Source organism: Haliotis rubra, unplaced genomic scaffold (assembly GCF_003918875.1).
Source record: "Haliotis rubra isolate DU_JTF1 unplaced genomic scaffold, ASM391887v1 Scf212, whole genome shotgun sequence".
Classification (NCBI taxonomy): Eukaryota; Metazoa; Mollusca; class Gastropoda; order Lepetellida; family Haliotidae; genus Haliotis; species Haliotis rubra.
This window is the reverse complement of record NW_025766137.1, coordinates 1,343,198-1,487,376: the sequence shown is the minus strand read 5'-3', so window position 1 is coordinate 1,487,376 and position 144,179 is coordinate 1,343,198. Positions and strand designations below refer to the sequence as shown.

General features: G+C 43.3%; 2 protein-coding genes across 7 annotated transcripts; both read left to right on the top strand.

The window, feature by feature from the left end:
• Positions 1–36,701: 36,701 nt before the first annotated feature.
• Positions 36,702–123,807, top strand: LOC124276743 (FMRFamide receptor-like). Of its 6 annotated transcripts, none has more exons than XM_046712392.1 (4): positions 36,703–37,167; positions 90,321–90,412; positions 121,626–122,819; positions 123,307–123,807. In XM_046712392.1, the coding sequence occupies exons 3-4, from the start codon at positions 121,700–121,702 to the stop codon at positions 123,336–123,338; spliced, it is 1,152 nt and encodes a 383-aa protein (XP_046568348.1). In that variant the 5' UTR covers positions 36,703–37,167; positions 90,321–90,412; positions 121,626–121,699; the 3' UTR covers positions 123,339–123,807. The 6 variants fall into 6 exon arrangements, with proteins under 6 accessions (XP_046568351.1, XP_046568348.1, XP_046568353.1 ...); XM_046712394.1 differs by lacking the exon at positions 36,703–37,167 and adding an exon at positions 38,805–38,911; XM_046712393.1 differs by lacking the exon at positions 36,703–37,167 and adding an exon at positions 38,962–39,097.
• Positions 123,808–131,136: 7,329 nt separating this feature from the next.
• On the top strand, positions 131,137–140,568 carry LOC124276742 (L-threonine 3-dehydrogenase-like). Its single transcript, XM_046712391.1, has 5 exons — positions 131,137–131,756; positions 133,707–133,857; positions 138,200–138,296; positions 138,470–138,638; positions 140,236–140,568. Exons 1-5 carry the CDS (start codon positions 131,309–131,311, stop codon positions 140,436–140,438), a joined length of 1,068 nt encoding a protein of 355 aa, XP_046568347.1. The 5' UTR covers positions 131,137–131,308; the 3' UTR covers positions 140,439–140,568.
• The last annotated feature ends 3,611 nt before the right edge of the window (positions 140,569–144,179 follow it).

The following is a 144,179-nucleotide window of genomic DNA, read 5'->3' as shown; positions in this document are numbered from 1 at the left end:
ATTACCATCATCATCCATGACAAGATGTCAACGACGTCACGCGCCTACACAGCGTGGATTTCGCCAGCAGATTTTCCAGGAAGTTTACCACGCTGTCGAATTCCGACACCATTTGCAATCCCACGTTTTGCATCCCAGGTTTGCTCGACAGCATGTGGGCTACTCTTTGCCTCAACGTACTAACGATCACGCTGCGTCTTGGCGTCGGGATGTAAGCCACGAGCAGCGTTCCGTTGTTCACGACTTTCATCAGGTAGTGATCTTTGTTGGCCGTGGGGAGAGTCGAGCGTTATGTTGAGATTCCAGTCGATTTGGGATGGCACTAATACCCATTTGTTGTTGTCGTTGAAGATGAGAGTGTAGTGCGTGTTTCTGGAGACGGTCGTGGTCTCGACGTCGTCCAGGTGAAACAGACTGCCATGGAAGGCTAGGGTTATCGTCCATTTGTCCTCGTCGTTATGGATCAGGTCGTACCACGTGATGTTGACCGCTCCTTCGGTATCATCAAAATCGCCTAGGTCATTGTTCTTGCCACCACCACCAGCGGCAATAGAGGGCGGCAGTTTTACGCGTTTGTAAATTCTGATTTTCAGTTGCAAGGCGTACAGTTTGCCATCGACTCCGGGTTCGTCGAATCCGCGCGTGTCCCCGAGGTCGGAGATCGCTATGTTGGTGCATTTTAGAATATGTGTTCCTCGACCTTGAGACTCCATCATTGTTGTATGTGCAGCGTCACGCTGAGTTATCCTATACTTATGGGATTGTGTTTAATGTCTAAAACCGATATTTTCAATTCCGTGATGGTGCCTCGGATAAATTTCTTGTACTGCCGCGACGAAAACGATTCGGTTCTGCCGTCGTTGGACTTTTCTGTTTTCACCGGCAAGGCTCTCAGCAGTGTCGAAGGTCGTTCGCCTTGAATGTTGTCGGTCGTGCTTACCTGATTGAGATGAACGAACACCTCCTGATAGACGACAAAGCTTTGATATCTGGAAACCCACGGCGGTGATTTGCAGTCGTATGTCGTTCGACGGCAGCCCGAGAGTTCTCGCCAAGATTTTACCGAGCCTGATGGGTTTTTCCCCGGTCTTCGTGGCGAATTCCATCGATGAATATCCTGTTGTTACCTATGGATTTACTGATATTCGACCATCGTGGGTAAACCGTGAGATCGCTGAGCGCTACTTCGAGCCGATGTGTTATCGATTGCGTGCAGCAGTGGAACGGGCTCGCGGCTCGTGATTTCCGGTAGCGTGACGTACATGTTACACATATGCAAGAGACTACAATATACATTCAATATGCTGTACATGCTGGAGTGTTTTATCCTAATCGATAATATAAATGCTGATGATTTCACGCAACCGTAGAGAGTGGTGGATGCAAAGGATGCTTCCCACTTTCGAACTCGATTTATCGATGTATTTGAATAGTATAGGTTTTCGGTCAAAAATGTGAAAACGGTGCACACTTGGTTCCACAGCCCGATGCAGTTCTGGTAGAATCAATTCAATTTCGCCGTGTGGTGCCCGACGACAGGGTGTGGCATGGCCTTGAACGACACTCGCCGCGATCCGCTGCATTGGTCCGTGTTTTAGTGTACTACCAGATCAGACGTATTTTGACAAAAATCAGCGCCCCGATTCCGCAGGACGTGGCGTGGAATACGGCAAACAATCCTTTCAATCGGCGTGTGTATGAACGGGTTTGCAAAGAATTCAAAACCGATCCAAAGACGCATTGGCGTAGACCGGGTACAAACCACGGGTTGGGCATTCCATACAGTGGAGCTCGATCCGTGAAAGAAGTCAGTGATGGTTTACTGAAAATAGGTTGGCTCCGACAGGACTTTGCTCTGTCGAGTAATGAATGGCGAGATGATCGTATGAATTTTAAAGGCAGTGTTGCTTTCACCGTTTAAAAGGTGGAGCAGCCTCCATACGCCGAAGACGATTGGAAAGTATATATGTTGGATAGTCGAAAGTGTTTTCTCGCCCTGGTGTCGTCAGACTGAATGATTCGATTCGAAGGTACGTGTGGGCCATGCTGGGCGCACAGTCGCAAACGCGTTCCAGCATCCTTGGTCGTGAAGGGACGGCTTACGACGAGGATGCCATTGCTTGACCGGTCGATCTGACGAGTGCCATCGAACGCTATCAAAACGTGTTGCAAAACGCCAGGTCGAAAGTCGACTACGTGTTCAGCGTGGAGTTGTACATGGCTCTGAGCGACATGCGACTGGGGGTGAACAGAATGGTGGGCTACAACAACAAATTCGTCATCGCGACCAGCGATCAAAAGTTGTGTGTCAACCCCGATATCAACGTGAGTCACGTCGAGTACCGGTGAAACGGGGATCGTGACGTCACCGCCATCGCCGGAGCCCAGTATTCAACCCGCACCACACCCATCCGTACACGCCTTGGTCGAAAATCCCGCCACGGGGACAACGAAAGCCCACAGGTTTTGACCGAGCCACGTCACCATTTTCGACAAGAAGCCTAACAACCAGGAAACGATGCTGCCAAAGATGCCAGGCAGCGCTTCGACAGCTTTGCCGGATAGTTTAGCCAGGGCTTCGCTGAGAGATTTCAAATGTTTTTTATCCAGTCTCTGACGTCGTCGCCTGATGATGATGATGGGCTTGGTGGTGTTGGGCTTGGTATGCCGCCGCTTCCACCCGTCAGCTATACGACCAGGATCGATATGATGAAGCCCAAAGCCATCAGAATGCTGGCAATGGTGATCCCTTGTTCCCGGAACAGAATTCGGATCCTGTCGGCCAATGTGGTGTCCTCGTTCAAGACTCGGTCGATGGCTTCATGCTACGTCGTCAACATCTCGCTGGAGTTCAACATGGTCATGAGCTCGGAACTGGCCCGGCAGATTCGCCAACAGTACTCGGGAAAGCTGTCCATCCTGTACGACCACGTGTTGCGACACCGGACGATCGTCAAGGACAAGAGCGACACGCTGTGGAACATCAACCTGAACGTGCCGGCTCGATCGATGAAAGGCATCTTGATCGTTCCCGTGGCGGAATACGAGCCGTTTCGAAGAGACTCACTTTGAATCCCGAGATCAGGAAAGTGGAAGTGACCATCGAGGGCGTGCCCAACCAACTGTTCTGTCAAGGCATGTGAGCTTACCAGCAGTGGGACGAGATAGAAAACTACCGGCCATCAAGCGACACTAGCCAGAAGTCAATGACGTCGTCAAAGACCTGGGTTTCAACTACGTGACACTCCGTAAGTACCTGGATAGGTATTACACGCTGTGGTTGGACATGTGATCCACGGACGATGGCAGGCTGCACGGCAGCGGACGTTGCATCCACAACGGCAGTGAGGAGATCACCATCCAAATCACCAAAAAAGCTCAAAATCCGGCCGGCAAGTTAAATTTATATGTGTACGTGATTATGGACGCGCAACTCAATATAGACAATGGAAGATTCATGCAAGCCATTTATTGATTTACCTCGTGATCCCCACTACCCCATCGTGTGTGGTCAGAAAGGGTGCGGCAAGACGGCATTCGTACTGGACATGCTGGAAGGCTACTATTGCAACGAGTTCGACCACATCGTCATTCTCTGCCCGACTTTATGGGTGACGTACACGGAGACACAGTGCGTGATGACGGACCCGGACGTGCACAAAATCGATCCGGGAATTCGTCTGCAGGACTGGTTGCGTGCTTACCATGACAAACTGAAAGGAGAATCGCCGCTGTTCATCCTGGACGATTGCAGCGCCAACAAGGAGATGGTTAAAAAACGAGAGGTGCTGTGGTACCTTGCCTTCTCGGGCCGACACACTAAACACAACGTTTGGGTTTTGACGCAGAAATTCAACTAGGTGCTGAAAGATTTACGGGAACAGACGCGATGGGTCGCCCTGTTTCACTACAGGGATTCATTCAAGGACTGCTTGCGAGAAAACGACGTGATCCTGAGCATGAAACAGCTCACCAAAACGAAACACGCCAAACTCCTGTTGAAAACCGACCAACCCGTGGCGTATAAAGTCTGCTAGCAAAATTCAAGCAAATTCTAGCAAAACTCAAGCAAAAACAATATTCGAAACTATCATCTCGATGTGTTTTGCATGCATCGGATTTGATTTTATTGGACTTAAAAATCGCTTGTTACATTATAAGATGGATTGCAACGAACTGCTCAAACAAATGTTGGATGATGACGATAATAAAAAGCTCACGGTTGGCGGCAAAGCCAAACAATATTTGGGTGGGGGCGATAATAAAATTCACAAAATGTCAGCCGAAGAAATCGACAAGCTGTACGTGAGATACGAAGCCAGACTCAGCGCCGAAATGACGAAAACAATAGGGTCTGCCATAACACAGGTCTACGCTGGTGTAGTATCGTACTTCTTCCAATTCTGCCAGAATGTTGACTTTACCTGTGGGAAGATCTCGAGAAAGATCCGTTCATTGACCATGCTTTGAGCGCTGTCAGCTGCGTGCTGTACCACAGATACGGCATGTTTTGGGCTCCGGTGACCGCGGCGATCATCACGGCAAAGCATTGTCAATTTAAAGAAGATAATAATAATGATGATAATAATATACAACAACATGGAGACGGAGGAGGAAGCAACGACGCCGCCGGTAGAAAAGGTGGTTTAGCTAAGATCCTGCTATATAATAATAACAAGCAACCACCACCACCGCAACAGCAAACGACGCAATTAGAGATAAATCTGCATGTTATGGTATAAAAAAATATATATATATGTTATATACTCACGATGTCGTCCGAAGGAAAAACATTCGTCAACGATGCATATCACACCTTCGTGGTCGCCGGACTAACCGTAGGTTACGCTCGCTTAACGAAAATGGTTCTCAAACAGCCGACGATCAAACTCGATTTTAACCTGCAGGACATGGGCATGCTCGTCATGGACTTAGGGATGGGGATGGCCACCAAGGACATTCTCGTGAAACAAGGAATTATACCGGAAAATATTTTGAAGTTATATTTTAAAAAACACACAATATAAAAAGAATGGCTACGATCACCATGATGGTCGGTGGTGCATTAGTCAACGCTGTCGCATTTTCAGGCAGCAATTATCTCTTCTCCAAATTACGAACGTCGAACGCGGCCGAAGTGGAAGCGGTACATAAACGTCACGATTTGGCTGTGGAGAAACTGCAAGCCGCTCAAGACGAGTACGCCAAAAAACGCGTGCAGAGAATACAGTTCATCAACGACGATGTCACATGTTGACTTCACATGTGAAAAACCCTTTTAGAGATTTGACTTCGCTTCTGAACATAGCGAAACTCAAAACCTTATTAGAGATTTGACTTCGCATCTGGATATAGCAATAATGCCAACTGTTCGAGAATTGAAAAAGATTGCCAAAGAACGTGGAGTGATCGGTTACTCTCGTTTGAGGAAACCTCTGCTGTTGAAATTGCTCGGCATGAAAGACGAACAACGACAACCCACGGTGAAACAACTCAAGCTCCGAGCGAAGGAACGTGGGATCAGAGCATATTCGCGCATGAGTAAAGCCGAGCCCGTTGAACTGCTGGAGGAACACACACTAATCGAACTATGGTTCGCGCGGACGAAGCACACCGTAAGTAAGTATCTGAGAGGCTGGGGGATGGACGTCGACAAAAACATGGACGTTGACAACATCAAAAACAGAAACACAGAATAAACATATAGCCATCAACGTCTTCGGACACAAAGGGAACACAACGATCATGCACAGGATCAGCTCCCTCACAAACGAACGCTGCAAGACGATCAATTTATTCATGATTCAAAAAGAGGGCAAGTATCACTACGTGTGGATAAAAAATTTCAGCAGACTGTGTGTACGATCAATCGAAGCATAAAGAAAAAAAACACTTCTGCAAACGGTGTCTGCACGGCTACACACAAGCCGACCTGCTGGAATCGCACCAGGAGGATTGCGAGGCGTCGGACAGACGCCAGTATGAATCGACATGCCCGACAAAAAAGAAAAACACGCTAAAATTCTTCATCCACAAACATCAAATGCCTGTGCCTTACGTCATCTACACCGACTTCGAAGCCCTTGTCAAAACCGTCGACACCGTCGCGCCGTCGTCCCCGGAAAAATGTTTCACGCACAAAACACAGGAACCCGAAGCCTGCGGGTTTGGGTACGTGGTCGTTCAATGCGACGGGAAAACGAACGCTCCCGTGGTCTACCGAGGTCCCGACGCAGCTGAAAGATTTCTCACGTGTTTGCAAAACGAAGAGAAAATCATCAGGGAAGCTTTGTCGGACCCTACTCCCATGCGCATGACACAGTGGGACAGGTTCCTTCATGTACGAGCTCTATATTGCCACGTGTGCCGGGGACGTCTTAAAGACGATACCGTTCAAGATCACTGCCACATCACCGGTAAGTACAGAGGTGCCACTCACAACTCGTGCAACCTGAAGCTCAAAATCAATCCCAAGACAATCAAAATCCCCGTCGTGTTTCACAATCTTCCCGGTTACGATTCTTACCTGATCATGCAGGCCATCTCGAAAATCGACGGCAACCTGACGTGCATTCCCAACCACATGGAAAAATACATCTCGTTCATCGACAGCGTTCAGTTCCTGCTTTCGTCTCTAAACAGTCTGGCGAACGCCAACAACCCGAACGACTTCACCAATTAAATTGAGCCCTTGGGAGGGACCTGGTCCCGTAGCCCCATTGTGTATGCTACTCGCGTTGATGTTTCCATACACCGCGTTGAAGTTGCCGTACACTGTGTTGATGTTGTCGTTTTCATAACGCCTCAGGCGTATTGGTTTTGTGGTGGACCGCGTCGCTGTTGCCTTATACTGTGTTGAGGAGAAAATCTACACATACGAATTGTTAATTTGTTATCATGATATACTTGTGAACATTTGGAAGTACTCTCCATACAGAGGCCCGTCTGTCCGTACACATTGTCCGTACACATCACACAGAGGCCAGTAGGTCCGTACACATTGTCCGCACACATCACACAGAGGCCCGTCTGTCCGTACACATTGTCCGCACACATCACATAGAGGCCCGTCTGTCCGTACACATTGTCCGCACACATCACACAGAGGCCCGTCTGTCCGTACACATTGTCCGCACACATCACACAGAGGCCCGTCTGTCCGTACACATTGTACAAGTTAAACGTGCCCATCTTCAACAACATAACATGTTAGTGCCAATATCAGCCCGTTTATGCCGACCATCTTCTGTTTTCGACGGAACCATCCATGCATTTCATACACAACCACTTTCCGTGCAAAAGAGCCGTATTGAGGAGGTTAGCCTGTGCTTTTGATCTGAGGGGCGGTGGGGTAGCGTAGTGGTTAAAGCGTTCGTTCGTCACGCCGAAGACCCGGGTTCGATTCCCCACATGGGTACAATATGTGAAGCCCATTTCTGGTGTCCCCCGCCGTGATATAGCTGGAAAATTGCTAAAAGCGGCGTAAAACTAAACTTACTCACTCACTTTTCATCTGAAACTGTCGACTCCACTGGGTATCCTGTTTTTTAGGGGTCACGGTTTACCCAGCCTCTTAATGTGCTCTCAGCAATTTCCAGCATCTAGTGTAATTAATCTGTAGTGTGGTGTTAAGGTTACAGTTCAGTATGATAACATGGCAAAAATAGGCTAGTAAATCCTGTGTTTACAGATCCATTGAATGTCTTGGCGTTTCAATGATATTCACAGACACTTTCTAAGAAAAGCTCTGTCAAATGTCTTTAAACGTGACGATAAAACTATACTGTTTAGAATCGTGTGATACAGAGGAGAGAGAAAAGTAAAATCTATTCTCGCACATACAACATTTCCCTTGGGTCTGAGAGCTTGGAGTGGAGTATCTAAATTTGACAGAAACAGGGTCTGAGTGCTTGGAGTGGGTTATCTAAATTTGACAGAAACAGGGTCTGCTACTGTTCCGGCTCGGTGCCATGCTCCATATAGCCCTATTTCTGCACTCGCTGTAAATGTATTGATGGATGACTTTTTGCAAAACAAAAAACCTGATATCTTGCTGCTCCAGCTGTCTTGCGTTGATTGGCCGGCCGATACAAGTTGCTGAAGACCGCCCCTCGGCCACCATCTATTACCTCACTAGCGTTTACACACAACTGCTTTCTGTACTCTTATGAAATATACATGCACTATGTTTCAAATAAAAGTGAATGTTTTCACAGATATGCCTTTACAACATACAACATTTATTTGCTCTGACATGTGTTACTTGTTTGGCATTTATGTACTGTGTTGATTAATGCTGATGATGGTTTTGGCTGAAACTCGACGTGGCTGTACTTGGCTTCATCGACTATTTCAAGCACCATCGCCGATAATATTATCAGGAAGGTTAAGTGCAACTTTCAACATCTCTTCAACATATTTCAAAACGTCAGCTTCCATCTCGGCAATGTGTACCTTTAACACAACTGATCATTCTGTAGTTCCAGAGCTGGTTTTTATCTTTGATTAATGGGTATGTTTCTGGACAGTATACAGACAGTGGACAAAGTGGGCCCTATACGGAGACAGGGGCAAAGATGACAGGTCACGTGTTGACAAACCAACAAACAGTTTTTCCGTCGTCTATCATGTCAGAGGTCATCATCAGGGATCTGGACAAACGTTTGGACACAATATCAACACTCCCAGATACCGACAACCAATGTGAACACGAGACGTACATGCTTGTAGACCTCTCCACAACCCCTATAGAGTTAAAAAGGTGTCAAACTAGATCTGGAAAGTTGGATACAGCGTAATTTCCTGAAATTAAAAACTGTTCTGTGCTCCCTTTGGATTATTTTCATTTTGTAGAAATATTTTAGATCATGATATCACATCTAAGACTAAATGTCTACGGTTTGGGATGGCTCTGCAGAGCCTCCCATTGTCAAAGGGCAATTACTCCAGCGGGAGGACCGATGGATTGTCGCGAATGGCCATCACTCACCGATGGAAATATGATGTGCTAACAACAATTGGATTCCCTACACGTACTTTCGCTACTGTCGAAAACACGGGTTTCGTTTTACACAATATGGGCAGTTGTCACCGTTCAGTTATCTTGTGATAACCTTGTGATAACCTTGTGAAAAAATGTATTAATTTGCACAAGACCTTCGCTGAACCTACCTGCTGTACTTGATGACAAGACATTCGCTGAACCGACCTCCTGTACTTGATCACAGGACACTCGCTGAACCAACCTGCTGTACTTGATGACAAGACACTCGCTGAACCTACCTGCTGTACTTGATGACAAGACACTCGCTGAACCAACCTGCTGTACTTGATGACAAGACCATCGCTGAACCAACCTCCTGTACTTGATGACAAGACCGTCGCGAAACCTACCTGCTGTACTTGATGACAAGACCCTCGCTGAGCCCACCTGCTCTACTTGATGACAACACACTCGCTCAACCAACCTGCTGTACTTGATGACAAGACCCTCGCTGAACCTACCTGCTGTACTTGATGGCAAGACCCTCGTTGAGCCCACCTGCTGTACTTGATGACAAGAAACTCGCCGAACCTACCTGCTGTACTTGATGACAAGACCATCGCTGAATGAACCTGCTGTACTTGATGACAAGACCCTCGCTGAACCAACCTGCTGTACTTGATGACAAGACACTCGCTGAACCTACCTGCTGTACTTGATGACAAGACACTCACTAAACCTACATGGTGTATTTGATGACAAGACGCTCCCTGAACCTACATGGTGTACTTGATGACAAGACCGTCGATGAACCTACCTCCTGTACTTGATAACAACACCCTCGCTGAACCAACCTGCTGTATTGATGACAAGACCCTCGCTCAACCAACCTGCTGTACTTGATAACAAGACACTCGCTGAACCCACCTGCTGTACTTGATGACAAGACACTCACTGAACCTACCTGGTGTACTTGATGACAAGACACTCGCTGAACTAACATGCTGTACCTGATGACAAGACACTCGATGAACCTACCTGCTGTACTTGATGACAAGACCCTCGCTGAGCCCACCTGCTCTACTTGATGACAACACACTCGCTGAACCAACCTGCTGTACTTGATGACAAGACCCTCGCTGAACCAACCTGCTGTATTGATGACAAGACCCTCGCTAAACCAACCTGCTGTACTTGATAACAAGACGCTCGCTGAACCAACCTGCTGTACTTGATGACAAGACCATCGCTGAACCTACCTCGTGTACTTGATGACAAGTCCCTTGTTGAACCCACCTGCTGTACTTGATGACAACACACTCACTAAACCTACATGGTGTACTTGATGACAAGACACTCGCTGAACTAACATGTTGTACTTGATGACAAGACACTCGCAGAACCTACCTGTCGTACTAGATGACAAGACACTAGCTGAGCCTACCTGTTGTACTTGATGACAAGACACTCGTTGAACCTACCTGCTGTACTTGATGACAAGACCCTCGATGAACCAACCTCCTCTACTTGATGACAAGACACTCGTTGAACCTACCTGCTGTACTTGATGACAAGACCCTCGCTGAACCTACCTGCTGTACTTGATGACAAGACACTCGCTGAACCTACATGGTGTACTTGATGACAAGACCGTCGCTGAACCTACCTCCTGTACTTGATGACAAGACGCTCGCTGAACCTACATGGTGTACTTGATGACAAGACCCTCGCTGAACCTACCTGCTGTACTTGATGACAAGACCCTCGCTGAACCAACCTGCTGTATTGATCACAAGACCCTCCCTGAACCAACCTACTGTACTTGATAACAAGACACTCACTGAACCTACCTGCTGTACTTGATGACAAGACACTCGCTGAACTAATATGCTGTACTTGATGACAAGACACTCGATGAACCTACCTGCTGTACTTGATGACAAGACCCTCGCTGAGCCCACCTGCTCTACTTGATGACAGAACACACTCGCTGAACCTACATGATGTACTTGATGACAAGACACTCGCTGAACCTACCTGCTGTACTTGTTGGCAAGACCCTCGTTGAGCCCACCTGCTGTACTTGATGACAAGACGCTCGCTGAACCAACCTGCTGTACCTGATGACAAGACACTCGCTGAGCCTACCTGTTGTACTTGATGACAAGACCCTCACTGAACCTACCTGCTGTACTTGATGACAAGACCCTCGCTGAACCAACCTGCTGTACTTGATGACAAGACGCTCGCTGAACCTACCTGCTGTACTTGATGACTAGACACTCGCTGAGCCCACTTGCTGTACTTGATGACAAGACACTCGCTGAACCAACCTGCTGTACTTGATGACAAGACCCTCGCTGAACCTACCTGCTGTACTTGATGACAAGACCGTCGCTGAACCAACCTGCTGTACTTGATGACAAGACACTCACTAAACCTACATGGTGTACTTGATGACAAGACGCTCCCTGAACCTACATGGTGTACTTGATGACAAGACACTCGCTGAACCAACCTGCTGTATTGATGACAAGGCCGTCCCTGAACCAACAAGCTGTACTTGATAACAAGACGCTCGCTGAACCAACCTGCTGTACTTGATGACAAGACACTCGCTGAACTAACATGCTGTACTTGATGACAAGACACTCGATTAACCTACCTGCTGTACTTGATGACAAGACCCTCGCTGAGCCCACCTGCTCTACTTGATGACAACACACTCGCTGAACCAACATGCTGTACTTGATGACAAGACCCTCGTTGAATCAACCTGCTGTATTGATGACAAGACCCTCGCTGAACCAACCTGCTGTACTTGATAACAAGACGTTCGCTGAACCAACCTGCTGTACTTGATGACAAGTCCCTTGCTGAACCCACCTGCTGTACTTGATGACAAGACACTTACTAAACCTACATGGTGTACTTGATGACAAGACACTCGCTGAAGTAACATGCTGTACTTGATGACAAGACGCTCACTGAACCCTACATGGTGTACTTGATGACAAGACCGTAGGGTAACCTACCTGCTGTACTTGATGACAAGACCCTCGCTGAACCCACCTGCTGTATTGATGACAAGACCCTCGCTGAACCAACCTACTCTACTTGATGACAAGACCCTCGCTGAACCTACCTGCTGTACTTGATGACAAGACCGTCGGGCAACCTACCTGCTGTACTTGATGACAAGACCCTCGCTGAACCAACCTGCTCTATTGATGACAAGACCCTCACTGAACCAACCTGCTGTACTTGATGACAAGACCATCGCTCAACCTATCTGATGTACTTGATGACAACCCCCTCGTTGAATCTACTTGGTGTACTTGATGACAAGACCCTCGCTGAACCAACCTGCTGTACTTGATAACAAGACGCTCGCTGAACCAACCTGCTGTGCTTGATGACAAGACACTCGCTGAGTCAACCTGGTGTACTTGATGACAAGTCCCTTGCTGAACCCACCTGCTGTACTTGATCACAAAACCCTCGCTGAACCTACCTGTTGTATTTGATGACAAGACACTCGCTGAACCTACATGTTGTACTTGATGACAAGACCCTCGCTGAACCTACATGTTGTACTTGATGACAAGACACTCGTTGAAGCTACTTGCTGTACTTGATGACAAGACCCTCGCTGAACCTACCTGCTGTACTTGGTGACAAGACCGTCGCTGAAGCTACTTGGTGTACTTGATGACAAGACACTCGCTGAACTAACATGCTGTACTTGATGACAAGACCCTCGCTGAACCTACCTGCTGTACTTGATGACAAGACCGTCGCTGAGCCCACCTGCTCTACATGATGACAACACACTCGCTGAACCAACCTGCTGTACTTGATGACAAGATGCTCGCTGAACCTACATGGAGTACTTGATGACAAGACCGTCGGGTAACCTAACTGCTGTCCTTGATGACAAGACCCTCGCTGAACCTACCTGCTGTACTTGATGACAAGACCCTTGCCGAACCCACCTGCTGTACTTGATGACAAGACGCTCGCTGAACCTACCTGCTGTACTTGATGACAAGACGCTCACTGAACCCTACCTGGTGTACTTGATGACAAGACCGTCGGGTAACCTACCTGCTGTACTTGACGACAAGACACTCGCTGAACCTACCTGCTGTATTGATGACAAGACACTCGCTTAACCAACCTACTCTACTTGATGACAAGACGCTCGCTGAACCTACCTGCTGTACTTGATGACTAGACACTCGCTGAGCCCACCTGCTGTACTTGATGACAAGACCCTCGCTGAACTTACCTGTTGTATTTGATGACAAGACACTCGCTGTACCTACCTGCTGTACCTGATGACAAGACAATCGCTGAACCTACCTGCTGTACTTGATGACAAGACACTCGCTGAAGCTACTTGCTGTTCTTGATGACAAGACCCTCGCTGAACCAACCTGCTGTATTGATGACAAGACCCTCGCTGAACTTACCTGCTGTACTTGATAACAAGACGCTCGCTGAACCAACCTGCTGTACTTGATGACAAGACACTCGCTGAACCAACCTGCTGTACTTGATGACACGTCCCTTGCTGAACTTACCTGCTGTACTTGATGACAAGACACTCACTGAACCTACATGGTGTACTTGATGACAAGACCCTCGATGAACTAACATGCTGTACTTGATGACAAGACACTCGCTGAACCCAACTGCTGTACTTGATGACAAGACACTAGCTGAACCTACCTGCTGTACTTGATGACAAGACCTTCGCTGAACCTACCTGCTGTACTTGATGACCTCGCTGAACCAACCTGATCTACTTGATGACAAGACATTCGCTGAACCCAACTGCTGTACTTGATGACAAGACCCTCGCTGAACCTACCTGCTGTACTTGATGACAAGACCCTCGCTGAACCTACCTGCTGTACTTGATGACCTCGCTGAACCTACCTCCTGTACTTGATGACAAGACGCTCGCTGAACCTACATGGTGTACTTGATGACAAGACCGTCGGGTAACCTAACTGCTGTAGGCACCCATAAAGGGCCACCTCCTCGTGGTGGGTGATGGGTCACGCTATGCGCCCTTCAACCCCCCGTTGTGGACCCGGGGGGATATTTGGTCCACCAACCCGTTTGCCGTGGGTTGCGCCCCTGTGTCGGTGGAGGACGGGAGGCTGGTGGTTGAGGGCACTGGTTCCAGGAACAGTGTTCCTTTGCCCAACACACCACTTCGCCCCTTACTTCACCTAGACGGGTGGTAGAACTGGCCCGGTTCTATCAATCGGCTGGTCACGCCATGCCCTGTGCATAGTGTACATTTTTGCACATTTAACTCTTTTGGGGTTTTGGCCATTTTTGATTGTGTATTTATAAATTATTGTTCTATTTAATTGCCTAGAGTCCTATGCCAGAAGGCGGTGGCTCATGGGCCAAACTGGCACTATTGACCTCCGGGTTCTGTTTGTCTTCAGGTAAATGTTTAGGGCGGAGCCAGCCTTACTTTTATTCTGTTTGATTATTATAGCTACCCGTGTCTCTTTTGCTGGAGTATAGCATCCCTGTAACCCTGGTGTTCGTAGTCGGCTTCCACTTCGACACCGTCCTTGTTGATACTCCATGGTGGGTGGGGAGCGGGAATGTTGAATGATTTTCCTTATCATGGCAACCTTACTTCACACTGGTTCTAGATCCAAAAATAAAAGAAGACATTTAGATACAGATACCATTTCTTCTTCTGAGGATGAAAGTGTTTCTCAAAGTAACATCGACTCATGGCCACGGTTTCTGGTGGTTAATGGCGTTGATGGAGCACCTCTCCAGATTAACCCTTTTGTTGTGTCCAAGGCTGTTACCGGGATTTGTGGAGATGTCAAGAATGCAACGCGTCTCAGAAATGGATCCCTGCTTGTCGAATGTTCACGGCGTCAACAGTCAGTTAATCTTCTCAAAGCAGATCAATTTGGAACTACTGAAATCGTTGTCTCTGTGCACAAATATTTAAATTCGAGTAGGGGTGTCATCCGAGATCATGCAAGGTGTCTTTCTGACATGTCCGAGGATGAGATAGCATCAGAACTCAAATCTCAAGGAGTCACGTCTGTGAAAAGGTTCACCAGAAAAGATCAGGATAGAGTTGTACCAACGACCACTTATCTTCTTACGTTTGCGTTTCCCAAAGTACCGTCATCAATCAAGGCTGGTTATTTCAACATCGGAGTGGATGTATATATACCAAATCCACTCCGATGTTATAATTGTCAGAAGTTTGGGCATGGGGCAAGGTCTTGTACTAAGTCCCCAACTTGCTCCCGTTGCAGTAAAGATCATGATGGTACTACCTGCACAGATGACATTCGGTGTGCTAACTGCAATGGTGAACACTTCTCTTCATCAAAATCCTGTCCATTCTACCAGAAACAATCACAAATACTCAAACTCAAACATACCAATAATATTTCCTTTTCTGAAGCAATTAAATTACTGACTCCGCAAACTCTTACTACTACATCCACAATCTCGTACTCTGCTGCCATTTCATCTTCAAAGTGTACTGTTGACAGAGCATGTCAGACTGACACCTGCTGGGTCACGGACAAACAATCACTGTCTACATTTGCTAAACATGGCAACAAATCTTCAACGTCTGCGTCACAGACTGAGATTCAGAGTGAACGTTCAACTGCACCTGAGCTAGTGCTAGAATCTGAAACTGAGACTGCAAAGTTATCACCAAAACCTGTAAAACTGACAAGCAAAGAAAGGAAACAATTAAAGAAGAAAGAGTCCAGGACCCTCAAACATGTAGAGGTGCCGTCCCCATTAAGATCTCCTGTAGTGGTTCATAACAATTTTGAACCTTTAGACATGGAAGTCAATTCTTCTCCACCAACTCAACGGAGAGGATCTTCCTCAGGATCACGATCTCCAGTTCAGCCTCCATGAGCTGTACTTTCAATATTCTTCAGTGGAACTGTAGAGGCCTTAGAAACAATTTCAATGATTTGCAACTTTTAATTCAAGACTTCAAGCCATCAGCATTATGTTTGCAAGAAACCTATCTAAAACCCACGGATAAATTTGATATCAGACAATATGATTCCTACAACTGTTTCTCACCTCCAGGTACTTAAGCTACTGGAGGATCTTCTATTTTAGTGAATCATGGAACTATCCACAGTCTTGTTCCTCTCAATACCCCTCTTCAGGCAGTTGCGGTCCGTGTTACTTTGCATATTGTTGTTACCTTATGTTCATTGTATATCCCACCATCATCGTCTCTGCAGCAATCTGATCTTCAGATGCTTTATGACCAACTCTCAAAACCATGTCTTATCATGGGAGATTTAAATGGTCATAACCCACTTTGGGGTAGTAATACCACCAACGCAAAAGGAAAGATTCTTGAGGACTTCGTCACAAATAATGATTTATGTATTTTCAATGATAATTCTAACACATATCTTCATCCTGCAACTGGCTCATACTCCTCTCTAGATTTATCCGTTGCAGACTCCAGCTTATACAATGAATTTGAATGGTCAGTCCACGATGATCTTTGTGGAAGTGACCATTTTCCCACTGTTCTTTCAGCCATAAACCCCAGTGATGCTGCACCATCGTCTAGGTGGAACTTTAACAAGGCAGATTGGTCTTTATTCGATGCCTTTTGTACAAACAGATTAAAACCTGATTTTTTTCTAAATGTGTCTGATCCTATTCAGATGTTTTCTGATGAATTGAATATGATTGCTGATGATTGTATTCCCAAGTCCTCTATGGTCCCACACATCCGTAAGCCATGGTTTACTATTGACTGCAAACAAATAGAAAGGCTAGGAAAAAGGCAGAAAAATATTTCTGTCGGCACCCAACAGTCCATAACTTAAACCAATTTAAAATTTCAAACGCCAAGGCTCGTCGTACATTTAAACAAAATAAACGACAGTCATGGCGAAATTATGTTTCTAAAATTAACTCACGAACACCTATTTCTAAGGTATGGAATATGGTGAAGAAGATAAAAGGTAAAGGTTCCAAATGTAGTGTGCACCATCTTAAGGAGGGTGACTCTTTTTTAACAGAAAAATCTGATATTGCTAACAAATTAGGTGAAACTTTAGCCAAACATTCCTCCTCATCCAATTATTCACCAACCTTTCAGAAATTTAAAACCAGCAAAGAAAAAAAGAAAATTAATTTTAATTCCGATAATGGGGAGGATTATAATGAAATCTTTTTCCATTCATGAGCTCCATACTGCCCTTGGGCAAGCTCATGACACTGCTTCAGGTCCCGATAATATTCATTATCAGCTTCTTAAACATCTCCCTGAATCATGTTTAGAAACATTATTAAATATCTTTGACAGTATATGGACTTCTGGTAATTTCCCACCATCATAGCGCAATGCCATAATCATTCCTATTCCTAAACCTGGACGGGATCATACTGATCCGTCTAATTACAGACCAATTTCTTTAACTAGCTGTGTTTGCAAGACAATGGAACGTATGGTTAATAATCGTCTAGTTTGGTACCTGGAAACCAACAACCTCATCACTGACATTCAATGTGGTTTCCGGAAAAATCGTAGTACCATCGATCATTTGGTACGATTGGAGTCTTTCATCAAAAATTCCATGCTAAATAAACAACATGCTGTGTCGATTTTTTTCGATCTTGAAAAGGCATATGATACGACATGGAAGTATGGCATTTTGAAAGATCTCCATGATTTTAGTTTGAGGGGTCGTTTACCCCTTTTTATATCACAGTTTTTAGAAGACAGACAATTTCAAGTCCGAGTTGGGACTACCCTGTCTGATCATTACAATCAGGATCAGGGTGTCCCTCAAGGCAGCATTTTGTCTGTCACTTTGTTTAGTGTTAAGATCAACAGTTTGTCAAAGGTTTTAAATGATTCAATTGATGGATCTCTTTTTGTGGATGATTTTAATATTTCTTGTCGTGGGAAAAATATGCATACTATTGAACGGCAACTGCAGTTGTATTTAAATAAAATAGATAAATGGTGTCTTGAAAACGGCTTTAAATTTTCTAAATCCAAAACTAATTGTATACATTTTTGTAGAAAATATAAACCGCATAAAGACCCAGAACTATCTTTACATGGCACTCCAATCAGAGTTGTAAAGGAGGCCAAGTTCTTGGGTCTAATTTTCGACTCCCATTTAACTTTTCTTCCGCATATTAAATCACTTAAAGCCAAATGCCTGAAGGCACTTGATTTGTTGAAAGTTGTTTCCAACTCAAAATCGGGAGGGGATCAAACTACCCTCCTCCACCTATATCGATCATTGGTCCGCTCGAAACTTGATTATGGCTCCATCGTATATGGTGGGGCCTGCAAAAGCAACCTCAAACTACTTGATTCTGTCCACCACCAAGGCCTAAGACTTTGTCTTGGGTCCTTTAGAACCTCTCCTATTGATAGTTTCTATGTTGAGGCTGATGAGCCATCCCTTACCCAACGTCGTATCAAACTATCTTTACAGTATATCACAAAACTCTATTCTAACGAGTCTAATCCTGCATTTAACTGTGTTTTCAATCCTCTTTATGTGGAGTTGTACAACAAAAAGCCTTCTCTTGTTCCGCCTCTTGGTTTAAGAATTAAACCATTTCTTTCTGCTGCCGGCATTGAGCTGGAAAATATATCTCCTTCCCGTCTTCTTTCTTCTCCTCCTTGGCAACTGGTGAGGCCTGAAGTTGACCTCACTCTGACAAAGTTTAAGAAATCTGAAACCAATGAATTACAATATAAACAAGAATATAATCAATTAAAAAATAAATATAATACATACAAAACCTTATTTACAGATGGGTCCAAGGACGGTGGCGCAGTGGCGTGTGCCACTGTCATTGGATCCAGAACAATATCTTCTAGACTACCTGATAACAGCTCTATTTTTACAGCAGAAGCAAACGCCATATTAACAGCTCTTAAATATATCCAAAGACATTCCAAACATAAACAATACATAATATTTTCAGACTCTCTTTCTTGTCTTCAGGCTATTAAAAACTTATCCTGTAAACATCCACTTTTAATAGAAATTATTGAGTTATATAATGAACTTGCTACTGGCCAATGCGACATCGTCTTCTGTTGGTTACCCAGCCACGTTGGCATTTCGGGGAATACAATGGCCGATCTTGCTGCCAAGGCAGCACTCAACAAATCTGTGACACCACTTCTTATTCCTTACTCTGATTGCAAAGCTTGCATTAGAACTTATATCCGTGATCTGATGCAGAAGAAGTGGGACACCCAAGTAGGTATCAATAAATTACATGCAATAAAACAAACTATCGGTTACACCTACTTGGATTGTCAGTCCAGATTTGAAGAGGTCATCATGCGACGATGTCGTATTGGCCACACTAGATACACGCATGCGTACCTTTTGAAAGGTGAGGATCCTCCGTTTTGTATCCCTTGTGATGAGAGAACCACGGTCAAGCATCTCCTGCTTGACTGTGTTGAATTCTCCATCATAAGGGATAAATATTTCAATGTAAAAACAATGAAGGATCTTTTTACAAATGTTAATTATCATTTAATTATTGTTTTTTTAAAAGAAATTGATTTGTTTGATGAATTCTGATTAATGTGGTTTATAAATAGATATATTTTAAAGATTGGTAATTTCGATTAGTACCTTAGATTGTTAGTGGCTGTACCCTCAAAGGAGGTTAAAGTACTGTAAAATTATTGTCCTCCTGAGAGGATACGTAAGTCCCAAAACTTTCAAAGCAGACTTTTCAAATACCAAGTTTTTAAACGTAGTATTTTTGTTCATTTAGATTTCGGCTAAATTATCCTACAATCACCAGCGGCTGAAGGGATAGTGTAAATCCAACTAGGGTCCATGCAGGTAGCAAAGGTACTGTAAGTCCCCATGGACCCTAGAATGGTGACCTACTTTCAGTTGTTGGTGATCTATAGCCTATTTTTATATTGTGTTGTCCCCTATGGTTAAAATGTTATTACTAGTTTTACATGTATATCTGTGATACTCTAGTTATTTTAAAGTTCTTCGCTGACTGAGTCTTTAACAACTTTAATTTATTATTTCTCTAAAACATTTCTCGTCACTACATGGCTGAAATATTGCCGATGTGACGTTAAATATTAACTCACTCACTCACTAACTGCTATACTTGATGACAAGACCCTCGCTGAACCTACCTGCTGTACTTGATGACAAGACCCTTGCCGAACCCACCTGCTGTACTTGATGACAAGACGCTCGCTGAACCTACCTGCTGTACTTGATGACAAGACGCTCACTGAACCCTACATGGTGTACTTGATGACAAGACCGTCGGGTAACCTACCTGCTGTACTTGATGACAAGACCCTCGCTGAACCCACCTGCTGTATTGATGACAAGACCCTCGCTGAACCAACCTACTCTACTTGATGACAAGACGCTCGCTGAACCTACCTGCTGTACTTGATGACTAGACACTCGCTGAGCCCACTTGCTGTACTTGATGACAAGACCCTCGCTGAACCAACCTGCTGTACTTGATGACAAGACCCTCGCTGAATCTACCTGCAGTACTTGATGACAAGACCGTCGCTAAACCTACCTGCGGTACTTGATGACAAGACCCTCGCTGAATTTACATGCTGTACGTGATGACAAGACACTCGCTGAGCCCACTTGCTGTACTTGATGACAAGACACTCGCTGAACCAACCTGCTGTAGTTGATGAGAAGACCCTCGCGAAACCAACCTGCTGTACTTGATGACAAGACACTCGCTAAACCAACCTGCTGTATTTGATGACAAGACACTCGCTGAACCTACCTGTTGTACTTGATGACAAGACACTCGCTGAACCTACCTGTGCTACTTGATGACAAGACCCTCGCTGAACCTACATGGTGTACTTGATGACAAGACCGTCGGGCAACCTACCTGCTGTACTTGATGACAAGACGCTCGCTGAACCAACATGCTGTATTGATGATAAGACCCTGCCTGAACCTACCTGCTGTACTTGATGACAAGACATTCGCTGAACCTACCTGCTGTACTTGATGACCTCGCTGAACCTACCTGCTGTACTTGATGACAAGACACTCGCTGAACCCAACTGCTGTACTTGATGACAAGACCCTCGCTGAATCTACCTGCAGTACTTGATGACAAGACCCTCGCTGAACCTACCTGCGGTACTTGATGACAAGACCCTCGCTGAACCAACCTGCTGTACTTGATGACAAGACCCTCGCTGAATCTACCTGCAGTACTTGATGACAAGACCGTCGCTGAACCTACCTGCGGTACTTGATGACAAGACCCTCGCTGAATTTACATGCTGTACGTGATGACAAGACACTCGCTGAACCTACCGGCTGTACTTGATGACAAGACCCTCGCTGAACCAACCTGCTGTATTGATGACAAGACCCTCGTTGATCCTACCTGCTGTACTTGATAACAACACGCTCGCAGAACCAACCTGCTGTACTTGATGACAAGACACTCGCTGAACCTACCTGGTGTATTTGATGACACGTCCCTTGCTGAACCTACCTGCTGTACTTGATAAAAAGACACTCACTGAACCTACATGGTGTACTTGATGACAAGACCCTCGATGAACTAACATGCTGTACTTGATGACAAGACACTCGCTGAACCTACCTCCTGTACTGGATGACAAGACACTCGCTGAACCAAATTGCTGTACTTGATGACAAGACCCTTGCTGAGCCTACCTGCTGTACTTGTTGACAAGACCCTCGCTGAACCTACCTGATGACAAGACCCTCGCTGAACCTACATGGTGTACTTGATGACAAGACCGTCGGGCAACCTACCTGCTGTACTTGATGACAAGACCCTCGCTGAACCAACCTGCTGTATTGATGACAAGACCCTCGCTCAACCAACCTGCTGTACTTGATAACAATACACTCGCTGAACCTACATGGTGTATTTCATGACACGTCCCTTGTTGAACCCACCTGCTGTACTTGATGACAAGACCCTCACTGAACCTACATGGTGTACTTGATGACAAGACCATCGCTGAACCTACATGCTGTACTTGATGACAAGAGACTCGCTGAACCCAACTGCTGTACTTGATGACAAGACACTAGCTGAACCTACCTGTTGTACTTGATGACAAGACCTTCGCTGAACCTACCTGCTGTACTTGATGACAAGACGCTCGCTGAACCTACCTGCTGTACTTGATGATAAGACACTCGCTGAACCCAACTACTGTACTTGATGACAAGACACTAGCTGAACCTACCTGTTGTACTTGATGACAAGACCTTCGCTGAACCTACCTGCTGTACTTGATGACCTCGCTCAACCAACCTGCTGTACTTGATGACAAGACATTCGCTGAACCCAACTGCTGTACTTGATGACAAGACCCTCGCTGAACCTACCTGCTGTACTTGATGACAAGACAATCGCTGAACCTACCTGCTGTGCTTGATGACCTCGCTGAACCAACCTGCTGTACTTGATGACAAGACCCTCGCTGAACCAACTTGCTGTACTTGATAACAAGACCCTCGCAGAACCTACCTGCTGTACTTGATGACAAGACACTCGCTGAACTAACATGCTGTACTTGATGACAAAACACTCGTTGAACCTACCTGCCGTACTGGATGACAAGACACTCACTGAACCAAACTGCTGTACTTGATGACAAAATCCTTACTGAACCTACGTGCTGTATTTGATGAAAAGACGCACGCTTAACCTACATGGTGTACTTGATGACAAGACCGTCGGGCAACCTACCTGCTGTACTTGATGACAAGACCCTCGCTGAACCAACCTGCTGTATTGATGACAAGACCCTCCCTGAACCAACCTGCTTTACTTGATAACAAGACGCTCACTGAACCAACATGCTGTACTTGATGACAAGACACTTGCTGAACCTACCTGCTCTACTTGATGACAAGACACTCGCAGAACTTACCTGCTGTACTTGATGACAAGACACTCGCTGAACCTACCTGCTGTACTTGATGACCTCGCTGAACCAACCTGTTGTACTTGATGACAAGACCGTCGCTGAACCAACCTGTTGTATTCATGACAAGACCCTCGCTGAACCAACCTGCTGTGCTTGATAACAAGACGATCGCTGAACCAGCCTGCTGTACTTGATGTCAAGACCATCGCTGAACCAACCTGCTGTACTTGATGACAAGACCCTCACTGAACCTACATGGTGTACTTGATGACAAAACCCTAGCTGAACCTACCTGCTGCACTTGATGACAAGACCCTCGCATAACCAAACCGCTGCACTTGATGACAAGACACTCGCTTAACCTACCTGCTGTACTTGATGACAAGACACTCGCAGAACCTAACTGCTGTACTTGATGACAAGGAGCTCCCTGAACCTACATGGTGTACTTGATGAAAAGACAGTCGCTGAACCTACCTGCTGTACTTGATGACCTCATTGAACCAACATGCTGTTTTTGATGACAAGACACTCGCTGAACCCAACTGCTGTACTTGATGACAAGACACTAGCTGAACCTACCTGCTGTACTTGATGACAAGACACTCGCTGAACCTACCTGCTGTACTTGATGACCTCGATAAACCTACCTGCTGTACTTGATGACAAGACACTCGCTGAACTAACATGCTGTGCTTGATGACAAGACACTCGCAGAAGCTATCTGCCGTACTTCATGACAAGACACTCGCTGAATCTACCAGGTGTACTTGATGACAAGACCCTTGCTGAATCCACCTGCTGTACTTGATGACAACACACTCACTGAACCTACCTGCGGTACTTGATGACAAGACACTCGCTGAACCTACATAGTGTACTTGATGACAAGACACTCGCTGTACCTACCTGCTGTACTTGATGACAAGACACTCGCTGAACCCAACTGCTGTACTTGATAACAGGACGCTCGCTGAACCTACCTGCTGTACTTGATGACAAGACGCTCGCTGAACCCAACTACTGTATTGGATGACAAGACCCTCGCTAAACCTACCTGCTGTTCTTGATGACAAGACCGTCGCTGAACCCACCTGCTCTACTTGATGACAAGACCCTCGCTGAACTTACCTGCTGTACTTGATGACAAGACGCTCGCTGAACCTACATGGTGTACTTAATGACAAGACCCTCGCTGAATCTACCTGGTGTACTTGATGACAAGACCCTCGCTGAACCAACCTGCTGTATTGATGACAAGACCCTCGTTGAACCAACCTGCTGTTCTTGATAACAAGACGCTCGCTGAACCAACCTGCTGTACTTGATGACAAGACACTCGCTGAATCTACATGGTGTACTTGATGACAAGACCCTCGCTGAACCTGCATGGTGTACTTGATGACAAGACCCTCGCTGAACCTACCTGCTGTATTTAATGACAAGACCCTCGATAAATCAACATGCTGCACTTGATGACAAGACACTCGCTGAACCTACCTGCTGTACTTGATGACAAGACACTCGCTGAACCTACCTGCTGTACTTGATGACAAGAAACTCGCTGAACCTACATGGTGTACTTGATGACAAAACCCTCGCTGAACCTACCTGCTGTACTTGATGACAAGAGCCTCGCTTAACCAAAATGCTGCACTTGATGACAAGACCCTCGCTGAACCTACCTGCTGTACTTGATGACTAGACACTCGCTGAGCCCACTTGCTGTACTTGATGACAAGACCCTCGCTGAACCTACCTGCTGTACTTGATGACAAGACCCTCGCTGAACCTACCTGCTGTACTTGATGACAAGACGCTCCATGAACCTACATGGTGTACTTGATGAGAAGACCCTCGCTGAACCTACCCGCTGTTCTTGATGACAAAACCCTCCCTGAGCCAACCTGCTGCATTGATGACAAGACCCTCGCTGAACCAACCTGCTGTACATGATGACAAGACGCTCGCAAGACGCTCGCTGAACCAACCTGTTGTACTTGATGACAAGACACTCGCTGAACCTACATGGTGTACTTGATGACAAGACCCTCGCTGAACCTACCTGCTGTACTTGATGACAAGACCCTCGCTGAACCAACCTGCTGTACTTGATGACAAGACACTCGCTGAACCTAACTGCTTGCTGTACTTGATGACAAGACCCTCGCTGAACCTACCTGCTGTACTTGATGACAAGACCCTCGCTGAACCTACCTGCTGTACTTGATGACAAGACGGTCCTGAACCAACATGCTGTACTTGATGACAAGACCCTCGCTGAACCTACCTGCTGTACTTGATGACAAGACACTCGCTGAACCCACCTGCTGTACTTGATGACAAGACACTCTCGCTGAACCTACATGGTGTACTTGATGACAAGACCCTCGCTGAACCCACCTGCTGTACTTGATGACAAGACACTCGCTGAACCAACCTGCTGTACTTGATGACAAGAAACTCGCTGAACCTACATGACAAGACCCTCGCTGTACTTGATGACAAGACCCTCGCTGAACCCACCTGCTGTACTTGATGACAAGACCCTCGCTGAACCCACCTGCTGTACTTGATGTAAGACCACTGATGACAAGAACCTCTGCTGAACCTGATGACAAGACCTGCTGTACCTGCTGTACTTGATGACAAGACCCTCGCTGAACCAACCTGCTGTACTTGATGACAAGACACTCGCTGAACCTACCTGCTGTACTTGATGACAAGACACTCGCTGAACCTACCTGCTGTACTTGATGACAAGACACTCGCTGAACCCACCTGCTGTACTTGATGACAAGACCCTCGCTGAACCTACCTGCTGTACTTGATGACAAGACGCTCGCTGAACCCAACAACTGCTGTACTTGATGACAAGACCCTCGCTGAACCAACCTGCTGTACTTGATGACAAGACCCTCGCTGAACTTACCTGCTGTACTTGATGACAAGACGCTCGCTGAACCTACATGGTGTACTTTGATGACAAGACCCTCGCTGAATCTACCTGGCTGTACTTGATGACAAGACCCTCGCTGAACCAACCTGCTGTATTGATGACAAGACCCTCGCTGAACCAACCTGCTGTTCTTGATAACAAGACGCTCGCTGAACCAACCTGCTGTACTTGATGACAAGACACTCGCTGAACCTACATGCTGTACTTGATGACAAGACCCTCGCTGAACCTACCTGGTGTACTTGATGACAAGACCCTCGCTGAACCTACCTGCTGTATTTGATGACAAGACCCTCGCTGAAATCAACATGCTGTACTTGATGACAAGACACTCGCTGAACCTACCTGCTGTACTTGATGACAAGACACTCGCTGAACCTACCTGCTGTACTTGATGACAAGAAACTCGCTGAACCTACATGGTGTACTTGATGACAAAACCCTCGCTGAACCTACCTGCTGTACTTGATGACAAGAGCCTCGCTTAACCAAAATGCTGCACTTGATGACAAGACCCTCGCTGAACCTACCTGCTGTACTTGATGACTAGACACTCGCTGAGCCCACTTGCTGTACTCGATGACAAGACCCTCGCTGAACCTACCTGCTGTACTTGATGACAAGACCCTCGCTGAACCTACCTGCTGTACTTGATGACAAGACGCTCCATGAACCTACATGGTGTACTTGATGACAAGACCCTCGCTGAACCTACCTGCTGTTCTTGATGACAAAACCCTCGCTGAGCCAACCTGCTGCATTGATGACAAGACCCTCGCTGAACCAACCTGCTGTACATGATAACAAGACGCTCGCTGAACCAACCTGTTGTACTTGATGACAAGACACTCGCTGAACCTACATGGTGTACTTGATGACAAGACCTTCGCTGAACCTACCTGCTGCACTTGATGACAAGACCCTCGCTGAACCAACCTGCTGTACTTGATGACAAGACACTCACTGAGCCCACTTGCTGTACTTGATGACAAGACCCTCGCTAAACCTACCTGCTGTACTTGATGACAAGACCCTCGCTGAACCTACCTGCTGTACTTGATGACAAGACGGTCCATGAACCTACATGGTGTACTTGATGAAAAGACCGTCGCTGAACCTACCTGCTGTACTTGATGACAAGACACTCGCTGAACCCACCTGCTGTACTTGATGACAAGAAACTCGCTGAACCTACATGGTGTACTTGATGACAAGACCCTCGCTGAACCCACCTGCGGTACTTGATGACAAGACACTCGCTGAACCAACCTGCTGTACTTGATGACAAGAAACTCGCTGAACCTACATGGTGTACTTGATGACAAAACCCTCGCTGAACCCACCTGCTGTACTTGATGACAAGACCCTCGCTAAACCCAACTGCGGTACTTGATGACAAGACCCTCGCTGAACCTACCTGCTGTACTTGTTGACCCCGCTGAACCAACCTGCTGTACTTGATGACAAGACACTCGCTGAACCAACCTGCTGTACTTGATGACAAGAAACTCGCTGAACCTACATGGTGCACTTGATGACAAAACCCTCGCTGAACCTACCTGCTGTACTTGATGACAAGACACTCGCTTAACCAAAATGCTGCACTTGATGACAAGACCCTCGCTGAACCTACCTGCTGTACTTGATGACTAGACACTCGGTAAGCCCACTTGCTGTACTTGATGACAAGACCCTCGCTGAACCTACCTGCTGTACTTGATGACAAGACCCTCGCTGAACCTACCTGCTGTACTTGATGACAAGACGCTCCATGAACCTACATGGTGTACTTGATGACAAGACCCTCGCTGAACCTACCTGCTGTTCTTGATGACAACACCCTCGTTGAACCAACCTGCTGCATTGATGACAAGACCCTCGCTGAACCAACCTGCTGTACTTGATAACAAGACGCTCGCTGAACCAACCTGTTGTACTTGATGATAAGACCCTCGCTGAACCTACCTGCTGTACTTGATGACAAGACACTCGCTGAACCCAACTGCTGTACTTGATGACAAGACCCTCGCTGAACCTACCTGCTGTACTTGATGACAAGACCCTCGCTGAACCAACCTGCTGTACTTGATGACAAGACCCTCGCTAAGCCTACATGGTGTACTTGATGACAAGACCCTCGCTGAACCTACCTGCTGTTCTTGATGACAAGACCCTCGCTTAACCAAAATGCTGCACTTGATGACAAAACACTCGCTGAACCTACCTGCTGTACTTGATGACAAGACGCTCGCTGAACCAACCTGCTGTACTTGATGACAAGACCGTCGCTGAACCCACCTGCTCTACTTGATGACAAGACCCTCGCTGAACTTACCTGCTGTACTTGATGACAAGACGCTCCCTGAACCTACATGGTGTACTTGATGAAAAGACCGTCGCTGAACCAGCCTGCTGTACTTGATGACAAGACCCTCGCTGAACCAACCTGCTGTATTGATGACAAGACCCTCGCTCAACCAACCTGCTGTACTTGATGACAAGTCCCTCGCCGAACCTACCTGATGTAGTTGATGACAAGACACTCACAAAACCTACCTGATGTACTTGATGATAAGACACTCAGAAAACCTACCTGATGTACTTGATGACAAGACGCTCACGAAACCTACCTTCTGTACTTGATGACAAGACACTCGCCGAACCTACCTGATGTACTTGATGACAAGACACTCACAAAACCTACCTGATGTACTTGATGATAAGACACTCACAAAACCTACCTGCTGTACTTGATGACAAGAACCTCACTGAACCTACATCGTGTACATGATGACAACATACTCGCTGAACCTACATGGTGTACTTGAGGACACGAGACTGACTCTTGTGATTGCATTGCCTGAGGATTTCTCAACAGATGTGATACAATGGATACCGCCAACATACCTATAATTATTATGTCATTATAGCATAGAAGTCCTTGGTGTCCACTTATTTGTTACAAAGTTATATGTCTTGTATTGAGTGTGTATTTGCCCTGTCAGCAAAATCGAAATTTCAGTTTGTATATCCCACTAGTGCCTGAATGTACAGTTCTGTTGTCTTCTGCAGGTATATGATGTCATTTTATGCACAACGTGACATATAAAAAGGTTTCGATTTGCACTACGCTTTTGACAGATGGAAAAACGGTTATAGGGCGTAGATTAGCGCCTGAGAACTGCTACACCAGTGAATGTACTATGTTCAAAGGGAGGACTCCAGTGAGGCACGAATCTACATGATAAACAGAGCTACAGGGAATGGATGTGTATTTCACGGCTAACTGCCCGCACTCGATGGGTATTTATGTGACGTATGTAATTGTGGTAGGAGAAATTGAATCTCCTGTGAAATCAGCATGTCTAATTACGCCCCTAGAGTGACATTTCAGTCCGGTTCTACTCATGAGGGAACGCACAGGCTGTGTTACATCGTCGATTACATGCTGGTATTACCACCACTCTAGTGGTGGGTACGGCGCTGGCGGACATTCTTTCTCCAAAATGAAAGGAGTACGAACGGCAAGAAACAACTATCCTCTGGAATGCGACTCCTTGCTTAACACAAATGTTTAAAGAAAATGACATTTCTATTTATTGCAGATTCCAGGAAGTGTTATCTTTTTCCAACCAGAAATCTTCAATTCACTAGTACCTTGGTCATGATGTGGTGGTTACCCTCCACGTTGGACACAGGACCCCACGTCGCTTGTACGTCAAGTTGGTGATTGACAGTCCGCTTGTATCAGTAGCGGAGACATAGAATCCAGACATGGGGTGTGTGGTATGTCTGTTGTTCATGTGTGAAAGAGGTGATCCACTGTTCTACATAATAGCATTAACGATTCTACGCACGTATGCATAGGCCTGAATATACTGCATTACTGTACTACACTATGCTAGAAGCGTTGCACCACACTTCATGGTGCATCACAAGGATATGTCGTCCATCACATCCTTTGTAAACTGTATTATCGACAGGTATATGGTGTCTATGTATTCTGTGCCGCACTCCGGGATCTGACAGGAGGCTTGTTTGTATTTGCCAGACAAATTATATCGTGTTCTTTGGTCTGCCGGGAGAAGTGCATCGCACCTTTGTGTCTGCCAGCAGAATTTAATCAAATTTGTACTTGTAAATCTGCACAACTTTCATTATACAGGAATGCCTAGAAATCTGTACTTCATCTCCAGTGATAAAGGCATCGCCAGAAACCTGTAATGCACCGTCTCGGGTGACAAAGACATCGGTAGAAACCCGTTCCTCACCGCCTTGGGTGATAAAGACATAATTAGAAACCCGTACTTCACCTCGTTGGGTGATAAAGACATGGGTAGAAACTCGTACCTCACCGCCTTGGGCGATAAAGACATAGGTAGAAACCCGTACCTCACCTCGTTGGGTGATAAAGACATGGGTAGAAACCTGTACTTCACCTCGTTGGGTGATAAAGACATCGGTAGAAACCCGTACTTCACCTCGTTGGGTGATAAAGACATAGGTAGAAACCTGTACTTCACCTCGTTGGGTGATAAAGACATGGGTAGAAACCCGCACTTCACCTCGTTGGGTGATAAAGACATGGATAGAAACCCGTACTTCACCTCGTTGGGTGATAAGACATAGGTAGAAACCCGCACTTCACCTCGTTGGGTGATAAAGACATAGGTAGAAACCCGCACTTCACCTCGTTTGGTGATAAAGACATGGATAGAAACCCGCACTTCACCTCGTTTGGTGATAAAGACATAGGTAGAAACCCGCACTTCACCTCGTTGGGTGATAAAGACATAGGTAGAAACCCGCACTTCACCTCGTTGGGTGATAAAAACATAGGTAGAAACCCGCACCTCACCTCGTTGGGTGATAAAGACATAGGTAGAAACCCGCACTTCACCTCGTTGGGTGATAAAAACATAGGTAGAAACCCGCACCTCACCTCGTTGGGTGATAAAGACATGGGTAGAAACCTGTACCTCACCAGCTTCGGTGATAAAAACATCGGTAGATTTAGTGGACATAGCGAGCAATATTGGAGAACAATGGCAATAGGTTAATTGTATTAAACTGATATGCAAAGGATTTAGTTCAGATAGATTAGTTTTAAATCGTAGAAACTGCAATGGTGACATTGCCCCAGCACATATATACTCATGTCAAAAATGGTTGACAACATTTGGGCAAGAAGGAATTCAAAATTCGATGCTTCATTGAGAAAAACCGATCCTTATGATGAGACACATACATGTATTTCTCTTCACAAAACAAAGAAACACATAGGAGGTAAATTAAACTGTTGATTTGTTTCTTATTGAAACTGCAATATGTTTAATTGAATTGCTGTGTTTCACAATCACGTGCATCTTGTGACAACCACGTGCCGATAGTGACAATGACGATGCAAGGACAAACGTCCTACGTTTGTCAACTTATTGGAAGTAGTACAATGCCGAGACTGAACACCGACATAGGACGTCTTGAAATTGGTGAGCCGTCCCAGACTGTAGCTGAAGGTCATTTCACAGCACCAAATCTCGTTTATATATAGGCTCGGAACACCTGAATCAGTTGAACCCAGGGTCTTCCGAGAAGTGGTAGACCAAGAGTCACCACCTCCACACAACCTGGCTTCATCCTGGTACTTTATATGCGTCACTGTCCACCGAGACTGTAGGATATGTCTGGCTTTAGGTGGGTGTCGGGAATAGCAAGAGCTGGAAATTGAGCTCAAATAGACCAGTAATTGTCTCGGTATTGAGACGTTTGCATCGAGAAAATGTAACATCCCATAGTCATGGACTGAGAAACTGGTAGCAAGTATGGTTCAGTGAAGAATTCCGATTTCTTCGCCAACTCCGAGATGGAAGACAGCGTATCTAACGACATCGAAATAAACGTTTGGCACCGAATTGCTATCGTTAGGTCGACAGATTTGACGGCGGGAGTGTGACAGGTCCAACACACGGAGGTTTGACTTGGTAGAGGTTCAAGGGAACCTGACAGCAAATCGGTACATCGACCAAATTTTTCAACGTCACCTTCTTCCAAGTATCAAACGACAGAGGGAGTTGTTTCAACATGACAACGCTAAGTCACACACATAATTTACACGTCAATGTCCTGCCATGACCTTCCAGATCGCCGAATCTGAACCCGATAGAGCAACCGAGGGATGCACTCGACAATGTCAACATACGCCACAAGCATCTGCATTGCTAGCCAGTGCGTTGCAAGAATCGGGGACTCCTTTCTAGAATACGTTATTAAGACCAAGAGACTAGCTGTTTGTCTTGTAGAACAGTACAATGAAATTGTAAAGAGACAACAAGAGATGCTATAGGATAGTCGATGGCAGCTGCACTATCTGCACCATCCAAACAAAGGGACTCTGTTTACCTTCTTTGTACGTATGCATCTTTATTGTGTGTTCAGAATTATACCACGTTAAACTTATATTTAAATATCATGCTAAATCTGTCTTTTGTTTTGAACCTATGGTTATGTGCGTGCGTGCGTGCGTGCGTGCGTGCGTGCGTGCGTGTGTGTGTGTTGTGCCACCGCCACAGCTCGCTGACTGTCATACATTTACTCCTCTCAAACAACAATCTGATTTTCTGCTATATCGTTCTGGAATATATCCAGCACTCTCCTAAAGCTTCAGTTATACGTCGCTGGAGACAAGTTGTTCCCTCACTTAGAGCCGACAGGGAGATTGTCGGTCTGCGAGTTACCGTGATAATATTCGTCAAACGTTCCCTTAAAAAAACAACAGTATATGATATTTGAATAGCTGTCTATTTTGATTAGCACTATTAATTCTGTTGGTCGTCCAGAAGCTACATGAAGGGAAGACAGTTGCATCGTCGCAGTCCACTCCGGGGCTTTGTCAACCTCTCTGGCTCATGGATCATATGCCAAAGGTAAGTTTCATATCTGGCGATAATCTACGCATTAATGTAGGAAATGTATTTTTATAGCCTCGGTATTTGAATTTCCTTTCTGTTACAAAATGACATTATTCAATACAAAATATGTTTGATACAAATCATCACAGCTTAAATCGTCCTCTCCAAAGTGTATGTACAGCAACGATTTAAATTCCACATGAGATATTCGAGAATTAATAAGGGAAAAAAAAGATTTCACTTACACGCTATAACCTTGGAGGGGTGTTTGGCAGGGGGTCATTGGCTGTGTGGGAATGCCCTCACATGGCTATAAACGTGATCTTGTGACGATCTGACAAAATTTTATTGGACAACAGTACATCCTTGACGGGGTTTTGTTGAACCACATTTCGATGAACATCCTCTGAACACATGACCGGTCTTCATGGACAACAATGCCAGGCCATATCGTGCACGTGCGGTTGATGATTTCATACGTCAGGAGCCTGTAGCAACTCCTGACCCGCCAGGAGTCCGGTTTTCAAACCCATACAGCGTGTTTAGGACGTTATGGGTGGCAGAATATGCCAGATAGATCCTCCAGTACAAATCTTCATATATTGGAGCAAGAACTCCATCAAGAATGAAACGCAATACCTGAACGTCAAATTCAACGTCTGATAACAGCCGAGGAATAGGAGGGTGCAGGATGTTATTGCAGTTGGTGGAGGTTACACCCTACATTGGTATTGTAGGCCGCAATCTTGAAAAAGACTTCACTTGTTAATGCCATACGACCATAGGTGCTAGCACTACAAAATGAGTCATTTTTAGTCATGTTTGCTGCTCGGAATAAACTAGTTTTTCGTTCTTTTTGCATTTAGATTGGCCATTTAATTGACCCTTGGGGGTCATTTTAACCTGATAGTAAGTGAACTTGATGTTTGGATAGGCTTTTTTCCTATATTTCATGATATTATATTGATACTTTGAAAATATGGGGTGTTGCAATACTTTTGTACACGTGTATACTTTGGCAGGGCATACCTGGTGATATGTGAGAGAGACAACAAAGGTTGCCTTCTAAATGCATATACAATGTAAAATATTGAAGTTACTCACGCCGATTAAAAAAACAGTGGATTTCATCTTCTATGAATTAGTAATGTGTGTGTATTATTATCAGAAAACGTCGAAGCATATATGAATTTGCATTTTAGAAAATAGTGAATGCTGAAATCAATTAAATTATAACTTTCGTCTTTGAAGTGACAGAAAGATGTGTGTCCTAGCTCCTGCTACTCGTACTCTGTACTGATTGGTAATGTATTTCCCCTGTACATATGACTGTGTCACTCTTGTCGTCCACATTGGTTACCTCTGTACTGTCATTCTGCAGTCTGTGTCACTCTTGTCGTCCACATTGCTTACCTCTGTACTGTTGTCGTCCACATTGGTTACCTCTTCTGCAGTCTGTGTCACTCTTGTCGTCCACATTGGTTACCTCTGTATTGTCATTCTGCAGTCTGTGTCACTCTTGTCGTCCACATTGCTTACCTCTGTACTGTCATTCTGCAGTCTGTGTCACTCTTGTCGTCCACATTGGTTACCTCTGTACTGTCATTCTGCAGTCTGTGTCACTCTTGTCGTCCACATTGCTTACCTCTGTACTGTCATTCTGCAGTCTGTGTCACTCTTGTCGTCAACATTGCTTACCTCTGTACTGTCATTCTGCAGTCTGTGTCACTCTTGTCGTCAACATTGGTTACCTCTGTACTGTCATTCTGCAGTCTGTGTCACTAATGACATCTAAATTCGTAAACTATTGTCATGCAGCATCACGCTTGTCCTCTCCGTTGGTAAACTGTGTAATATTAATAACATGTTGTGTCACGCTTGTCCTCTACGTTGGTCAACTATGTAATAGCATGCTGTGTCACGCTAGTCTTCCTCTCCGTTGGTTAACTATGTGATGTCATGTTTTGTCACGCTTGTCCTCTCCTTTGGAAAACTATGCTGTGTCACGCTTGTCCTCTATGTCGATTAATTATGTACTTTCATGTTGTGTCACGTTTGTCCTCTCCGTTGGTTTACTATGTAATATCATGTTGTGTCACGCTTGTTCTCTACGCTGGTAAACTATTTAACACCATGCTGTGTCACGCTTGTCCTCTATGTCGGTTAATTATGTAATATCATGTTGTGTCACGCTTGACCTCTATGTCGGTTAACTATGTAATATCGTGTTGTGTCACGCTTGACCTCTATGTCGGTTAACTATGTAATATCATGTTGTGTCACGCTTGACCTCTATGTTTGTTAACTATGTAATATCATGTTGTGTCACGCTTGACCTCTATGTTTGTTAACTATGTAATATCATGTTGTGTCACGCTTGACCTCTATGTTGATTAACGATGTAATATCATGTTGTGTCACGCTTGACCTCTATGTTTGTTAACTATGTAATATCATGTTGTGTCACGCTTGACCTCTATGTTTGTTAACTATGTAATATCATGTTGTGTCACGCTTGACCTCTATGTTTGTTAACTATGTAATATCATGCTGTGTCACGCTTGACCTCTATGTTTGTTAACTATGTAATATCATGTTGTGTCACGCTTGACCTCTATGTTTGTTAACTATGTAATATCGTGTTGTGTCCCGCTTGACCTCTATGTTTGTTAACTATGTAATATCATGTTGTGTCACGCTTGACCTCTATGTTTGTTAACTATGTAATATCATGCTATGTCACGCTTGACCTCTATGTTGGTTAACTATGTTATATCATGCTGTGTCACGCTTGACCTCTATGTTTGTTAACTATGTAATATCATGTTGTGTCACGCTTGTACTCTATGTTTGTTAACTATGTAATGTCATGTTGTGTCACGCTTGTCCTCTCCGTTGGCTAACTATGTAATATCATGTTGTGTCACGCTTGTCCTCTCCGTTGGATAACTATGTAATATCATGATGTGTCACGCTTGTCCTCTATGTTTGTTAACTATGTAATATCATGCTGTGTCACGCTTGTCCTCTATGTTTGTTAACTATTTAATATCATGCTGTGTCACGCTTGTCCTCTACGTTGGTTAACAGTTTTGGTGTTATCAGTGTTTTTTCTTGTTTTTCGGTCTCAGTTACTGTTTAAAATAATTCCTGATCCCAAATGACGTATGACTTATAGTCGGGACTGTTCATCAGTTACCTGCACAGGCGGCAGTTATGTTGCTTCATCCTGGCCTGGTAGAGACGCTGTAATATAGAATATAGAACAAGAGAGTAGTGGCACGGGAAGGGGTGCTGGAGGAGGTTCCAGCTCTGATTGTTTGAAGTGATTGCAAGGCTGTGCACGTATACTAAGTACTGAATTAGAAAGTGTAGTCATTAACTCCAGGCAGGGGACACCCCAAACCATCTGTGGTCAGCTGTCAGGCTTCTGCTGCAGCCTTAATTGACGACAGCAATTACCAACTTAACGCAACAAGGGTAAAATATCGCATGCCTTTACATGTTGTAATTAGGCTTCCAGTTGCCCGACAGTGGAATGGGAAGCGACCATGCCGTTGTTTGTTGAAGTTATTTGTGTATTTATTTCGTTGATCGTAGTATACTTCTCATTGGAGTATAGGAGTTGAAACGTTGTGTTGTATCTGTCAGTGATTTAGCACTGGTATTCCAGTGGATGGGGAAACTGTAGCCCAGGCGCCATCCAGCTACATGTTGTACATCCCCCACACCGCATCATTTACAAACTGGGATAAGTTAAACAACTGGAACGTTGCATCTCTCCCAAAATCTTACTAACTATTGGCATCCCATGGTGACTGCACTCTGTTTCCCTCGCTGTGCCATTGGTTTGGCCAACGGTACACAGGCCAGTCAGTGTTGCAGTGTTGCTGTATGGAGTCAGGGCGCTCGGGATCGATACACACAGGTATAAGTGTGCTTGGAGAGGAGACCATTTGTCATACAGAGTTTAGTCAGGGAACAGTAACGTGGTGTAGGAAATCACACTTGTTGCTGATAACTGGACACAGATATTGCGCTGGCTATTTGCGAGAGTAAAGTTTGTTCACACCGCCTCGGGAACTAACTTTGTGTAACACTGAACGAAGACGCCAGTCGCGGAGGATAGTTGAACTGCTCCCTGAAGCGTAGCGCAATAAGGATGTGTTGATGTACAAGCTTGGATGGTAGAGGGACTGGTTCCTGCTCGTCACTAACAGTTCGTGACACGTATATGTGACCCGTGTCGATCAGCCGTGACAGTGACACGTGGAGGCGTGAATATAACACTTAAAACTACTACTACACTACGCAACGACAGGAGTTAAAGGTAAGAAATCAGCTGTCACACCCCACTCTCCCTGAGCTGCCGGACTCACGGCCAGTAATGGTTTACAGTGTTTCACAAGAATATAGCTTATGATAACGTATAATGTATCTACAAAAACATGCGTGGATAAGATGACCTAACCCAGCTCACACACGGGACTCGGTAGCACCAAACTAGTTCATTCCGTTCAGTTTCAAACATGGGTTGAAATCATTTTATACAGGCCTGAGTCTAATTACATCCTTGCGATCGAACGTTTTTGTTAATTATTTATTGTAATATGATAGTCCAGACTGTTGCCTGTCGATTCCTTGACTTTACGGACATTGTGATGTGCAAGCTATGACACGTTGTTATAGAACGCTGGCTAATACTCAACATTAGGGCTCTGCTTTATGTTGCATTACTGTTATCCGCGACCGACTGAAATGCTCCTCATACACAGTTCCTTGCAGATGCATGGCACCTATCAAATTAGTAACTGTTTTATGTATCAGTGTACCAAGATTGGACATCTTGGACAACTAGTTATTACATGTATATTTGTACAGCCTCAGATCACTGTCAGATTAATAGAGCCAATACAGAAAACGACCCCTCCTTGAACATTGTATTGTAGGCAAATAGGCCATTTCTCCAGTCACTTAGTAACATCGCCTTGTGTCGTGTTCGTGTTCGCTACTAGCAACTCAAGATTAGTCACGTTTATGGCGATGTAGGAAAACTAACTGAAGCTAGTGAAGCAGAGACATGCACGATGTTTCTCTGCCCTGGAGCGACACACTACAGATATCTTGAAGAACATTCATGTAAGGCTTCATATATGTACTAAACACAACAATTATAATATAGCAGTTCTCTGAAAAAGAAATAAGAATGTTAAAACTATTGAACCCAAAATATAACACTGAATAATGAGGTAGTGGCTTGGATGGAAACCCCGACCTTTGTAGGGTAGAACTGGGGTAGATCTAGTCCTAGAAATGATTAGTGGAAAGGTAAAATTCTAAACTTGTGTATAAAAATCTCAGTCGATTAAATAGTTCGTTTCAGTACACAGTGGTGTACCTCACTCTGGAAAATTCTATATATTTTCATAATATTTGTCTCCGAACTGTCATGAGAATGTGATTTATCAGGCAAAGTCCCAAAGTCCCGAAAGGTGTCCCAGTGTTGACAGCCTAGCTCAGTCGTTACTGCAAAGTGTCTGTTGTAAATGACACATGTTCTCCCGCTTGCATCTGAAATGTGAAAACATGAATTGTCCTATAGGCATTAGGAGAAACAAACACTACGGCCCGACTGGAGCTCGGGTTACTTGTCCCGATATCTGCTGACAGGCGCGACCCATTTGTCGGAAAGGAGGTCACCTAGCGGGGTAATGTGAAGGAGCTGCAACCCCCTGCCCCCCCTGTCTCACCCCTCTTCCCGCCATACAGCTGCAGCCAGCAATATTGCATCATCTCACAGCATCACCAGTGTCAATCCCATATCTATGCACATCCCCCACACAGCAACAGTGATAAACTGTTTCTAGCATCTGTAAACATGTTTATTGATTACACGAGGCGATTTCCACTTCTAATCAACTTAATGTATTGTGTATCTATTAACTTGTTTATTGAATACTTTAGCAAACCGCGAGTATCACAGAATATATATGACGCGCCCTATCCACTCAGCAGGACGCGAGGTCGGCAACATAGACAGACATGTACAAGTTACCAAGGTTTTCGATAAGCAGGTATGTGTTGACTGTACAATCTACACGGCCTGCTTTATGATAAAGGGCGGTCGTATAAACGATAAGGTTTGACAGAACTAGCTGCCGTGCTGGGTTGGGGCAGTATAATTTATGGCAATACAACTCCTTTGGAAAAATGTACACAGGCAAGGTTCGTGTTTGAAAACCCCGCATGGGCAAAACAAGGTAGGACATATTAACATTGACAATATATAATGACACTTAATGAAGCTTGAAATGGAGTCATTTGCGTTGAGGGATTTTCATTAACACATCTCGACTCTACCGAACGCGTATTAACACTATATTGTAAGATATAAATGTTTTGATACATGTGCCTTTCGAGACACTGACCGACCTTGTACAAGTTATGTATTGTAAAATGTAAATTTCTCAACACCTTTGTCAACCCGAATATATTTTGGATTAGGCTAACTATCCTCTTTCAACCAAGGTATAGTGGCTTAATCCATTTGGACGGTACCCCTAACCGGTTCCACGACACAAACACGTCCCTCCAAATGCCGTGTCTGCCCCCTTCCCCTACGTTACGATTACGTCCCTCGACAGCCCTGCTCTATAGAACCCCGATCTTCCCTCTACGTAAAGAATACGTCCCAGGCCAGTGTCATGACCCCCTGGCCACCTTGTACGTGCTGACACCCCTCCCCATTTGTCATCCACCCACAGCCGCTGGTGATTGAATATTGACTACTTTGTACACGGCGGAGTTCAGGGCGACAGGTTCACTCGGTGAAATCTATTCCGATATCTCTCCTATAATTGCTTCAATTCGCGGTTTTTGCATTTAGCTCAACTCAATGTCCAAAAATCAAGTTTTGAAGGTTAATGTCAGACATTCTACACAGAGAGTTCAAACATTACTAATTCAGCGATTTGAACATATCAAATAACGTTCGCAAAGATTTTCTTCGAATCGTGGTAAATAATTAACGATGAGATAATGTTACTTAGACCATCCCACACGACCTATATCTTGCTGGCAAAACGATGTGACTGTGTCGGTGAAAGCATTCCCCCAAACACCTATCTGGGCATGGTCAGTTGAAGCAGAGACATTATATGGTCGCTGGTTGAAGATAATGTTTCAACTAAAAATATTTCGTTTGCAATAGTTGTTATTTCGTTCTGTGTATGAAGTTGCATCTACTAGATCAGCTAATGATGAGAGAGAACTAATCACTGAGTTGATGAGGAGACAGAGGACATCACGCACTTCCCACAACCTATCCTGCAGCCCCGTCGGGAGTGAGACTGTCTTACTATCAGGTGTTACGCAATCAAGTAGCGAGTTCAGGACAGTGCGTTATACGCAAGTTGATAAACACCCAATAGTTCCCCGATATAACGCCGGCAGGTGGGCAATGTCAACCACCACCTCATTATAAAGTTGCTAGAATCAATCATTATACCACCTAATCATGGGCAACAGTGCTTTTACTGCTTTCACAAATATATGAGATGAGTATGTTTGTTTATGACCATGCTGTGCGTTCTCAACCTCTTGACTGCAAACCAGCAGTGGAGCGCCTGGCTCAACCATTTCCCCCCAACCTGGGCCACACATAGCGGAAGTGCAGCATAATAACTTCTACCAACACGCTTTGTCCTGTTATTCCTATTACATTTAATGTATATACATTTGTTTACACATTTGTTTACATGTGGGACAGTAGCATCATCTTTTGCTTCCCCACTTCACATGTCAGTCTTGTGGTCAAAGCAGATGGATACTGGCCTAGACTGTCCCTCAGTTTACCATTGTTGTTGTTAGATCAATTCATATGTCAGGGTACATGCCTCAATATTACACACACGTATGGTATTCAACAACAATCGCATGTCCTTAGTTTAGTCTGTGGGCTTATGTTGGATTGGGACGTGCATGCTATCTATGTACCAGATCAGTGTTTTGTGTATTGTTATAGCTTATTAGAAACAAATCTGTTAAGTAAGAATTTCTGTGATTCCATATATACTGATATCTTTACCGATTTTGAATGCCATGTCAGAATGTATTCAGGAACGTGATCCAAGCATATTTGGCATCACGTTGTTTAAAATAACATAATTATGTCGGGCTGGTCAGGAACACTTACATCAGTGTGTAGTGGTGGTCAGGAACACTTACCTCAGTGTGACGTGGTGGTCAGGAACACTTACATCAGTGTGTCGTGGTGGTCAGTAACACTTACATCAGCGTGTCGTGGTGATCAGGACCACTTACATCAGTGTGTCGTGGTGGTCAGGAACACTTACATCAGTGTGTCGTGGTGATCAGGAACACTTACATCAGTGTGTCGTGGTGATCAGGAACACTTACATCAGTGTGTCGTGGTGATCAGGAACTGAACACTTACATCAGTGTGTCGTGATGATCAGGAACACTTTACATCAGTGTGTCGTGGTGATCAGGACCATTTACATCAGTGTGTTGTGGTGGTCAGGAACACTTACATCAGTGTGTCGTGGTGGTCAGGAACACTTACATCAGTGTGTCGTGGTGATCAGAAACACTTACATCAGTGTGTCGTGGTCAGGAACACTTACATCAGTGTGTCGTGGTGGTCAGGAACACTTACATCAGTGTGTCGTGGTGATCAGGACCACTTACATCAGTGTGTCGTGGTGGTCAAGAACACTTACATCCGTGGGTCGTGGTGGTCAGGAACACTTACATCAGTGTGTCGTGGTGATCAGGAACACTTACATCAGTGTGTCGTGGTGATCAGGAACACTTACATCAGTGTGTCGCGGTGTTCAGGAACACTTACATCAGTGTGTCGTGGTGGTCAGGAACACTCACATCAGTGTGTCGTGGTGATCAGGAACACTTACATCAGTGTGTCGTGGTGATCAGGAACACTTACATCAGTGTGTCGTGGTGATTAGGAACTGAACACTTACATCAGTGTGTCGTGATGGTCAGGAACACTTACATCCGTGGGTCGTGGTGATCAGGACCACTTACATACATCAGGAACACTTACAGTGTGTCGTGGTGATCAGGACCACTTACATCAGTGTGTCGTGGTGGTCAGGACCACTTACATCAGTGTGTCGTGGTGGTCAGGAACACTTACATCAGTGTGTCGTGGTGATCAGGAACACTTACATCAGTGTGTCGTGGTGATCAGGAACACTTACATCAGTGTGTCGTGGTGGTCAGGAACACTTACATCAGTGTGTCGTGGTGGTCAGGAACACTTACATCAGTGTGTCGTGGTGGTCAGGGAGTGTGTCGTGGTGGTCAGGAACACTTACATCAGTGTGTCGTGGTGGTCAGGAACACTTACATCAGTGTGTCGTGGTGATCAGGTCATCAGTGTGTCGTGGTGGTCAGGACTTACATCAGTGTGTCTGGTCACTTACATCAGTGTGTCGTGGTGATCAGGAACACTTACATCAGTGTGTCGTGGTGGTCAGGAACACTTACATCAGTGTGTCGTGGTGGTCAGGAACACTTACATCAGTGTGTCGTGGTGATCAGGAACACTTACATCAGTGTGTCGTGGTGGTCAGGAACACTTACATCAGTGTGTCGTGGTGGTCAGGACCACTTACATCAGTGTGTCGTGGTGGTCAGGAACACTTACATCAGTGTGTCGTGTGATCAGGAACACTTACATCAGTGTGTCGTGGTGGAACACTTACATCAGTGTGTCGTGGTGGTCAGGAACACATCAGTGTGTCGTGGTGATCAGGAACACTTACATCAGTGTGTCGTGGTGATCAGGAACACTTACATCAGTGTGCGTGAACACTTACATCAGTGTGTGGTCAGGAACACTTACATCAGTGTGTCGTGGTGGTCAGGAACACTTACATCAGTGTGTCGTGGTGAACACTTACATCAGTGTGTCGTGGTGGTCAGGAACACTTACATCAGTGTGTCGTGGTGGTCAGGAAGACACAGTGTGTCTTACATCAGTGTGTCGTGGTGATCAGGAACACTTACATCAGTGTGTCGTGGTGGTGATCAGGACCACTTACATCAGTGTGTCGTGGTGATCAGGAACATCAGTGTGTCGTGGTGGTCAGGAACACTTACATCCGTGGGTCGTGGTGGTCAGGAACACTTCTTACATCAGTGTCGTGGTGGTCAGGAACACTTACATCAGTGTGTCGTGGTGGTCAGGAACACTTACATCAGTGTGTCGTGGTGATCAGGAACACTTACATCAGTGTGTCGTGGTGGTCAGGAACACTTACATCAGTGTGTCGTGGTGGTCAGGAACACTTACATCAGTGTGTCGTGGTGGAACATCAGTGTGTCGTGATGGTCAGTGTGTCGTGTGTCAGGAACTTACATCAGTGTGTCGTGTGATCAGTGAACACTTACATCAGTGTGTCGTGGTGATCAGGAACACTTACATCAGTGTGTCGTGGTGGTCAGGAACACTTACATCAGTGTGTCGTGGTGGTCAGGAACACTTACATCAGTGTGTCGTGGTGGTCAGGAACACTTACATCAGTGTCGTGGTGTCGTGACTTGGTCAGGAACACTTACATCAGTGTGTCGTGGTGGTCAGGAACACTTACATCAGTGTGTCGTGGTGATCAGGAACACTTACATCAGTGGGTCGTGGTGGTCAGGAACACTTACATCAGTGTGTCGTGGTGATCAGGAACACTTACATCAGTGTGTCGTGGTTACATCAGTCAGGACCACAGGAACACATCAGTGTGTAGTGGTGGTGGGTGGGAACACTTACATCAGTGTGTCGTGGTGGTCAGAAACACTAACATCAGTGTGTCGTGGTGATCAGGACCACTTACATCAGTGTGTCGTGGTGGTCAGGACACTTACAGTGTGTCCTGGTGATCAGGACCACTTACATCAGTGTGTCGTGGTGGTCAGGAAGTGTGTCGTGGTGATCAGGAACACTTACATCAGTGTGTCGTGGTGATCAGGAACACTTACATCAGTGTGTCGTGGTGGTCAGGAACACTTACATCAGTGTGTCGTGGTGGTCAGGAACACTTACATCAGTGTGTCGTGGTGATCAGGAACACTTACATCAGTGTGTCGTGGTGATCAGGAACACTTACATCACATCAGGAACACTTACATGTGTCGTGGTGATCAGGAACTGAACACTTACATCAGTGTGTCGTGATGGTCAGGAACACTTACATCAGTGTGTCGTGGTGGTCAGGAACACTTACATCAGTGTGTCGTGGTGATCAGGACCACTTACATCAGTGTGTCGTGGTGGTCAGGAACACTTACATCAGTGTGTCGTGGTGGTCAGGAACACTTACATCAGTGTGTCGTGGTGGTCAGGAACACTTACATCAGTGTGTCGTGGTGATCAGGAACACTTACATCAGTGTGTCGTGGTGGTCAGGAACACTTACATCAGTGTGTCGTGGTGGTCAGGAAACACACTGTCGTGGTGGTCAGAACATCAGTGTGTCGTGGTGGTCAGGACTTACACACTTACATCAGTGTGTCGTGGTGGTCAGGAACATCACACTGTCGTGGTGGTCATCAGTGTCAGTCGTGGTGATCAGGAACACTTACATCCGTGTGTCGTGGTGGTCAGGAACACTTACATCAGTGTGTCGTGGTGGTCAGGACCACTTACATCAGTATGTCGTGGTGGTCAGGAACACTTACATCAGTGTGTCGTGGTGGTCAGGAACACACTCAGGAACATCAGTGTGTCGTGGTGGTCAGGAACACTTACATCAGTGTGTCGTGGTGGTCAGGAACACTTACATCAGTGTGTCGTGGTGATCAGGAACACTTACATCAGTGTGTCGTGGTGATCAGGGAACACTTACATCAGAACACTTACATCAGTGTCGTGAGTGATCAGGAACACTTACATCAGTGTGTCGTGGTGATCAGGAACACTTACATCAGTGTGTCGTGGTGATCAGGAACACTTACATCAGTGTGTCGAACACTTACATGGTCGTGGTGATCAGAACACTTACATCAGTGTCGTGGTGTCGTGGTGGTCAGGAACACTTACATCAGTGTGTCGTGGTGGTCAGCTACACATCAGTGTGTCTTGGTGGTCATCATCAGTGTGTCGTGGTGGTCAGGAACACTTACATCAGTGCGTCGTGGTGGTCAGGAACACTTACATCAGTGTGTCGTGGTGGTCAGGAACACTTACATCAGTGTGTCGTGGTGGTCAGGAACACTTACATCAGTGTGTCGTGGTGGTCAGGAACACTTACATCAGTGTGTCGTGGTGGTCAGGAACACTTACATCAGTGTGTCGTGGTGTCGTGGTGGTCAGGTGGTGTCACAGGAACATCAGTGTGTCGTGGTGATCAGGACCACTTACATCAGTGTGTCGTGGTGATCAGAAACACTAATATCAGTGTGTCGTGGTGATCAGGAACACTTACATCCGTGGGTCGTGGTGGTCAGGAACACTTACATCAGTGTGTCGTGGTGATCAGGAACACTTACATCAGTGTGTCGTGGTGGTCAGGACCACTTACATCAGTGTGTCGTGGTGGTCAGGACCACTTACATCAGTGTGTCGTGGTGGTCAGAAACACTAACATCAGTGTGTCGTGGTGATCAGGACCACTTACATCAGTGTGTCGTGGTGGTCAGGAACACTTACATCAATATGTCGTGGTGATCAGGAACACTTACATCAGTGTGTCTCAGTGTGTCGTGGTGATCAGGAACACTTACATCAGTGTGTCGTGGTGATCAGGAACACTTACATCAGTGTGTCGTGGTGGTCAGGAACACTTACATCAGTGTGTCGTGGTGGTCAAGAACACTTACATCAGTGTGTCGTGGTGATCAGGAACACTTACATCAGTGTGTCGTGGTGATCAGGAACACTTACATCAGTGTGTCGTGGTGATCAGGAACTGAACACTTACATCAGTGTGTCGTGATGGTCAGGAACACTTACATCAGTGTGTCGTGGTGATCAGGAACACTTACATCAGTGTGTCGTGGTGATCAGGACCACTTACATCAGTGTGTCGTGGTGGTCAGGAACACTTACATCAGTGTGTCGTGGTGGTCAGGAACACTTACATCAGTGTGTCGTGGTGGTCAGGAACACTTACATCAGTGTGTCGTGGTGATCGGGAACACTTACATCAGTGTTTCGTGGTGGTCAGGAACACTTACATCAGTGTGTCGTGATGGTCAGGAACACTTACATCAGTGTGTCCTGGTGATCAGGAACACTTACATCAGTGTGTCGTGGTGATCAGGAACACTTACATCAGTGTGTCGTGGTGATCAGGAACACTTACATCAGTGTGTCGTGGTGGTCAAGAACACTTACATCAGTGTGTCGTGGTGATCAGGAACACTTACATCAGTGTGTCGTGGTGGTCAGGACCACTTACATCAGTGTGTCGTGGTGATCAGGAACTGAACACTTACATCAGTGTGTCGTGATGGTCAGGAACACTTACATCAGTGTGTCGTGGTGGTCAGGAACACTTACATCAGTGTGTACGTAGGATCGTGGTGATCAGGACCACTTACATCAGTGTGTCGTGGTGGTCAGGAACACTTACATCAGTGTGTCGTGGTGGTCAGGAACACTTACATCAGTGTGTCGTGGTGATCAGGAACACTTACATCAGTGTGTCGTGGTGATCAGGAACACTTACATCAGTGTGTCGCGGTGTTCAGGAACACTTACATCAGTGTGTCGTGGTGGTCAGGAACACTCACATCAGTGTGTCGTGGTGATCAGGAACACTTACATCAGTGTGTCGTGGTGGTCAGGACCACTTACATCAATGTGTCGTGGTGGTCAGGAACACTTACATCAGTGTGTCGTGGTGGTCAGAAACACTAATATCAGTGTGTCCTGGTGATCAGGAACACTTACATCCGTGTGTCGTGGTGATCAGGAACACTTACATCAGTGTGTCGTGGTGGTCAGGAGCACTTACATCAGTGTGTCGTGGTGATCAGGAACACTTACATCAGTGTGTCGTGGTGATCAGGAACACTTACATCAGAGTGTTGTGGTGGTCAGGAACACTTACATCAGTGTGTCGTGGTGGTCAGGACCACTTACATCAGTGTGTCGTGGTGGTCAGGAACACTTACATCAGTGTGTCGTGATGGTCAGGAACACTTACTTCAGTGTGTCGTGGTGGTCAGGAACACTTACATCAGTGTGTAGTGGTGGTCAGCTACTGAACACTTGCATCAGTGTGTCGTGGTGGTCAGGTACACTTACATCAGTGTGTCGTGGTGGTCAGGAACACTTACATCAGTGTGTCGTGGTGGTCAGGAACACTCACATCAGTGTGTCGTGGTGATCAGGAACACTTACATCAGTGTGTCGTGGTGGTCAGGACCACTTACATCAATGTGTCGTGGTGGTCAGGAACACTTACATCAGTGTGTCGTGGTGGTCAGAAACACTAATATCAGTGTGTCCTGGTGATCAGGAACACTTACATCCGTGTGTCGTGGTGATCAGGAACACTTACATCAGTGTGTCGTGGTGGTCAGGAGCACTTACATCAGTGTGTCGTGGTGATCAGGAACACTTACATCAGTGTGTCGTGGTGATCAGGAACACTTACATCAGAGTGTTGTGGTGGTCAGGAACACTTACATCAGTGTGTCGTGGTGGTCAGGACCACTTACATCAGTGTGTCGTGGTGGTCAGGAACACTTACATCAGTGTGTCGTGATGGTCAGGAACACTTACTTCAGTGTGTCGTGGTGGTCAGGGACACTTACATCAGTGTGTAGTGGTGGTCAGCTACTGAACACTTGTATCAGTGTGTCGTGGTGGTCAGGTACACTTACATCAGTGTGTCGTGGTGGTCAGGAACACTTACATCAGTGTGTCGTGGTGGTCAGGACCACTTACATCAGTGTGTCGTGGTGATCAGGAACATCTACATCAGTGTGTCGTGGTTATCAGGAACAGTTACATCAGTGTGTCGTGGTGGTCAGGAACACTTACATCAGTGTGTCGTGGTGATCAGGAACACTTACATCAGTGTGTCGTGGTGGTCAGGAACACTTACATCAATGTGTCGTGGTGGTCAGGAACACTTACATCAGTGTGTCGTGGTGGTCAGGAACACTTTCATCAGTGTGTCGTGGTGGTCAGCTACCGAACACTTACATCATCAGTATGTCATGGTGGTCAACTACTGAACACTTACTTCAGTGTGTCGTGAAAAATAGTCATTGGGTGGATGGCGTCACTGGGCAGTTGCTTTTAATCAATAACATGGTGGATTTGATATTAAACACTTCATTATTCCTAGCATGCTCATGTCGTTAATATTATGTTTGAGGCACGTGGATATTTCTGCGCTTTATATCAAGACGAAATGTTGCAGCTTATCTCTAACGTACACAATCTTTGCTCTTTAGATACAGTACACCGAATGTTTGTTAAATCAGCACAGGTAGTCAGTTTAACCACGATTACTTGAATTACTTAGGACATACTCTCACATTTCAACATATCAGCTTTATGTCAGTGTTCATCAGTAGCCTTTCTGCTAACATGCTTGTGTTCGTACTACAATGAAACTGTATCCAGATAAAGAATCAAAGTACACCCAGTCAGTGAAGTGATTATTGTTCAGTCCCGACAACAACACTGAGATAAGCATGAGACGTTCTCGGGTGAAAGTCCTGGATCATACGACTGGGGAGCGATACAATGGTTGTAGGTCATGTTCAGGGTGGACCTGAGGGAGAAAAGGGTCACGTGACTGGGAAGATGACAGTGTTTGCAGTCACTATCGGATATCAGAGGTTATGTCCACAGTAGATGTCATCTATAATTGACAGTAGTAATCGGGCAATTTAAGCTTTATTGTACATACATGAAAACAGATTTTGCCGATAGGCTTCACAGTCGACATCCGTTTATCCCCGTGGTTCAGTTACATGTTTTAAAGTGGTACCGTTCAGACCACTAAGTCACTATCACGGTCACATGTCAGTATCATGGTCACGTCACGTCACATGTCAGTATCACGGTCACGTCACGTCACATGTCAGTATCATGGTCACGTCACGTCACATGTCAGTATCACGGTCACGTCACGTCACATGTCAGTATCACGGTCACGTCGCGTCACATGTCAGTATCACGGTCACGTCACGTCACATGTCAGTATCACGGTCACGTCACGTCACATGTCAGTATCACGGTCACGTCCCTGCATTCCTTTGAAAGTGAAATCCCCAATAAAGCATATGTTACAGTGTCCAGGACACTGCTTCACACCCTGAACAACAGCAGAAGAAGGAGTATCATCCCCTTAAGTTGATACCATTTCCGCATGGATGCCTGTTGATGTCAGTGCGGGTGCCAATATCCTGTCCATATTCATCAAAATTTAATGCCTAGTCACTTTAAATTGCCTGCTATGCTTCCTGATTGTGTATCAAATTCAAACTCTCTCTGTAAGCATGGTAAGCAGTGCACTTAATACATACATACGTACATACTATTAATACATCCCTCGTATTTACGGTGCAGTAGAGGAAAATTGGTCGCTCTGGTTTACAAGGTAGTGTGTGAACGTCCACAGCAGTTCAGGGAGTATTTAGATCATCACTAGATCTACAGCTGTAAGTGGTCACCAGCTACCCAACGGACATCAAAAAGCAGCATCATAAAAGCCTAAGTATTGAGGATCAATATCTGATTTGATTATTACAGCTGTGTGCAGTCAGGAGGGGATTCATGTTTTTATATCTGCTTAAGGTAGATTGGACAAGCACAGCACTCGAAGTTTCAACCGTCATCATTATGTGACTCTTGAGTCATATCACTATGCATTAATCAAATATGTTCTACCGTGCTCCACTCTCGACATGGCTCCCCAGATGCGGCCGCCGTCACAGACGCCTCCGATACCCGCGACATCTAGGACTTACATCTTCCTTCCCCGAACACCCGAAACAGGATGTTAGTGTTATCACATACACTCTACGTATTAAATCAGTATGTCCACGCGGTGATTCCACTAAGCCTTACTACCAGGGCAACGTGTTCATGTCTCAGGTTTTATCCGGGATTATGACCACATATGGCATGTGTTGATGCTAATGCCACTCGCCATCTCGCTATGTTACAGTCAAAAATAGTTTGGACCAGTATCCATATTAAGTATATTATTGTTACAGTATATATCGTTGACTAAGTTTTGCGCATATACATTATTTTCCCATCAAACTGCCGTGTAAACTCCACCCCCCTGCTTCTGATGTTGGCAGGAGGTCTGTGAGACAGAATGGCGTGATAGCGAGACATTGTCACTCTGCAGAAAATGCCCGTGTTCCTGTTCAGTGGCTGGTGAGTCTACTCAGGCCATGATAGCACTTGTATGATCCAGCTTCTAACCAGATTGTCCCTTCTATCAATAGCTGCATTCAAACAATCCACGATAACTCGATTAAGCACATTCTCAAAACACCTTCTTCTGATCTGCCGAGGAAGATGACGACAGACGTACTGTAACTGTTCTACAGCGTCACAAATACATACTGTGATACAGTAGCACCGACTATCAATGATCATCCGATCTCTCAAACTGTCGACCTTTGTAAACTGCCATGTAATCGAGTCTTGACAGCGGTGTTATGCAAGGGTCATCCCACATTAGACATATTCTCTGTACTAAATATAAATGGGTGGTGCATGATTTCTGTAGTATGTTTTGCTGAAACAGTGTTTCAACACGACCACATGCAAAGCAGGACATACTTTAGAACGCTATAGATGTGGTCATGGCGTCACACCCTCTGAAGCCGCGGTTCACTCATACTAGGAGGAATATGACAGCATGTCTCATCTACGACGGTCATGATCACCTAAGCAGGGAGAGGGTGCGGGGGTGAAACCTAGGCGTCTTGGCTAAACGTTAGTAAGCGGTGTTTTGATAAACTTGTAAGCGGTGTTTGATAAACTAGTAAGCTGTGTTTTATAAATTAGTAAGCGGTGTTTGATAAATACACGCGAGTTTACAGAGAAATACTGAATGGCAAAAGTCCTGTTTCATTAATCTCCTAGACGAAAGTTTATAAAGGTTATCTCGTATCGCTGACAGTGTTTTTGTTTCTCACGTGTGCCGTGACAACATATGTCCTATCTGTGATTGTTGAGGCAACATGTGCTTGACCCAGTTGGGGGTCGCCGTGTTGAGGTGACAATATGGCAATATGACCGCACAGTGTGTGTAACATGTACACCACGTCTGTCTGTGTATTTACCTTGGTGATGTTTTTGATAAACTTGTAAGCGGTGTTTGATAAACTAGTAAGCTGTGTTTTATAAATTAGTAAGCGGTGTTTGATAAATACACGCGAGTTTACAGAGAAATACTGAATGGCAAAAGTCCTGTTTCATTAATCTCCTAGACGAAAGTTTATAAAGGTTATCTCGTATCGCTGACAGTGTTTTTGTTTCTCACGTGTGCCGTGACAACATATGTCCTATCTGTGATTGTTGAGGCAACATGTGCTTGACCCAGTTGGGGGTCGCCGTGTTGAGGTGACAATATGGCAATATGACCGCACAGTGTGTGTAACATGTACACCACGTCTGTCTGTGTATTTACCTTGGTGATGTTTACCAATTCTGTACGAATTAAAGAGTACCAACGTTCATGAGTTGGGTAGCCCCATGTCCCACTGTCACAGGTTTTCTGACGATGTGGGTAGACGAGTGTGGTGGACATGGACATGGACTAAATATATCCACGACAATATATATTGGCAACAAACAGCAATCATTTTCTTCAGTTTATTTGTCCTTCTGGGACTGTTAAATGTATAATGTTATCCCAGAAATATGTTGATAAGATCAATGTCGTCGTGTTAATTCCACGTTAAGTTTATTCAAGCAGAGACCGGTCTCTGATTCAAGCAATGTTGTAAGGGTTCAGGCCCACGGTACACACAGCAAAGAATATAGTACAGTAAAGAATGTCCGTGTTAACACTTCATGTAACTGATTAAATGGCAGAGGCCGACCCGACCAGCAGCATCATGTGTATCTAAAACAGGAAACTGAATACGTTACAAGGAACGAGGAAGGCCATCTATAACGGATTATTTTGTATCTTTGTCAGTTCCATGCGTATAGCTTTGATAAATTAGTTTTTTCTTGAAGATATTCCCACGAATCTGGGCAATTTTACGTTACATAAGTCTTGATGGTGGCATCAGTGTCCAAGGCCCTAGAGATAAAGACGCTCAAGGCGGCTTGGCATTACGGTAATGAGGTGTGGAAGGCCATCATCATGTCAAGCATGTTCCCTGTACAACATACAACTCCTCGACTCCAGGAACAGTACTCGGGTGTCTCTATACAAGGATGCTCCAGAATCTGTGCCGTGTTGATGAAGGCCAACGGCGTAAATCTGATATTGGTTAGACACTGTTACCCAAAACATTTAGCTCGTCAGAGTGTGTACCGCGAAGATAAAGAATGACTGAGTTTTTTTAATCTAAAACCGTCATTGTAGTTAGACATTTTTGGGAAATGCATTCAAATTTTGTTATTATGTGTTAATAATCATAATCGTGTGGGGGCGTGGTTTGATTAAGGTGTTAGCACATATTCTCGTTATAGGTGAGGCTCGACTTAGTATATATCCCTTCCTGCTGGGATAAGTTCGCCCATTTGCTGTCTGGGCTGCGTGTAAAGGGCCCTGGGCTGACACTGAGTCTAACCGACATGAATGTCCTTGGATCACTCCGTTTGCTGCATTAACTTATTGTAATCTGATAATAATTACAAAAACAATGGTAATAAATATGTTTAGTTGGTGTCATCTATTACATGGGTAGACAGGATAGTGTCTAGATGGTGGACAGTCTTGGCATGGGTAGACGGGATAGTGTCTAGATGGTGGACAGTCTTGACATGGGTAGACGGGATAGTGTCTAGATGGTGGACAGTCTTGACGTGGGTAGACGGGATAGTGTCTAGATGGTGGACAGTCTTGACGTGGGTAGACGGGATAGTGTCTAGACGGTGGACAGTCTTGGCATGGATAGACGGGATAGTGTCTAGATGGTGGACAGTCTTGACATGGGTAGACGGGATAGTGTCTAGATGTTGGACAGTCTTGACATGGGTAGACAGGATAGTGTCTAGATGGTGGACAGTCTTGACGTGGGTAGACGGGATAGTGTCTAGATGGTGGACAGTCTTGACATGGGTAGACGTGATAGTGTCTAGATGGTGGACAGTCTTGACGTGGGTAGACGGGATAGTGTCTAGATGTTGGACAGTCTTGACATGGGTAGACGGGATAGTGTCTAGATGGTGGACAGTCTTGACACGGGTAGATTGTATAGTGTCTAGATGTTGGACAGTCTTGACATGGGTAGACGTGATAGTGTCTAGATGTAGGCAGTCTTGGCATGGATAGACGGGAAAGTGTCTAGATGATGAGCAGTCTTGGCATGGGTAGACGGGATAGTGTCTAGATAGTGGACAGTCTTGACATGGGTAGACGTGATAGTGTCTAGATGGTGGACAGTCTTGACAAGGGTTCATTGTACGTGTTTAGAAGGTAGAGGTTTTGACACGAGCGGATTATGCGTGTCCAGCAAGTGGACGATTTTGGCACGGGTAGGTGATATTTTATGTTTCAAAAATACGTTAAGTTACATATCGACGACGTATCACGTTTTGCATCAGCCGCCAGGAGTTTATAATCCTTAAGATAACCGTTGTCATCTTTGTGAATATTAATTCAAGTGATTCCACGCTCTGCTTTGTACAACAGTGGCCTGCAATACACACACGTCTCTGTTGCACGGAGAATGCGTCGCTGAGACTGTCAACGTTGTTTCTAGTACACGTGTTAGATCCAGAATAACAGGCGACATAAGACACGCCATCTATGACGTTGAACTGTTTACACCAGGGCCTGGGCAGCGTGACAACCTCATGGAAAATGTCACTGGTTGTATTATGAATTCAGGAGACTGCATGATATACTTGCTTTTATAGACGCTTGTGGTTGTTTAAAATTTACAGTTCGGGGGATTTGGTCTTCTGATAAGGTTGAATTATGATAAATTACGCTTTGATGTATGACATTATGCAAACATACGTACGGTATCTTCAGAACTTGGCGGTGTTTCGTATATCTGGCGCATGGTTTAATCAGTAAACCTGCATAGTGAACATTGTCTGGTCTCATGTTTTCCTATTTCTAATCTGTTCAGGACGTTGCAGTGGCCACTGGACAGAGAGTGATTATCCATTTATATACATTTTTATAGACTGTCCATAAGAAAACGCGTAACCTTGCTGTGATGTGTGGGTCTGTCAACGCATTAACATCTGACATCGAGCTCGATTGCCCTTATGATAGGAAATCCGTTGACAAATCACCCAGCTTTGATCTTGATAAGCTCTGTACAGCGCTTGACTGGTTGGATAGTAATGAGGCGTCCTTTATGATTGGGCTATAGACTGTGTCACAACAGAAGGTCTGTAACATCTTCTGAGGCACTAGATTTCTTCGGGCAACATTTCGCTTGGCAGCATAACGAAGACCCTGTAGACTTTATGAACGGCCTGTAGAACAAACTTTATATTATTTTTGAGATTCCACTTTCTTCAGTCAAATATGTATTCTAGTACTTTACGTTTAACTTTGGATTAAACGTTTCATTAATTAGAATGTTTCAAATGATTTTTCAGCCTTTGACCTTTGAATTTGACATGCCATTGTAAGTATAGTTTTTTGTCATTATTTCCTGATATTTACCCATCTCAACATGAGTCTTTACCAATTTGATGATATTGCTTTCAAGTTTGATCTTTGTGTGTGACCCCTTGGCTGCAAGACTGCAGCTACACGTGAAGTCAGTTATCTATGCATCAATGTATAATAGACACGCAGATTCCTGATACTTTTTGGTTTCCTCCTTGCCCCTTGTATTACGACCTCCGCCGTCTAACGTACCAATATTTGTGAAAAGTTCAGGTGGCGTCCGCCATTATATTATTGGAATGTTGCTAACCGGGTGTATATTCAATTCCTGAATGAATCAGGTGAGATTAGCTACGTATACCTAAAGGCAAAACTTCCTGTGACACACAAACAACTAAACGAATCAGTGTTAAACTGTAGTGCCGCGAATGAAACGTCATCACGTGGAAAGAAACGGTTCAAGGTTAACGATCAACAGAACCTGGCGTATGCAAATGATCCCCAGGACCAGACCGAGGGGAAGGGCATCCTCAAGGTCACACGGTCAGTGGCCACCTTACGCATTGATGCAGTCCTGACTACTAAACGTCGATGAAAGATTTGGGGAAGCCCATTCCATGTACGGGGTAGAATTTGGCAGTTCCTGCAGATTTGTTGGAGGATTCGGTTTTGCATTCATCATAAACGTCATTCAATTTCTTCTCAGACGTGTTCAATGGGCAACGAATATGGAGATCTTGCGGGCCAAGGTAAAGCATGTACATTGTTCTGATTAAGTTACTGCTGTGCAACTGTGCCGCACAGCTTTCAAGTTCCCCCAAATGACAACCATTTGCGTCCTCGCTGAGCTGTTCTATCACCCCCAAATTATAACGCCCTCATCCCCAAAACGATCAGCGTCCAGACCACACTGCCTGGTGTAACGTTTACCTGTGCGCCTCAAGTCACATGCCCTGTCGTCAGCTTGGTGAAGAGGAAACGTGACTCATTGTGAACTATTCCCTACTCACGTGCCCCCTAACGCTAGTGTTATCTGCTCCACTGTCAACGTCGATGTTCTGACGTCGTCGAACTGTTCACCGTCAGATACACCGCCAGGTATGTAAGGGTTCCAGGCTGGAACCGGTGCCGTAGGTGAGCGGTTCGAATCCATCTGTCTTGACGTGTGTACGTTGCTGATGGGAGGCCACCATGCGGACGGTCTATAACTTGAGTGTTTGCTTAAAACGTCGCCATAAGTGTCAAGTATTGTTTCTATGGACGTTGGGTCGACGAGCAACAACCTGCTGTGAGGTACCAGACGATAGTATACCATGTGGGTCGACAAGCAACAACCTGCTTTGAGGTATCAGACGATAGTACACTATGGCTCTCCACCTGTCATTTTCCCTGAGGCATGCATGGCATGTAGAACGTCTTCCAGAACGATGACTAGAGGTGTTTTTTCTGACTTCTGAACTTCTTAAGACTGTATTGAGTTGAAATGGTAAGCGACTGGTTGTCTGGCCTTTTAAAGTGAACGTTGCTGGCCATTTTCTTCCAAAATTCGGACAACAACTGCTTCTAAGGCGCGTGCCTCTAATTATGTTATACAGACACACACAGAGCTAATGGTATATACATTCTAAGGCTGATGTATATCAATATGATTGGTGTTATGTAGAATACTTTGTGTGGGGGTTCCTGGTTAGTCCTTTAAGGAACCACGGTATTGATATCTGATTGCAACATGTGCGGCAGAGCCACGTGTGGCTGGTGTCAGCTGTACAAATGTCCGTTATTATATTTATGTCGACGAGCTAGTCTTGCGGAATGTCGGTCTTATAGACTGATTGTCCCCTTTGAACTGAAGACCAGGCTCATGAGTTACCGACCTTAGTATCACTGCAGGCAAATTTCACTCTCTCTCACACTCACACACACACACACACACACACACACACACACACACACACACACACACACACACACACACACACACACACACACACACACACACACACACACACACACACACACACACACACACAAATCATGCTCATGCTATATTATTTTGTTCCGACTAGTGCTCATGCTATATCCTCTTGTTCCGACTGGTGCTCATGCTATATTATTTTGTTCCGACTGGTGCTCATGCTATATCCTCTTGTTCCGACTGGTGCTCATGCTATATCCTCTTGTTCCGACTGGTGCTCATGCTATATCCTCTTGTTCCGACTGGTGCTCATGCTATATCCTCTTGTTCCGGCTTGTGCTCATGCTATATTATTTTGTTCCGGCTGTGCTCATACTATATTATTTTGTTCCGACTGGTGCTCATGCTATATCCTCTTGTTCCGACTGGTGCTCATGCTATATCCTCTTGTTCCGACTGGTGCTCATGCTATATCCTCTTGTTCCGACTGGTGCTCATGCTATATTATTTTGTTCCGACTGGTCCTCATAATATGTCCTCTTGTTCCGACTGGTGCTCATGCTATATTATTTAGTTCCAACTGGTGCTCATAATATATCCTCTTGTTCCGACTGGTGCTCATGCTATATCCTCTTGTTCCGACTGGTGCTCATGCTATATCCTGTTGTTCCGACTGGTGTTTATGATATATCCTCTTGTTCCGACTGGTGCTCATGCTATATCCTCTTGTTCCGACTGGTGTTAATGATATATCCTCTTGTTCCGACTGGTGCTCATGCTATATCCTCTTGTTCCGACTGGTGCTCATGCTATATCCTCTTGTTCCGACTGGTGTTAATGATATATCCTCTTGTTCCGACTGGTGCTCATGCTATATTATTTTGTTCCGACTGGTGCTCATGCTATATTATTTTGTTCCGACTGGTGCTCATGCTATATCCTCCTGTTCCGACTGGTGCTCATGCTATATTATTTTGTTCCGACTGGTGCTCATGCTATATCCTCTTGTTCCGACTGGTGCGGATGCTATATCCTCTTGTTCCGACTGGTGCTCATGCTATATTATTTTGTTCCGACTGGTGCTCATGCTATATTATTTTGTTCCGACTGGTGCTCATGCTATATCCTGTTGTTCCGACTGGTGCTCATGCTATATTATTTTGTTCCGACTGGTGCGGATGCTATATCCTCTTGTTCCGACTGGTGCTCATGCTATATCCTCTTGTTCCGACTGGTGCTAATGCTATATTATTTTGTTCCGACTGGTGCTCATGCTATATCCTCTTGTTCCGACTGGTGCTCATGCTATATTATTTTGTTCCGACTGGTGCTCATGCTATATCCTCTTGTTCCGACTGGTGCTCATGCTATATCCTCTTGTTCCGACTGGTGCTCATGCTATATCCTCTTGTTCCGACTGATGTTAATGATATATCCTCGGCTCCGACTGGTGCTCATGCTATATTATTTTGTTCCGACTGGTGCTCATGCTATATCCTCTTGTTCCGACTGGTGCTCATGCTATATCCTCTTGTTCCGGCTTGTGCTCATGCTATATTATTTTGTTTCGGCTGTGCTCATACTAAACTCTGTCAAAAAAGAAACGCAACCCCTGTATTTTAGAGATTTTGATCTGAAGTTTTAGGACGACACGGCATTTTTATTATTTAAGACAGAAGTCTGAAATTTGGCAGAATAATAACCCAGATGGGCATGTTTAAAATTGTCATTTCAAAAGTCATCTCACAGACACCAGTTTGTCACCAGGGGGGCGTCTGTCTCAGTATCTCGTATGAGCACCACGCGCTGCAATCACTGCACGGCATCTCCTTGGACAAGAACGGATAAGACGCCGGATTCTTTCCTGGGGAATGGCTCTCCACTCCTCCTGCAGTGCAACGGCGAGCTGTTGCAGCGTCTGTGGCGGCGGCTGACGTTGACGTACGCGTCGATCCAGAGTATCCCACAGGTGTTCAATAGGGTTGAGGTCTGGTGATTTAGAGGGTCATGGCAAGACATTGACGTTGGAATTCTGCAGAAAGTTCATTGTTGCACGTGCAGTATGAGGCCGGGCGTTGTCCCGTTGAAAAATCTGTGTCTGTTGGTCAATAATCGGGAGAAGGTGAAGCTCTAACACGTGGTTGATGTAACGTTGGGCTGTCAGGTTCCCTGGAACGATCACCAAGTCAGATTTCTGGTTGTATGAGATGGTTCCCCAAACCATGACGCTTTCTCCGCCAAATCTGTCCACCTGTCGGACGCAGATGGGCGCTAAACGTTTATGACGTCTCCTATACAGACGCTGTCTTCCGTCGTGACGTTGCAAAAGAAAACGTGATTCATCAGAAAACCAGATTCGCCTCCAGTTTTGTAAAGTCCGTATCCTTACGTTGTTGCACCACCTGAGTCGTCGGCGTCGATGTAGGGGGCGTAGTACAGGTCCAACAACTGGTCTACAGGCACGTAAACCCGCTTCTTTCAGACGGTTCCTAATCGTTTGAGCTGACACTCTCCTCAAACCTGGTATTTGTGTGGCAGTCACGGTTGGTAGGGCATGCCGATTACGCAGGTGATGGACCCGGATGTACCGATCTTGAAGGGGGGTCGTGATTCTTGGCCTTCCACTTCTCGGGCGATCGTTGGTCAAATTGAAGTTGTTGTAGCGGCTCCAAAGTCGGGATATCGTTGTTTTGTGAACATTTAGGTGCCGTGCAACAGTTCCAAAACTTTCTCCGGCTTGAACACGACCAATGGCGATATTTCGGTCGGCAGCACTCAATCGTGGCATTTTTAACACAGCTTTTCGGCGACAAATGAATGAATATAATACGGAAGCACATGGGCTTTTATACACCCCTACATTAACTGCCATTTTCATGATTTGCATGTGTTTTTTTTGTGCGAAGTCACCATGAGGGTCATTTCATGCGTTTTGACGGAATAAGCAATAAAATACACTTATGCGTACAAATGCAGTTGTTTGGATGGTAATCTTCATTAATTACGTGTATCATTTCAATACATTCGAATAAAATTTAGTTTGGAAGCAATAACTTCATTCAAACGAATTTTTCATATCTGAGGACAGGGGTTGCGTTTCTTTTTTTGACAGAGTTTATATTATTTTGTTCCGACTGGTGCTCATGCTATATCCTCTTGTTCCTACTGGTGCTCATGCTATATCCTCTTGTTCCGACTGGTGCTCATGCTATATCCTCTTCTTCCGACTGGTGCTCCTGCTATATTATTTTGTTCCGACTGGTGCTCATAATATGTCCTCTTGTTCCGACTGGTGCTCATGCTATATTATTTAGTTCCAACTGGTGCTCATAATATATCCTCTTGTTCCGACTGGTGCTCATGCTATATCCCCTTGTTCCGACTGGTGCTCATGCTATATCCTTTTGTTCCGACTGGTGTTTATGATATATCCTCTTGTTCCGACTGGTGCTCATGCTATATCCTCTTGTTCCGACTGGTGTTAATGATATATCCTCTTGTTCCGACTGGTGCTCATGCTATATTATTTTGTTCCGACTGGTGCTCATGCTATATTATTTTGTTCCGACTTGTGTTAATGATATATTTTTTGGTTCCGACTGGTGCTCATGCTATATTATTTTGTTCCGGCTGGTGCTCATGCTATATCCTCTTGTTCCGACTGGTGCTCATGCTATATCATTTTGTTCCGACTGGTGCTCATGCTATATCCTCTTGTTCCGACTGGTGCTCATGCTATATCCTCTTGTTCCGACTGGTGCTCATGCTATATCCTCTTGTTCCGACTGGTGCTCATGCTATATTATTTTGTTCCGACTGGTGCTCATGCTATATCCTCTTGTTCCGACTGGTGCTCATGCTATATTATTTTGTTCCGACTGGTGCTCATGCTATATGATTATATCTCTTGTTCCGACTGGTGCTCATGCTATATCCTTTGTTCCGACTTGTGCTCATGCTATATTATTTTGTTCCGACTGGTGCTCATGCTATATTATCATCCTTTTGGACTGCTAATGCTATATCCTCTTGTTCCGACTGGTGCTCATGCTATATCCTCTTGTTCCGACTGGTGCTCATGCTATATCCTCTTGTTCCGACTGGTGCATGCTATATTATGCTATATTATTTTGTTCCGACTGGTGCTCATGCTATATTATTTTGTTCCGACTGGTGCTCATGCTATATCCTCTTGTTCCGACTGGTGCTCATAATATATCCTCTTGTTCCGACTGGTGCTCATGCTATATTATTTTGTTCCGACTGGTGCTCATGCTATATTATTTTGTTCCGACTGGTGTTAATGCTATATCCTCTTGTTCCGACTGGTGCTCATGCTATATCCTCTTGTTCCGACTGGTGCTCATAATATATCCTCTTGTTCCGACTGGTGCTCATGCTATATTATTTTGTTCCGACTGGTGCTCATGCTATATTATTTTGTTCCGACTGGTGCTCTTGATATATTATTTTGTTCCGACTGGTGTTAATGATATATCCTCTTGTTCCGACTGGTGCTCATGCTATATCCTCTTGTTCCGACTGGTGCTCATGCTATATTATTTTGTTCCGACTTGTGCTCTATAATATATCCTTTTGTTCCGACTGGTGCTCATGCTATATATCCGACTTGTTGATATAACTGGCTCATGCTATATCCTCTTGTTCCGACTGGTGCTCATGCTTGTGTTAATAATATATCCTCTTGTTCCGACTGGTGCTCATGCTATATCCTTTTGTTCCGACTGGTGCTCATAATATATCCTCTTGTTCCGACTGGTGCTCATGCTATATCCTCTTGTTCCGACTGGTGCTCATGCTATATCCTCTTGTTCCGACTGGTGCTCATGCTATATTATCTTGTTCCGACTGGTGCTCATGCTATATTATTTTGTTCCGACTGGTGCTCATGCTATATTATTTTGTTCCGATGTTAATATATATTTTTGGTTCCGACTGGTGCTCATGCTATATTATTTTGTTCCGGCTGGTGCTCATATTGTTCCGACTCTTGTTCCGACTGGTGCTCATGCTATATCCTCTTGTTCCGACTGGTGCTCATGCTATATCCTCTTGTTCCGACTGGTGCTCATGCTATATTATTTTGTTCCGACTGGTGCTCATGCTATATCCTCTTGTTCCGACTGGTGCTCATGCTATATCCTCTTGTTCCGACTGGTGCTCATGATATATATATCCTCTTGTTCCGACTGGTGTTAATGATATATCCTTTTGTTCCGACTGGTGCTCATGCTATATTATTTTTTCGGCTGTTGCTCATGCTATATTATTTTGTTCCGACTGGTGCTCATGATATATCCTCTTGTTCCGACTGGTGCTCATGCTATATCCTCTTGTTCCGACTGGTGCTCATGCTATATACTCTTGTTCCGACTGGTGTTAATGATATATCCTCTTGTTCCGACTGGTGCTCATGCTATATCCTCTTGTTCCGACTGGTGTTAATGATATATCCTCTTGTTCCGACTGGTGCTCATGCTATATTATTTTGTTCCGACTGGTGCTCATGCTATATCCTCTTGTTCCGACTGGTGTTAATGATATATCCTCTTGTTCCGACTGGTGCTCATGCTATATCCTCTTGTTCCGACTGGTGCTCATGCTATATCCTCTTGTTCCGACTGGTGTTAATGATATATCCTCTTGTTCCGACTGGTGCTCATGCTATATCCTTTTGTTCCGACTGGTGCTCATGCTATATCCTCTTGTTCCGACTGGTGTTAATGATATATCCTCTTGTTCCGACTGGTGCTCATGCTATATTATTTTGTTCCGACTGGTGCTCATGCTATATTATTTTGTTCCGACTGGTGTTAATGATATATCCTCTTGTTCCGACTGGTGCTCATGCTATATCCTCTTGTTCCGACTGGTGCTCATGCTATATCCTCTTGTTCCGACTGGTGCTCATGCTATATCCTCTTGTTCCGACTGGTGCTCATGCTATATCCTCTTGTTCCGACTGATGTTAATGATATATCCTCTTGTTCCGACTGGTGCTCATGCTATATTATTTTGTTCCGACTGGTGCTCATGCTATATTATTTTGTTCCGACTGGTGTTAATGATATATCCTCTTGTTCCGACTGGTGCTCATGCTATATCCTCTTGTTCCGACTGGTGCTCATGATATATCCTCTTGTTCCGACTGGTGCTCATGATATATTATTTTATTCCAACTGGTGCCCATGATATATCCTATTGTTCCGACGTGCCCATGATATATATTTCTGCTTTGACTGATGCTTTTGATGTATTTTATTGTGCTCTGTGACACTATGTGATTAGATGGTACTCAATGCGAGATATCAAATGATTACCACAGTAGAACATCACATTGCTTTATATGGGACATCGTGGATCACACTATGAGGCAAAGTTGGCAGAAGGTGGCATTGTCTGGTTACCTTGTATCATGTTACCCTTATGCACCAAGCCCCAACTCGGAGCCTAGCGGACTCGCTGTTTGACTTCCAGAGCGAGGAACCGACTCAGCGCCTTACTAAAACTGTCCGACATGTTCACAAGGTATAACTGGTTGGACACAAATAGGCAGAATAGTCGCAGCCAAACCCACAGTGATTAATGAAATATAAAAGTCATAAGCTGAGCAGGCAATAAAATAAGCATAAATAGTCCTCCCGTTGAATGCCTAAACCTTTAACATGTATAGTGTGTCTGTAGCAATAAAATGTGATACGATGCAGTCATGAATGACTGCCATGTACCAATTGATGCTGCAATGTACAACTCGTCGGTCGACGAACGAATTCTATGACCAACAATTTAGGCACCGTTCGGCGCTGTCGACCGGGACTACAAGTAAATTCAAACAGTTAAAACAAGCCAAGTAGACACGTGGCAAGTGTGCCACTCGTTAATCCAGTCAATACTCCCTCGGCAGTGTATGTCCGATATATCACACATCAAAACAGGCCATAAACACACGACAGTGTATGTCCGATACATCACACATCAAAACAGGCCATAAACACACGACAGTGTATGTCCGATATATCACACATCAAAACAGTCCATAAACACGCGGCAGTGTATGTCCGATATATCACACATCAAAACAGTCCATAAACACACGACAGTGTATGTCCGATATATCACACATCAAAACAGTCCATAAACACACGGCAGTGTATGTCCGATGTATCACACATCAAAACAGTCCATAAACACACGACAGTGTATGTCCGATGTATCACACATCAAAACAGTCCATAAACACACGACAGTGTATGTCCGATATATCGCAAATCAAAACAGTCCATAAACACACGGCAGTGTATGTCCGATGTATCACACATCAAAACAGTCCATAAACACACGACAGTGTATGTCCGATATATCACACATCAAAACAGTCCATAAACACACGGCAGTGTATGTCCGATATATCACACATCAAAACAGGCCATAAACACGCGGCAGTGTATGTCCGATATATCACACATCAAAACAGTCCATAAACACACGACAGTGTATGTCCGAACACGACGACAGTGTATGTCCGATATATCACACATCAAAACAGTCCATAAACACACGACAGTGTATGTCCGATATATCACACATCAAAACAGTCCATAAACACACGGCAGTGTATGTCCGATATATCACACATCAAAACAGGCCATAAACACACGACAGTGTATGTCCGATGTATCACACATCAAAACAGGCCATAAACACACGACAGTGGTATGTCCGATGTATCACACATCAAAACAGTCCATAAACACACGGCAGTGTATGTCCGATGTATCACACATCAAAACAGTCCATAAACACACGACAGTGTATGTCCGATATATCGCACATCAAAACAGTCCATAAACACACGGCAGTGTATGTCCGATATATCACACATCAAAACAGTCCATAAACACACGGCAGTGTATGTCCGATATATCACACATCAAAACAGTCCATAAACACACGGCAGTGTATGTCCGATATATCACACATCAAAACAGGCCATAAACACGCGGCAGTGTATGTCCGATATATCACACATCAAAACAGTCCATAAACACACGACAGTGTATGTCCGATATATCACACATCAAAACAGTCCATAAACACACGACAGTGTATGTCCGATGTATCACACATCAAAACAGGCCATAAACACGCGGCAGTGTATGTCCGATATATCACACATCAAAACAGTCCATAAACACACGACAGTGGTATGTCCGATGTATCACACATCAAAACAGTCCATAAACACACGACAGTGTATGTCCGATATATCACACATCAAAACAGTCCATAAACACACGACAGTGTATGTCCGATATATCACACATCAAAACAGTCCATAAACACACGGCAGTGTATGTCCGATATATCACACATCAAAACAGGCCATAAACACACGGCAGTGTATGTCCGATATATCACACATCAAAACAGTCCATAAACACACGACAGTGTATGTCCGATATATCACACATCAAAACAGTCCATAAACACACGACAGTGTATGTCCGATATATCACACATCAAAACAGTCCATAAACACACGACAGTGTATGTCCGATATATCACACATCAAAACAGTCCATAAACACACGACAGTGTATGTCCGATATATCACACATCAAAACAGTCCATAAACACACGGCAGTGTATGTCCGATATATCACACATCAAAACAGGCCATAAACACACGGCAGTGTATGTCCGATATATCACACATCAAAACAGGCCATAAACACACGGCAGTGTATGTCCGATATATCACACATCAAAACAGGCCATAAACACGCGGCAGTGTATGTCCGATATATCACACATCAAAACAGTCCATAAACACACGACAGTGTATGTCCGATATATCACACATCAAAACAGTCCATAAACACACGACAGTGTATGTCCGATATATCACACATCAAAACAGTCCATAAACACACGACAGTGTATGTCCGATATATCACACATCAAAACAGTCCATAAACACACGGCAGCCATATTTGACATTTTGTTTATTCATGGGTAACCAAACTGCTTTATTTTTGTTGGTAGATAAAACTAATGGATTGGTGAAAGTATGATTTCTTATATGATAGGATGTAATTATATTTAGGGGTATGTTTTGTACATTCACTTAGGTCGCAAAGTAACTGTTGTTAGATGAAAATGCCAATTTCTTAGTAGAATATTGTCATACAGCTAGAAAATATAGAGATTTACATAACTTAGAAGCATAAGGACATATAAAGTTAAAAGTTAATTCAAGCACAGTTGGTCCACTACAAGTAGTATCAGGGGCATGAGGGCTCCAGTCTGATCTGCCCGTCCTTTGTGTCCGCCGTGCCATTGCTGATTGACGTCCAGGGCGAATCCCAGCTTCATTGTGAATTAGATAAGCCTAAATGCCAATCAAGTCAATTTATTCATGTCCATTCAAATATACTCTGTGCATTGCACAATCAGTATGCAGCCGGTTACATTCTGAAGTCAACCAATGGTGTCCAACTGCTATTGGTGTAAATTATCATCATGTATACAACTGTATGACTTCTACAGGTGCCCGAGGTAACGGCCGGGGTGGTAGGGACTCGGGACACCAGAATTGCAATCACTCTGGTGGTCGATGCCTACCATCCAGTAAACTACATACAGTAAGACTTGGGACTCACGTTGGATGGGTCAGTCTGTGATTGTGTCTGAACTGTGTTACTGTCCTAACTGTACATAAGTAATTCACACAAGTAACATCATCATTGCAGCTTTGTTTGCAACACCGCCAGTCTTGAGCTATCCATGCGTATGAAAACACGGTGTTTGAAATAATAATAATGGTAAGTGCTCAAGAAAATAAGAATACTGAAATCAATGAAACTGAAACTAAATGTAGAATTATATTCACATAGTTCTGAGACAGAATTGTAGTACAAATATTTTAACAGTTGTAAAATAATCCTTTGCTATGTGTGAGATTGTTAACTTCAGTCCATCCGCATAGCCTTAGCTCCAGACTTGAGTTGAACATTTTACCGATGGCATTTAGAAGCGAAAGTAGTTTCGAATTTTCAGTAAGTTTAGCACATAAATCGTATTCTCCTATCTTCTGGAAATTTACCACGATCAAACATAACATAAAAAGGCTGATTTGCACACAATACATTAGTTGATGTTTTATGAAAACCACGTGGAACACTGGCAGGACGTCGCCATTGATTATACACGTGGTGTTGGAGTCCTTCTCCAACTCACATGCATGTCCATACATGCTATACTGCTCTCTTTGATCTGTTTATCTTTGTTAAGGTCTGAAACGTGTGTGTTTACTGGACCAGAGTGGCCTTATTATCACCGTAAACAAGGTTTTGGCGTGTCTAACTATTTGCTATGACAGATATTGCATGTTTTACAATCAGGTGACAGGGACAATGGTGCTGTTCGGTGATTCATGTCAGTCAAGAACTACATGAAACTGCGCCACTCGTGAAGCAGACCCAAATGTCTCATTAATTTTTCGGGTCTACATTTCTCTATCATAGTGTGTCTCACATGATCTCAAAAACAGCAGTTATTGTATGTTTAGTCGATGTTACAGCATATCTCTATATCGAACTACGTTTCGCCTAATGTTACACATCTCTATCGAGCCCTAATGTTACACATCTCTATCGAGCTACGTTTCACCTAATGTTACACATCTCTATCGAGCCCTAATGTTACACATCTCTATCGAGCCCTAATGTTACACATCTCTATCGAGCCCTAATGTTACACATCTCTATCGAGCCCTAATGTTACACATCTCTATCGAGCCCTAATGTTACACATCTCTATCGAGCCCTAATGTTACACATCTCTATCGAGCTACGCGTTACCTAATGTTACACATCTCTATCGAGCTACGTTTCGCCTAATGTTACACATCTCTATCGAGCCCTAATGTTACACATCTCTATCGAGCTACGCGTTACCTAATGTTACACATCTCTATCGAGCTACGTTTCACCTAATGTTACAGATCTCTATCGAGCTACGTTTCACCTAATGTTACACATCTCTATCGAGCTACGTTTAGCCTAATGTTACACTCTCTATCGAGCTACGTTTCACCTAATGGTAAATATCTCTATCGAGCTACGTTTCACCTAATGGTACACATCTCTATCGACCTACGTTTCGCCTAATGTTACACATCTCTATCGAGCTACGTTTCACCTTATGGTACATATCTCTATCGAACTACGTTTCACCTAATGTTACACATCTCTATCGAGCTACGTTTAGCCTAATGTTACACTCTCTATCGAGCTACGTTTCACCTAATGTTACACATCTCTATCGAGCTACGTGTTACCTAATGTTACACATCTCTATCGAGCTACGTTTCACCTAATGTTACAGATCTCTATCGAGCTACGTTTCACCTAATGTTACACATCTCTATCGAGCTACGCGTTACCTAATGTTACATATCTCTATCGATCGAGTTACAGATCTCTATCGAGCTACGTTTCACCTAATGTTACACATCTCTATCGAGCTACGTTTAGCCTAATGTTACACTCTCTATCGAGCTACGTTTCACCTAATGTTACAGATCTCTATCGAGCTACGTTTCACCTAATGGTACACATCTCTATCGAGCTACGTTTCGCCTAATGTTACACATCTCTATCGAGCTACGTTTCACCTAATGGTACATATCTCTATCGAACTACGTTTCACCTAATGTTACACATCTCTATCGAGCTACGTTTAGCCTAATGTTACACATCTCTATCGAGCTACGTTTCACCTAATGTTACACATCTCTATCGAGCTACGTTTAGCCTAATGTTACACATCTCTATCGAACTACGTTTAGCCTAATGTTACACATCTCTATCGAGCTACGTTTCACCTAATGTTACACATCTCTATCGAACTACGTTTAGCCTAATGTTACACATCTCTATCGAGCTACGTTATCTCTATCGAGCTACGTTTCGCCTGATGTTACACATGTCTATCGAGCTACTTTTCGCTTAATGTTACATATCTCTATCGAGCTACGTTTCACCTAATGTTACACATCTCTATCGAGCTACGTTTCACCTAATGTTACACATCTCTATCGAACCCTAATGTTACACATCTCTATCGAGCCCTAATGTTACACATCTCTATCGAGCTACGTTTCACCTAATGTTACACATCTCTATCGAGCTACGTGTTACCTAATGTTACACATCTCTATCGAGCTACGTTTCACCTAATGGTACACATCTCTATCGACCTACGTTTTGCCTAATGTTACACATCTCTATCGAGCTACGTTTCACCTAATGGTACATATCTCTATCGAGCTACGTTTCACCTAATGTTACAGATCTCTATCGAGCTACGTCTCACCTAATGTTACACTCTCTATCGAGCTACGTTTCACCTAATGTTACACATCTCTATCGAGCTACGTTTCACCTAATGTTACATATCTCTATCGAACTACGTTTAGCCTAATGTTACACATCTCTATCGAGCCCTAATGTTACACATGTCTATCGAGCTACGTTTCACCTAATGTTACATATCTCTATCGAGCTACGTTTCACCTAATGTTACACATCTCTATCGAGCTACGTTATCTCTATCGAGCTACGTTTCGCCTGATGTTACACATGTCTATCGAGCTACGTTTCGCTTAATGTAACATATCTCTATCGAGCTACGTTTCACCTAATGTTACACATCTCTATCGAGCTACGTTTCGCCTAATGGTACAGATCTCTATCGAGCTACGTTTCACCTAATGTTACACATCTCTATCGAGCTACGTTTCGCCTTATGTTACATATCTCTATCGAACTACGTCTCACCTAATGTTACAGATCTCTATCGAGCTACGTTTCGCCTAATGTTACACATCTCTGTCGAGCTACGTTTCGCCTAACGCTCCGTATCTCTATCGAGCTACGTTTCGCCCAAATCTTACATATCTCTATCGTGTTTTGTGCCCAAAGATAATAGACGGTATAAAGAGGCGAGATGACCTGTCACTTCAACTTGGATCACCTCCAAGCACCGACGCACCGTTCTCATCGTTGGACCATTCATTCACTGCCGCTGCAGGGTACTTAGCTTACCACGCAGACACGGACATGCGGTCGGCGACCATGTATCCTCTTAAGTTATCAGGCATTATGGTTATCAATACAGCATACTAATGAGGCTGGAATACCCACTGACTGGCTCTGGCGTGCTTTCTTACTTCTTTACAACTCGGTCGATGGTCATAATTAATTAGCTTGCAAAAAGTGTGGACATGGATCGTATAGGCATCATCGGGAATTGTAGTTAGAACTGGAACTCCAGACATGATAGAATGTTAGATAGATGTCTATATGATGGGGTGTCAATGATTAGAAGTATTGTAGTACAAAATCTCAGAATGATCTGATATCTCAGAAAAGAATGACAGTGAGACAATGGTGAATTATTTTGAAATGACGTAAAGAAGTCGCAAATGTAAGATTCTGAAATTACATCTCAGATCTGATATCAAATATGGTACACGGTGAAAAGAGATTTCTATTTATGATAGCAATATCGGAGATGGGAAGTTGTGATCACGGATATCAAATATAGGAAATTGTGGTCAAGGATATTGGAGATGGGACCTTGTGATCCCGGATATCAGAGATGGGAAATTGTGGTCAAGGATATCGAGTTGGGAAATTGTGGTCAAGGATATCGGAGATGGGAATTGTGGTCAAGGATATCAGAGATGGGAAATTGTGGTCAAGGATATCGAGTTGGGAAATTGTGGTCAAGGATATCGGAGATAAGACGTTGTGATCACGGATATCAGAGATGGGAAATTGTGGTCAAGGATATCGGAGATGGGACGTTGTGATCACGGATATCAGAGATGGGAAATTGTGGTCAAGGATATCGGAGTTGGGAAATTGTGGTCATGATTATTGGAGATGGGACGTTGTGATCACGGATATCAGAGATGGGAAATTGTGGTCAAGGATATCGAGTTGGAAATTGTGGTCAAGATTATTGGAGATGGGACGTCGTGATCACGGATATCAGAGATGGGAAATTGTGGTCAAGGATATCGGTGTTGGGAAATTGTGGTCAAGATTATTGGAGATGGGACGTTGTGATCACGGATATCAGAGATGGGAAATTGTGGTCAAGGATATCGGAGATGGGAAATTGTGGTCAAGGATATCGGAGATCGGACGTTGTGATCACGGATATCAGAGATGGGAAATTGTGATCACGGATATCGGAGATGGGAAATTGTGATCACGGATATCGGAGATGGGACGTTGTGATCAAGCATTTTGGAGATGGGAAGTTGAAGTCTGTGACAAAAACGATCACACTGATTTGTTCTTTGTTGTTTTAGTTGTTTGGGAGTTTAGACATGTGTAATGGCAGATACAAACACTGTAATCTGTGTGTTCCTGGAAACACAACGCTGTATGGTTTTAACCGGGATGTACCTTCAGCTGACGAAAGTCACTGGCACCTCGCAGCCGTTTTTATACCCATGTGTAGCTGTGTTTTCTTAAGTCAAGCTGCACAACATTCATCAAATTATTTCAGTTGAATCTGGTGCATATTTCCGCCTTTCTAAACCCTAGATTACGCGGAGATGACTTTATTGGATAAAAACACAGCGAAAGTGTATAAATGAATTTCATTGCTGAGAAGGGGTTTCTAACACTGTCATTTCTAAATCACTTCAGTCAATATATTGCATTTATTAGATGAAAGAACTCGAGTATAGTCGGTGTTTTTTGTTGCGTTATAAAATGTGAAGCAATCAACGTTCATCACAATGCAGCCCTTTTAAAGTCCTCATATCCTGTTTCCCCCTGCAGATGCCGGGCGTATTGCGAGAGATGGCCTCGGGCATAGTGGACTCCTCGGCCCGTCCTGCACAGCATGCATCCATATGGAAAAACACATCAAATAAAGAGAGTATTCTAACGAACAATTCGTAATTATCAAAACGTGTTTTTAAACATGTGATAACCTTCTCCGGAAGCCATTCCTTGTTTCGACTTCCCTTGTCTTCTGCCTGGATCACAGTCCACACGTTTATTGGACATCTCACTGCAGGGGGTATGGCAGTTCGTGTGTAACAAACTCAAGTGCCTGTTTGTTTTAATTCGCTACATTTACACACAGGAGATTGATTGTTCAGGCAAAGGCCATCACAACACCAAACGATTTCCTTTTAACCTGTCCCGTGCTCCAGCAGCTCTCCTCCAGGACAAAACGTTGATTTATCTCTGCCGGAAATTAATCAGCAAGCAATTTCTTTTCTTCAAGTGATAAATAGTTACATAGCATGACACTTGGTGAACATAAACTACACTCATTAATAAACAGTTTCCAGAGTCACAACCAAACCACAACATTTTATTGACTGTATATTGCTGTACCTCACTGTGCATATAACTCACTTGTCAATATTAAGGTGTCTCCAGTCAGCTGCACATCCCCAAGGAGTTCTGGTTATGCATTACCGTCATTGATGTTGTATCGATGGGTTCAGGTTGTTGTCTTATCAGGTGTGTATATCGAGTGCCACCACACCCCATATGTGCAGACACCGAACAATCGTTCAAATGTACAATTGTCTATATTTCTTTTTTTTTCAGTTACACACAAGAAGTACTTACTTTAAGTGCAAACGTGGATTCTTTGTTTGGCAAGCCTTCTATATGTGTGTGATGACAAGACCTGCCTCTCGTGGCAACTCCTTGTTCGAGGAGACACACCCCCATTTTAACCCAAGAGTATCTTTGTGAGTAGCCGCTGTAGCTGATGGGATAGCAGCTTATTAAGATAAACCTCCTCGACATCATTAGTAGGAAATCCACACTAAGTATTTGATTGAAAGCCCCATGTGAGTATCCCTTAAGGTTTAGCCCATGCATTCATTTCCCGCTATGCTGCAATGTGCTGTGGATTGTCTCGCTAATACACGCATACCCAAGACAGCAGGCTGGCTCCCATTTGTCTAAATCATAATTAGCTAAGAGACGAAGAACTTTCAATTACATGATAAGCAGCCTAAGCATTGCTTTACGACGTCATGTCAGCACATTTCTCGGAAACTGTCAGTTTTGTTTTAAAAAGAGAGGACCGTTGGGACAGTTCTTATGTAAATGTTGAAGTAAAGATAAAATTAATCCGTGCACATTACACAGCAGAGAGAGAGAGAGAGAGAGAAAGAGAGAGAGAGAGAGAGAGAGAGAGAGAGAGGTTCTGCTCCGCACAGCGTTATTTTATTATTTGGTCCCTACGAAGCCCATGCTCTGCATCGTTTCGTTAATATCTGGTCCCCAATATTCAACACGGAACAGCGTGTTCCTACGACTTTCACGTGTTCTGCATTGTTACAATGATGTATTATCTCTACGGATCCCCGGTGTTCTGCTCGACACAGCGTTCCGCGAACACTAGGCTTCCACCAACACCCAGTGTTCTGCTCGACACAGCGTTATGTTATCTCTAGGTTCCTACGAAATCCTAGTGTTCTGCTCGACACAGCGTTATGTTATCACTAGGTTCCTACCAGTTCCCAGTGTTCTGCTCGACACAGCGTTATGTTATCACTAGGCTTCTACGAAGTCCCGGTGGTCTGCTTGACACAGCGTTATGTTATCACTAGGTTCCTACGTAGTCACAGTGTTCTTCTCAAGTCAAGTCAAAGATGTTTATTGTATTTCAGGCCTCCGGCCCAAATACTTTAGAGTTGCATGCATTAATCACATACTGTTTGAATACAGGGATGATTTTGACAGAATATCACGCTTAGACGTTGCATTGTAGATGTATTGCGATAGTTTTGAGTTAATACAGTTGTCATAAGTAGACAGGAATTGTTTAAATGCTACAGTAGGTGACTTTGAGAGGTAACATTCAGGTTGGAGAGGTAACATTCGGGAATTGTTGAAATGCTACAGTAGGTAACTTGGAGAGGTAACATTCAGGTTGGAGAGGTAACATTCGGGAATTGTTTAAATGCTACAGTAGGTGACTTGGAGAGGTAACATTCAGGTTGGAGAGGTAACATTCGGGAATTGTTTAAATGCTACAGTATGTGACTTGGAGAGGTAACATTCAGGAATTGTTTAAATGCTACAGTAGGTGACTTGGAGAGGTAACATTCAGGTTGGAGAGGTAACATGTAAGATGGACAGATAAATAAAAAATGAATTTCGTTTTCAATAGATAATTTACACAATGGGCAAATTCTTTTATATCTGTCGATGGACACACGTCTTCCTTCATTAATCATTAGGTTTGATAGTCCTAATCTAAACCGTATTGATGAATTTCTCAACTTTTTGGATGTTAAGTGTGATATGTAACTTTCGGGTTGGAGTAGGGTTTTAAACATTCTATAGGAATCATATTGTGAGCTATTATCTAAAACTAAATGCCAATCTTGATTAAATATATTGATAGCTGTTTCTCGGAACTGATACCAAAAAAAGATTCACATTGCCAAATGATTCATTTAGCCACACTAAACCATAACCGTGAGAAAAAAAGGAGATTTCTGATATGAGATGCCCATATTGCCCCACACAAAGAAACTTTTTACACGTTAATAGATGTATTTTTTCGATACTTTCAAAACGCTGGAATCCCCATGTGTCGGATCCGTATAGTAAGATATGCTGTATTTGTGAATCAAATAGCTTAAAAATATTTTGGACGTCAACACGCCAAAGTTAGGCATAATTGACAATAAACTAATTAATGCTTTCTTTGCTCATCAAGGCTAGTTCAGCAACCGATTTTTTTTTCAAATTAATGGTTGTATTAAACATAAAACTAAGATATGTGTACTGATTTCTTATAGTTACAAGTTGATTATCGAAACTCCATCTTTCTCTTGCCGCAACTAGGCCACCTTTTCTGAAAATGACTATATGTGTTTTATCAAGGTTCACGGATAGGTTCCATGTCTTTGTGTAACGTTCTAAAATATTTAATTGTGTCTGAAGCCCAACAACTGATTCTGATAGAAGAATAACATAATCGGCAAATAATAGTATTAAGATTTCTATTAGATCTTGAAACATTTGGACACCATGTTTTCCGTTTGCCATAATTTCGTAATATAATTCATTGATAAAAAAGGAAAAGAGGATGGGGCTGAGAACACAACCTTGTCTCAGGCCGATCGGGCAGTCAAAAAATCAGTTAAATCATCACCGCAGCGAACGCATGATTTCACATTATCATAAATTGCTTTCAGAACTAAGTATATTTTCCCTTTAAGCCCAGAATTACGTAAACAGTACCAAAGTTTTGAACGATCTACAGAATCGAAAGCTTAACTTCCGCTTACGGCGAGATAAACATTTTTCTACTAGGGCAAGTAGTGTAAATATATGATCTGACGTTGAGTATTTTTTCCTAAAACCTGCTTGCGATTCTGGAATAACATGTTTCATATTTGCCCATTTTGATAGTCGATTATTTAGAACAGTATTAAAAACTTTGCCAAGAGTACTCATTAGGGAAATACCGCTGTAATTATCAGGGTTTGTACAATCCCCCTTTTTATGTATAGGGATGATAACTGACATTGCCCAGCTGCGTGGAAATATACTCGTCTCGAACAACTTATTAAAGCACTTATTTGAAAATGGCATAATAATAGATTGTGAACACTTCAACATTTCTACAACAACTTGGTCCAAACCCGCTGATTTGCCGTTTTTAAGTGCATCAACGCTTCACTAATTTCCTGATCTGTAATGAGTGAATCTAATACAAGTGCTTCTGAAGCAGTGTTCTTCTCGACACAACCTTATGTTAACACTTGGCTCTCTGAGTCCCAGTGTTCTGCTCGACACAGCGTTATGTTAACACTAGGTTCCTACGAAGTCACAGTGTTCTTCTCGACACATCCTTATGTTAACACTTGACTCTCTGAGTCCCAGTGTTCAGCTCGACACAGCGGGTTGGTAGGGTGGCCTAGTTGTTAAAACGTTTGCTCGTCAAGTCAAAACCCCGGGTTTGATGTGCCACAGGGGAGATGTGATATTGATGGAATTTGCTAAAAGATGCGTGAAGCGTTATTCACTCTGAACGAGACAGTGTTACGTTAACAAATTGTTCCTAACGATGCCCGATGTTCTGCTCGACACAGGATCATATTAACATTTGCTTCTTACTGATGTCAGGTGTTCTGAACGACACAACGTTACGTTTATATTTAGATTATTAGTACCCTGTGTCCTTCTCGATGCATTGTAACATTAACATTTGGTCCCCACGGAGTCAAGTTGCTCGAAAACTGAAATGTTGATGCCGGTACCGTTTTTCTCCTAATATCAAGCTTCCCTTTCACGTTTATGTTTTACGTGAAGACGACGGCGGGAGACGTCACGGCGGTGGTAAAGACCGGCTTTATGCGGTATTTCGCAACGAGATGGGATCACATACATTTTTAAATCATTGTTCTTTTAAAGGTTCGTCTTTTAAACTCTTCATAATGTTATGTCCCTTGTCGTTAGAGTGTAAAAAGTGTGATCGGCTAACAGATGCTGACTAAGTTGGGCCTGTACTTGCTCATGTCATGGACTCGCTGAAACCAGAACACCAGTGATCCAATCATCCTCCGCCAGATATACCTACGGATGAGGGTATTTGCTCAGGGGACGTGGCATCTGGATTTGTCGAGATTATACAACAATACACGATTTCAAAATTAATCAGGCTCACTCAATGACAATATCAAGCGCATTAGTGAGGCCACCGAGTTAAATATGGCCGTGAATCCCACATCCGAGACCTCGCCGGCGGGGTGTCGTTCAGTTTCCACTTGGTAAGTCGCTGTTGTTTGTCGTATCACATAGAAGTCGTCGTTCTTCACTTAGGGTCTTCTTTCACGACCCGATTGCTAGTAGGTCGGGCAATTACTATTGTTATCTATTGATGTAGTCCGCGCAGTGAACAGCTGACCATATGTCGATATCTCCTGCCCGATCTCACTCTCCACACTAATCCTATTAGAGCCTATTGGATTTTTCCTGGTTAACATTTAATCAAATTCATTGGTGTTAGGATCTCTGTATAGTTGGTGAAGACAGGGGGCCACACATACAATCGGGTCAGCAGGCGCCGACAGGTCTGGTCGCCGATGACGGGACACAAGTATATGTACATCGGGCAGCAGGCGAACAATTGAAAGTTGGATACGTTAATTGTGCTACATGTCCTCTTAATGTTAATTTCTTCTTCAGTTTAACTTTTGGATTCATCACTTATTTAACGCAACCTGGGAAAGTATGGTGGTGCCTACTTTCAGCAATGTAACATCGTTTACTCCGATGCTTATGTTGGTCTTCTGACATTACAGTACGGAGAGATAAACTGTCTCAGGTGGCGAGTAACGGAAGTTTGGGTACTTCAGATATGTCTGTAACGATCAAAACAAGAACGGATTACTGTTTGAAAGAGTTCAAGTGAAATGGCAGCTGCTCATGAATGTATCTGCATTTCAACACATTACTTACGAGGGTAATTTCAGTACCACTACCGACCCTCAAGAACAGTAACAGTCTGTATCATGTCCAGGGCAGAACACTTTGGATACGTAAGATAATGTCCTCATTTTGCTAAAAACCAAAGTATTTACAGTCATCATATTGTATTTCCCTAACTCACACCTGGGTCCACTTCTACATGGGAGGACCAAGTACAGGGGCCTCCTCCAGTGTCTACAGTGTGTTGCTGGGAGCACCAAGTAGAGGGACCTCCTCCAGTGTCTACAGTGTGTTGCTGGGAGCACCAAGTACAGGGGCCTCCTCCAGTGTCTACAGTGTATTGCTGGGAGCACCAAGTACAGGGACCTCCTCCAGTGTCTACAGTGTATTGCTGGGAGCACCAAGTACAGGGACCTCCTCCAGTGTCTACAGTGTATTGCTGGGAGCACCAAGTACAGGGACCTCTTCCAGTGTCTACAGTGTGTTGCTGGGAGCACCAAGTACAGGGACCTCCTCCAGTGTCTACAGTGTATTGCTGGGAGCACCAAGTACAGGGACCTCCTCCAGTGTCTACAGTGTATTGCTGGGAGCACCAAGTACAGGGACCTCCTCCAGTGTCTACAGTGTGTTGCTGGGAGCACCAAGTAGAGGGACCTCTTCCAGTGTCTACAGTGTGTTGCTGGGAGCACCAAGTACATGGACCTCTTCCAGTGTCTACAGTGTGTTGCCGGGAGCACCAAGTAGAGGGACCTCCTCCAGTGTCTACAGTGTATTGCTGGGAGCACCAAGTAGAGGGACCTCCTCCAGTGTCTACAGTGTGTTGCTGGGAGCACCAAGTACAGGGACCTCCTCCAGTGTCTACAGTGTGTTGCTGGGAGCACCGGACACATTAGCCCACTAGTGTTTACAGAAGTACAGGGACCTCTTCCAGTGTCTACAGTGTGTTGCTCGGAGCACCGGACACATTAGCCCACTAGTGTTTACAGCAAAGGGCTGGAAGCATCAGACACAATGACCCTGTAATGTGTTGAGTAGCCCTCTTGTTTCTAAATATAGGTTCTTGAGGTACCACACAGTGGCCCTCTAGTGTCTACAGTACATTGTTGGGGGCACCAGACAATGTCGCCCTGATAGTTTCCACCAGACAATGTGGCCCTCTGTAGTCCTGGTAGTTTCGGGGGAGTCTCCACATTGCCGAGGCCTCAGATTCTCTCACAATTTCAATCCGAGTGTATAATGTATAAACGAAAATCATAAGATTAATATGTCATATGAATAGAATTGAATGTAATAGATCACACATATTGTTATGTCTTTTTGAAGTTCCTGTATTAAGATCATGACTGTCATCCTCGCAGCTGACTGTTCACAACCTCCATGTCACGCTGTACCCATCATGCACTGAGTGAACAGCGCGTCTCAACTCCTCTCTGTAACCCGATGGCCTTGATCGACTGACAACAGCGTCCATCAGTGTCATCAGTGTTTCAAGTGTGCAGGAAACAGGGCAGTGAATGAAGTAACACCCACCCCAAACTCCTTCCCTACACCCTCCTTCTGTTACACCACGTTTTCCGTGTAAACCGTAGTCAGCACCATGGGTTCAAGCGTCAAATTAAACTATCGGCAACGGAAGCGGTGAAAGCCTTGCTCTAAACGGTGTCATTAGGTTAGAGATCGGCGCAGTGAATAGTTCGATCACTTTCCTTGTGGTGGTACTGGGCAGGGGACACGGCAGCTACGTCCGGAGTGATTGCCCTGCCCGCAACCATACATCAAAAAACTAATTCGATTAGTTGGGGAGAAAGCGACGCTCATTTCTGCAATGGCTGCCTCGTGGGATTGCTTCATTTATCTTACTAAATGGTGGAATGTAGGGACATACATCTCCTACAATCGTGCTTAAATCTATCAGGATGTACATCAATAACATGCACGCTCCCTGAAATGTGTCTTATATGTGCAGTGGTATGATTGTGTGGTGACGGTGACTGGCTCCTCGGGTGCTTGTTGACAGTTAGAGTGGTGTCATCTTGCATATATGAACGTATAGCTGTTACAAAGGTATGATTATGTGGTGACGGAGACTGGCTCCTCGGGTGCTTGTTGACAGTTAGAGTGGTGTCATCTTGCATATATAAACGTATAGCTGTTACAAAGGTATGATTATGTGCTGATGGACACTGGATACTTCCAATCTAAGTTCCCCAGGTCTTAGGACGACTACTATTTCTGACAAACATTAATTCTATTGACGATGTAATATCAGTCTTTGCGGAAGAAAGAACAGAATCGTGGATAATTTAGATACAACCGCTGATACAATAAATACTGACAGAGGCTGTATTATTTCAACATCAGGCTAAACCGTATCCAAATCCTCTATGAAAAACGAAAGACGTTCATGTTACTACGATTCGATACTCACGAACGTTTAGGATTATGGTTGCAACAAGTTTGTACCTGGGCGTGTGTTATCCATGACCTCGTAAAGAAAGTAAGTCCAATGACAAAACGCAGCTTCAAAATATTAAACCCGAAACCATTAGCATTATGCATAAAACTTATATTATCCCAACCTTTGACTATGTACACATATATGGGGTAACTGTACAAAGATCAAGAACTTCTCCTTGAAACGTTACATTAGACGCCTTAATGGCTATATGGGGAGCTCTAGCCACGTAATCATATACAGGCAGACTACATTTAAGCCAATAAAAAGGCAATACTTATTCTAGAAAGAGCTTCAATATTAAGTACTCGCGAATCAAGAAATAGTGACAATGTTCAAACACCAAGATGTCACCATAAATCGTTCTTTCCCGAGACCATAAAACAGGAATCAGCTGCATAGAATTGATGGCCATTCTCATGATCAGTAAGACCAAGTAGTACCAACATAGAAAATGTACCTTGATCAACCTCACACAACAGATTGTTCATGGCAGCATACAAGGCTGTTTCTGTGCTGTGGACTGTCCGATGTGCTGACAGGTACTCATCCAATCAAACTGTGTCAGATGAGCAACAATCTGAGATTTTACTGCTTTCTTCAGTATCTTAGACATGAAACGTAAATTTGAGACCGGTCTATAGTTCTGCAAGTGCTGATAATCAGGTGATGGCCTCTCCAGGAGGGCTTGCCAACAGCTGATTTGAAACATGATGGGATAGTGCCAGGGGGATAATATGCACTCCCGACGACAGCTGCAGCAAGGAAGATAGATTAATCTCTGTGGAACATTGTTTCTGTCAATCATAATGATTGTGCTAATCAGATAGTTGTGATTAACTTAATTCATTTCATTTAATTTACATTCATTGTTTATACGTAAATTAGGGGCGGGGTTTGCATCGCGTCAGCGTCAACGGGATATCGGTATGCTGAACACTGGCAGATATTAACGTTTGCTGTTTGACAGTGTCTGCACTGGACAGTGTCCAGCAGATTGTGGAACAGGTACAAACAGGCCCAAAATGTTGACAATCGACTCAGTCTAGGCGTCCAAGGTCTACGAGAACCGTATAGAGTTGACTCAACGTAATCGACCTCAAACGGCGAAACAAACTGCTATAATCTTTCATGAGAGTTACGTGTCAGACGATAAGAAATTCATTCAGGTCAACTCCATGCTCGAGGGTCACATTTTGTGCCGCCCCTGACAAATTACCATATTGCCAACATAGGTCAATAATGGTGTTCACGTAGTCGAAACTAGTCCAGTCCTGATTCAGTTTGCACTTCCATCCTATGCTGGTCGTCTGTGGTGACTTTGAAATGAACGTCAATGAACGACACATTATGACACATGTGATGTGCATCAACCCGACTAACACTACTTCATATTGTGCTAGGGAGGATCAATGGACAACGCTATCGGGACAGTACACTGATACCATTTTGCAAGGCGTGTGGGGTGATATTTTGTCAAGGCCGCATTCAGCACAGACGTTTCCCCTATTGAAACACCACTGAGACGTGATAGCAAGACATGTCATACTAGACTACCGACGAGATTAGCTAAACGTGGGCAGGTGCTGCAGGGGGAGTGGGACAGACCCCCTAACAATGCCTTTGGGAGACTCAGACACAGTATGCCTCGTAGAGTGAATGAATGTTGGGCAAGTCGTCGCTATATTACGCACTGCTTATCCAAGAACGTCATCCCATTTCAGGGTCATAACATGTACTGTCACACCGTTGTACTATACTTCTAACTCGTCCATCATTATACAGCTGGTACTAATATCTCATCCATTTTATGTTATTTCCAAATAAGTGTATATATCACGTGATATGTTGTAACTTGTACAAAGAACAAAGTAGATACTAAAGTAGATGTTCCTATCCTTTAAAAGTGTTTATCGACTTTGACCTATGCGTGGTTTAAACAATATTTCAGAAGGAAATGTGTGTGGGCAACTGCATATAAAAACACCTTACAAAACAACAGTCAAGTCACAAATACGACAATGGAGCAATCCTGAAGATAAGAAAAGTTTAAATTCAACAAACATCTGTAATTGAAAGCATTATAATGTTAATCATTAAAAGGTCAGGAAATGCAGATTCATGTTTTTTATTTCAAAGAAAAACAGAATATATTCAGTTTTAGTTGAGTTAAACATTATTTCCAAGTTTTGACCCAATGTGCTTTCGTGTTTAAATCCATAATATGGTACATACTCGATCACGTAGGAAAGTTGATAACAACATATATACACGTGTTGTTTCCTAAGGACACATTGCATATCATGAAATGATAATTATATAATAAATGACATATTTAATTAGCATTAGGTAAATAGTTTACCCTAGCCTTTTAATCCTTGATCTAGTGGGTCAGTGACGCTAGTAGGTCAGTGACCACTGGTCACTATAAAGACGGGAGCGGCAACGCTGGGGCAGATTGCTCACACGTATATTGAAGTATTTGACACTGGTTTGATTATCCTAGTGCTTTAAGGGAGTACATTCAGCAGGTATGTAGAGTGTCTGAGTGCTTTAAGGAAGTACATTCAACAGGCATGTAAAGTGTCCCAGTGCCTTAAGGGAGTACATTCGACAGGTACGTAAAGTGTCCCAGTGCCTTAAGGAAGTACATTCAACAGGCATGTAAAGTGTCTGAGTGATTTAAGGAAGTACATTCAGCAGGTATGTAAAGTGTCCCAGTGCCTTAAGGAAGTAGATTCAACAGGCATGTAAAGTGTCCCAGTGTCCCAGTTTAAGGAAGTAGATTCAACAGGCATGTAAAGTGTCTGAGTGCTTTAAGGAAGTACATTCGACAGGTATGTAAAGTGTCCCAGTGCCTTAAGGAAGTTTCAACAGGTATGTAAAGTGTCCCAGTGCCTTAAGGAAGTACATTCAACAGGCATGTAAAGTGTCTGAGTGCTTTCAGCAGGTATGTAAAGTACATTCGACAGGTATGTAAAGTGTCCCAGTGCCTTAAGGAAGTTTCAATTAGCAGGTATGTAGAGTGTCTGAGTGCTTTAAGGAAGTACATTCGACAGGTATGTAAAGTGTCTGAGTGCCTTAAGGAAGTACATTCAACAGGCATGTAAAGTGTCCCAGTGCCTTAAGGGAAGTACATTCAACAGGCATGTAAAGTGTCCCAGTGCCTTAAGGAAGTACATTCAACAGGCATGTAAAGTGTCTGAGTGATGTACGGAAGTACATTCGACAGGTATGTAAAGTGTCCCAGTGCTTTAAGGAAGTACATTCAACAGGCATGTAAAGTGTCTGAGTGCTTTAAGGAAGTACATTCAACAGGTATGTAAAGTGTCCCAGTGCCTTAAGGAAGTAGATTCAACAGGTATGTAAAGTGTCTGAGTGCTTTAAGGAAGTACATTCGACAGGTATGTAAAGTGTCTGAGTGCTTTAAGGAAGTACATTCAACAGGCATGCCTTAAGGAAGTACATTCAAAAAGTGTCTGAGTAGATTCAACAGGCATGTAAAGTGTCTGAGTGCTTTAAGGAAGTACATTCAACAGGTATGTAATGTGTCTGTTTTAAGGAAGAACATTCAACAGGTATGTAAAGTGTCTGAGTGCCTAAAGAAGAGTACATTCAACAGGCATATAAAGTGTCATCACCGCCTTCCTCCACAGAGCTTTACCGCAGCAGGTACGTGTATGACGTCACACACTTGATTGATAGCTTGTTGTCCAAGGATCAGTCCGTGCCGTGGATATTTACCACATGAATGTAAGTTGTTTACGTGTTGATTATTTCCTCTATCTGAACTTGAATGCAATCCTGTGCTAAGGACGAACAGCCTGCTCGTGTCTACTCCTGCCACAATGCATGCCGGTATCGCCGGCTACTCAGTTTGCAACGTGTTTAACACCAATGTTTGTGTAAGGAACTTAAAATGTTAAAACTTGCATTCTGAGTGAGAAATGTAGGTCTAGATATCGTCTAATATCTATGCGTCTTGATTTACTTCAGATATAAACCTATAGCCACTCCATGTCGTAATCGTATCACCTCCCAGGAGTGCTGATTAGAGAAGGTTATCCTTCATCTGAACAGCACATGGTTACTTTCTGTGTGGACAGTTTTGTTATACGGGATTCCTGAACCGTAAATATGCATGTCGTAATAGAGCTTGTAGTGCAACTTCTCATCTAAAACTGAAGGTGTGACACATTGTGCAGGCAACCAGCCAGTCAGGCATATAAGCGTGCAGTGCTCAGAATCCATTCATGACTGACACACATAGAAGATACAAACAGCCTACATCCAACTAGGATTATAGCTTGATTTCTGTCTACATTCAGTGCCTAGTACTTGGAGATACCATCCTCTAGAAAGCTTATCAAGAGACTGACAATTAATTTAAAGTCTATTTTGAGGTAGGGATGCGCGGAAGAGTTATATGATCAAATGTGCGCCGTCCTAAAAAAATTTAAATCCATGTTTGAAAGCACATCATGGCCCTGAATAGATCTCTGGGAAAGCACAAGGGAGTGTTATTCTTATGGCCAAGCCCGTAGGTTATTCCTTTCAGTGTGGATGGTTATGATGCCAACAACTTGTCTGACGTAAGACTTCAAATGCTGAATTAATGTTTCTAAATCACATTTTGGGGGACTACAGCTGTGGGAAAGGCTGGCGCGATCAAACAGCAGCCATTTTAGATCATGTCTGGCCCTCAGAGAATATATGGAAATAGCCTCCAGATCGAATAAGCTCATCTCTACATCCATCATAGGATAATATGCTCTCTGGGTCGCACCCATGGGAGGATGGGGCTAGCTTTGTCTTATGCAATCAAAGTAACACGGCCAGTGATGCCAGTAGTTATTTACAGGAAGAGTGATAATCTTGTGTCGGACGCAGAGAATCGTAAGCATCATATTACCTCTCTGTTGAAATAAACATATGTCAATTTCTCTTCAACACACACCGGAATCGTCCAATCAGGAATATGATTGCTGGCCAAGGAACACAAATAATCGACTTATTCAAGAAAAAAATCCACATCTTCCCGCCTGCCCATACCTCAGTCTCCCTTCTGTCCTCACTCCATCACAAACCATGTCACAATCTCCCTTCGGTCCTCATCCCACAACAGACCATGTCACAATCTCCCTTCTGTCCTCCTCCAACCACAGACCATGTCACAATCTCCCTTCTGTCCTCATCCCACCACAGACCATGTCACAATCTCCCTTCGGTCCTCATCCCACAACAGACCATGTCACAATCTCCCTTCGGTCCTCATCCCACCACAGACCATGTCACAATCTCCCTTCGGTCCTCATCCCACCACAGACCATTCACAATCTCCCTTCTGTCCTCATCCCATCACAAACCATGTCACAATCTCCCTTCGGTCCTCATCCCACAACAGACCATGTCACAATCTCCCTTCTGTCCTCCTCCAACCACAGACCATGTCACAATCTCCCTTCTGTCCTCCTCCAACCACAGACCATGTCACAATCTCCCTTGATAGTAGTAAGGTAGACAAAAATATATAATTGTGGGCAAAGGTCCTCCCCTGTAAACACTGTGGTAGGCAAAGTTCCTTGTGGGCAAAGTTCCTGGATTCCTGTGAAGCAGGTTGGCCGATTGTGCTGCATATTAAACACCATTCTCATAAAATAATTGTTGTTACAATGACATTGTCTATTAAGCAGGGAATTCGTTCTTCTGTGTATCATGTACAATCTGCAAGTATTGGCTATTGTTTGAACAAGGAGGATTCTTTACCGCCTCAGTTGTACAACTTTACGCTTTGATCATTGCGAAATGTGGATTATAATTGTTTTTGTCACCAGGCTATCTTTGAGTCTGTTTAAGGCTTGATTGGAATGACTGGGGGGACAATAAACGAGCTGGCAGCTGTACTGACATGTACACATTGACTGACATGCGGAGACATCTAGCTGCCAGTGAGAGCAGCCTGTTCATATTACTTCCTGTTGTAAAGTGATCAACAAGAGATATGTACCACTGACAATCCGATACAAGCCTGGCTACACACTCACCGATCACCCCCGTCTATTTCAGATGAATACACACAAACAATGGCATTCTGTTTAAAATGAAACAACGCACCAACTCTCAGTGTGGCCGGCGTCATTCTAAGTTTCTCGCGTAATCTCCAGATGCATATTAACGTCAGTAATCTCGTTGACAAGCAGGGAATCCCCTTGAATTCTCAGATGTGATTTTGCTTACCGGAACCTTTCCCCCTTGCAACTTCGTATACGTGTATGTGTCTTAAATTTTGCATGTAAAATTATGTACTTCAATATACATCAATTACACAAATTGCAAAATTTAATTTCACATTATAAGAAGGTTTGGTGTGGTGCGATGTGCACGTGGCAGAGAAGCAAAAGAGGAATAGCCAGTTGAGGATCAATCGATAGTAAGTTGACAGTGAATTAATAAATTGTACAATGGATTTGTAAAAAAATGTGTACATGTAGGTTTACTAAAGTAGACGGAATGATCCCATGTCTAGGCGCCTTAATAAAAACAACATACCTTTAATCAAAGAATCACCCGATTAAACTTCGATTGATTGCTCATGTTCTAACTAAATGAAGTTTTTAAAGAAATTTGGCGGAGAAAAGAGTGCCGAACACAAATCAAACTAATCAAAATTAAAATAATGATTAATTAATAATTAAGCAAATCTTGATTCCGCTAAGAAAACGTCAATCCATATTTCCATAGTTTTAAAAACGTTCTGTTTTGTCAGTAGAATCACAATATGACATGGTACTAGAATGTACATAAGCAATGACAAAATGTTTTTCATGTGACAACACGGTGACACGTTTTAAGATGTTAAGATTATAGCGATGGCTTACCACTTTGCCTTTCGTTTTTTGTGATGAGACATGAACATTTTGGATCAGCTGCCGAATTCGTCAACAGCCATTCTCAGCGTACTTATAAATCATGCGATCATAATGAACATGTTTATAAAACTGTTGTCATCTTTGCAAGCAATGCACATTACACACATACAGCTATGCATGGATGAAGTGCACATGCGCTCGCTGAATGACGGGGCTTACCGGATGCAGGAATAATTGTGCTATGCACTGGCTTTCCACCACCACAGACAGCCTTGCTTCATTTGGTCGGCAAAATACAACCTATCTGCATTATCAGTAAAGGGGGATCCACTTATAATAGTGCCGTCCGTACTTGGCCACACCCCGCTTACTGCGGGCCCGACCAGGCGTGTCGTCCTAGCATGGTGCACGGCAATACTGAAGGCTCGGGTCGTTGTTGCAGTGGGCAGCCGTGGTTATAATTCTGGACCAGTCAGCTGAGACTTGTGTTCTCCATTATGAAATGGGATAAATTCCCCAGAGAAATTAAGTCCATCACGTATTCCTTCTATTTAACTGTACACCTAACGCACATCAAAATATTTACTACTGCTTGCGTGGTCGGATGCTAAATGTCCATATCGTGCAGGATCTCCGAGTTGCATCTGAGGAGGAATCAGTTCACCCACACACCTCACGTATAGACATTGCAGGTGTCATCAAGATTGGCAATCACTGTCTAGTGTTACTCTATCAGGGTTGTAACAATCACTGTGTGCTGATACCACCTCCAGTACAGATGTTCTATCGTGACTGTAACAATCACTGTACACTAATACCACCTGTAGTACTGATGCTCTATCGTGACTGTAACAATCACTGTACACTAATACCACCTGTAGTACTGATGCTCTATCGTGACTGTAACGATCACTGTACACTAATACCACCTGTAGTACTGATGCTCTATCGTGACTGTAACAATCACTGTACACTAATACCACCTCCAGTACTGATGCTCTATCGTGACTGTAACAATCACTGTACACTAATACCACCTCCAGTACTGATGCTCTATCGTGACTGTAACAATCACTGTACACTGATGCCACCTCCAGTACTGATGCTCTGTCGTGACTGTAACAATCACTGTACACTAATACCACCTCCAGTACTGATGCTCTATCGTGACTGTAACAATCACTGTACACTAATACCACCTCCAGTACTGATGCTCTATCGTGACTGTAACAATCACTGTACACTAATACCATCTCCAGGAGTGAAGCTCTATCGTGACTGTAACAATCACTGTACACTAATACCACCTGTAGTACTGATGCTCTGTCGTGACTGTAACAATCACTGTACACTAATACCACCTGTAGTACTGATGCTCTATCGTGACTGTAACAATCACTGTACACTGACACCACCTCCAGTACTGATGCTCTATCGTAACTGTAACAATCACTGTACACTAATACCACCTCCAGTACTGATGCTCTATCGTGACTGTAACAATCACTGTACACTAATACCACCTCCAGTACTGATGCTCTATCGTGACTGTAACAATCACTGTTTACTGATACCACCTCCAGTACTGATGCTCTATCGTGACTGTAACGATCACTGTGTACTGATACCATCTCCAGTACTGATGCTCTATCGTGACTGTAACAATCACTGTATACTGATACCACCTCTAGTACTGATGATCTATCGTGACTGTAACAATCACTGTATACTGATACCACCTCCAGTACTGATGCTCTATCGTGACTGTAACAATCACTGTATACTGATACCACCTCTAGTACTGATGCTCTATCGTGACTGTAACAATCACTGTGTACTGATACCACCTCTAGTACTGATGCTCTATCGTGACTGTAACAATCACTGTATACTGATACCACCTCTAGTACTGATGCTCTATCGTGACTATAACAATCACTGTATACTGATACCACCTCTAGTACTGATGCTCTATCGTGACTATAACAATCACTGTATACTAATACCATCTCCAGGAGTGAAGCTCTATCGTGACTGTAACAATCACTGTACACTAATACCACCTCCAGTACTGATGCTCTGTCGTGACTGTAACAATCACTGTACACTAATACCACCTGTAGTACTGATGCTCTATCGTGACTGTAACAATCACTGTACACTGACACCACCTCCAGTGCTGATGCTCTATCGTAACTGTAACAATCACTGTACACTAATACCACCTCCAGTACTGATGCTCTATCGTGACTGTAACAATCACTGTACACTAATACCACCTCCAGTACTGATGCTCTATCGTGACTGTAACAATCACTGTTTACTGATACCACCTCTAGTACTGATGCTCTATCGTGACTGTAACGATCACTGTGTACTGATACCATCTCCAGTACTGATGCTCTATCGTGACTGTAACAATGACTGTATACTGATACCACCTCTAGTACTGATGATCTATCGTGACTGTAACAATCACTGTATAATCACTACTGATGCTCCATCGTGATACTGATACCACCTCCAGTACTGATGCTCTATCGTGACTGTAACAATCACTGTATACTGATACCACCTCTAGTACTGATGCTCTATCGTGACTGTAACAATCACTGTATACTGATACCACCTCTAGTACTGATGCTCTATCGACTGTAACAATCACTGTATACCAATCTGACTCGTATAACAACTGATACCACCATATCTGAGTAACAATCACTGATGATACCACCTCTTAGTACTGATGCTCTATCGTGACTGTAACAATCACTGTATACTGATACCACCTCTAGTACTGATGCTCTATCGTGACTATAACAATCACTGTATACTGATACCACCTCTAGTACTGATGCTCTATCGTGACTGTAACAATCACTGTATACTGATACCACCTCTAGTACTGATGCTCTATCGTGACTATAACAATCACTGTATACTGATACCACCTCTAGTACTGATGCTCTATCGTGACTGTAACAATCACTGTATACTGATACCACCTCTAGTACTGATGCTCTATCGTGACTATAACAATCACTGTATACTGATACCACCTCTAGTACTGATGCTCTATCGTGACTGTAACAACCACTGTACACTGATACCCCGTATATGTACTGATGCTCTATCGTGACTGTAACAATCACTGTATACTGATACCACCTCTAGTACTGATGCTCTATCGTGACTATAACAATCACTGTATACTGATACCACCTCTAGTACTGATGCTCTATCGTGACTGTAACAACCACTGTACACTGATACCCCGTATATGTACTGATGCTCTATCGTGACTGTAACAATCACAGTATACTGATACCACCTCTAGTACTGATGCTCTATCGTGACTATAACAACCACTGTATACTGATACCACCTCTAGTACTGATGCTCTATCGTGACTGTAACAACCACTGTACACTGATACCCCGTATATGTACTGATGCTCTATCGTGACTGTAACAATCACTGTACACTAATACCACCTCTAGTACTGATGCTCTATCGTGACTATAGCAACCACTGTACACTGATACCCCGTATATGTACTGCAGCTATATCGGATTCCTGTCGTGACTGCTGCAATGTCTGACAGTAACAAGAGTTGCTTGTTACTGGACCCTCGAACAGAGAAACGTTGACAGATAGCACTGACATAATACTTTCTTCAATGTTGTAAACAGCGTCACACAAGTACATTATCTGTGATGTATCTGATCTGGCGTACATAAGTCATATCATCAGGTGTAAGGTAATACCACATCATTACCTCCACCACAAAGTGAGTCGTGTCACCAAAGATGTAACATCCCTGGTGTGCCGCACCTCGTGACCTCCAGATGAGGGACGGAGCAGCTCTGTGTGGAGGCAGTACAGGATGTTGTAGTGATGATCGGTCAAGCATACCGTGTGATAAGCTTCACTTTATTGACAGATTCCGTCTATATGATTATCGGCCTCGACTGACTGACTACGACTGAGTGAACAGCGCTACCCCAGTGGTAGGAGCGCGGCCACACAAGGCAGGTAAGTACATTTTCAGTGTTATACACACCCCGATGTCAGCATCATACCTTCCTGGCAATGCTTCACCTCCGCTTGGTAACAAGCATCAAGCTAACATCTAGGGTGGGGTTTTAAGGTGTTTGTAATTGTTCAGGTCCTACAATGTAAATACACACGTAATACCAACATGACAGAATATGTTAAGGTTATACGTTTGGTGTTATAGTGGAGAGACATTACTGCCGACCTCATTATTATTTTAAACTGATCGGCATTCGCAATTGTTGCTTATCGAAGCCCTCACAATGAAGGTATGATATTGTAAACCCCCGCTATAACACCTTCAGTATCACTGCCACACCACTGAAAACAGATAATACACCTGTATGTCATATCACCTTCTACCATGGGCATTCTGACATTCAGATTACCGTGATGTCGTAGATGTACATATATAGTGATGGGAATATTGTTGTGTGACATATATAGTGATGAGAATATTGTTGTGTGACGTGTAGTAATGGGAATTTTGCTGTGTGGCATGTGTAGTGATGGGAATATTGTTGTGAGATATCTGTAGTGATGGGAATTTTGTTGTGTGACATATATAGTGATGGGAATATTGCTGTGTGAACTGTGTAGTGATGGGAATATTGCTGTGTGACATATGGTTTAAACATATTTATTTCATGAAAAAGCAACGACAGAATTTTCATGAACTGGATTGGTCAACAAGCTCAAAAGAACTTATATAAAGACCGCTCCAATATACTTAGATATATGAAACAGTATCATGACAAGAAAAGATGGTATCTAAAATGAAAGTAGATGGTATTATATGTAGTCGGAAAATTAAAATCATGATGGTTGTATACATTTATGGCATCTGCAGTCGGGATCCATAGCAGTATAGCTTTGAGAATTATAGGTTTTAGTGTATGACTTGCTCAGTTAAAGCGCCTAGTTTCAATTATAAATAGATGGACTGATTTTAAGATATGTGATTGAATTTGTGGGTCCATGGAAGACGTTCCGTATAAGATTGTTTCTAATGAAAAGCTATTGGTATAATAAAATTTATTTACTCTTACAGTATCAAATCTGGGACATACAAAGAAAAATGACGTGCATCTTCAGTAGGGTGGCCACACAAACAATCTGCTCTCTCTGATATATGTCGGTTGTGTTTGTCAGCGTTGAGATCGCTACATCCTAACCTTAGGCGAGAGTGAAGGATTTGACAAACTCTTGAACCTATATTTGGATCGAAATGAATGTCTTTAGCTCTGGGACTTAAGGTAGATTTAAAATCATTGATGTCTGTAAGAGATTTAATATTTTGCGGTAAAGCATTCCATAAACTTACAGCGTCCAGTAGAAATGAATTGTCATATAGAGCAGTACGGCAGGCAATAGTTTGCAAATGCGATGCGTTACGTTACGGATAGTTACTGACTTGAGAAACGAAGGGAGGGACGAGTTCGTTTAGATAGTGGGGTAATCTGGTATGATACATTTTGAAAAATGTGATTAGTTTAGCTATTCTTCTTCTTTCGCGAAGAGAAACAGAGGATGTTTCAGCGTAGATTTTATCGTGACTGGTGCCGCGAACAGCTCCACATATCGTACGTAACGCGTCTAAGTGCATGTTTTCCAAGATTGTTGCTTGTGTTTTGGTACAATTGTCATAAATATGGCTACAGTAGTCAAAGATCGGAAGTATAAACGACGTATACATACAATTCAGGGTGTTTCTCGTTAGTCGATATTTAAGGCTTCTTAAGCAATTTATCATGGGTCTGACTCTGTTAACGATATCGTTTATATGTATATCCCATGTACAATCGTTTTGAAGAGTTATACCTAAATGTTTATGGCTCGAAGTTTCTTCAATTCGAACGTCGTTGAAAAATAAACTTGGATGAGGATTTGAATTTGGTTTCCTACTGAATAAGACTGTTTTAGTTTTAGATGGGTTGAAATCGATTTTCCAGGTTTTTGCCCAGTTTGCTATTTTTAGTAGATCATTATTCAGACTAAACGCCGCTACGTAAGGGTCATCTATTATTACATAGATAGAAGTATCATCGGCAAATAATCGTATATTACTGTCAATGCCATCAATAATATCATTTATGTAGACCAAAACAGAAGTGGTCCTAGAACAGAACCCTGCGGGACGCCAGCTTTTACCGGTTTAATATTAAAACTATAACCATTTATACTACACGCTGGGATCGATATTCTAAATAACTTTTAAACCATTGTAATAGTGAACCATCGATTCCACAAGATTTTAACTTATGCACGAGACCTTTGTGCCATACTCGATCAAAAGCTTTGCTGTGTGACATATATAGTGATGGGAATATTGTTGTGTGCATGTGTAGTGATGGGAGTATATCTGTGTGATATATACATATTTAGTGATGGGAATATTGCTGTGTGACATGTGTAGTGATGGGAGTATATCTGTGTGACATATATAGTGATGGGAGTTTATCTGTGTGACATATATAGTGATGGGAATATATAGTGATAGTGATGGGAATATTGCTGTGTGACATATATAGTGATGGGAATATTGCTGTGTGACATGTGTAGTGATGGGAGTATATCTGTGTGACATATATAGTGATGGGAATATTGTTGTGTGACGTAGTAATGGGAACATTGTTGTGTGACGTGTAGTAATGGGAACATTGTTGTGTGACGTGTAGTAATGGGAACGTTGTGTGACGTGTAGTAATGGGAACATTGTTGTGTGACGTGTAGTAATGGGAACATTGTTGTGTGACAGGTGTAGTAATGGGAACGTTGTGTGACGTGTAGTAATGGGAACATTGTTGTGTGACAGGTGTAGTAATGGGAACGTTGTGTGACGTGTAGTAATGGGAACATTGTTGTGTGACGTGTAGTAATGGGAACATTGTTTCGTGACGTGTAGTAATGGGAACATTTTGTGTGACGTGTAGTAATTGGAACATTGTTGTGTGACGTGTAGTAATGGGAACATTGTTGTGTGACGTGTAGTAATGGGAACATTGTTGTGTGACGTGTAGTAATGGGAACATTGTTGTGTGACAGGTGTAGTAATGGGAACGTTGTGTGACGTGTAGTAATGGGAACATTGTTGTGTGATGTGTAGTAATGGGAACATTGTTGTGTGACGTGTAGTAATGGGAACATTGTTGTGTGACGTGTAGTAATGGGAACATTATTGTTGTGACGACGTGTAGTAATGGGAACATTGTTGTGTGACGTGTAGTAATGGGAACATTGTTGTGTGACGTGTAGTAATGGGAACATTGTTATGTGACGTGTAGTAATGGGAACATTGTTTCGTGACGTGTAGTAATGGGAACATTGTTGTGTGACGTGTAGTAATGGGAACATTGTTGTGTGACGTGTAGTAATGGGAACATTGTTGTGTGACGTGTAGTAATGGGAACATTGTTGTGTGACGTGTAGTAATGGGAACATTTTTGTGTGGCATGTGTAGTAATGGGAATATTGTTGTGTCGCATGTATAGTGATCGGAATATTGTTGTGTCGCATGTGTAGTGATGGGAACATTTTTGTGTGGCATGTGTAGTAATGGGAATATTGTTGTGTGGCATGTGTAGTGATCAGAATATTGTTGTGTCCCTGGGTAGTAATGGGAATATTGTTGAGTAACATGTGTAGTGATGGGAATATTGTTGTGTCGCATGTGTAGTGATGGGAATATTGTTTTTAGACATGTGTAGTAATGGAATATTGTTGTGAGATATCTGTAGTGATTGGAATGTTGTTGTGTGACATGTTGAAGCATGTGTGATAGACATGTTCCCGGAGTGTGACAAGGTCTATACATTGTTCTTGTAATTCACTAGACATATGTCCTAAGTGTGACAAAGTTCATGTATTGTGTTTGTCGTTCACTAGACATGTTCCCGGAGTGTGACAAGGTCTATATATTGTTCTTGTAATCCACTAGACATGTTCCCGGAGCGTGATAAGGTCCATGTATTGTTCTTGTAAATCACTAGACATGTTCCCGGAGTGTGACAAGGTCTATATATTGTTCTTTTAATTCACTAGACATGTTCCCGGAGCGTGACAAGGTCTATATATTGTTCTTTTAATTCACTAGACATGTTCCCGAAGTGTAACACGGTGTATGTATTGTTCTTGTAATTCACTAGACATGTTCCCGGAGTGTAACAAGGTCTATATATTGTTCTTGTAATTCACTCAGACATGTTCCCGGAGCGTGATACGGTCTGCGCTCTGAACTCCACTCACATTGTTTGTGTCGGAGTTGGGTACTGAACTCCACTCACATTGTTTGTGTCGGAGTTGGGTACTGATCTCCACTCACATTGTTTGTGTCGGAGTTGGGTACTGAACTCCACTCACATTGTTTGTGTCGGAGTTGGGTACTGAACTCCACTCACATTGTTTGTGTCGGAGTTGGGTACTGAACTCCACTCACATTGTTTGTTTCGGAGTTGGGTACTGATCTCCACTCACATTGTTTGTGTCGGAGTTGGGTACTGAACTGATCTCCACTCACATTGTTTGTGTCGGAGTTGGGTACTGAACTCCACTCACATTGTTTGTTTGTCGGAGTTGGGTACTGAACTCCACTCACATTGTTTGTGTCGGAGTTGGGTACTGTTTGTGTCTGGGTACTGAACCACTCACATTGTTTGTGTGTGTCTGAACTCCACTCACATTGTTTGTGTCGGTACTGAACTCCACTCACATTGTTTGTGTCGGAGTTGGGTACTGAACTCCACTCACATTGTTTGTGTCGGAGTTGGGTACTGAACTCCACTCACATTGTTTGTGTCGGAGTTGGGTACTGACACATTGTTTGTGTCGGAGTTGGGTACTGAACTCCACTCACATTGTTTGTGAACATTGTTGGGTACTGAACTCCACTCACATTGTTTGTGTCGGAGTTGGGTACTGATCTCCACTCACATTGTTTGTGTCGGAGTTGGGTACTGAACTCCACTCACATTGTTTGTGTCGGAGTTGGGTACTGAACTCCACTCACATTGTTTGTGTCGGAGTTGGGTACTGAACTCCACTCACATTGTTTGTGTCGGAGTTGGGTACTGAACTCTCCACTCACATTCACATTGTTTGTGTCGGAGTTGGGTACTGAACTCCACTCACATTGTTTGTGTCGGAGTTGGGTACTGAACTCCACTCACATTGTTTGTGTCGGAGTTGGGTACTGAACTCCACTCACATTGTTTGTGTCGGAGTTAGGGAACTGAACTCCACTCACATTGTTTGTGTCGGATTTGGGTACTGAACTCCACTCACATTGTTTGTGTCGGATTTGGGTACTGAACTCCACTCACATTGTTTGTGTCGGATTTGGGTACTGAACTCCACTCACATTGTTTGTGTCGGAGTTGGGTACTGAACTCCACTCACATTGTTTGTGTCGGATTTGGGTACTGAACTGAACTCCTCACATTGTTTGTGTCGGAGTTGGGTACTGAACTCCACTCACATTGTTTGTGTCGGAGTTGGGTACTGAACTCCACTCACATTGTTTGTGTCGGAGTTGGGTACTGAACTCCACTCACATTGTTTGTGTCGGAGTTGGGTACTGAACTCCACTCACATTGTTTGTGTCGGAGTTGGGTACTGAACTCCACTCACATTGTTTGTGTCGGATTTGGGTACTGAACTCCACTCTCACGGATTTGGGTACTGAACTCTACTCACATTGTTGTGGGTACTGAACTGCGCTCACATTGTTTGTGTCGGAGTTGGGTACTGAACTCCGCTCACATTGTTTGTGTCGGATTTGGGTACTGATCTCCACTCACATTGTTTGTGTCGGATTTGGGTTCTGATCTCCACTCACATTGTTTGTGTCGGAGTTGGGTACTGAATGACTGAAATAACTATCGCCAGTCACGCACTAAAATGATCTGTTAATACGTAATTTAACTGACGTCAACAATATGTTGACAGTATTGACAAACCAGCTGTCACCAGTGACAGGGGGCGTCTACTGTCTACTTCTCCATGATTTTTATCATAGGACCGTGGGTGTAACATACAGACAGTGTGTACTGTGTAACTGTTAACCCTGTCTGTGACTTTAATGACGGAATACTGGATAACAAACAACATGTAATGATTTACCCATTCTAAGTAAGTACGTATATGAAGTGAACGCCAGTTCTCACATAGTTTGAATAAGCGTTGATGTGATACAAAAAAGTTTGGACACGGTAGCGTGGTCAGTAATTTCCACGGACAGCCGAATACAGCGTTAAATACTGTATCCTGGACAGGCGCCATGATAACCCGCAATACGAAGATGATATTATACCTTAATGATTCGTCTGACAAGAAACATGATGTGTCTTTATAGTCCGCCCAGCGGGATCCAATATGCGTTATGATAATCCATGCAACGAAGTATCTTGATAATCCGGAAACTGGCCGCGAAGTGTCTTGAGTATCCGTCCGGCAGGCGTTATATGTGTCTTCATATTCCGCCGACAGACGAATCCGCGCTACCGGAGTTATAGTATAGATTGATAGTCAGTGGGACAGGGGTCATGATGTGCCTTTATACTTCATCCGAAGAGGGCCACGATAATCAAACAGAGAAATTCGTTAAGCAACGTGATAATCCGCCCGACGGGAGCTATAGGTTAACTTAATCATTCCACCGACAAGGAACACAGTATGTGTTCATAGTCCACCGACAAGGAACACAGTATGTGTTCATAGTCCACCGACAAGGAACACAGTATGTGTTCATAGTCCACCCATCATTGGTCAAGATGCGTCATGAAACCCAGTGCAACACGGGTCATGATGTATTTGAATAATTCACCCTGCGGATAATGCACAGAAAAGATAACGTGACGTGACTTGTTTTGATATTCTAACCTACAGAGACTTAAAGTGCTTTGGTCAATGTTGGGAGTGAAAACCAGTAGTGATGTAGTCTCATGGCCTCGATTTGAGTAGGTTAGTGATTTTATCGCTGGTGTTCAGACACATGTATTTGTATATTATCACATGTAAACCATTAGGACAAATGTTTATCTGAGAAAGGTTTTGTCCCTGTGTCCCGCCCGGCTGTGCCCCTTCACTGACGCGGACGACAACCACAGGCTCCGCATCATCACGGCTACTACACACTGCCACCTGGCCAGCCTGGTTCATTACGGCTAATGTCCCCTGTGTGTTCGTGTCTAGCATACATCTGGTAGGTAGAGAAGACACTTACACTGGACTTGCACGCACACGGTCGGACAATTAGAGTTTTATCTATATATGTACATTGCATGTGTAAAAGGTTTGAGGAAGTGTGAAAGATTGGGAGGAATATATTAGGACAAACCGATTATCCTGATTACGCTGGCTCATGTTATCAGTCAATATACAATGTTGAATGCGTTGTCCGGCACTGGACTGTCACGTAGATAAGACACCTACAACTAGGATGGGACAATCAGTACAGCAGTACACACTGGTTGGGACAATCACATACAACAGTACACACTGGGTGGGACAATCACATACAGCAGTACACACTGGGTGGGACAATCACATACAGCAGTACACACTGGGTGGGACAATCACATACAGCAGTACACACTGGGTGGGACAATCACATACAACAGTACACACTGGACATAGGTCAAGCTGTTGGGGTGTTTGCTTCATTTGCGTGTTCCAGCTAAACAAACCAGGTGCCTGGAGCACCGGGAGGCCTTTGGGTCGCTGTTGTATGATGCAATGTGTAGGTTTTAACTGATGAATATGGTATAAATAACAATGCCCATGAAATGGGATACTTTGGTGTCTTCCACGGAACCGGAAATATGATAATGTGGTAATAAATTTTGTATAACAGTGGAGGGTTTACTGAGGTTTATGAAATACATTATGTATGCCATGGGCTTACTGACACCTGTCAAGCCCACATTTCGGACTGTCTTTATGCCCGGATCAACGTGTCGCTTGTCGCTTTGTGAGTGTAAGGTACAAAGACATTAGGAAATGAAAGCTGCATCTGTTTCATCAAGACTGACAGCTTCATCTGATTAAGCCTTTCTCCATATTTGCATTACTTACAAGTGGAATATTTACGAGAGGATCGCTACTGTGACTGTCCCCGCAGTGTAATTACCTCACTACTGGTCAGTGTGACTGCCATCCGTAAGAGAAAACACGTTCACATTAGTTACTTAGCTGGAAGTGCAGTCAGCTTTTATCCAAATATCTGCACCTTAGGGATGTGTTACTGCACCTGGTTCAACAAGTCCAGCCACGGAAACCGGTCAGATCATGCTTAACTTTAATCTGTTTCATATACTCGAACAAACTATATAACTTGGCGCTTGTTGATTCCCACAATATGCAGGCATGTGGGCATTGTTGTGGAAGTAGATGTGTATCTTATTGCCGTAGTAGGGAACGATACAGTGGATGACGGCATCATTTTATTGGACAGATAATGCATGATGTTACATGACATCAACACCGATGTTAGCTAGATGCGCGTCAGCACTAAAGTATTTGGCGTACAATGTCATGTTGAAATGCCAGGACAATGTAGCTGCATTAATGGCAGGGGGCCGGGGTCAAAACCTGGTCCCGATACTGCGGCCCGTTTCACAAAGCGATCGTAGCGCTACGACTGCCGTAGGTCTATGTTAAAGTATGGGAGCAGTCTGATCACAGTAGAGCTACGACTGCCGTAGGTCTATGTTAAAGTATGGGAGCAGTCTGATCACCGTAGCGCTACGACTGCCGTAGGTCTATGTTAAAGTATTAAAGTATGGGAGCAGTCTGATCATAGCGAGCAGTCTGATCACCCTAGCGCTACGACTGCCGTAGGTCTATGTTAAAGTATGGGAGCAGTCTGATCACCGTAGCGCTACGACTGCCGTAGGTCTATGTTAAAGTATGGGAGCAGTCTGATCACCGTAGCGCTACGACTGCCGTAGGTCTATGTTAAAGTATGAGAGCAGTCTGATCACCGTAGCGCTACGACTGCCGTCTATGTTAAAGTCTGATAGGTCTATGTTAAAGTATGGGAGCAGTCTGATCACCGTAGCGCTACGACTGCCGTAGGTCTATGTTAAAGTATGGGAGCAGTCTGATCACCGTAGCGCTACGACCAACTTGTGATATGAGGTCCTATATGGCAGTAAGAACATTCACTTGGACCATCTCACCCATTCCAAATCGGCCAGTCTCACCGACCCATCACTTGCGTGACGTTACCCCCATTCTGCGCTACACCCGGGCCTTGCCACCAGCAAAGCGCGATGTGAAGCGGCACGTCACTCAGGACAATCCTGTTCCACTGCCTCTGACTGAATCTGGCATGTCTGTTGACACACCGTAGACGTTGAGCACGATGAGACCGCGTAAGGATAAGTTCTGTGTGTGGTCGAATACTTGCGGTGCACGGTCGATTCCTGATGTCTGATGTGTAGACTAACGCTTAGTCTCTGAAAATATTTAGAATTTTGATTGTCACAAATAATGCCATATAAACTGAAAAGGAGCCCTAGCGAGATGTCTAGGCACATCCAATGTTGTTCTATATTGTATCTATGCTAACGACAACTGGCTGGTGATCTTCACATTGCACTTATGATAACAGACATATTGATGGTGATCTACATATTGCACTTATGATATATTGACTTATGATAACAGACATATTGATGGTGATCTACATATTGCACTTATGATATATTGACTTATGATAACAGACATACTGATGGTTATCTACATACTGCACTTATGATATATTGACTTATGATAACAGACATACTGATGGTTATCTACATACTGCACTTATGATATATTGACTTATGATAACAGGAATATTGATGTTGATCTACATACTGCACTTATGATATATTGACTTATGATAACAGACATATCGATGGTTATCTACATACTGCACTTATGATATATTGACTTATGATAACAGACATACTGATGGTTATCTACATACTGCACTTATGATATATTGACTTATGATAACAGACATACTGATGGTTATCTACATACTGCACTTATGATATATTGACTTATGATAACAGACATATTGATGGTGATCTACATACTGCACTTATGATATATTGACTTATGATAACAGACATACTGATGATACAACAGACTTATGATACATACTGATGGTTATCTACATACTGCACTTATGATATATTGACTTATGATAACAGACATACTGATGGTTATCTACATACTGCACTTATGATATATTGACTTATGATAACAGACATACTGATGGTTATCTACATACTGCACTTATGATATATTGACTTATGATAACAGACATACTGATGGTTATCTACATACTGCACTTATGATATATTGACTTATGATAACAGACATACTGATGGTTATCTACATACTGCACTTATGATATATTGACTTATGATAACAGACATACTGATGGTTTATCTACACTACTTATGATATATTGACTTATGATAACAGATATACTGATGACTACATACTGCACTTATGATATATTGACTTATGATAACAGACATACTGATGGTTATCTACATACTGCACTTATGATATATTGACTTATGATAACAGACATATTGATGGTCTACATCTACATACTGCACTTATGATATATTTGATGATAACAGACATATGATTTTTGATCTACATACTGCACTTATGATACATTGACTTATGATAACAGATACTGATTATCTACATACTGCACTTATGATATATTGACTTATCATACTAGACATACTGATGGTTATCTACATACTGCACTTATGATAACAGGCTTATTGATGGTTATCTACATATTACACTTATGATATATTGACTTATGATAATAGACATACTGATGGTTATCTACATACTGCACTTATGATATATTGACTTATGATAACAGACATACTGATGTTTATCTACATACTGCACTTATGATATATTGACTTATGATAACAGACATATTGATGTTGATCTACATACTGCACTTATGATATATTGACTTATGATAACAGACATATTGATGGTTATCTACATACTGCACTTATGATATATTGACTTATGATATATTGACTTATGATGATAACAGACATATTGATGGTTATCTACATACTGCACTTATGATATATTGACTTATGATAACAGACATATTGATGGTTATCTACAGACATAGATGTTATCTACATACTGCACTTACTGCACTTATGATATATTGACTTATGATAACAGACATACTGATGGTTATCTACATACTGCACTTATGATATATTGACTTATGATAACAGACATACTGATGGTTATCTACATACTGCACTTATGATATATTGACTTATGATAACAGACATACTGATGGTTATCTACATATTACACTTATGATATATTGACTTATGATAATAGACATACTGATGGTTATCTACATACTGCACTTATGATATATTGACTTATGATAACAGACATACTGATGTTGATCTACATATTGCACTTATGATATATTGACTTATGATAACAGACATATTGATGTTGATCTACATACTGCACTTATAATATATTGACTGATGATAACAGACATATTGATGTTTTTCTAAATACTGCACTTATGATATATTGACTTATGATAACAGACATATTGATTTTGATCTACATACTGCACTTATGATATATTGACTTATGATAACAGACATATCGATGGTTATCTACATACTGCACTTATGATATATTGACTAATGATAACAGACATACTGATGGTTATCTACATACTGCACTTATGATATATTGACTTATGATAACAGACATACTGATGGTTATCTACATACTGCACTTATGATATATTGACTAATGATAACAGACATACTGATGGTTATCTACATACTGCACTTATGATATATTGACTTATGATAACAGACATACTGATGGTTATCTACATATTGCACTTATGATATATTGACTAATGATAACAGACATACTGATGGTTATCTACATACTGCACTTATGATATATTGACTTATGATAACAGACATACTGATGGTTATCTACATACTGCACTTATGATATATTGACTTATGATAACAGACATACTGATGGTTATCTACATACTGCACTTATGATAACAGGCCTATTGATGGTTATCTACATACTGCACATATTGATGGTTATCTACATATTACACTTATGATATATTGACTTATGATAACAGACATATTGATGTTTATCTACATACTGCACTTATGATATATTGACTTATGATAACAGACATACTGATGGTTATCTACATACTGCACTTATGATATATTGACTTATGATAACAGACATACTGATGGTTATCTACATACTGCACTTATGATATATTGACTTATGATAACAGACATACTGATGGTTATCTACATACTGCACTTATGATATATTGACTTATGATAACAGACATACTGATGGTTATCTACATACTGCACTTATGATATATTGACTTATGATAACAGACATACTGATGGTTATCTACATACTGCACTTATGATATATTGACTTATGATAACAGACATACTGATGGTTATCTACATACTGCACTTATGATATATTGACTTATGATAACAGACATATATGGTTGATGGTATATCTACATCTACATTGCACTTATGATATATTGACTTATGATAACAGACATACTGATGGTTATCTACATACTGCACTTATGATATATTGACTAATGATAACAGACATACTGATGGTTATCTACATACTGCACTTATGATATATTGACTTATGATAACAGACATACTGATGGTTATCTACATACTGCACTTATGATATATTGACTAATGATAACAGACATATCGATGGTTAGCTACATATTGCAGCATATTAGGGCAGCATTATAAAATGTTTGTGTGTGTGTGTGTGTGTGTGTGTGTGTGTGTGTGTGTGTGTGTGTGTGTGTGTGTGTGTGTGTGTGTGTGTGTGTGTGTGTGTGTGTGTGTGTGTGTGTGTGTGTGTGTGTGTGTGTGTGTGTGTGTGTGTGTGTGTGTGTGTAAACATATTTATTTCTGATACATTGTTCAGAAACTGGATCGGCAAACAAGCAAAGCGCTTATATTAATGCCTCTCCAGACAAAACAACATTTATGCGACTTACATTTCATAACAATATTACGAAAATACATGGTATCATAAATAACAATAAGCATATGAAAACTTAAGACAGATTAAATCTTTTTGAACTGGTAATAAAGGTATGTACATATTTGATAATATCATGATTTATAGATCTAGGTAATTCTAAGTTACCATACAGAGCGTCATTTATGTTATATCCATGTTTGAAATAAAATAAATCGTTTCTTATGGCATCATAATTGGGACATATAAAAAGATAATGAAGGGTGTCCTCGAAGGCGGCACCACAAATACATGATGGGTTATCGGATATAAATCTACTTACTTTATGGGCATTTAAATCGCTGCATTCTAATCGGAGTCTACAGTGGATTATTTGACAGAACCTGTTTTCAATTTTGATATCAAATCCGAATGAAGTATTACAATATAGTGTAATCTTGTTTATAAATTCACTTGGTGACTGTATAAGTCTGAGTTCTTCAGGTAAAGAATTCCAAAGTTCAATAGTACTGGGCAAAAATGATTTAGCATATGAAGTAGTTCTTATAGGGATTTTTAGCAAATTTGAAGAGTTTCTTAAGTTATATGGGTTTGCAACAGAGACAGATTCTGGCACGAGACTGTTTAAGTAATCTGGTGTTTTGTTATGTATCATTTTATGGAATAGGGTCAGTTTCTGAATGCGCCTTCTTTCTGCTAGAGGTAAAAGATCAGTTTCTGAATATAATTTATTATGACTTGTTCCCCTTGTAGCCCCACATATTGTTCTTAGTGCATCAAGCTGCAATTTTCAAGCATTGATGCCTGGCTAACTGTACAGTTATCCCATATACAACTACAATAATCAAATAATGGCAGAATAAAGGATTTATACATAACATATAGTGTTTTTCTTGATAATCGATATTTGTAACTCCTTAAACAATTTATCATTGGTGAAACTTTATCAAATAGAGAATTTATCTGTGCAGTCCAATTTGCGTCTTTTTGAAACCAGAGGCCTAGATGTTTGTGCTCGGAAACTTCGTTTATAGGAATATTTTGCATAAATAATCTCGGACTAATCACTATGGAACGTCTTTTACTAAACTGTATACTTTCAGTCTTAGAAGGATTGAATTTAACTTGCCACCGCACTGCCCATTGAGAAATCCTTTCTAAATCGTTATTGAGGCGCATAGCATCATCGGTAGGATCTTCTATTATAACATAAAGTGAAGTGTCATCAGCAAAGCGTCTTATATGGCAATCTATATTTTCAACAAGATCATTTATATACACAAGAAATAACAATGGCTCAAGCACAGATCCTTGGGGGACACCAGCTAATACAGATCTATACTCGGAATTGTAACCGTTTATAACAACTTTCTGAACTCTTTCATGAAGATAGCTATCAAACCAATCAAGTAATTTACCACATATTCCATATGATTGTAATTTGTATAGAAGTCCCTTATGCCACACTTTATCAAAGGCCTTGCTTATATCACAAAAGACTGTGTATAGACTTACTGTTTTAGTTAAATTACATTTTTGGTTATACCTGTATTGATAAATATTAAAACATGATTTTACTTTAACTGATTAAGCACTATATACAAGTACATAATTGTAAAAACATACAAAATACATAACTTACCTGTAGTAATGTCTGGTCAGTCTTAGTGTACAGTGGCTGGTGTGCTGTGCTGGTGAAGTGCTCAACATGAGTATTTTAAACAAGGCCAATCAGGCGTAAGCTGTCTTAAACAAAGGAGTGACCCAAGCTGTGCAATTTTATCCCACCGCTACCCAAAGGCAGTTAAATAATATATAAGTCAACCAGGAGCTTAGTAGAAATCAAGTTTATGTTATTATGTACTTCACAGTAAAGGTTAATACATTATTTCATTACAACATTTAACATATACAAATATATATAGGTACAACACTGCCACAGTGGTGATCTACATATTGCAATCATGACAATAGACATATTGATGGTGATCTACATATTGCACTTATGATAAGAGACATGTCGATGATGATCTACATATTGCACTTATGACAATAGACATATTGATGGTGATCTACATATTGCACTTATGATAAGAGACAAGTCGATAATGATCTACATATTGCACTTATGACAATAGACCTATTGATAGTGATCTACATATTGCACTTATGATAAGAGACATGTCGATGATGATCTACATATTGCACTAATGATAAGAGACATGTCGATGATGACCTACATATTGCACTTATGACAATAGACATATTGATGGTGATCTACATATTGCACTTATGATAAGAGACATGTCGATGATGATCTACATATTGCACTTATGACAATAGACATATTGATAGTGATCTACATATTGCACTTATGATAAGAGACATGTCGATGATGATCTACATATTGCACTTATGATAAGAGACATGTCGATGATGATCTACATATTGCACTTATGACAATAGACATATTGATGATAATCTACACATTGCACTTATGATAAGAGCCATGTCGATGATGATCTACATATTGCACTTATGACAATAGACATATTGATGGTGATCTACATATTGCACTTATGATAAGAGACATGTCGATGATGATCTACATATTGTCGATCTACATGTTGCACTTATGACAATAGACATATTGATGGTGATCTACATATTGCACTTATGATAAGAGACAAGTCGATGATGATCTACATTGCACTTTGATAAATAGACATGTTGATGGTGATCTACATATTGCACTTATGATAAAGAGACATGTCGATGATGATCTACATATTGCACTACTATAATAAGAGACATGTCGATGATGATCTACATATTGCACTAATGATAGACATATTGATCTACATATTGCACTTATGATAAGAGACATGTCGATGATGATCTACATATTGCACTTATGACAATAGACATATTGATAGTGATCTACATATTGCACTTATGATAAGAGACATGTCGATGATGATCTACATATTGCACTTATGATAAGAGACATGTCGATGATGATCTACATATTGCACTTATGACAATAGACATATTGATGATAATCTACACATTGCACTTATGATAAGAGACATGTCGATGATGATCTACATATTGCACTATATGACAATGATCTACATATTGATGGACAATCTACACATTGCACTTATGATAAGAGACATGTCGATGATGATCTACATGTTGCACTTATGAAAATAGACATATTGATGGTGATCTACATATTGCACTTATGATAAGAGACATGGCAATGATGATCTACATATTGCACTTATAATAAGAGACATGTCGATGGTGATCTACATATTGCACTTATGATAAGAGACATGTCGATGATGATCTACATATTGCACTTATAATAAGAGACATGTCGATGGTGATCTACATATTGCACTTATGATAAGAGACATGTCGATGGTGATCTACATATTGCACTTATGATAAGAGACATGTTGATGGTGATCTACATATTGCGCTTATGATAAGAGACATATTGATGGTGATCTACATATTGCTCTTATGATAAGAGACATGTCGATGGTGATCTACATATTGCACTTACGATAACAGACATATTGATGGTGATCTACATATTGCACTTACGATAACAGACATATTGATGGTGATCTACATGTTATATATGTGTCCTTCATATCGTGTACCTGCTTCTGTAGACAATAATCAGACCGTCCTTGCATGTACTTGACGATTCATTTGTCCCAGAGCTGGGAAGTGAGACAATATTATGCAGGACCTCGGTAGTTTGATGCCTTCAACACACTCTACCATTTGATCACAAAATGTAAATTACTTCTGGTGTTCGTCTAACTGTTCAGCTGTTAGCTGACTTTGATGTTGCAGGGCCCAGACATCTTATGTACGTCGACATTACAGCCATAAGTGAGAACCATGCACTGTCTCGCCAACACCAAGCTAGTCATGTTCCGATAATTTCCGGAAGCTAGCGGGATGGCGGACTGTGATATCAATAAATGATTAAGCAGCCTGTGGGTAGTCGTATGCCCACGTGATCTGGTCACTGGTTTGAAGGTCACAAGACATATAGAGGTTTTAGGTAACCTGCGTTTGTGTCCTTATTAGTTTCTCTGTCTCTGTTTACGTGCTGAATTTTTAACAAGATAGCCACAGAGGCGTGATGGCATAACCACAAAACCACAACGACCAAGTACTGCTCTCAGTGGACTGATACATCTGTGAATCCTGTCTTCCTCTATATACCGCCGCATACAAACCTCCACTATTGATCACCGCTCTCATCCACCCCTTCTATACCACAGAACATCCTGTGTTTCTACATACCACTGTCCACCGCTGTCGGTCGCTCCCAATACCTCTGGCCACTCTCTACACCTCATCACTATCAACTATCTTGATTACTTTTCACGAACATCAAAGATATATTTTCTAGATTATAGGTGTATTCAATCAAACCGCTTAGTTGACTGATTTTATCAGTTTTGGGGCGTAATTGCCTGTGACCATATAGCAAACATATTATGTATCCATTGTCAACATTTCTGTAACGTGAAATGTCCCGCTTGAAATGCCGTAACGACTGAACGTTTACTAGAGCATTACCTCAAATACCGTGCATTCACTGGCACTGGTGCATGATGTGAGTACCTCTTGGGACCTACTGTAGTGTTGCTGCCCTTGGATAGATGATACGGGGTGTGGTTAGTACCGTTACACACACGACAACCATACAACCGTCTCTGTTTGGGTATGGGAGTTACGATCTCCTGAGTGTCACCACTGATTTGTACAACCAGGGGTGCATACAGCTTTTTGAGATTGTCGGGGTGCACAGTTCATCATTTTCACCCATTTTCACGGGAGTTTCAATGGTCACTTCAATGAGGAGTTTTATTTTGTGGAGCTGGCCTGAAACTAGGTATTTATGTTGGAATCACTTGCTGGTCCGGTGAGTAGTGTGACGTACTGGGCCTGATCCATCACCTGCTCCGTCTGTCTGCAGCTGCAATACCGGGCCTTTGTTTAGTCATCAACAGGTGAATTATCATCGCTGTCTATACACAATCCTCTTCGCCTTTGATCACACTGCATCACTTCTATTAATAAATAATCATTTCGCTTCAGTAAATAACCCTTTGATGAAAGAGGCTTGCTAGTATAGTTACCAGTGACTATTGACTATCAGCTGACAGCGGGAGGAGGACGGCAACAGGATACCTGGCGATGTAAGTCATCTCTGTATGTGCACCGTTCCTTTGTCAAAATTGTCCTGCAGTGAAACTATTCCTTTGTACTAGTTTTCTCTAAAGGAATTATTTCATGGTCGTTTACTAGGATCATTGCACTGGCAGTATTTATTCCGCCTGGAACTAATTATAGTTGGAAGGATGTTTGTTTATTTGTTTGTTTGTTTGGTTGGTTTGTTGTTTGACTGGTTGGTTGGTTTCTCACCCCTGACGCTCCCAGTAGAGACACTGTCTTAACCCTGACGCTCCCAGTAGAGACACTGTCCTCACCCTGACGCTCCCAGTAGAGACACTGTCTAACCCTGACGCTCCCAGTAGAGACACTGTCTTAACCCTGACGCTCCCAGTAGAGACACTGTCTTAACCCTGACGCTCCCAGTAGAGACACTGTCCTCACCCTGACGCTCCCAGTACCCTGACACTCCCAGTAGAGACACTGTCTTAACCCTGACGCTCCCAGTAGAGACACTGTCTTAACCCTGACGCTCCCAGTAGAGACACTGTCCTCACCCTGACGCTCCCAGTAGAGACACTGTCCTCACCCTGACGCTCTCAGTAGAGACACTGTCCTCACCCTGACGCTCGCTCTCAGTAGAGACACTGTCCTTAACCCTGACGCTCCCAGTAGAGACACTGTCCTCACCCTGACGCTCCCAGTAGAGACACTGTCTTAACCCTGACGCTCCCAGTAGAGACACACTGTCAGTAGAGACACCCTGACGCTCCCAGTAGAGACACTGTCCTAACCCTGACGCTCCCAGTAGAGACTGTCTTAACCCTGACGCTCTCTCAGTAGAGACACTGTCTTAACCCTGACGCTCCCAGTAGAGACACCCCTCACGCGCTCCCAGTAGAGACACTGTCCTCACCCTGACGCTCTCAGTAGAGACACTGTATTAACCCTGACGCTCCCAGTAGAGACACTGTCCTCACCCTGACGCTCCCCTCAGCTCCCAGAGACACTGTCTGACGCTCCCTAGACCCTGACGCTCTCAGTAGAGACACTGTCCTCACCCCTGACGCTCCCAGTAGAGACACTGTCCTAACCCTGACGCTCCCAGTAGAGACACTGTCCTCACCCTGACGCTCCCAGTAGAGACACTGTCTTAACCCTGACGCTCCCAGTAGAGACACTGTCCTCACCCTGACGCTCCCAGTAGAGACACTGTCCTCAACCTGACGCTCCTGTCAGTAGAGACACTGTCCTGACGCTCCCAGTAGAGACACTGCTCTCAGTAGAGACACTGTTCTCACCCTGACGCCCTCAGTAGAGACACTGTCTTCACCCTGACGCTCTCAGTAGAGACACTGTCCTCCACCCTGACGCTCCCAGTAGAGACACTGTCCTCACCCTGACGCTCCCAGTAGAGACACTGTCCTCACCCTGACGCTATCAGTAGAGACACTGTCTTAACCCTGACGCTCCCAGTAGAGACACTGTCCTCACCCTGTCGCTCTCAGTAGAGACACTGTCATAACCCTGACGCTCTCAGTAGAGACACTGTCCTCACCCTGACGCTCTCAGTAGAGACACTGTCTTAACCCTGACGCTCCTACCTAAGAAACCCCCACCCCGAATAATATCTCTCATGACGGCGCCAACACTGCTGCACGGGCCCCGTTCTAACTTTGCCTTCGATGTGGGGTTATTTAACCTATTTTCCTGGACCCTGACTCCATAATATGACCTTTCCTGTGTCAGAACCAATTATTCGACTCCGAATATCTCGTGCGAAATATATTTATACACTTATCCTGGTTTTGAAAAGCGTCGTGTGTAAGGAGATAGTGAGTTGGTGGTTGAGACAGTGATGTATGTACATATCACTTACAGTGTAATCAATATTATCCTCAGTCACTACAACAAGGGACCCCTGCCAGCTGACCACCACCACAATAATTGAATATAATCGACCTACGATGTACATTTATCTACAACATTATATTATCACACGTTTGTCAATGTAAATGTGTTCTGGTTCAGGCGCATCGTATGAAATCAGATGATTAATCATGTATGAGTCAATTGTCACTGATCGACAGCCCACAATGTCAGTCTATATCATAACGCGCAGGCGTCCAGAAACACTATGAATGGGTAATGCTCTGCACTAGGCATGTGACACGTTGTCTGTCAATATAAAGGGGGTATATTAAACACGGTCATCTGGTTGTCAGTCAGCAGTAAGTACTGCACAGTCGTCAAGCTGTCTACCAGCTGTAAGTGCTGCACAGTCGTCAAGCTGTCTACCAGCTGTAAGTGCTGCACAGTCGTCAAGCTGTCACCCAGCTGTAAATGCTGCACAGTCGTCAAGCTGTCACCCAGATGTAAATGCTGCACAGTCAAGCTGTCACCCAGCTGTAAGTACTGCACAGTCGTCAAGCTGTCACCCAGCTGTAAATGCTGCACAGTCGTCAAGCTGTCACCCAGCTGTAAATGCTGCACAGTCGTCAAGCTGTCACCCAGCTGTAAGTACTGCACAGTCGTCAAGCTGTCTACCAGCTGTAAATGCTGCACAGTCGTCAAGCTGTCTACCAGCTGTAAATGCTGCACAGTCCTCAAGCTGTCACCCAGCTGTAAGAGCTGCACAGTCCTCAAGCTGTCACCCAGCTGTAAGTGCTGCACAGTCCTCAAGCTGTCACCCAGCTATAAGTGCTGCACATTCACCAAGCTGACAATCAGCTCTAAGTGCTGCACAGTTGTCAAGCTGCTACCCAGATGTAAGTGATGCACAGTCGTCAAGCTGTCACCCAGCTGTAAGTGCTGCCCAGTCTCCAAGCTGACAATCAGCTGTAAGTGCTGCACAGTCGTCAAACTGCCACGCAGCTGTAAGTGCTGCCCAGTCGTCAAGCTCACAATCAGCTGAAAGTACTGCACAGTCGTCAAGCTCCCATCCAATTTTGTGTAACCCGATGTTGAAGTTTTCTAAATGTTCACCAATGGCCAGGATTGTTAAGAGATTTAGTCGTGTTATGCTGCTGATTTCTGTTTTGCACAATAAAGGAACGTATTGGACTGTTCATCCATGCTGGATCTTTTGGTCCTATAGTTACCATCTTACTGAGAACACACTGAAGCAAGTATTCATTCAGTATCAGCTTGTATAGTTTTCTGGCCTCTCTCTAACAATTGCAAACATTTGGCCGCTGTCCCCCAAATAAGATCAAGTAATCCAGGTTTCACAAAACGTACTCAATTAATGTGCTTGAGTGAGGTGTGGCTCTTTGTAATTGTCTGCATTAGACAATGTGTGTTCTCCAAACATAAGACAGCTGCCTCATGATTACCAAGATAATTTATGCTAAATCAACTGTAATTTTCCTGATTGCCATTGACAGCATCATTCTCCGGCTATATACTACCCATCAAAAGTTTAGACTCTCTTACAGCACTCACTATATGTTATGTATATATATATGGTTACATCGAAGATGAACTTCTCCACTAACTCGGGGGAAGCAACTGCAAAGCTTATTTAGATGAACTGCACGAGGATCATGCATCAAACTGCTGAAGGGCATGTGCAAATATCGTGCATGTGAACAGCTGCGTTTTGGTGTAAAGTTTTTGTAAGAATTCGCCAATTTTCACTGATTTTTTTATTATTTATTTAACTCATGATAATACTCTTTTCAACGTTTAGAATTTGTTTTACAATACATCAGTTCATGTGTAAACAGTACCTTGAAACTGAATGGAATATTTTGTAAAATCTAGTTTAGAACAGTTGACTGAAGTATGTGGCCTACATTTACACTTGTGAGTCTATACTTTTGATGGGTAGTATATTAGAAAAACACTTGCTTGTATCAGAACTGTACGTGGTAGCTAGTTGGTCATTACACTTTCTATTCAATTTTAATGTGTACCAAGGGTGTCTCAAGACCCCCTGCTACTAGATCATTGTTAGAACAGTTTTAACATATGTGGTTACACCAACTCCTCCGTTCATCTAAATGGAAGCGTGGTAATATCACATTCTGGGGTAGCGCAGCCAGTAGGTTTCTATCCAGCAAATCACTTCATATTCTGATAATTTAGCTGCTTTAACATCTGTTTTTCCCTTGAAGCTACGGACATTACAGATTACCTTAATGTCTGCATAGGCCGTGGGTTGGGGAGTTAACTCGATATCATCCCCATAACAAAGTAATGAACGTAGGTACAAAGGTGCACTGTAACGTTAATAACCCGACATTTGTGGTAGATCCTTCAACCAAAGGTACCAACTACAACGCTAATAAACCGACATTTGTGGTAGATCCTTCAACCAAAGGTACCAACTATAACGTTAATAAACCGACATTTGTGGTAGATCCTTCAACCAAAGGTACCAACTACAACGTTAATAAACCGACATTTGTGGTAGATCCTTCAACCAAAGGTACCAACTACAACGCTAATAAACCGACATTTGTGGTAGATCCTTCAACCAAAGGTACCAACTACAGCGTTAATAAACCGACATTTGTGGTAGATCCTTCAACCAAAGGTACCATCTACAACGTTAATAAACCGACATTTGTGGTAGATCCTTCAACCAAAGGTACCAACTACAACGCTAATAAACCGACATTTGTGGTAGATCCTTCAACCAAAGGTACCAACTACAGCGTTAATAAACCGACATTTGTGGTAGATCCTTCAACCAAAGGTACCATCTACAACGTTAATAAACCGACATTTGTGGTAGATCCTTCAACCAAAGGTACCAACTACAACGTTAATAAACCGACATTTGTGGTAGATCCTTCAACCAAAGGTACCAACTACAACGCTAATAAACCGACATTTGTGGTAGATCCTTCAACCAAAGGTACCAACTATAACGTTAATAAACCGACATTTGTGGTAGATCCTTAAACCAAAAGTACCAACTACAACGTTAATAAACCGACATTTGTGGTAGATCCTTCAACCAAAGGTACCAACTACAACGCTAATAAACCGACATTTGTGGTAGATCCTTCAACCAAAGGTACCAACTACAGCGTTAATAAACCGACATTTGTGGTAGATCCTTCAACCAAAGGTACCATCTACAACGTTAATAAACCGACATTTGTGGTAGATCCTTCAACCAAAGGTACCAACTACAACGTTAATAAACCGACATTTGTGGTAGATCCTTCAACCAAAGGTACCAACTACAACGTTAATAAACCGACATTTGTGGTAGATCCTTCAACCAAAGGACATTTGTGGTAGATCCTTCAACCAAAGGTACCAACTACAACGTTAATAAACCGACATTTGTGGTAGATCCTACAACCAAAGGTACCAACTACAACGTTAATAAACCGACATTTGTGGTAGATCCTTCAACCAAAGGTACCATCTACAACGTTAATAAACCGACATTTGTGGTAGATCCTTCAACCAAAGGTACCAACTACAGCGTTAATAAACCGACATTTGTGGTAGATCCTTCAACCAAAGGTACCATCTACAACGTTAATAAACCGACATTTGTGGTAGATCCTTCAACCAAAGGTACCAACTACAACGTTAATAAACCGACATTTGTGGTAGATCCTCCAACCAAAGGTACCAACTACAGCGTTAATCCGGCATCAATTCGGTATCAATCAATCTTACATCTCAGTCTACACATAGTATCAATCACAGTTTATCTGGACAAAATGACTGTAGTTGAATTTTGGTAAGAAACTTAGTCAGAAAATAATGAAAATTAGATAAGGTGAAAAGATAGCTTGGAAGATATTTAACTTGGACAAATACAATCAACACATATATGTTGATGTATATGACATAAATAAGACACGGTGGCGACAAACAAAGAAACTAACCCAGGACACACCGGGATTAGAAGCCAACATGCTGGGGAGCTGGCGAGTCCATGTTTATCTGTTTATCGTTTAACGCCGCCCTCAGCCGTATTCCAAGTATATGACGGCGGTCTGTAAATAATCCAGTCTGAACCAGACCAGTGGTTGATATCGTGAGCATCGATCTACGCACGTGCATCAGCGAGTCTGACCACCCGATCGTGTTAGTCAAGCATCGGATCTTCACGCGTGAGCCGCCTAAGATATATGTATGGACGTTTGATAACATCACGTACAGACAGAAACATATTAGTATAAGCTATCCGAATGATCGGTACAATGAAGCTGTCCTCTGCAACTAATTTACTCCGAGACATTTAACCTACTCCCAGCTGGAACTACCAAATTTCACATAACACGAAACACACTGACGCCTTGTTTAAGTACATAGTTTACTTCTATGTCTGTGATCTGTGGAGTTGACTATGATCTGTCTCATCTCTCGCAAACAAGTTTGCATTGTAGTATTCCAAGCATCAGTGTCACTGTTCCAAACGTCACATAAACACAAAACCTGGGAAGATCATCACACCAGTCATCTCCGCGTCCACCAGCGACCTTGAACTTTGTGTTTTAAATGCGAGTACGCTTGGAACCACAGGACAGCCTCGTGTGACCCGAAGCAGTCTCGTGACGGCAACTATTTGTGCTCCAGAACTTAACAGACGGTGTAGCTTAACGTTCATTACAACCAATTTCATATAAGAGATAAACCAACAGCTGATCCGTCACATAGCTGTAGCAAGACTCGGTCTCCCCTCACTTTCACTGACACGAGTTTGAAGCTGGATATTACGGTGACTGCAGATGGTTCTAAGTGGCCATTGTCAATATACATGCTATCAGCTTAGAAATGGAGGTTTGCTGTGACAGAGTGGTGTTTGCAACAACCCCCTACCGTCCCCTCCCCACTGGAAGCCCAGCTATGCATACCCTGGGATCAATATTTTAGCATGTCATAGAGTTACGTACAAGGGACTACGGCCGGCGTCGAGAATGAGTGGACGGAAATTCCCGACAACTTCAGTTTCATCGAAACAATGGCGTCTGCGTTTTGTAAAGCAATCATGTGTGGCTGGTAAAGCAGCCGCAGTACCGAGCACGTACTCCTCTCCACCTATCATGACTTTACCATAACATTTTGACAGCAACAAAATCTCAATTTTCACATGATCCTACGTAATTGTATCCATTTTTGTGTCCATGACCCTCTCCTCAATATGTTTCAGATGTGCCACTCTTACACTAACCTTACTTAAAAATTAGTCGATGTCCAATTTCACAGATATTAGCCCTGAACATTGACGGGATCCTTAGTACTGCAAGGGTTTGTAGGCGATTACCGAGTACCGGTCTGGACAGGATCTCACAAGGAGACCTTTGTCTTATGAGTCCGCGATAAGCCTCCTCGGGAGTATCTGACAATCTGCCATTAGTCTGTGGGTATTGAGAGATAAGCCGCCTGATAGATTCCGTAGTGTATCGACAATGAAGAACGGCTGCCGTCTGGGACTTCTCGCGAGGAATATCCTGGTAATCTCCCAACAATGCAATATGACAATAGGGAGCCCTCCACACACCGACCCTTGTTACTATCGACACTTTAACACACGACGTGACAACTATAATCATCGACAATGGTAGTAGATACTGATAAATCAGTGTTACATCCACACGGGAGGGGTACTATAAGGGTTAGACCATCACATCTAGGCCATGAGGTTAGCAAAATACTGTCCATGAAAATAGCTCTTGTATTTGTAGCTCGTACTAATTCCCTGTTCAACAATACATAGGAGGGTTAAAGTTATGGCTTACATTATTGATGTTGCTTAACGTTAACCCTGTGTTATGCTTATATCACATGAACACTCATTTGTGTAACCAACAATCACCTGAACTAGCAAGCCTGAGGACAGTTAACTGTTCGTCTCGCCCAGCAGGGAAAACGGGAGGAATTCATTCGGACCATTACTTTGTACTGATTAAGCATGTGCAGTCCGAAAATCAGTAGGCCACCAATAAACTTTGCTCAATTACCACCGACTGAGAGCAGCACGGCCGCCTGCCGCGAGAAATTTGATGAGGAGAAGGTATTGTACTCCCTGTTATAAGTTGAAGTCTGCAACCGAATGAAGACACAACTGAGTAGTGCGCATTGATGGAGGCAACCTAACGGACCTGTGCGACTGGGTAGTTGAAACTTTATTACCTGTACAATTAACGCCTTTCATAGATCTATCGCTGTCTGTAATGTCCATTAAGATAAAGAAATCTGATAACTAATAAATTTATGGAAGCATTTGACTCGACATTCCATCCGTTGCACGAGGCTGACTGACTCTGAGACAGGCACTTGATAAGAACACAGACTACATTTCCTGGAGCTTCTATCAGATGACTATGTTGGTGCTTTACTCGTGCTATCTCTTCTAAACAAATCGACTAACTTAAGACAAACTGATCTTACACATTCGTATAGTTCCAAATGATAAATGGATTTACACTGTGTACATATTATGTTACACATGTTATTATCCTATCCGTTAAATAAAAATGTGAGCCATGTACAGATAACAAATCGAAGATCGATACGTAAAAGTGTCCTATTTCGAGGTAAAGTTTCAGTGCGCCAGCAGTCGATGTCACCTGGCCACACAGCTGGATGGTGGATGGAGCTTTACATTGTCACCATAACCTGATGACTGTGTAGGACTCACCAAAACATGGCATGACGTATGACGGACGAGCTTAGGAATAATGTATCATGTTGGAATCATTAGAATAATTTATCATGTTTGCAACAGGTCAGGCTAAGATTATCACAATGCCATTCAGAGAGTGGTCAAATGTAACATATGTTATATTTGGGATTGCATTACACTTGGGACTCAACCCAACAAAAGTACAAGAATCTGTTCTTTACTAAGAAAGTGTAATCCCAAATATAACATATGTTACAGGTCAGGATAAGCCATCAACATGTCCCTACCTTTTAACAAGCCATCAACATGTCCCTACCTTCAAGTGACATTTTGTGCAACCTTTGTATTAATAATTAATGATTAATTACAACATTTTACATTCAGTTCGCCAATCGATCCGTGTGTGCGCTACACAGCCGGCTCGCCTTGTCATAATACTTTAATGAATTAGACAACCTTACAGGAACATCCATGATCTCATGAAACATTCCTTGATATGCCAATTTACTGTTTACTAAATACTCAACCGTCTAGGTACCTTTAAGCCAGGCGTGATTTTCTCTGTATTTTCTATAAATTGTTTTTACGATGACGTATGTCTGCTGTCAGCCATGTTACAATATTTGTGGTCTGAGGCACGAATGAGGCGACAACTGTGAACTGAAGCCTCGAGCTAGGGTTAATGTAAATATTTATGCATAGCTAAACGGGTTACTTCACCTCTCTTGGTTTTTCTGATTGGATTACTAATGTTTCAGCCCCGTCTGGACATGATTACAAGGGCCTTTAGGGGATTGCTTGTCAATAATGGTCTGACTGTAATAAGGCACTGTTTCAATTATGATTTGAGGAATGAGCTATTACATGAGTGTGTGTACAATTTACTTCCAATAATGACGTTACCGATGTTAGGCTTGGAGTAAGGGGTCGATGCTTGATTTTTCTATCGTACGTTTATCATCTTATACAACACTGACTGACTTCACATCAGTTCCCGCTTTAAATGTTTAATTGTACAGTTACTAGAAAGTATGGAGCACGCTCCGGCCGGTAGATAGCCACTAGTCACTGTGTGGAGATAGCACGTCCGCTGGGGCTTTTCTTGAAGCTCACTGCTCTCAAATCAATGCCTTCTCCGAGTGGACTATTACTACATGCGTCCGCGTAATCAACGTGTTCATGTAATTGAAGAACCCACACACCAACAAGGAATTGTCTCTGTCAGGAAATCAGAAGTTCCCGTGTTACATGTTTCTGTTACAGAGGAATGGCGTGGATTAATTAAAGTGTTCCCGGAATGTAGTAACGAAGAAGTGAACTACAGGGGGATATCATGCAGATTAATACTAGACTGTGTGGTATTGAATTTCATAAGTAGATAAATTTACTCTGGTCTTCCCAGATTATCCACCTCACTTGCCTTCATGTAGCACAGCAAGTTCATTCCGTTGAAGTAGCGTGTGAACACTGAGTATCAATAATTACGTCTAGAACAAACTGTAGTCGGTGCTGCAAGCTTACTGGTTAAAACATGGTGCATGGGAAGGGACCCCGGGCATACTGTAGTTCACAGCGTTTTGAAATGTATTAAGACCCAAGCTCCAAGGAACAATTTCGAAAACGATATTTAATTTTACACAGGAAAGATTGAATGTGTTTGTATTATATATCACATATTTTTACTGGAAACAATAGTGTAGAACTGGTATGTAAATGGTGGACAACCATCATCGAAAAAATCTTAGTTTGATCGCCGTGTACGGACAGCAGAATCGGTTTAAAGTTCGTGTCTGTATGTGACTGCTTGTCATAGTCCAGACTCTTCAAATACCAGCACACCGAGGCCCAATATTGGCATTGGTCACTGCTGAGGGTCCCTCTCCCTTAACATCATCTCACATCTCATCATTGTAGAGAGTCCGCCTCCCTTAACATCATCTCACATCTCATCATTGTAGAGAGTCCGTCTCCCTTAACATCATCTCACATCTCATCATTGTAGAGAGTCCTCTCCCTTAACATCATCTCACATCTCACCATTGTAAAGTGTCCGTCTCTCACATCTCCTTAACATCATCTCACATCTCATCATTGTAGAGTCCGTCGTCCCCTTAACATCATCTCACATCTCATCATTGTAGAGTCCGTCCGTCTCCCTTAACATCATCTCACATCTCATCATTGTAGTCCGTCTCTCCCTTAACATCATCTCACATCTCATCATTGTAGAGAGTCCGTCTCCATCTCACATCTCATCATTGTCACATCTCATCATTGTAGAGTCCGTCTCCCTTAACATCATCTCACATCTCATCATTGTAGAGAGTCCGTCTCCTTAACATCATCTCTCACATCTCATCATTGTAGAGTCCGTCTCCCTCCCTTAACATCATCTCACATCTCATCATTGTAGAGAGTCCGTCTCCCTTAACATCATCTCACATCTCATCATTGTAGAGAGTCCGTCTCCCTTAACATCATCTCATCATTGTAGAGTGTCCGTCTCCCTTAACATCATCTCACATCTCATCATTGTAGAGTGTCCGTCTCCTTAACATCATCTCACATCTCATCATTGTAGAGTCCGTCTCCCTTAACATCATCTCACATCTCATCATTGTAGAGTGTCCGTCTCCCCTTAACATCATCTCACATCTCATCATTGTAGAGAGCGTCCGTCTCCCTTAACATCATCTCACATCTCATCATTGTAGAGCGTCCGTCTCCCTTAACATCATCTCACATCTCATCATTGTAGAGCGTCCGTCTCCCTTAACATCATCATCACATCTCATCATTGTAGAGAGTCTCCCATCTCTAACATAACATCATATCACATCTCATCATTGTAGAGAGTCCGTCTCCCTTAACATCATCTCACATCTCATCATTTTGTTAAGGTCCGTCTCCCATTGTAGAAACATCATCTCATCACATCATCATTGTAGAGTCCGTTTCTGGTCTTAACATCATGATGTCTCATCATCTCATCATTGTAGAGTCCGTCTCAGTCCTCTAACATCATCATCACATCTCATCATTGTAGAGCGTCCGTCTCCTTAACATCATCTCACATCTCATCATTGTAGAGCGTCCGTCTCCCCTTAACATCATCTCACATCTCATCATTGTAGAGTGTCCCTCTCCCTTAACATCATCATCACATCTCATCATTGTAGAGCGTCCGTCTCCCTTAACATCATCTCACATCTCATCATTGTAGAGTGTCCGTCTCCCTTTAACATCATCTCACATCTCATCATTGTAGAGAGTCCGTCTCCCTTAACATCATCTCACATCTCATCATTGTAGAGCGTCCGTCTCCCTTAACATCATCTCACATCTCATCATTGTAGAGCGTCCGTCTCCCTTAACATCATCTCACATCTCATCATTGTAGAGCGTCCGTCTCCCTTAACATCATCTCACATCTCATCATTGTAGAGCGTCCGTCTCCCTTAACATCATCTCACATCTCATCATTGTAGAGAGTCCGTCTCCCTTAACATCATCTCACATCTCATCATTGTAGAGTGTCCGTCTCCCTTAACATCATCTCACATCTCATCATTGTAGAGTGTCCGTCTCCCTTAACATCATCTCACATCTCATCATTGTAGGGTGTCCGTCTCCCTTAACATCATCTCACATCTCATCATTGTAGGGTGTCCGTCTCCCTTAACATCATCACACATTTCATCATTGTAGAATGTCCGTTAGTATAATTTCTGAATTACAAATTATCGCTGATATGTTTGCGCTCTATATGCCTGACCCTTTGATATGAGTGTACCCACTGAGCGTAATATGATATTCAACATATCTAGTCTGTCCCCATGGCCTGTGTTTTATGGGGCATGAGCTTTGTGTTAATAAGTATTATTCTTTTATTAAACGGGTCTTCATAAATGAACAGATTTCCTCATTTGGTTATGAATGACACTAATGTACCAACTCTTTCAGCAGCTTGACACGGGCCTTAGCAACCTGACCGTGTGGTGCAGGCCACGCTATCTTAGTCTGCAGGAATGTAGATGACAGATCATATATTGGTTAATTGTCTGATTCAAGGATCAATATTGTCAAGCACTGGTTATAGTTACAAACGATGCGTTACTTCAAGCCTGCCCCGGTCCAATGGAAGTATCACGGGCGAACCTCCGACTGCTCCACACATATCTCCACAGTAATGTCTTAGAACTTTGCATATCTTGACAATACTTTGTAAATGAGTTATGTTCCTACCTCACCAGTGTCATGTTGTGTGTTATTCAGGTGATCCCACAAGGCGCTGCCCTGCTGTCTACGGAGATGCTCTCCATTGTTTCCACCTGAGCCTGTCCACCACGATGTCGCTGGGTGAAATCAACCTGAGGATCAACCTGTCCTATGGCGGGGGTTCGTACATCCAGGACGAGGGAGGGTCACAGGAACCGTTTCTGTGGCAGTTTATATTCTGGGGCATCCTGCTGCCCCTCGTTGCCTTATCGGGTATCGTCGGGAACATTCTGACCATGGTTGTGCTATGGAGACGGGAAATGCAGTCGCCTACAATCTTCTATCTGCGAGCCCTTGTAGTATCCGATACTGGCATCCTGCTCATGTCTGTCATCGCTCTGACGCCCTTCGCCTGCTCCAACTATCTGGAGTCGGAGTCTCTTGTGTATTACCGGGAGGTGATCTACCCACCCATCCATACTCCCCTCAACTTCATCATGATGTCACTGCAGGCGGTCAACGTGTGGGTCACTGTATCGGTGTCGGTGGAGAGATACATTGCCATCTGCCATCCATTCAGAGCCGCACGGATCTGCACCAAGAAAAAGGCGCTCGTTGTCATAATCGTCATTGTCATCGTCTCCATCGGCTATAACATCCCCCGTATGTTTGCTACTCACGCTCGGGAGTGTTCTGAGGCTGAGAAAAGTCATGGTCAAGCCTGCTTCTACCTGGCGGACACGGAACTGGGGAACACGTGGTCCTACAAGACCGTGTACGGCTACATCATGTTTTGCATCATCATCTACGTGGTGCCGCTGGGGGTGCTGTTCATCCTCAATGTATTCATCATACAGGAACTTATGAGGATGCAGCAAAGGCGCTCAGGCCTACATAACCAGGATGATAACGAAGCTAATCTTAGTCTGGTGCTGGTACTGATTGTTGTGGTGTTTATTTTCTGTCAGACACCCGGCCTACTAGCGCAATTCGATATCTTTGAAGTTCATCTGTTTCACAAATGGCTGGCTGTGAGCAATTTTCTGTTTGTCCTTAACTCTGCTGTAAACTTCCTTATCTACACTGCGTTCGGCCGGAAGTTCCGCAAGGTACTGCTGCGCATATTCCACAAGCTTTACAAACACTCACGTTCCATGAGCATCAGCAGGACTGCAGTCACAAGCAACGGCTACGAGCTGACCAACGTCAACGATCTGAACCACGACCAAACAACCTTGGAGACATATTACGGTAAATAATTTGGGACATGGGTATCTTTGTGAGTTTGTCTGTGAATTTGAGGACCGCCAGACCGTCGTGATTCAGTGAACAGTATCTGGTGGAGGACCGTCTTCGTCCAGCGCCCGAGACGACAGCACAGTGTACAGTGTGCAGTGTACTATGTACAGGGCAAAACAGATGCAAGCATACACAGCTGTGGCGGGACACTTGTGTGTTGGTAGTGACTCCTGCAGCGTCCGTCAAGCAATATGTATAACGTCAATGTGACCACATTATCTCATAGAATTATTACATCACCAGTCTGTTGCTTTTGTGATCACTTCGGTATATATGCCGGTATTGCATCTGTCTCAGACAATTTCTTGTGATTTCTCTCACGCCGTTTATGAAATGAATATTGTTTGATAGTGTTCCAACACGAAGTAAATAGTGCCATATGTTCACTGTGTTGTTTCCCTCATCTTGGTCACATATATCTAGTTGGTTTAACTTACAGGCCTGCGAGGCTGCATTCGATGTGCCCCATGATCACAGTACATCACTAGCGGAAACAGGAACAAGGGTGTTGTCCCCGTTGATACAACCTACAGGGTCACACGTGATGCCTTGCAGCTGTACCTGTAGTTAAAGTGGCGGTATTGATGGTCCAGGGAAAACGACACTCCGTGGTCAACGGAGTGGGTCGACAGGTACACTTTGCAATATGTTTTAGGGTTTTTGGGCATATTTTCATTACATGAGAGAGTGGACATACTCAAATTCGACATTCCAGTCTTGGTGTGATGTCGGTAATGAAATTGTCATCTATAGGAGAGGCGAGGGTGTACTGTGCGATGTTGGTAGTTGTCACGACTGATGTAAATCGCTCATTTGACCATCTGAATGTTTTGTTCACATTCGCTGGTGTTCTTGTGAAGCAAACTGTCTTTTGTTGATAGATATATATATCCTGTCCATCAGTTCGGAAACAATAAATATTAGTATTTTCGCAATTGCAGACAAAGTGTTTTTTCTCTCATCAATATTGAAACCTTATATTTCTACCGAAAACACTTATCTTTTTATGAACTATTTTTATTTATGAGAGGGGTGTTCGAAAGAAAATGGAGGATTTCATTGTTTTAATTGGATCTCGGATTCTTGTACCATGGATCCTCAAACAATATAAGTCGCACAGATATGAGTGTTTTCCAATTGGTGATTGTGTTCCAGAAACTGGGCGTGCTGTTGTTTATGCATTGTTGGGAAATGCCCAAACGGCGACGTAACGTTACGTCAGAACTCTGACGACAGCACTACTAGATCATACCGCCACTCATATATCACTAAAAAATCACTTCAGACAATACATATTATTCAACGCAGTTTCGGGTAATTATGTGCGTATGTGTATGGGTCAGATTGTTGTACCTTCGCAAAACTTCACGAACATTCATATGTTCATAAACAAAATCCATGGACAGATAACTCTCAACTCCACTCACTAATCACCATAGCTCGACCTTTCGCTTGCACGTCATCCATTTGCTGACAACTGCTACCAGTGATATTTCACCCATTTCAGGGCAGATCGCAGTGGAGAGTTAATGTACAGTAGGTATCTTCCAGTATACACTACACACTCTATTGAAGGAACACACATTACATGCTGCCTGGATGACAAGCACCTGTAAATGAAGGACGTTATAGAGAGCAGCCGCAGTCATGTCGCCTTGAACCCTGAAAGGTTTTATCTCAAGATTAAACTCTTGTAAAACTCCACCTCATCAATCTTCGAGCGAATGCTGATCAATGGCACGAAAATGGGATACACTGTAGTTCTAAAATACATCTCAAACTGTTGCAGGAAATAAATAGTGTGAACCTCTGTTTCTCAGTTGCAGATTTATGTATCGGGCGCCAGTCAACTGTCTTTGAAAGGAAGCTGTTATGTGTCAGCTGAATATTCCTCTGAAGCACATCACAAGCACTAGTGGTACTCGCACCAATATCCAGCTTTCATGTTTATTATCTTGTGCTTTCAAGACTTGAAAATGCATAAGTGTGGCTTATACTCTGTGAATATTGTATGGCAGTAGTTATCCCAAGGACGTTTGACACGAAGAGCATGACCTCACCATATTTTAATCAGGGGACCAACATCATCATGATCTTTTTAGGTGAACAATTGACCAGCCTTTGTGTGTGTTTATGACGGCTGGGGCAGGATACGCCCACGTGGTATCAGCATATTTTCATGGCGACTCATGAGCACATACTTATGACATGATCGGAATAGAGAATAATGGCCCATGTCGGGGAGAGACTACCCACTAGAGAATAATGGCCCATGTCAGGGAGAGACTACCCACTAGAGAATAATGGCTCATGTCAGGGAGAGACTACCCACTAGAGAATAATGGCCCATGTCGGGGAGAGACTACACACTAGAGAATAATGGCCCATGTCAGGGAGAGACTACCCACTAGAGAATAATGGCCCATGTCAGGGAGAGACTACCCACTAGAGAATAATGGCCCATGTCAGGGAGAGACTACCCACTAGAGAATAATGGCCCATGTCAGGGAGAGACTACCCACTAGAGAATAATGGCCCATGTCAGGGAGAGACTACCCACTAGAGAATAATGGCCCATGTCGGGGAGACTACCCACTAGAGAATAATGGCCCATGTCTGGGGAGAGACTACCCACTAGAGAATAATGGCCCATGTCAGGGAGAGACTACCCACTAGAGAATAATGGCCCATGTCGGGGAGAGACTACCCACTAGAGAATAATGGCCCATGTCAGGGAGAGACTACCCACTAGAGAATAATGGCCCATGTCGGGGAGAGACTACCCACTAGAGAATAATGGCCCATGTTGGGGAGAGACTACCCACTAGAGAATAATGGCCCATGTCGGGGAGAGACTACCCACTAGAGAATACTGGTCCATGTCGGGGAGAGACTACCCACTAGAGAATAATGGCCCATGTCGGGAGAGACTACCCACTAGAGAATAATGGCCCATGTCAGGGAGAGACTACCCACTAGAGAATAATGGCCCATGTGGGGAGAGACTACCCACTAGAGAATAATGGCCCATGTCAGGGAGAGACTACCCACTAGAGAATAATGGCCCATGTCGGGGAGAGACTACCCACTAGAGAATAATGGCCCATGTCAGGGAGAGACAACGTTGTACTGAGAGAGTCATGGCCCATGTCAGGGAGAGACAACGTTGTACTGAGAGAGTCATGGCCCATGTCAGGGAGAGACAACGTTGTACTGAGAGAGTCATGGCTCATGTAAGGGAGAGACAACGTTGTACTGAGAGAGTCATGGCCCATGTCAGGGAGAGACAACGTTGTACTGAGAGAGTCATGGCCCATGTAAGGGAGAGACAACGTTGTACTGAGAGAGTCATGGCTCATGTCAGGCTGACACACATTAAGTTGTATTGAGAGAGAGATGCGTATATATACTATGGGATAAATATAGTATATATTTACGTTTTGCTACCGTTAATTGTTTGGTCAAATCCAACTTTTCTCCTAACGGCAACATCGATCCTTATCTATCCTGTGTTTCCGCCGACCTTCTACCCATATATACATGCCGCTGCTTACCTTCGGATGACCTGCTGGGTAGGCTAGGCAACCTAGAAAGGTCAGCTTGCTGGAGACCACGGCCATAATAAACAATTTCCTTGTTAGAATCACCAGAAAAAGTGAAAGCAATTTCGCCTGCCTGAAAGATCCTCTTGATTGCGAAATATGCACGTGGTATATATTTAGATGCAAAAGGTAAAGTATTCAAAATGAACAGTGAAGTTTTAGAACGGACATATTACTATTTTGAACAGAACGTTTTTGGCAGTTAGCATTGATTTACAAACGAATATTTGAAAAATACTTGTGACCAATATCAAAGTGCACGGGACATATGTAGAGAAAGTGAAATTCGTCTTCATAATTTGACTTACATATGATACAAAAAGACCGTCACCTCTTCCAGTATTCGTATAAATGGGGAGTTCGCCAATCCCTAAAGTTGCAGGAACTACAACGTCCATTCTCGCTGATGCATTTTATTGTGTGAACGAAGCCTATGGATCATAACAACATGCTACAGTTGTTGCCTGACAGGGCATGTCTTTACACAGACCATACAGATGTTAACCAATTATTAAATACTCAATATATACTGAACCGCAAAAGAAACGCCACACCGATAGAGGTTTCTTAAAGCACACACTTTAATTGGCTCTAATTAACTGTCAAAATGGGGGGTTGAGTTCAAACTTGACAATTATGGTTAACACAATTTCGGGAATCACATTTAGAGTTCACACAAACAAAATCACCAGAAATGGTACTATTATGATACCTCAAAGTCAGTATTGTGTGTGGCCTCCATGGGCATCGATGACGGCGTTGCATCGTCTGTACATGGAATGAGTTAGACGGTTAATGAAGGCCATATAGGCACTTGGGCCCATACTCTGCGAAATGCCTGATCGATCCCAGCTGCTAGTATATATTTCCGTTAGAATTATTCTTCAGGATCCTTTCATAATATGCATTAGAATGAACCCATGTTGATAGTTTACTGTACACGTCACCTTCTTGCCGTCGATCCGATGCCCACGTAAAATGATATTTTTGTCAAGTTTCGTTTTCAACTGTTCCTTGAGAATGTTGATTACGTTATAGTTTCATGCATCAAACGTTGTGTCGGATTGTTCATGCACTCCATGCAATCCATCGTTATGGTGATCTACTGAACGCTTCGAATCCACCGATATCACAGTTTTTGCTACCTGCCTTTCCACAGCTTCAACTTTCTGGCCGAGTGCATTGGTTCAACTGAACATGTATTATATCGTCTATTGTCCCTGGCAAATTCTCACGATGTCTGTACCTATACCAGAAACCTTTATTTCTAGTGATGGTATAGAAGTAAGTTCCGTTCGGACTTGATTTAAGTCAAAGATAATGGTATTGGTGTTACACTTCAAGCTACTCAACACACATATACATACATCGCAAAGACGAAGAGCAGATTTTACTGCAGCTTTATTGACTTTTCATAATACTCGCCAGAGTAAACCACGAAATGTCTGAAACAGCTTAATTCGAGTGGGAGCAAATGGAGATTTTTCCAGTAACAGTTTTCACTCTCAAGTTGTGGAATAAACCATTCCGCAATGGCGTTCCACCTCAAGGAAACAACACACTACTCATGTCTATCAGTAAGCGTCTTCTAAATATTTGACGGAGCTGAAATTTGGAGAACATCGTACAACCAATTAATTGAAAATGTCCAAATATCGTTTTGTACTTCGTCTCTCCGACAATGCACCCCGATATAGTGTACAAGGCACAACGGTCAGATATTGGTGAACACTTCTTCATAATGGAATCGTATTGGTAAACTGTTCTTCATAATGAATCGCAGAGATTACCTCGTCAAGCCTTCTTGAACAGAGTAATATTATTGTCTACATCAACAATACATTATATTGATAGCGTAATGTTCATAGCCATCAGGATAACTTTAAATCGTGTGTAGGAATATTGTCCGTCACGTTTCCATCCTCTTTCTCTACGCTACAGCCTTGGAGCGAGGAGGACGACAGGAACACAAGGAAGCATCGTCCAGCGTTGGGAGGATGAATCATGTAGTTTCTGATACTGATAAGGATGTAGCAGACGACAAGTGCAACTATCTGGGCACCATCGTGATTAAAAACTAAAATGAAATGTATTCTTGGGTTGTATTTTCTACGTCGTTTCTGCCTTTTTTAATGGCTCTTCCATCATGTCCATTGCTCATAAAGCCTTTATAATACGTTCCCTGTCTTTTACAACCACTAGTCGGTACGGACACCTTTCTGATCGAAACATAACACGCTTCAAGTCCATAACACGTCAAATATAAGCATTGGCATCTCCCTTCAGGTCATCTACTATTAAGCAGCAAATTTTGGTTTGGTCTGTTGTTTAACGCCGCACTCAGCAATATTCCAGCTATATGGCGGCGGTCGGTAAATAATAGAGTCTGGGCCAGACACTCCAGTGACCAACATCATTAGCATCGATCTACGCAATTGGGATATGATGACATGTGTCAACCAAGTCAGCGCGCCTGACCACCCGATCCCGTTAGTCGCCTCCTCCGACAAGCATGGGTTACTGCAAGTAGTGAACACAGCAAGTGTGAAGGGACGCTTCGCTTTCTTCACAAACACAAAGCCTGTAGGTTATGAAACACCTCCATGTACCACTTTTCAATAAATAACCTGTAACATAATATACTCCAGCTAAAGCGATTATGCATCGTACAGTATATGTAATATCCTGTTACTTAATATATTGCTTGTAAGTCTCTCGTGAATATTCCATATTTGACTGCTAGCTTGCCTGTGTGGATCAGGGGTTAGGGGAGCTCAGCTTATTTGTGTTTGTCAGTTCATCTTTTAAAAGGCAAGCAGTTAATAATGACACGAGCGAAATGAGTGACCGACACGACAGATAATATCAAGTTGTAGCCTATTTACTGCTACTGTAAAGGAACCTCCATTACTTTCATCACAGATCATACATTTATCATATGGGCTTTCATGAACCAAAAACTGAAATATTTTTGCCAAAAGGTTTAGATAGCAATGGCTACGTTTTGAATTTCTTTGTATATTCTTTAACGATGTCTAATAATCCATATCGATAAATAAAATTCATGTAAATCAATCGATTAATTCATTCATTTAAAATTACAAAATTTCTATTGATAATCAAATAGAACAGACGAAGTTGTCACAACCCAGTCCAAATGTTTCATTGATTTTGTAAAAGCCCGAATAGACGTACGACGCCTCTTACGACGCCTGGGTCAAGCCGGACCGAACGCTTGTGATACAGTGTCTTTGTTGAGAATATATAGGAAAAGGTGCTTCACTTTGAGCAACGTGTTTGCTTCAAATACTACAGTGCGTTTGAGTCAGAAACGGACCAATGAATTGCAAATTTTATCATTGTACAAAATTGCCACATAAATATAAATAGTACACATGTTTATCATTTACTAATACCCAACAGCTTTCTTATATTTGAAACTTTTCCGGACTCCACCAAAATGGTTCTTTAAGAAACTATCATTAAAATTTTGACACAGTCCACTATTTGTTACGAGGGAGGAGTGCAGGGAAAGGGACAGCCAGGTGTGCGAGAAAGGATTGAGACGGCACAGCACAGACTAATGAATCAATAACTTGGTGGGCACTTGTGCACGTGCTTCTCTAACACCTGGCTGTCCCTTTCTCTGCACTCCTCCCTCGTAACAAATAATGAACTGTGTCAAAATTGTACAATGATAAAATTGGACTCAAACGGACTGTACGCTTTGAGACTCTATAAAGAGGTATTTAGATAGATATGGGATACTAGTCTATGGAATTAGACATATTTCAAGATACATGTGTGAGGTTTAAGTTGTCTTTGACTGCACGGGCAAAGTCGGGCCGAACAGAGACTTAACACCGTTGATTGAGGCTGTTTTGTGAATAGAGAAAAACAAGGGCTTCACTTTAACGGACCAGTGATCTTTACATGTGGCATTTTGTAACATTCCAAAGTAATATTTAGTTAGATAAAATACTAGCCTATGGATATAAACACAAACCAGGATACATCTGCGACGTTTAAATTGCTTTTGAGAACCCGGGGGAAGTCGGACCAAACGCTTGTGATACAGTGTCTTTGTTGAGAATAGAGACAACGGCCTCACTTTATCGGACCAGTAATGTTTAAATGTGGCATTTTGTAACACTACAAAGTGATATTTACGTAGATACAATACTAATCTAAGGATATTCAAGATATGTGAGGTTTAACCCAGATAGCATTCGGACGTTATCTAACGTTGGCAATGTTGGCAAAACCATTGCCAACGTTGGGCCAACGTCCGAATGCTATCTGGGAAGGTGCTTTTAACGGCCCGAGCCAAGCCGGACCAAACGCTTGTGGTGGAAATTATGTTGATTATGTTGATTATTTTTTCCGGCCGACAGAAATGTGTATCGTGATTGACTGAAGTATGTATACGTTTTAAATCCTGTTTCGTTTAACGATCCCTCTTTTAGACGTAACCTTGGTCAGCCACGTTCACTGGCTGCTAGTCTTCCTGAGTTTTAATCAATTTACTGGTAATAAAGTTATTATGGTTATTGTGGCTTCTGGTTGATCCATAGTATCATGAGTGTGTGTTGCATTAATTAATTGTAGGTGTGGTTTCCGATAATGAGAGGCCCGCCATGGCCCGGCCCGGCCCGAGTTTTCAGCCATCCCGATTTTGTCCCTTACAGTGTACCATAGGACGCGACCTTATCCCACTTCGCTTGGCATTGAGCAGGTGGGATTTCCACACTTATCTTCCATCGTCCACCCTTCAGTCACGAAGGCAGCACATGCCCTTCACTTCAGCCCAGTCACACTGCTTGTTGCAACATCGGAAACATGGCTTCCAACATTCCTAAAACTATGAAGGCACTGGTAAAGAAGAACGAAGAAGAGTCGTATGCCTATGAAAGCATTCCGGTGCCCGAACCAACAGGCGATGAGGTGCTCATCAAAGTGGATTCTGTGGCAATTTGTGGGTCCGACATCAACTTGTACAAATGGAACGACGTGGCACGTGTGATTGCGACAATCCCTTTCGTCCCAGGACACGAGTGTGCTGGGACCGTTGTAAAGTGTGGCCCTGATGCCAAGCTTCCAGTCGGGGCAAAAGTCGGGGTGGAGAATCACTACTTCTGTGGGTCATGTCACCAGTGCAAATACGACAACAGGGCCATCTGCAGGAATATGGGGCAGTTCGGCCATGGCAAACAGACCCAGCATGGGGGGTGCTCTGAATACACGATCGTCCCCGCTCGCTATCTGTACGTCTTGAAGAGGAATCTGTGTGAGTAGTCTGCCCAAGGGAGGTAACTCCGTCTGTTCTAAAGCCTGTGGTGGTCAGAAAATGATTTATGTTTTGATTAAAATTCATTTTATATGTAGATTTATTTTAGCATACAGAGAAAACATTTATCGAAATGTCAAATTATATTCAAATAGACGTGAAGTGAATCCTTAATACAGCAGAGTTTCCAACCCAAGAGAGAATAAAGCTTGAGGTGCCGAGGTCCTCAGCCCCGGCCAGGTCCAGCGTTGAACGCATAATTACAAATTTCATTCTCTGAAAAGTCACTGAAAACGATGTATTCAGAAATATTTTTTTTAATTTTAAGTCGTCAAAATGTTCTCTTTCTTCATGTGAACCCAGTGTGGCCTGCGATTGATCAGTTTTGTCGTGAGAGCGTGACATGAATTACTCATGTCACGCTCTTACGACAAAACTGATCAATTTAAGGCGTGACAGCTGGCAGGTATGAATACTGTTAAGGCTACTAACAAATTAACAATATATGAATAAAAACTGATATGAAATGTAAAGAAACAATTACTAGTACTAAGTCTTTTTGAAAAGGCATGTATAAATAACAGTTAAAGCAGAAAATTGTGCACGTCAAAACATCTCGGGCAGCCAAACCAGTCTTGGATCGAGATTAGCAGTCATTAAAAATGCAAGAATGCCCCGAACATGGTTGACATCTCTGGAGATAGCAATCTAGCAACAGAAATGCATGCAAATGTCATACTTTCGAAACACAATGAACCAGATGAACAACGTTCAAGCAACCCTATGGACGATTTCCAACATACAGTTTGAACACATCCTCGAAACGGAGCAGTGTCATCTCCTTTTTGACATGTTGTAGTGTTACACATATGAAAAGTCACGTACAATGTTTGTAACCTCTGTCCTTCATTAACCACAGAAATGACAAAACACCATCAGTTGACTGTGCGACTAATCGATCTAAGAAGCATACCCCGACTGAATCTAGTCGAGTGATGGATCGTCAGGGGCACGTGCAAGCCGCAGATACAACGCCACAACGCTGTTGTTGCAACTGAACACCTTGCATGTCACGTGACCACTGTCACAAGACTCTTGGCCGACACAACCCGTCACCAGAGATCAAGTGTCGCCGCTTTTGTGATTGCCTAATACATACACATACACAACGCCCAATGGCCCGAGACACAGACAGTGACGTCATGCACGTCGTCTTCAAGATTCAACCTTTCAAACAGTAAAACTCGTTATTTGATGTTTTGTTCTACCTCTATTCATGGTTCACCCTCAACTCAAAGTCTTCCAGCATGAGAACGCTTGTCCCGACACATGTTGGGTTTCCATGAGTTTCTATGATATTGGACGTCGACTGGCAACGAAAGGTCATCCAACTTACTTCGGAAACCGGAAGCTGCAGTGCTGCATTAGAGAGCTTTGTTCTTCATTCGTATCAACTCAATGAGGAGGTTAAGCAGCACCGCTTGATTAGCTGCTTTGGGAGCCCAAATACGTAATTCGTGTAGGATTATACTCCCGCTCATTTTGTCACTCCAGGGGTACCTTGATGACAATTTCGAGATTGCATTCATATGGAAATCAAGCAAACGGGTTGATGGTTGTGAACACTTGTTTGACATGTCAGAAAAATGAATTAAAAGGTGTGTATATTTTATGCCTTATGTTTTCATTTATTTGAAAACTTCTTTTGCTGTTCAGGATATTATTATCTGGTCAGTATACACACATTATCCTAGTACTGTTTTCGGGATGAATTGCTGCTGTGGTTAATATCATTTAAAGCAGTAAGTAATGAGTAACTTGTATAATTACAATTCACAAGTGTAATGACGACGAGCAAATAGTTCTAGCTTTATGGAAACGTTGGATTGACATGCCACTATATTCAAATCATTTTAGCGACCTGGTGTATCTTTTGTTCCTTTGACCCAGCTGCAGATGAGATCGCCCTGCTGGAACCCCTAGGGGTATCCCATAATGCAGTAGAGAAGCTGGATGTGAAAGGGGAAGATGTACTTGTCATTGGCTGTGGTCCTGTGGGACTCCTTGCTATAGCTTCAGCCAAGGCTCTTGGTGCTAAAAGGTGACGTAACCACGTCCTCACACAATGGTGCTCAGTGTTATTATCACCCTCCTCGAACCCGCTGATATCTTGTGTTGCTATTGCCTTTACCACATCTAATGATGGCGTCCTCTGTTGCTATAGTCCTCCCAGTATCCGGTAGTATTGTCCTCTGTTGCTATAGCCCTCCCAGTATCCGGTAGTATTGTCCGCTGGTACTATCGGTAGTATTGTCCAGTGTTACTATCGCCCTCCAAATACCCGGTAGTATTGTCCTCTGTTCCTATAGCCCTCCCAATATCCAGTAGTATTGTCCTCTGTTGCTATAGCCCTCCCAATATCCGGTAGTATTGTCCGGCGTTACTGTCAGCCTCCCAATATCTGGTAGTATTGCCCGGTGTTACTATCGCCCTCCCAATATCCGGTAGTATTGTCCGGTGTTACTATCGCCCTCCCAATATCCGGTAGTATTGTCCGGTGTTAATGTCAGCCTCCCAATATCCGGTAGTATTGTCCGGTGTTACTATTGCCATCCCAGTATCCGGTAGTAGTGTCCGGTGTTACTATTGCCCTCCCAATATCCGGTAGTATTGTCCTCTGTTGCTATAGCCCTCCCAATATCCGGTAGTATTGTCTGGTGTTACTATCGCCCTCCCAATATCCGGTAGTATTGTCCGGTGTTACTGTCACCCTCCCAATATCCGGTAGTATTGTCCGGTGTTACTATTGCCCTCCCAATATCCGGTAGTATTGTCCTGTGTTACTATTGCCCTCCCAATATCCGGTAGTATTGTCCGGTGTTACTATTGCCCTCCCAATATCCGGTAGTATTGTCCGGTGTTACTGTCACCCTCCCAATATCCAGTAGTATTGTCCGGTGTTACTATTGCCCTCCCAATATCCGGTAGTATTGTCCGGTGTTACTGTCACCCTCCCAATATCCGGTAGTATTCTCTTCTGTTGCTATAACCCTCCCAATATCCGGTAGTATTGTCCGGTGTTACTATTGCCCTCCCAATATCCGGTAGTATTGTCCGGTGTTACTGTCACCCTCCCAATATCCGGTAGTATTGTCCGCTGTTACTATCGCCCACCCAATATCCGGTAGTATTGTCCGGTGTTACTATCGCCCTCCCAATATCCGGTAGTATTGTCCGGTGTTACTATTGCCCTCCCAATATCCGGTAGTATTGTCCGGTGTTACTATTGCCCTCCCAATATCCGGTAGTATTGTCTTCTGTTGCTATATCGCCCTCCCAATATCCGGTAGTATTGTCTGGTGTTACTATCGCCCTCTCAGTATCCGGTAGTATTGTCCGGTGTTACTATTGCCCTCCCAATATCCGGTAGTATTGTCCGGTGTTACTATCGCCCTCCCAATATCCGGTAGTATTGTCCGGTGTTACTATCGCCCTCCCAATATCCGGTAGTATTGTCCGGTGTTACTATCGCCCTCCAAGTATCCGGTAGTATTGTGCTATGGCCCTCCCTGTTACTATCGTCCCTCCCAATATCCGGTATTCCAGTGATGTCCCTGTGTGCTACTTCGCCACCCGCCATTCCAGTGATTGTATCCTGTGTTGCTGTGGCCCCTTTATATCTAGTGATGGCGTCCTGCGTTCCTCTATCGCCCACGTTATCTAGTGATGGCGTCATGTGTTGCTATGGCCCTACCTATATCTAGTGATGGCGTGCTGTGTTGCTATAGCCCACTTTATTCCAGTGATGGCGTCATGTGTTGCTGTGGTCCTCCCTATATCTAGTGATGGCGTCCTATGTTGCTGTGGTCCTCCCTATATCTAGTGATGGCGTCTTGTGTTGCTACCGCCCACCTCATTCCAGTGATTGTATCCTGTGTTGCTGTGGTCCTCCCTATATCTAGTGATGGCGTCCTGTGTTGCTACCGCCCACCTCATTCCAGTGATTGTATCCTGTGTTGCTGTGGTCCTCCCTATATCTAGTGATGGCGTCCTGTGTTGCTACCGCCCACCTCATTCCTCATTCCTATATCTAGTGATGGCGTCCTGTGTTGCTATCGCCCACCTCATTCCAGTGATTGTATCCTGTGTTGCAGTGGTCCTCCCTATATCTAATGTGCGTGCTGTGGTACCCAGTGATTGTATCCCACCTCCCTATATCTAGTGATGGTGTCTTTGTGTTGCTACCGCCCACCTCATTCCAGTGATTGTATCCTGTGTTGCTGTGGTCCTCCCTATATCTAGTGATGCTGTGTTGTGTTCGCCCACCTCATTCCAGTGATTGTATATCTAGTGATGGCGTCTTGTGTTGCTACCGCCCACCTCATTCCAGTGATTGTATCCTGTGTTGCTGTGGTCCTCCTATATCTGCATTCCAGTGATTGTATCCTGTGTTGCTGTGGGTCCTCCCTATATCTAGTGATGGCCTATACCTCTCCAGTGATGTATCCTGTGTTGCTGTGGTCCTCCCTATATCTAGTGATGGCGTCCTGCGTTGCTACCGCCCACCTCATTCCAGTGATTGTATCCTGTGTTGCTGTGGTCCTCCCTATATCTAGTGATGGCGTCCTGCGTTGCTATCGCCCACCTCATTCCAGTGATGGCGTCCTGTGTTGCTATGGTCCTCCCTATATCTAGTGATGGCGTCCTGTGTTGCTACCGCCCACCTCATTCCAGTGATTGTATCCTGTGTTGCTGTGGTCCTCCCTATATCTAGTGATGGCGTCCTGTGTTGCTACCGCCCACCTCATTCCAGTGATTGTATCCTGTGTTGCTGTGGTCCTCCCTATATCTAGTGATGGCGTCCTGTGTGTTGCTACCGCCCACCTCATTCCAGTGATTGTATCCTGTGTTGCTGTGGTCCTCCCTATATCTAGTGATGGCGTCCTGTGTTGCTACCGCCCACCTCATTCCAGTGATTGTATCCTGTGTTGCTGTGGTCCTCCCTATATCTAGTGATGGCGTCCTGTGTTGCTACCGCCCACCTCATTCCAGTGATTGTATCCTGTGTTGCTGTGGTCCTCCCTATATCTAGTGATGGCGTCCTGTGTTGCTACCGCCCACCTCATTCCAGTGATTGTATCCTGTGTTGCTGTGGTCCTCCCTATATCTAGTGATGGCGTCCTGTGTTGCTACCGCCCACCTTATTCCAGTGATGGCGTCCTGTGTTGCTGTGGTCCTCCTTGCTATATCTAGTGATGGCGTCCTGTGTTGCTACCGCCCACCTCATTCCAGTGATTGTATCCTGTGTTGCTGTGGTCCTCCCTATATCTAGTGATGGCGTCCTGTGTTGCTACCGCCCACCTCATTCCAGTGATTGTATCCTGTGTTGCTGTGGTCCTCCCTATATCTAGTGATGGCGTCTGTGTTGCTACCGCCCACCTCATTCCAGTGATTGTGTCCTGTGTTGCTGTGGTCCTCCTATATCTAGTGATGGCGTCCTGTGTTGCTACCGCCCACCTCATTCCAGTGATTGTATCCTGTGTTGCTGTGGTCCTCCCTATATCTAGTGATGGCGTCCTGTGTTGCTACCGCCCACCTCATTCCAGTGATTGTATCCTGTGTTGCTGTGGTCCTCCCTATATCTAGTGATGGCGTCCTGTGTTGCTACCGCCCACCTCATTCCAGTGATTGTATCCTGTGTTGCTGTGGTCCTCCTATATCTAGTGATGGCGTCCTGTGTTGCTACCGCCCACCTCATTCCAGTGATTGTATCCTGTGTTGCTGTGGTCCTCCCTATATCTAGTGATGGCGCTAGCGCCCACCTCATCTTGTACCGCCCATTGTCCTGTGTTGCTGTGGTCCTCCCTATATCTAGTGATGGCGTCTTGTGATGATAATTTTTATGGAGAAGCATGTACAATGTGAATGACCCCCTAAAATTTATGTACAAAGTAAACCCCACCACCCCCCTGCATGTCATGTACAAAATGAATGACTCCCCTTCCAAAATTTTAAGCATAATTTTAAAATATTTTCATGTACAAAATTGCTGACCACCCCACCCCACCCCCAGGAAACATGTGTACAAAAATTGATGCCCCCTACCTCCCCAGAACAAAATGGGTGAAACCCCCCGACCCCCTAAAGTCATCATCACACACCCCCACCCCACACCCCCTAGCCATAAATTATGAACGGTCCCTTAGTTTAAGGCACAGGTTGTAAATACTATTCGGAATTAACTCTTTGAAATTCCCATAATTAGCCTATGCCTCCATTAAATTAGATACCTCATCAAGACCAGATATGTAGGGCATGTACTAATGCCTCAGATTCGTAACTGATGCGCCACAATTTGTGGTGGCGATTGACCTCTGTACCTCATGTAATGTGTCATATTTAAAAGTCACAGTTTGTTATGCCGTGTATCGTTATATTCTTAGGATAACCGGGGCTGATATTGACGACTCCAGACTAGAACTGGCTAAAAGCATGGGCGCCGAGGTCACTGTCAACACTCTCAACACGTCTCTCAAACAGGTGAGTTCGTCACAGCAGGAATGGCTGGAACGCCTTAATGCCAAGGACACTTATGTGCCGCCTACAGACATTGGCTCAGTTTAGTCAGCCTAAAACCCCTGTGTAGTTAGTTTGCAGATATAACAAATGAGCACAACATATAACTGTATAGACTAACGTAAACCTTTCATCAGTTTGTAGAGAGCTCCACTGACGGCCTGGGTATGGGGCGGGTGTGTGAGTGCAGTGGAGCGCCACCTATGGTCAACATTAGCTTCTCCCTGCTCAGGAAGGGCGGTCGTATTGTGATGGTTGGTCTGCCCAAACAGCCCCTCCACGTCGAGAATGTTCTGCAGGATATAGGTAGGTAACGTCACTATATATAACTCAAGGTAGATAATGTTCTGCAGGATATACTGACTGACTGAGTTTTGGTTTTACGCCGCTTTTAGCAATATTCCAGCAACATCACGGCGGGGGACACCAGAAATGGGCTTCACACATTGTACCCATGTGGGGATTCGAACCCGGTTCCTCGGCGTGACGATCTGCTGGATATAGGTAGGTAACGTCACTATATATAACTCGAGGTTGACAATGTTCTGCTGGATATAAGTAGGTAACGTCACTATATATTACTCGAGGTAGATAATGTTCTGCAGGATAAAGGTAGGTAACGTCACTATATATAACTCCAGGTAGATAATGTTCTGCTGGATGTAAGTAGGTAACGTCACTATATATAACTCCAGGTAGATAATGTTCTGCAGGGTATAGGTAGGTAACGTCACTATATATAACTCCAGGTAGATAATGTTCTGCAGGGTATAGGTAGGTAACGTCACTATATATAACTCCAGGTAGATAATGTTCTGCTGGATGTAAGTAGGTAACGTCACTATATATCCAGGTAGATAACTCCAGGTAGATAATGTTCTGCAGTATATAGGTAGGTAACGTCACTATATATAACTCCAGGTAGATAATGTTCTGCAGGGTATAGGTAGGTAACGTCACTATATATAACTCCAGGTAGATAATGTTCTGCAGGGTATAGGTAGGTTACGTCACTATATATAACTCCAGGTAGATAATGTTCTGCAGGGTATAGGTAGGTAACGTCACTATATATAACTCCAGGTAGATAATGTTCTGCTGGATGTAAGTAGGTAACGTCACTATATATAACTCCAGGTAGATAATGTTCTGCAGGGTATAGGTAGGTAACGTCACTATATATAACTCCAGGTAGATAATGTTCTGCAGGATATAGGGAGGTAACGTCACTATATATAACTCCAGGTAGACAATGTTCTGCAGGATATAGCTAGGTTAGGCTACCATATATAACTCGAGGAAGATAATGTTCTGCAGGATATAAGTAGGTTACGTCACTATATGTTACTCGAGGTAGATAATGTTCTGCTGCATATAGGTAGGTTAGGTCACTATATATAACTCCAGGTAGATAATGTTCTGCAGGATATAAGTAGGTTACGTCACTATACATAACTCCAGGTAGATAATGTTCTGCTGGATATAAGTAGGTAACGTCACTATATATAACTCCAGGTAGATAATGTTCTGCAGGATATAGGTAGGTTACGTCACTATATATTACTCGAGGTAGATAATGTTCTGCTGGATAGAGGTAGGTAACGTCACTATATATTACTCGAGGTTGATAATGTTCTGCTGGATATAAGTAGGTTACGTCACTATACATAACTCCAGGTAGATAATGTTCTGCTGGATATAAGTAGGTTACGTCACTATACATAACTCCAGGTAGATAATGTTCTGCTGGATATAAGTAGGTTACGTCACTATACATAACTCGGTCTACAGCTTTATGTACAGAATGTACTCTAGAATATATGTAGATAATAATGCTTAGTGTTTCACTGAAACAGCTGTTCTGCCCTTTCTGTGACATTGTGAAGGTGACGTTTGGTTGCAGTGTTCAAGTCGCTGACTCTGAAGACTGTGCACGGGCGGCTCATCTACCATACCTGGGGCGAGATAGAGAACTTAGTCGCAGACGGCAAGATCGATGTCAACAAGATTATTTCTCATAAATTTCCAATGTCCAAGTTTGAGGAGGCTTTCACGGCTCTGTTCAGTGGCAAAGCGTGCAAAATTGTCATTGACCCGAGCAACTGATTCTAAGCCCCACTCTGTGACCTCACAAGAGCACGAAATAATACCCATACAGATTTCATATTAAAATATATTCAAGATAACGACAAACAGTCAAGTATTGTCGATGTAAATAAATACAATATTTTCTAAAGATGTGTTGAGTAATTTGTATAATCTTTAGATACATGGCAGAACACTTGGTCCAAATCCAGTGAGGAACATCATTTTATAGTTGTAAAACACGTTTCCAGAAATAAGATGAGTACAAAATGATGAGAAGAAGGCGAGAGGTTGTACCTGTGCGATTGCAAACAAACATTGTGATAAACATTTATTGCAGATCTGATTCCAAAAGAAAGTAAACTGGCAATACATGTCCATACATCATCCAGATGTGCGTGACCCAACTCTGACACGCTACCTGGTCACCTGAAGGTGGTGGCCCAGCTGTAAGTCTGCCACAAAGAAGGCATACTTGTGTCCAAAGCATGAAACAATGTTTCGCTATGTAAATCATAACCAAAATATCGGTACACAACAACCATTGTGCGATGACACAGGACAGATTTACCAACTGAACAATCAAACACTCCATTGATGACAAATGAATAAATATAAGCAGAAAATACAACTAAAATACAAATGCAACCTATCAACAATACTTCAAATTCTTTCAGAAAATGCTTTTAAACAGATGCATGGTCAAATTCTAAAAGTGCCCGACAAATTGAACCATGTAGCGTGTTGGAGCCCAATACAGCCGGAAGGGCACTTTTTAACATATTAATTTATCATTTCCTGTTGGAATGAACTTGTGCTAAATAACGGTTATTTATACAGGTCATGTTTGATGTTTTTTACATGTTCTGTTCCTTTGACTATTTGTACCTCTGCGAGGGCGATTCAGAATAATCAGGGCCGTAGGTAGCCCAGGGAGGCAGGGGGCAGCTGCTACCGTAGAAGTTTTTTACAGATCATTTTATGTACATCAAAGTATTGGCATAAAAACTCTTTTGAGTGTCATACATTGTATACCCTCACCGCAGCCCTGAAATCCACACCTCCAAGTTATGACGCAAAGATTGCGGGCAGCCCACCTGACAATGCCTAATGATAATTAACGAACAAAAGACTTAATTAGAAAAAGATTGCATTCAATCCACGATATTGAACAAACCTGAAGATATCATGTATGTGATGTAAATTTCACGTAAGATTTCTGGACTGTCAACTGAATTTAATAATACAAGTATTGTATATCAATACTTAAACTGAACGAAACATTTGTTTTACATTAGTTTAGTTCAGCACAGTATGTACTGATGCTACAATTAAGAACAAAAAAAACCTTTTTAAAAACGTGGAAAACATTTGTCAGACGTAGCAGGAAAAGAATACATGTTATACAAATTTGGAGATTGCATAAATGGAGTCGTTTTGCCTTCAGATAGCGGGAAATTCCATCTCAGAGCGTCTAATTTAAAAAATATTCCCTCCCGGGGCAGGATGACCCGGCTAGATCCTTGCCCGCTTCGCAGCCTAGGACATGGAGCAGCCTAGCCATGTTAAGGTATGTGTACGATGATACACTGGGACACCCATGTGAAGGTATGTGTACGGTGATACACTGGGACAATCATGTGAAGGTACGTGTACGATGATACACTTGGACAACCATGTGAAGGTAGGTGTACGATGATACACTGGGACACCCATGTGAAGGTACGTGTACGATGATACACTGGGACAACCATGTGAAGGTACGTGTACGATGATACACTGGGACAGGTACGTGTACCATGATGAAGGTATGAAGGTATGTACGATGATACACTGGGACCTGTGAATCATGTGAAGGTACGTGTACGATGATACACTGGGACAATCATGTGAAGGTATGATGATACACTGTACGTATGATACACTGGGACACATGTGAAGGGACACCCCATGTGAATGTGTACGATGGTACGTGGGTACGATGATACACTGGGACAACCCATGTGAAGGTGAAGGTGATACACGATGGGACAATCATGTGAAGGTACGTGTACGATGATACACTGGGACACCCATGTGAAGGTACGTGTACGATGATACACTGGGACACCCATGTGAAGGTACGTGTACGATGATACACTGGGACAACCATGTGAAGGTGGGACAAGGTCATGTGAAGGTAGGTGTACGATGATACACTGGGACACCCATGTGAAGGTACGGTGTACGATGATACACTGGGACACCCATGTGAAGGTACGTGTACGATGATACACTGGGACAACCCATGTGAAGGTACGTGTACGATGATACACTGGGACAACCATGTGAAGGTAGGTGTACGATGATACACTGGGACACCCATGTGAAGGTATGTGTACGATGATACACTGGGACAACCATGTGAAGGTAGGTGTACGATGATACACTGGGACAACCATGTGAAGGTAGGTGTACGATGATACACTGGGACAACCATGTGAAGGTAGGTGTACGATGATACACTGGGACACCCATGTGAAGGTAGGTGTACGATGATACACTGGGACAACCATGTGAAGGTAGGTGTACGATGATACACTGGGACAATGATGTGAAGGTGGGACGATGATAAACTGGGACAACCATGTGAAGGTAGGTGTACGATGATACACTGGGACACCATGTGAAGGTAGGTGTACGATGATACACTGGGACAACCATGTGAAGGTACGTGTACGATGATACACTGGGACAACCAATCATGTGAAGGTACGTGTACGATGATACACTGGGACACCCATGTGAAGGTAGGTGTACGGTGATACACTGGGACAATCATGTGAAGGTATGTGTACGATGATACACGATGATACACTGGGACAACAACCATGTGAAGGTAGGTGTACGATGATACACTGGGACACCCATGTGAAGGTACGTGTACGATGATACAATACACTGGGACAACGATGATACATGTGAAGGAAGGTAGGTGTACGATGATACACTGGGACAACCATGTGAAGGTAGGTGTACGATGATACACTGGGACACCCATGTGAAGGTACGTGTACGATGATACACTGGGACACCCATGTGAAGGTACGTGTACGATGATACACTGGGACAATCATGTGAAGGTACGTGTACGATGATACACTGGGACACCCATGTGAAGGTACGTGTACGATGATACACTGGGACAACCATGTGAAGGTACGTGTACGATGATACACTGGGACACCCATGTGAAGGTAGGTGTACGATGATACACTGGGACAATCATGTGAAGGTAGGTGTACGATGATAAACTGGGACAATCATGTGAAGGTAGGTGTACGATGATACACTGGGACAATCATGATACACTGGGACAACCATGTGAAGGTAGGTGTACGATGATACACTGGGACAACCATGTGAAGGTAGGTGTACGATGTGGACAACCATGTGAAGGTACGTGTACGATGATACACTGGGACAACCCATGTGAAGGTAGGTGTACGATGATACACTGGGACAATCATGTGAAGGTACGTGTACGATGATACACTGGGACAATCATGTGATAAGGTGAAAACTGGGACATGTGTGAAGGTAGGTGTACGATGGGACACTGAAGGGGACGATGATACACTGGGACATGTGAAGGTACGTGTACGATGATACACTGGGACAATCATGTGAAGGTAGGTGTACGATGATACACTGGGACAACCATGTGAAGGTAGGTGTACGATGATACACTGGGACACCCATGTGAAGGTAGGTGTACGATGA

Bases quoted from the DNA above. Each gene is read 5' to 3' on its own strand.
- LOC124276743 (XM_046712395.1), top strand. From the start codon at position 121,700: ATGTCGCTGGGTGAAATCAACCTGAGGATCAACCTGTCCTATGGCGGG. The intron at 122,820-123,306 runs GTAAATAATTTG...TTTAACTTACAG, and splicing joins AACCTTGGAGACATATTACG to GCCTGCGAGGCTGCATTCGA.
- LOC124276742 (XM_046712391.1), top strand. From the start codon at position 131,309: ATGGCTTCCAACATTCCTAAAACTATGAAGGCACTGGTAAAGAAGAAC. The intron at 133,858-138,199 runs GTGACGTAACCA...TTATATTCTTAG, and splicing joins AAGGCTCTTGGTGCTAAAAG to GATAACCGGGGCTGATATTG. The intron at 138,297-138,469 runs GTGAGTTCGTCA...ACCTTTCATCAG, and splicing joins TCAACACGTCTCTCAAACAG to TTTGTAGAGAGCTCCACTGA.